We start from the raw sequence: 144,179 nt of genomic DNA, 5'->3' as shown, positions 1-144,179 counted from the left end.
CAAAAGGAGAAATGAGTACATTGTGCTTATGTAGTAGCATCACTTCAGCAGTTTCTTGTCTCTTTCATGTCTCTTGTAAAGATTAACATTAGTTCCAGGTACAATGTAGGCAGTAAATATTACTGTTGCAGTGAAAAAGTCTTTCTGGAGGTGCTGTGTAGGTACTGTAGGTACTTTAGCAAAACATCTCTTAGGTCTCATCTTGAATAAATATGTATTTTTCAGTATAATGTTCCATAAACAAATAATTAAAAAAAATATTTGTAAAACCATTTAAAGTATAATAGTACAATGTATAATTACAAAATGCAAAAGAAGATGAAATTATCTTTTAAATGTCTGGTGACTTTGTAAAAGATCAGAATCTAAAAGGCTGAAATTGGGCACCTATTCTCTATCAAATAACAGGTGACCACTGGGTGTGAAATGTCTGCAGAACATTTCGTTGTGTGATTTACTCCTCCAGTGCATCTCAGTCCAACTCTCTGGTAATCAGCTCCTTCTTATCGTTTTTTTTTCTGTACTGTATTTAATTATTTAGGACAAAGTTAAAGAAGATACTAGGTTCACAAGAATGGGGTGAGTTTAGTGTTCCAAAGAACTTGGTGGGCTGAAATCTGAGAGCTCTCCTAACGCTCCTGTTTATGTCTGAAGGCCTGTTTGTCTGGATCTCCAGGGAAAGAATAGTGGTAGGGAGTGTCTGTTACCTGACACAGGCCTAGAAACCAAGGTCAGCCTTCTGTTCGTTATCTGAGGAGTCCTATTGACACATTTATTGTGGACTTCAACTCTTTGTATTAATTACTCATTCCATTTTGCTCTTAATACAGAAAACTGCATGCTCAGCAATACTGACTTATACAACAATTTGGTTTTAAGAGTTTACTCTATGTGAAAGAATTTAAGAAGGAATAATAATAATTCAGACATATAATACCTCATTTGGCCCCTTTCCTTTCAGTGTATCTGAAATAAATTGTTTTCAGTGCAGGAACAGAGCATAGTTTCCATTTTGGGCAACTAATATCTGTTATGAGTGTGTTGTTGCTATATACAACTTAGCACATCAAGTGTACTGAATAGAATGCACTTCTGTTCCAAGAGGAACAGAAGGACAATTTGTATTGACGCACTACTGCCAACACAAATCTTCCATGTTCTGATGAAGTACACAGATTTCAACCCAAAAGTTTGTCATTTTTAGCATGTTTCACACCTGTCTCCCTTGTCCTCAGAGGGTGTATATGTTAATACAATTATTCACGTGTCCTGGAGCACAGCTCAGTGTAGAACTTCCTCAGTAGCTCAATGACAGAGCACCTTTCCAGTGGTGTTTTGGGGATTTTAGCAGCCTGAGCATGTTTGAACAGAAGCCCCAGGAAGAACATGATCCCTCCTGGGAATGTAGCTGTCTCCGGGGGCAGCCGTGGGCTGTGAGCCGCCTCTGGCCGGGGTGTGACAGTACAAACCAGAAACGTGTCTCCAGTTTATAAGAAACTGCCTTCATAGAGTCTGGTTAATATATCATGAAGCATGAAGTTTAGGATATAGACTGAGTAGTAACAGGGGCATAATGTGAGAGACAAGATTCTAAATATTGATACTGAACAGAAAGAAACCAGATCTAGATAAGTCAGAAAGGAGTTGGTGTATCGATGACTAAATCCAAGATGTGACCTTTGGAATGAGCTGAATCATGGACAAGTTGTTTGAACCCAAAACTGTCCATAAAGGTAAGAAATTCCACTGCCAGATTGCAGTGTTGAAAGTCAATGTGGATATCACATAGAGGTGGCACAATCTGATTAAACAAAAGTGGGTTTTTGTTTGTGCCCATAAATGGTTAAATAAAACAAATCTACTTTTCTCTTGTCTGTAAATAATAATGAAAGTTATATTTTGATTAGTCTCCATAATATGATAAAAATAACGAATGCCTTGTTGTTTAGTGAGCTGAGCCGGTATTAAGACTAGGGCTGATCTGAGTGAGGCCGACTGTTATTGCTTGATTTCATGCAAAGCATGTCTGTCATAATATTTCCAACATGTTACTTACAGGTATTCACAAGAAATATGTAAATTTAAGAAATAGGTTTTGCATTTTTGTTAGTTTTCTGGTGGTTAATTACTGATGATGGCATTCTTGAGAGTTAAATCTGAATGTCTGTATTGTTTTCTTAAAGGTCAGCTAATGCAATATAGAAATAAAACAGTTACTGGGCACAGGATTTTGGCTAGAAAGATTGTATACTTGAAATTATTTTCCATGATTACAGAAAGGGAATGAATTAATGAAGAAAGAAAGAAACATCTAGTGCAGAGAATATCCAGAGAAAAGGAGAACATTTTGATATCTTCATTTTTACAAGTGCAATGAAAGGAAAGCAAAATGTGTAATGTAAATACACGAAGAACAATAATCTTTTTATAACATTTTTTATAGTTAACAAAAGCTATTTTAATTAACCTAATATTTGTTAACACCATAGCTTTCTTAGTCTTGTGTGTCAGAAGTTCCCACCATTTAAGGAAGATGGTCACTACAGGGCAGAGATTATTAATATAAATTTTTTAAGTAAGAGCCTTCAATGCCGTGCAAGCTGCAAAAAGTAACTTTGTGTGTTTAACAGTCCACACTACTTAAAAATCACCAGCTGGCATTGAAAACAAAGCACATTTCATTTTTGTGCAATACATAATTACCTGGAAAGCTACATTCTACCAAACTGACATCACCTTTCCAGTGACAATTACAACTACTGCCAAATTTCAGTGGGTTATGTGAATCTCTATTAAGTGCATTAGAACAGCAGCCTGGTGCCAACAATACAGCAGTTTTCTATCAAAACAAGAGTTGTTCCAGACGCCATTATAATTACGTCTCAAGCAGTAAAGAGTTCTAGCCTTTCACAGAAGGAGATTGGTATTGTCCTGAACTAGAGAGGAAAAAAATAATTGTGCTCCAAACTAATTGCTGTTTCTTTTAAATGCTGCTTGCTCCCACCCCTGAGAGCTGAGTCAGCCTTCAGGTACACTCAGGCAGCTCAGTTCCTAAGATCTTCACAGCACCTTATTCACACTGTTCAAAGTACTGTACATTCTGTACCAGCAAGAGCCTCAAATCCTGCCTCATGCATTTTCCTTCAGTTATTATTGGCTGATTTGACGTCAGTCTCATAGGTAGGCACACGCAAATGAATGTTGTTTCACAACACACCAGTCCCAAGGGGATAAGGACTAGAAGCTGTTCAATATGAAGCCTACAGTACTATTATAAAAATGTTAATATGTATTCCAACCCATGGATATACAGTACTGTATATTGTAACTCTGTGGTTCCCTTAGTGCACTGCCACTATGTATTTCCATACCATTTTGCCCTCCCAAAATTATCATCATCTTACCCTTTGAAGGTGCTTTACCTCACACATATGCAACCCAAAGAAAAGATAAAAGTGCACCTATAGTCAGACTACTTACTCAGCTCTGCCTATGATATCACTTCAGGGCATGACAAAAGGGCTTATAATTTCACTACAGTGTTATATTTTAAAGCCAGCTTCTATATTTATACAAAAACATTTGATTGTCTTTCACGTATATAACAGTGGAAAGCTCTGTCTTCATTTAATTTAAGTGAAGCCTACAAGTCATTTCAAGATGGTAATGACACTAACAAGGACTTTTGCCCCTTTCATACTAGCTCTTAAACTTGGGCTACCAACACAGTGTCAAGCGGGTCAGGCAAGTGGTTTTACTCTAGTCTAAAGAAACAGAGTCAACTCAGTTCCAGTGAAGTCCCCTACATTTTATTTGAATGCCGATTTTGATCTAGCAGATGCATACAAAAATGTAAAATAATAATATAAAATAACAATAATAAAGTAAAAATAAAAAAATAAAAGATTTTTCTGATTTTACTGACAGCTACCATTATACAATCCCAAGAAAAAGTTTATGAACTTCCAATATATGTAATTATGGGAATTACAATGTCTTAACCATGTTGCCCATGTTTAATCAAAACCAATCCTTTCTTAAATAACTAAAATAGTTTATATTAACCAATTCAATATTTTAAAAAAAATATAATGCTGTATAAGGTAGAAGAAAATAATTAAGAATCAGTGTACGTGAAATAATAAGTTTGAGTAGGTAGCATCAGTATGTGGGGCTATATATGGTCCCCTCCAGGGGTAATTAACTAGATTTGAGGAGTTTGGTGCACTTTACCTAGCTGTTTTGTGTTGTTGTTTCAAACACGATCCTACTAAGCGATAGTTGGACTGGTTCTCTGAGCGCTACGCTCTTGGTTACCCTGGCCAGAGACTGGCTGTCACGACCCTCTTCCTACCCATAGAGGGAGCTCCACCTTTCTCTCCTGTTCCTAGCTTCCCTGTGCCTTTTCATGTGCTTCCTGTGCGTCTGGTGATGGTGTGCTATTTATTTCTGGTCTCTCCTGTCTTCCTTGCTTGCCATTGGGATCGAATGTCGTGAGGCTCACCTCACCAGGTCACCCCACATCCGTGGCCTGAGTGCATTGGTCTCTCTCGACTCCACCTGATTCCTCCATTCCTGCCACTTCACATAAGGTCTTCCCATCCTGGCGGTCTCTCCACGGCCCACCCAAGTTACTGCCTCAATGGCGTGCCATAATTATTCTTAATGCCTTAGCACAAATTTTGTGACTCTTTAAGGGGTCGTGTTTGAGGTTGGCACAGAGGAACACTGAGCCCTTCCCAGGTTCAGTGTCCATGCACCAGTTCCTCTCATAGGCTATCTTGTCACTATCACACCCCTGGCCCTTCACTTGCAGACTTTGGGCGTCAGGGTACAGACAGATGTCTTACAGAGTGAACAGAGGTACAGTACATACCTCACAGGTAGTAGCAGTGGGTTATTCCTATCTGACCGGTATTGCATTCCTTACCTTACCGGCAGCCCAACAAGGCAACGACCAAGTCTGCTGCAAAAACTATGGAGCTCTAGTCTTCTCAAGGTAATAAAGACAGAGCCCTGGTCTTCTCTGTGGATCCGACTGCCTTAGCAGTGTCTTTGTTTGGAGCACTTAGTATCATTATGTGTTGTGTTGCCTTATGAGTGCCTTTACTCAGAGCCCTTAGCTCCGTGATATATTAATTTGGAGCATCCACCTCCATGGTGGAGTCACTCAGAGCTCTGCCTTAGCAGCTTCAGGCTCACCTAGTCTTTCTCCAGGCTGCCCCTGACTTCCACTTTGCACCACCATGCTGCATTACAGATGGACATATAACAAAGACCTCAGGGTTCTTGCTCAATGATGTCTCCAATACCATAGCAGACATCCCAAATTTCTTGGCAGCGTACCTCACACATACATGTAACAACAACATGGGAGTCTTGGCTATGTAATGTGTCTATATCTGTGGCAGTCACCCTCCTCTCTTGGCAATGCTGTTACGATCCCTGCCTCCTGGCAACGGAAGAGGCAGAAGAAGGCGTAGCCTTACTTCATCAGTCTACCTTTCAGTTTACTTATTCACCACCACACCCCGTCTCATCCTGTACTTAAACACCTGTCTTTTCCTACCTCCTCACTCAGTATTGGTTTTCCTTTCGAGCTTCCTAGTTGCGCTACTCCTTCTTCTGCTTTGTGTCTTTCTTGGTTTTCGGATTACGGTTTTTCCCCCTTTGACGACGGTTTTTCGGATCACGGCTTGGCTGCGGTACTCACTCCCTGTTTTGGATCTCTGGCTTCCCCTGGACTCTCGGATTGCTCTATCGTCTACGGTTTTGGATCACGGTTTGGCTTTGGTAACTCGTTCCCTGTTTGGATCTCTGGCTTCCCCTGGACTCTCGGCTCGTTTCTTCGACTACTGCTTTCTTTGGATCACGGCTAGGCTTTATCAGCTCCTGCAAGTGGGTTCATTCACTGGATTCGGTTTCTCGTACCGAATCCCTAACAGAATACTGAGCCATTTAACATGGACCCAGCGGAGCAAGAGGAGATTCGCTCGGTTTTGGATCAGCACTGGCAAGCCTTATTCCAGTTACAGGCTTCCGTCCAACAGATTTCCGCGCACCTGTCGGCAATGCCGCCTACCGGCAATCGAGAAAGTAATGCTGGAGCTGCCGCTTCGGCTCCACCCCCGCCAGCTCCTACACCTGCCCCTCGACCTCTTCCACTTACTCCAACTGATAGGTTTGACGGCAACCCTACGAAATGTCAGGGCTTCTTAGCACAGTGTGCGCTGGTTTTCAGGCTCCATCTGGAAACCTTTTTTTCTCCTCAGGACAAGATTGCCTTTGTAGTTTCACTGTTAACTGGCCGTGCTTTAGAATGGGCTACTGCCCTGCTAGATCGTGGGCCCCCCGAAATTCAGGAGTATGATCTCTTTTTAGGAAAATTTAAGGGGGTTTTTCGTCGTCCCTTAGTTGGTCAAGACTCCGCCTTCCGCCTCTCCTCCATCCCCCAGGGCCGCAGGTCTGCACAAGATTATGCCATAGATTTTCGAGTAGCAGCAGCGGAGACTCACTGGGATGATGAGGTCCTTATTTTTCTTTTTCGTCAAGGACTTTGTGAAGAATTAAAGGACCACCTGGTAAATATGCCGCAGTTAGGCAGAACCTTGGAGGAAGTAATTTCCCAGGTGTTGGAATTAGAGCTTAGAATTCGTCAGAGGAGTACAGAAAGATCTCGGACACCAATACTAGAGGCTCCTCGGCCATCACCTACCAGAACTTTAGACTCAGAACAACCTATGGAAATAGCCTGCACCCGGTTAACCCCTGAAGAAAGAGAGAGATGCCAACGAGAGGGTCGCTGCATGTACTGTGGAAAATTAGGACACTTTAAAGCTGACTGCCCTGCTTCATACTCATCCTTGAGGCGCCGCCCACCTTCTCAAGATCCTAAGGTGAGTGAGATAACGCAATCCCCTCAGTTTTCCTCAGGATTTTCTATTCTATCTACACTTTTCTGGGGTAATAAACGGATGCCTCTTCTTGCTTTTATTGACTGAGGGGCGGCGGGAAACTTTATAGATGCCTCCATCGCTCAAACTTGGAACTTACCCTTGACCCTGGTGACTCCACCTCTTCGTGTTCAATCTATTGATGGTTCCCCAGTATCTCCAGGACTTATTAGGTGGCAAACTGAAATAATAAGCTTGCAGATTGGCGCCACCCATGTGGAAGACATCTGGTTTTATCTCCTTGAGACCCCAACACATCCCCTTGTACTAGGCTTTCCTTGGCTATGACAGCATGACCCTAACATTTCATGGTCCCGTAAAGAAATTTTAACTTGGGGACCCCGATGTATTAGGAATTGCTGTCATCTACCCGTAAGAATTGCACTCACGGCGAACACCCCTTCTGGTGTTCTTACCATCAATACCCCTCAATATTCTGATCTACAGGAAGCATTTAATGAGCAGGAGGCCTTGGCCCTCCCACCCCATCGACCATATGATTGTGCCATTGACCTTTTGCCAGGTACTATCCCTCCTAAAGGTCGTATATTTCCGCTCTCCAATTCTGAATCTGAGGCCCTGAAAGTATACATACAAGATTCTTTGAAGGCTGGACTTATACGTCCGTCCACTTCACCTGCATGTGCCAGTTTTTTTTGTGGAAAAGAAGGATGGTGGGCTCCGTCCCTGCATTGATTATCGTGGTCTCAACGAGATCACAATCAAGAACCGGTACCCTTTGCCTCTAATTCCAGCAGCACTTGAGTCTGTGCATGGGGCCAAGATCTTCACCAAACGGGATTTACGAGGGGCCTATAATCTAATCCGTATTCAGGAAGGGGATGAGTGGAAGACTGCATTCATGACTATCCATGGACATTATGAATATTTGGTCATGCCTTTTGGTTAGGTAAATGCCCCAGCAGTGTTTCAGACTTTTATTAATTACATTTTTCGTGATCTGCTACAAAGATTTGTCTTGGTATATTTGGATGACATTCTAATTTTTTCTAATTCCTTCCAGGATCATGTTCTCCATGTCAGAGAAGTACTCTCCCGGCTCATTAGGAATAAACTTTATGTCAAACTGGAGAAGTGCACCTTCCATGCTTCTAAGATTCATTTTTTAGGTTACATCATCTCTCCAGAGGGGGTGGAAATGGATTCGAATAAAGTCTCCGCGATTACTGATTGGCCCACACCCAAGAATCTCAAACACATACAACGATTTCTCTGCTTTACTAACTTCTACAGGAGGTTTATTCAAAACTTCAGCTCGGTGGTGGCTCCAATAACCTCTTTAACTTGAAAAGGACCAAGACAAGGTAAATGGACCCCTCAAGCAGAAGAGGCATTTCAGCGCCTGAAACACCTATTCACAACAGCCCCCATCCTCAAACACCCTGATCCTTCTTTGCCTTTTGTTGTCGAAGTGGACACTTCTGGCCATGGTGTGGGTGCTGTTCTCCCTCAACGTCATGGAGAAAAACAGATTCTTCACCCCTGTGCCTTCTTCTCTAAGAAGTTATCCCCTGCACAGATGAACTATGACGTTGGTAACTGTGAGCTCTTGGCCATTAAGTTGGCATTGGAGGAATGGAGGCACTGGCTAGAGGGTGCTCATCATCCATTTTTGATTTACACTGATCACAAAAACCTGGAGTATTTGCAATCGGCCAAACGTCTTTGTCCTCGCCAGGCCAGATGGTCCCTTTTTTTTACCAGATTTAATTTCCTCATCACCTACATTCCAGGCTCTAAGAACATCAAAGCAGGCGCTCTCTCACGAATCCACGACCCTCCTGAGGCCGAATTGATTCCTGAACCCATCATCCCATCTGGTAAGTTCTGGGCAGCTGTAAGATGGGACATTGAGGTTATAGTTCGACGAGCCTTGGTTGGACAGACGGTACCTCCTCAGTGCCCTCAGGACAAATTATTCGTCTTGAATCCAGTCAGATCTGCAGTTTTACAATGGGGACATGACTCCCGTTTCGCTGGACACCCTGGATTCCAACGTACCTTGGATTTCATCTCCAGAGACTTCTGGTGGCCAACTATGTCCAAAGATGTCAAGGAGTATGTCCAGGCCTGCTCTATCTGTTCTCAAATGAAGTCTTCTCGGATGAGGGCGGCAGGCCTTCTTCAACCCTTACCCATCCCTGACCGTCCTTGGACCTACCTCTCAGTTGATTTTATTACTGACCTTCCACCTAGCCAAGGACACACAACTATCATGGTAGTAGTAGATCGCTTCTCCAAATCTGGCCATTTTATTCCCCTGCCTTCTTTACCTACGGCTCGAGAAGTAGCAGAATTGTTCATACTGCATATTTTCCGTCTGCATGGCATCCCTAAAGATATTGTTTCAGATAGGGGCCCTCAGTTTGTCTCCCGAATTTGGAAGGCCTTCTGTAAGTCGCTGGGCGCTTCAGTTTCGCTTACTTCAGCTTATCACCCTCAGGCCAACGGTCAGACGGAATGCATGAATCAAGAACTGCTGACCTACTTACGGACCTATATCTCCTCTACCCATGATAATTGGGTGTCCTTGCTTCCATGGGCAGAGTATGCACACAATTCGTTGTATACTGCATCTACTGGCATGTCTCCCTTTAAGTGTGCCTTAGGTTATCAGCCTCCTCCTCTCCCAGACTCCCATCCCGACACGGAGGTTCCATCTGTTCAGGACTATATCACAAACCTGCAGACCTTCTGGAGAAAGGCCAAAGCCACCCGTCTTCGCACTGCAGCTCAGCAGAAGAAGGTGACAGATCGGCGCCGTCGAATCCCACCTAGATTTCGACGTGGTCAATTTGTTTGGTTGTCTACCTGCAACCTTCCTCTAAAGCAACCTTCTGGCAAGCTTGCTCCCAGGTACATTGGTCCTTTTCATGTCCTCACCCAGATTACCCCAGTAACTTATCGGCTGGCCTTGCCTCCTACCCTTCGGATCCACCCTACTTTCCATGTTTCCCTCCTTAAGCCCTTTCACAGATCCACCCTGTCTAAACCACAACAAAAACCCCCACCGCCTCGAGTAATTGATGGACTCCCTGCCTACACTGTCAATAAGATCCTGGATTCCCGATGGTCTCATGGATCCCTGCAATATCTAGTTGATTGGGAAGGCTACGGTCCAGAGGAGCATTCGTGGGTTCCGGAGAAGGATATTCTGGATCCCAACCTCATCCGAGACTTCCACCTCAACTTCAAGAGCCGCCCATAGAGGGGGGGGTAATGTTACGATCACTGCCTCCCAGCAACGGAAGAGGCAGAAGAAGGCGAAGCCTTAATTCATCAGTCTACCTATCAGTTTACTTATTCACCACCACACCCCTGTCTCATGCTGTACTTAAACACCTGTCTTTTCCTACCTCCTCGCTCAGTATTGGTTTTCCTTTCGAGCTTCCTAGTTGCGCTACTCCTTCTTCTGTTTTGTGTCTTTCTTGGTTTTCGGATTATGGTTTTTCCCCCTTTGACGACAGTTTTTAGGATCAAGGCTTGGCTGCGGTACTCACTCTCTGTTTTGGATCTCTGGCTTCCCCTGGACTCTCGGATTGCTCTATCGTCTACGGTTTCGGATCATGGTTTGGCTTTGGTAACTCGTTCCCTGTTTGGATCTCTGGCTTCCCCTGGACTCTCGGCTCGTTTCTTTGACTACTGCTTTCTTTGGATCACGGCTAGGCTTTATCAGCTCCTGCAAGTTCATTCACTGGTTTTGGTTTCTCTTACCGAATCCATAACAAATGCACCATATATGCACATTTAACAAAGACAATCATGCTCTGCAACAGCCACAGCAGCTGTCAGCACCTTCTGTGTTCAGCCAGTGCCGCCTTAAACATTTAACAAATATGACTCTGCTCTGCAACAGTCATAACAGCTGACAACATCATCAACACTTGTTTGGCAAGTCTGCCCTTTGATCTTAGCATACAGCAGTTAGTTTCTTTCTTCTGTGCCACCTGGCTGCATTCACCAATGACTTTTGGCGCCCCCACACACCACCAATCTGGAATTTCCTAATAATACAATAACAAACACACTTGGTCTATGTAGCTTGTAACTCTATGGGCTGGCATGCAGCTCAATAGTAGTCTCCCACAGGACCTTTCTCTCATCACACTTACAGAACAGCAAGAACATGCTGGGTTTTTAAACTCCTTATTCCGTCTATTGTGGATTTAACTCTGGTCCCTTGCTGGAAACCGAAGAGTAAGTAGTCGGTTTTGCCTGCTAGCTTCCCTAGTCAAATAACTACACAATCATAGGCCAAAGCCTAGCTGAATAACTGTCTGCTTCAAACACACAATCAGTCTCATAGCACAGTGCTGCAGGAGAGCACTCTCTCTCTGTCCTGCCAGCTCTCCTCTATCTAACTGTTTGGAAGCAGGCAGGTGAATTCTACTTGAAACACTGCTTGTAAGACCACCCACTCCTGTTGCTCGACTGCTGACAGCTGCAGGCCCTTAAAAGTGCAGTCTCCAAACGAGACACTCTGTCACTTGTCATGCCAAAGGTGGTCTTGCAGTAGTATCTAGGTCATCATCTGTTGTTATTTTCTGTAGTACATGAGCAGAATGAATCTGCATCGTATGCTCAGGTACAGTAGAACTTAGGCTTAAGTGGGTGGATATTTGATTTTGTAGAGCCCTACAAAATTGTTGCAACAACAATTGCTGTTGTTGTTGAACTTAAGCTTTCTTTATCTATTCCCACTATGCTTCTTTCACTTGTTTAAAAGAGTATGTTTAGAAGTATTTGTCTCCTGTTGCAGCACAACCATTTTTCTCTGACACTCTGACACAGTAACCATCAACTCCAGTTACCCTATTTTAAATTACAAATTCTTCTGTAATACCCTGTACCACACTTCTACTGGAGTCACACCCACAATGTTACAGATCTACAGCTTAACGCTGCAGAACTCCCGCTCTGGTCTTACACATTTATGTAGTAGGAAATTCAACCCTCTGCAGGTGTTGTTGATTTCAGACACTAGCTGGGGTGATGACTCACCGTTTCCTTCTTTTCTGATTTCCTAATTTGCTTTTTCACAATACAGCTGATGAATCCAATAAATATCAAGGTTTTCTCTCGAAACAGGTAATTGTGGCGTAAAAAATGTGTTGGTCAGTGTATCTGAAAACTGTGCCTATTTAACAATACAGCCCTGGTGGCATCACAATATATATATAGTAGTTTTAAGTGTAGAAATCAAGGGATGTTACGTTAAAATCGTATTATGCACTAGTATGTTACTGTACATCACTTTTAAAAAAAAAGCGCTGCTCTGAAATTAGGCCAGAGAAGAGCAATCGGACACACTCCAGGTCTTCAGGAAATACCCTGCACCAGCAGGTTGAAAAAACTGAGCCTTTTAGTTTTGAACAAAGAAGATTATAGAGGGGCCTGATACAAGTATTAAAATCACCAAAGACATTGAGCAATTCAACACTTGACATATTTAGAATAAACTGTGAAGCACAAACCATAGGACACAAGTAAAAAAACAATGGAAGTGCTTTAAAACTGGAAACAGGTGGCAATTTGTTACCCAAAGTGTTGTGGGTGTACTAAACAACCTACCCATCCATGTTGTTGAAGCTGATACCTTGGTTTCTTTCAACAGTGACTGGAAGACTTTCTTGAATTGGTTAACTATTAACTTAATTCAGCCCCAATAAACAATTGCAGATATGTTTGTGTTATAACCAGAATTCATTCATTAAAATATTTTTCCCCTTGACTCACTCAATTACACAACATTATATGGGAGTAAAAATATTTGTATTATTGTGTATCAAAGTTTTATGAAAGATAAAAAAGGGAAATATCTTGTTTGCTGAAGTATTCAGTTCACCCTCCCGAATTAAAACTTTGTAGAAGCCCACTTGCTTAGTTTGGGAGGACAGCTGGTATAGACAGAGTCTCAGTGTTTCTGTATTCTTTTCATGTCCTCATGATGGACCTGACCTGAATGTGCTCCTGGGAATTTTCATTATCTTTGATATGTTTTAATTAGCCTTCCCCAGATCTATGGTGTCATAAAATTGAGGGTGAATACTTACCCAATCAATTTCAGTGTTTTCTTAAAATGCTACATGCAGAACATTCCAGATCTTTCATTCAATTTTGACATTATAGAAACGTTTGTGTAATCAGTGACATATACTGTATGTATTTCTATTTATTTGCAACAGAAAAACTGTGAAATATCCAAGGAGTTGAATAATTTCCGAAGGCACTGTAACTGTAATTCTTTGTACAGATTTTTAACAACATGTTTTGTTGATAAACTGAATTGAAATACCACACACTAAATACCTGGCATTTTTTATGATTTTTATCAGTTTCATAAAGACCAACACCAATAAATCCATCTGCTTTGTATTTCAGAAGACCCATCAATATAAAACTTAGATTGTTGTGTTTTCATTTATCATCACTATTTCATGAGAGATTTGACTAAAGTTGCATTAGTATTTGTGCAGCAAAGGAACATGTAGAGGATAATTTAATTGTGTTTATGGTATAACAAAAGTTCAGTAGGGACATTCTAAGTTCAATTAGAGTAAGCTGTTAGACTAGTGATCACTCCTGATGTCATTTCCTCACTTAAAACATTATAAATACTATACGTAAACCCCTTCTCTACCTCACGTATTTCTTTCTGCATCCCACCTTCACCCTATTTCTACCTTTGAGGCTACCCCTTGGTCACTCCTTGATCTGCACTGGGGTCTTAGCCTCCTCGTCCTATGGCCGGGGGTTAGCCCTTAGCCAAGCTGGTTAAGCCAAATTGTATTGACTTAAACACTTCCATAATCCTTTCATTAATCTTAGTTCTTGGGTGTTGTTGTTCCTAGTGAATTTTTAAAAAGTACTAAAAAGCCTGCAACTGCAACTTGTGAATTAACCTCTACATGTTCCTCAGCTGTGTATCATGCTCTGAATAGAAGCTTGTGAATAAGTTAAGTAAATAAAAATAACACACAAGCAATTCCAAAATTAAGTTAATGAAAAAATAAAATATACAATTATTTATTGCTGAAAGAAGGAATTTGCTTTGTGGTGTAACATAGTCTTCTTATGCTTTGTGCAAAGTAACATTTTAGGGATGCTTTTGTAACTACACTAAAGATAAACAGGTGTGAGCCTGGTGAGTACCTGGATGGTAGACCTCCTGGGAAAAACTAAGGTTGCCGCTGGAAGAGGTATTAGAGTGGCCAGCAGAGGGCGCTCTCCCTGCAGTCTGTGTGGGTCCTAATGCCCCAGAATAGTGAAGGGGACACTTTACTATAAAAAAAGGCGCCGTCCTTTGGATCAGATGTAAAACCGAGGTTCTAACTCTCTATGTGGTCATTAAAAATCCCAGGGTGTTTCTCAAAAAGAGTGGGGTGTTTCACTGGCATCCTGGCCAAATTTCCTGTTGACCTTTACCAATCATGATCCCCTAATAATCTCCATCTATGAATTGGCTTCATCACTCTGTTCTCCTCCCCACTGTTAGCTGATGTGTGGTGAGCGTACTGGCACACTGTGGGTGCTGTCGCATCATCCAGGTGTGGCTGCATATTGGTGGTATTGGAGGGCAGTCCCCATTATGTGTAAAGCTCTTTGAGTGGAGTGTCCAGAATAGTGCTATATAAGTGTAAGGAATTATTATTAATTATTATTATTTAAATAATTATAAAATATTTAGAAACTTCAGAATTATATTTATTTCAACCCCACACACAAAGTTAATGTTTCAGTCTGTAAGAGATCTGTAAGAGATCTTCATCACATGGCATTGAAATATTTATGAAGCTTTTAGACATGTGTGTTTGTATTTCATCTTTTCCTGCAGGCAAGTTATGTAGCCTTGACTTATTTTAGCTTCTGCTGAGAAAAGACAGGGGACAATGCATCCCTAAAATGTTACTTTGCACAAAACATAAGAAGACTATGTTATACCACAAAGCAAATTCTTTCTTTCAGCAATAAACAAGCCAGCGTGTCTCTTACTCAGTGGTTGCTAGTATATGCTATTGTTTTATGCTTGAGGTTGTTGTTGATGAGCTCGAGAGAAACCCAGTGCTTCAAGAAGGCAAGATGCAGTTATCTCTTTCTGGCAGTTTGGCAGGAGGTCTGTGCTCTGTGCTTCACAGTGAAACGATGCAGCCAAGACTCATGGTAACATGAGAATCCCTCCTGAGGACAAATAAGATCACCATCAATCAGACAGTAGTCACTAACAGCAACAAAGATGTTCCAAAAATAAACCAGGGGAGTCGGGTTTTCTACATACCGTACACTCAGCAGTCTAACAATTTAGCCTTATAGCTGAAAGGGTTTCTCAGTATATACTTTCTTCTAAGCTGAAAAATACAGGTTTCAATTAAAGCAAGATTTAAACAAATGACTTTGCATCTGACAATAACAATGTATTTCATCTGTATTTATACTCGGTAAAATATGATCCCATGGCTAAAAAAAATAGTAATGATTTTACTAATTAAAAAAAAACCTTTCTATTTACAAGCTTTTAATAAAAAACGGAGCAACTGTACAGTATGTTGAACGGTTTCCTTATTTAAGCACATACAGTAGTGCAAACAGCAGAGTCCAGTAAATGGATTCATAACATTACATTCAAGGCACCTTCTGTTAGCATTGGTTAGCATTGCTGCCTTGATGTGTTGGAGCCCTGGGTTCATTTCCTGGGGAGCTCTCTATGTGGTGTTTATATGTTCTCCCCATGTTTGGGTGGGTTTCCTTTGGGTTCTTCCTTTGACAATCCAAAGATGTTCTGGAAGGTTAATTAGCTGCTGGTTCCCCTATGACTCTGTATTGTATAAAGTGGTTAGAAAATGGATGGATGAAATACAGGTTGTGTATAAATAAACATTTATTCAATGCATGTATACGTGCAATAATAGTGAATAAATTGATCTTTTTTATGTATTTTGAATGGCAAATTTCAAGAAAAAATTAAGCTAATTCTGCACCTCAACAAAATCTGTCTAAATATTAAGCACCTCCTATTTACCTGTTTACTTCTTCATGTATACCTTTAACAAGCTTTTACTTATGAATGAATAACAATTTAACATGGGACATGATTCCAACAGATCACATGTAATGGCCTATAACACTTTTTCTAAAGCCTTTTTAGAAAAGCAAATGTCTTTTTATACATTATTGAGTTTTTCAATTTAAGCAGTTATATAGTTATAGTTAGGCTACATAACAGAACCATTGGTAAGTCAGAAGTGGAAAGATGAATTACAGAATTCTTGAGCTTGCAATATGAGTTAATAGACCAATAACAGATATAGCACTACATTTTGTAATTACAGTTTGTACACATGGAACCTTTGAATACAGTTTGTGAAAATATAGGCATGGATGGCTGGCATAGTTTGCAGTCACATCTATCCTAAACTAGATAGCTTCTGTGTGGAAGCTGGCCTTCTCTCTTGCAACAGAAGGGAAAGCCCTGGCAACAAGCTCTCTTTCACCATAGTTTAGGGAAGTTCCTGTATGTTCTCTAGTGAGAATGCGTGGGCTGGGTAAGACTGAACAGCTTGACACATCTTGTCATGCTGGAGGGGTAATTAAATGTTTCCAGGAAAGCACAGTGCAGTAGAACTTCAGGACTAATTGGAGCTGAAAATAGTGAATTTGTCAGTCGAAAAAAAATCTGTATATTTATTATATCCATGCTGTATATCTGCTGAAAACTGGCTTTATGGAATTGTTCACCTGTCCTCTTGTATACTGTATATCATTATCTTTCCATATATGAATTTAAAATGTATCAATAACAATAATGAAAAAAGATTTACATAAGGTAAAGTTGAGATTTCAACTGCTTAATAACAGTCAGTCAGCAAGACTGTATTTCACACACACAGCAAGAGATGAGGAGTGAATCTCAAAGTATTAATCCAATCAAAAGCAAGATATTCAGTACAGAGAAGCCTTTGAAAAAGGGTATAGATGCCGAGGTTTTGATTGTTTATTCACTGAAAGCTGAGAAACAATTTTCAAAGCAAGAAAGGTAGGAAAATTAAATGAATTGGAATAGACCAGTGAAACCATTAAAAGAAATTATGTCAAACATGTGTATGATAAATTACAGAATTCATTGGATGTGAGGTAAATATCTGAGACACAACTCAAACACTCGAAAATGAAAAAATAAAAATACTTTTGTATTATTAATTTTTTTGATCCACACTAATAGTAACTAGTAACTGGCAAATCCAATAACTGGAAATTCGTTTCCAAGCAGAAATGATATAAAGGAAGATAAAGATTGCTCTAATTCAAAATATGACCATTCAGCTTGTTTTCAGCAGAATTTCACATTTTTCACTTAAATAAGTAAAAGTAATAAGAAATATGTAAAATTACTTTTAATGTTCATGTAATATTGTTCGTGGTGTAGGTATTAACTCTTCAAATAAATAAATACAGCTGAGTTTTGCAACTGATCTCTGCACTGCTTTTCAATAGCAGGTAGCCACAGACCTCTTAACCAACTGAAAGCTTGTTTATAAGGTATAACGTCTATGCTAGCTGTTTGGTGTATGGGGTTAGGGCTTTGAACTTTTTAAGGAAAGGTCCTGGATTCAGGTCCTTGCTACAGACATTTTGTACCCTTGAACAAAATACCCTAGTTGCTCCAGTTTATACACATCAATATAAATGACAGATAGCCACATCTTATCACATACTTCAATTTCACATTACAGTACAGCAACTGGTAGAATTTCTGACCTAAATAAGTACAAAATTGTAATATAGTTCGAGTAGGTAGCTGCATCAGCATGCGTAGGCTGCAAAGGAACAAGTAAAGGTTTATTCCATGCTGAAAAGAGAAGAGAGGAAACGTTTCAACTGTGGAGCCTTTTTGGGGTGTCACTCCCGAAGAAGGCTCCACAGCCAAAATGTTTTGTTCCTTTTCTTTCTTTTTTTCCAGCATGGAATAAGCCTTTACTTGTTCCTAAATTTTAGTAAGTCTTTTAGCATTATATAAGATATGTGGGTCAAATTAAGCTTTTTTTAATGAACGTTTTCTGCACGGGCTTTTGAACTCCATTGTGACAGATACAGAAAATAATTTAAAGTAGGAAAAATAATATTACAGCAAAAACAAATTCAAAAAGTTCCCAAACAAGAAGTGAAATTACATCTGCATATCAGTTTTGGGTCTGTATTGGAAAGAGCTTATTTCACTTGTATGTACTGTATGTACATCTGTATGTGTACCACTGTTCTGTTGGCATTTACTTAATAACCACTTCCTTCATCTTGGATCATGTTGTGTTCCTTCTTCCCATTATAAAAAAAACTCATCATGAAGGACAAACATACAAAATTATAATGGTAAAAAAGATGTGCATTTTAATATGAACAGGATTTCTTAAGTGAACAGTAAAATAGCTGTGAAAAAATAGTCCTGCACCATTTATAGAATCCTTGAACTTTGAACATGGAACATAATGTTTGACAGCAGATCATAGGCACAAGAAAATGTGGTCAAACTTTTATTGTGCACAGTCATTCACAAGCCCAGTTGGTTGCCTCCAAATATTGCTTTATTGCTAACATAAGAATGCCACATACATGAGCTGAAACCGTAAAAAGAAAATCAAATTAATATCCTGCAATTAGGAAAGATTCTAAAAACCCAAAAAAGAAAGGCAAGTTTATATATTTATTAATTAGAGCACACAGTTCCTGCAACACAGAAGGAGGAATGGAAAAGGCCCTCAGGGACATTTATGAAGGGGAGGTGAGAGGATTTTAATTAAAAAGTGTTCAAATCAAGTCTTGGACAGCATGTTTAAAGAAAAAAAAACAGACCATTGACTATAAACTAACATTCTTGGCAGTAACAAGGACAGAGAAAATGGGAATCCCTCCTTTAAATTTTGTTCTTGATTAGATTGATTGTTTTCACTACTGAAACTCCTTCACACCATGTGGTGTACTCAAGAACTGGTGACTTTGAGCCTTGAACAGTTTATTTATGCTATTTTCCACTCATAAAACTGACTGAGCTATAATCATACCTTTAGCTGTGGGAATCAGCAGAAACATCTTGAAATCATTTTCACAATTACTTAAAATACTTGGTTAACGTAACAATTTGTGCTGTAAGATGATAGAATGCGAAGTCTATGTTATTAAAAAAGGAAATCCTGTCTTGAAGAAAATGTTTTTAAACTGGGGCTTGGACTACTAATTTAACAAGAATTTCATGATTTTACAAGATGGTGCACAGGGTGCATATTGCCTGTAGTTAAAATGTTAATATGCATTGGAAAATCTAAATTATTAAAATGATCAAACACAGGACAAACACAAATTGGACAGATTGAATTGCCACCATTATCATTAAGTTATTTGCATACTAAATTCTATTCACAGTGCCCTGCAAAAGCATGCACCCTCCTGCAAAGTTCCCACACTTTTTTGCCATCTGCGCACGCAGCCATGACACATTCAAATTAAAATTCATATTTCAGATCTGATTTCTAAAAAAAATATTGAAGTCTCTTAATTGTTTGCATACTGTAAGAATATAAGAAAGGTCTACAGAAGAGAGGGGGCTAAGTTTAGTAGCTAAGTAAATAAAAAATGTTGACCATCCGTCCACAGAATTTGGGCCTCAACTGCCTGGTTTGAGAGCGTGTTCCAGGCACTCACTACTCTTTGAGTAAAGAAGAGTTTCTTATTCTCCGTCCAAAATGATGCCCCCTTAAGTTTCTGATTTTGACCCCGTGTCCATGTTCTACTACTGAATGCTGAACAGTCCTCTAGATAAAACCTATTTACAAATAGATAATTCAAGCCTTTTGCTATGCTTGAATGCTTTGCCAAATCAATTCAGGTGCAAAAGAAGAGTTTTAAGGCCACATCCAAAAATCAGCGTTAAGATATGGATCTAAAGCACAGATAAAAAAAAAGGTTACATATCCCTTTGATTACAATGAGGTCCATCGTTAAGAAGAGGAATTTGCATCATACCACCTAAACACAACTTAGATCAGACTGCCCTACTATACTAACTAGACTAGTAGTAGAAGACTTGTAAGTCATTAGTAACTATGCCAATAGAGACTTTAAAAGATATGTAGTGCTTACTAAGAAGATATAGGTGTATGGGTGAGTTTCAAGAAAGGAGCTTCACTGAAGAAACTCATCTGAAAATATTTTCAGACATGTAACAAATGGATTTATCTGGTGCATATTTCCCAGTCAGAAATATCCCAAAAGTGAATCAAAGTGGTAGCCAATACATGGTTGAAACACTGTTGGCAGCAATTAAATTAGTGAGACAGTTTTCACCTTTTCTTCTTTGCAAATTTGCAGTTCTGTGAAGCTGGTTAGGGATTGTTGCTAGACAACAGTTTTCAAGTATTGGCACTTCATTTTCTATTAGATTCAAGAGAGTACAGCACATTGACTTGGCCACTCAAGGATATAACTGTCTTATTCCTAAGCCACCCCAGTGTAGATCTGGCCTGGTACTTTGTATCACTGTCCTGATAAAAGGTGATTTTTCATCCCAGATTTGGGTCTGATGCAGGATTGTTGAATTTTGCTCTATCTACAGTATTTTAGACTTAAAATCGAAAACCTTCCTGGTCCCTGCAGAAGAGATTTAGCAGAATATTGTAATGTTTTCACCAACAAACTTCGTAGTAGTAGGTGTTGAATGGGTGATGCACTAGGTTAGGATTTTTCCAGACGTAAACACTAAAAAGTAGATCCATTTTTTGACCAAAAATATCTCTTCTGACCACAAAATCGTGTATGCCACCAGTTTTCTTGTACACTGGTTGCTCTGTTTGGAAGGATCTAAAGAGTGTCCAGGTGTTATGGTACACCTTCCCCTTCTTATTAATTGACTTCACTGTATTTAAAGGATATTCAGTGTCATTGAAGTTCTTTCATACCCTTCTCCTAACCTTTGCCTTTGGGACCTTGTAGACAAAGGTGTATGTATTCTCATGAGCATTTTGTCATGACAGCCATCCGGCAGCATCCTTTGGCTAGTGGTTGCCCTGGGAAACGGTTGCATTTTCACAGGGCTCATGGTTTTCCGGGACCTGTTGCTCTGACCAGATCCCCACTGGTGATCTGTCTTCAATAGCAATTATATTATTATTCAATTCCCTTTCTTGTATTTAATGCTGAGGATTCATTTGATCCCAGTTTCTTCCCAATTGCTGCTTCCATTTTTTACACATTTGTCTGCTGAATCAGCCTGCATTTCAAACCTGCAATTCGCCCTGTGCAGCAGTTTCAGCCACTCCGCACTCCAGTTTAGACGCCGGCTCTAGGAACCCTTGAACCAATGTTCCCTTTAATTTTTAATGGGCTGTGTGTGCAAGAATTTCAAGTTGTGCACATTTTTCCTCAGTGACAAAAACTTAGTGCGCACTAAATTGAGTGTATGTGAAATTGTAAACCTGAAATTATTTTTTGTTAACATAGAATAAAGTCATTCTCATAGAAGCATAGAGACCTAAAAGACCAGGACAGTGATTCAACGAGCCCAGTCATAGAGACTGAGTGTCGAGCGAGCATGAGCAGTGAGGTACGAGACTACGAGAGCATAGTTATTGATTATTCCAATTCAATTTCAATTTCAATTTCAATTTATTTTTATATAGCGCCTTTTACAACAAGGTTGCCCAAAGTAGCAAGATTATCCAGTAATAGGCTGGGCAAACGATTTTTAATTTTTTTTAAAAAGAAATAAAAAATGAGATATAATGATGTGTTCCTGCTTAACTTAGACATTGCACGACTTTAAAACCTATAAAAATAGGTTTCGAGAGTTAAAAACCACTTTTTATGCGCGAAAAATGGGTGATTTTTCTTCCTCGTGATCAGCTCAGAATCTTTGTGTACGCTGTAAGGTTTTTACTTCTTAATTAAACGTTTAAAATACACGAATTTCATAAAGACAACACACGTTTCGAAGAGTAAAAATCCCATTCTTTTCTCTTCCTGGTGTGTGAAACTGATCAGCAGGTCTTTTTTTCCCAATCAGAGGCTCTGAAATAGCGTACCGCCCACTGCGCTCCGTCAGAGAGGGGCGCGGCACCGAGAGAGGGAGGAAGTGCGGAGCTCAGCAGTATAGAACGAACGTTCTACTGCCTGGAGCGCTTATGGCAGCGATCGCGTCTGCATTTATAACTTAGTTTTTAAAATTAATCAAGCAATATGAAGCATCTCTTTTTACTTTTAAGTCACTTAATTATCATTAAGCACAGCTTTCTCACCACTTAGACTACTTTTTGATACCATCCTTAGACAAAGCAGAAACTTGTTGTTCTGTCTAATGACATTACAAGTGGAAAGATTACAGAATTTAATCGTCTTTAATTTTGTTACGTTATACATTTTAGAAACGTTTCATCCATACAAACACCACAAAACTATTCTCGATTGTATTTCTGAATGGTATGTTACACTTAGTTCACTGTTTTAATTACACTTAATTAAGAAAGTTAGGTGTTAGCATAAACTATTAGCAATCAATATTAAATTTAGCACTGTAATAAGTTGTTGCACTTTCCCCCGCATCTTGTAAAAATATATTTTCATTGTTCAAATATACATTAAATCTGACTATCATATAATAAGTTAAATACAAAACTAAAGAAGAAATAGGGTTAAATATAATTCAAAATATTTTGCTAACAATGTTAACTGTTTATAAATAATAAATTGTATTAACTAAAGAGTAGGATGGCACAGTTGTTAGTATGCTTTTTGTTTTGTTTCTTTTTCATAAATACAACAGTAGTACCTGATGTCTCAGTGCCTTTCAAAATTAAATTATGCATGCAAACCTGTGAACTAGAAAGATAACTAAGATATCCATCCATGTATAATGGTGGCAAAGTGGTTAGCATTGCTATCTTGGAGCACTGGGGTCCTAGGTTCAATTCCTGCCATCCTGTGTGTGTGGGGTTTGCATGTTCTCTCCATATGTGTGATATGACTCCCTCTCGCACTCCAAAACATACTGGCAAGTTAATTGGTTTATGGGAAAACTGGCCCTGGTGTGTGTGTGTTTGTGTCTGTCTGTCCTGTGATGGACTGGCGCTATGTCCAGGGTGTATTCTGCCTTGTGTCCGTTGCTTACTGGGATAGGCTCCAAATCCTCTGTACTGGATAAAGAGATTAGAAATAGATGGAACTATACACAGTGTTAGAAACCCACTATGAAATGGCAGCATCTCACTGAGAATAAAATATTTTATAGTGCTGGCCTTTCCACCTCTCTTGCACATCAGTATCCATACCTAGTTATTTAAACAAATTGCCTCTAATTATAAACATCTTAATATGCTGGCTCTGTGGATCCCCATCAGCTATGTTTGCCCATTCCTTCAATTCATGTGCATCCAACACACAGTTCAATGCTAGTAACTGCACAAAATCTAAAATACAATCCTCATTTCAGTATCTATGTAAACATACAGTCTGTTAACTTCATCATCTTCATCAAAAGTATGCCTAACCCCATTAGGAAGTGTTCTTGTTATCAGTGTATTCCTTAGCTTTCCCAAAATTATCTTCTTCTTACCAACATCTCTAGTCTTTTATCCTGCAATAACTCAGCCAACACTTAAATCCCCAAAAGCTGCTTGTGTTAATTTCTTTAAATCACAAATATCATGTGTAAATACTGGCCATTTAATACTCTGCATTGTGGGATAATAGTTTATTTTAAAGGGAACTAGAGAAACTAAGAACTAGAGAAATTAAGAAAGGCTTTTTTTCTAGAATTAATAAATGTACATCCCGTTCACTGGGGAAATTAAATCCACACTGAGCAATCTTCAATATGTTCAGAATATGACGGCGAGAATCCTATCAGGGATGCATTACACCTGTTTTCAAGTCCTTGCACTGGTTACCTATCAGGTTTCGAGTCAACTTCAAATTCCTCATCCTCATTCAGTACCTACAGTATATGGCTTATTATCTGTCTACTCCCCCACCTTTGTCCCTCTGGTCTTCTAGCTGTCCTCAAGAACATCTACATTCTGTGGGTGACAGGGTCTTCTCTAGCTGCACCCCAAAGCTCTCAATTGGTATTCCCAGTGATATCAGTCACGTACCCTGAGTGCATTTAAATCTAACCTCAGAACCTTTCTTTTCAGAAGACAGAAGTGTGTCTGTATCTGCTTCATTTTCTAATTTTGGTAGCACCTCTAACTGCTTGTCTTTCTTATATGTATTTACTTTGTAATCTGTGGTCCTTTTATCCGTTTTTACATCTACTGTATTGCTTTGAGATGCCACCTTTAATGGTAATATATAAAATAAAGTTTTTTATTATTGTTATAGGGAAACATGATCAGATTTTCCCTGGTTCAGAAAAAAAGATCTAAAGTATACTAGTTTGTCACTCTTCTCATTCCCTTTGCTAAATGACTTTTCATACTAATCTGATCAATCTAACTGCCAGTTTTCTGTGCTTTCTCTATCCTGCTAGATTTGCAATTATTCTGAAAATTTTCATCTTGAAATAACTCATTTCTAAATACCCTTTTCACTGTTAACATCTTGCAGCAACTCTGTGACAAAATATACACTTAGCTCAACCTGACAGTTCATCCTGCTACCAACATTAAATAAAACAAATCTTAAGATTTCTATATTTATGTCTTTATTTAGTGGTTTCATTAGTGACAAAGGCTAAACTTTCTTGGAAAAATGTCTTTTATGTGTTGCGGAAAAAACTGACTTGCTTTAACAAAATATGTTTACAAGTCCTTTCACCTGGCAGTTTACCTGAATGCCCAACTATCTGAGAAGCCCTCCATGAAACCATAGTTGCTATGAATTCATTTAGGGCTCAGTGACAGAATTGCTGTTTTTTATGCATGCTAATTTCTGATTCCTCACTCTGTTTCATGTTTATAGATAAGACTATTGATCGCGAAGGGAAATTGATGTACATGTTCATGTACATGATGAACATGTTTGCATGTTCTTCTGTAACATACACCTTTTTGTGATTTTTTTGTATATCTAAGCAAGTGTTCCTGCATCCCTCTTCTGCACTATAGGCATGGCTTTTATTCTGTTTGCTCCATTTCTAAAACTTTTTGCTCATGTGCATTTTTGTATTTTTTTACACCTCTAGCACTTTAACGTCCTGAATTTTCATTTGCCTTAATTTGTAGAATGAATTTGAGTTTTAGCCTTAAAAATCTTAAGTTTTCACTATCTTTTGTTTCTTGTCCTACAACTGTTATTATTGATCACCGAATTATTGTACTTGATATGACTTCATTCAGCCTTTCCTGAACGTCTATGACAGGCAGAGAGAGTGCTGTTTCTGGTGCGATCTTTTGCAGCTGACATTTCACTGTTTTAAACGAACAAGAAATTAGATTGCTCATAAATCACTTATTCTATATAAATACAGCGTAATTGCCCTCCGAAAATCCTCTTTTTCTTGTTCGTTTTAGAGACCTTGATCGAAACTGATTTTAGATGTCAGAAAGGATTTATTTTCTCTGTATCTCCTACATTGCTTTGTTGAGATTTTAACTTTATATTTAGGCTCAGATTTCAACTATAAATCGTACACTAATTAATAGCAGTAAATACTGATGTTTTGCTCCCTCTTACCACAAAAATATATATGTTTTGTAGCTGGGATGAACTTTATTTTGTACGCGTAGCTAATGCGATTTGGACACGAAGCGGTTAAAGATGGCGGCAAATCAGGCACCCAGAGAGGGGGGGGGTAGGCGTCTTCTCGCCTCCATAACTAAAATGCCAAATAGGAGTGGCTTAAGCGACATACACAGTCGTGTAACTGACAGTTTGAGGTAGCCTATCGTGTAAATTTCGCTTTGTTGTTGATAGGTTAAGCTTTCGAAACTCTGCCCCAAAGTCATGTGACTGATTTTTCGCCCTGTTTCGTTGGTTAAACGCAATAATCACAAGCACCACCATGGTTACTGGGATGTGTAGTTTTTAATTCCGTTTGAATTATAACTGTACGTACTGTCTTCATATTTGGCCAGGGCTTTAAAGAGAAGGCGCGCCAAAAAATTTCTGTGCCGTCATCTCCGCTTTAAAGGTACCCCCGTGCTGGAAGAATTTGACCTCGGAACGTTTGCCCAGCGTACCAGTAGCAATAATAATGCACACAGCCAAGTTGGGCCTCTCAAAGTCAGTCTCATGGTCAATTTAGCATTTTTCAATTGACGACCGTGTTTGCTTTATTATTATCATATTTGGGGGGAATTAAATTTTTGGTGCGCAGTTCAATTTCCTATCTGCGCTGATTTCTTAACCTGTGTGCACGCGTACGCGCACAGCTTAGAGGGAACATTGCCTGGAACCCTGACCTCTTTACGCTGGCGTCCGGTTCTTTCCGATGCCAGGTGAGCATCTCTCTGTAAGCCTGAGATCCCTGAGGATTCTTTGTCCTCGGGTTCTGATCGGGTTCCTTCCATGCAGCTGTGCTGACCTGGGGCACCAAGGATGGGTTCTTTTTTCACCCATTCCTTGCTGACCTTTCCCCTGGTTGATCCAAAGAGCATCTGGGTTCTTGACTCAGTTAATACCTGTGCACTTCCGTCTGAGTAAGATTCCTGGGAGACCGAGCTGACAGTGTAACAGGAGCCAGTCCTGACTCCCGTGAAAAACATAGTTTAGGACCCTGAGCAGACAGTATAATCTGGAAGTAACTGGAGACGGGCTACAGGGAAAACATGGTGAGTAATGGAAGGGATGGAGAACAGGGGGCGGTGCCGACAGTGATCCAGGTGCATGGGGGGAGCGTAGGCAAACAAGTCCAAATAAGGGAAGTCCAAACAGGAAACTAGGGCACAGTCCAGGATCCAAGTGCTGGGATCAGGGACAGGAACAGGAAAAAGGAAATTAAAAAAAGAGTGCAAGGCCAGGCGCTCCAAGCCCCGGACTCAGCTTGGTCAGGATGCAGATCGGAAGCCAATGCCTTCAAGCCGCAGACATAGGGCTACTTGATGCCAGGTGGGTCCATACTCCAATGCAGAGCCCTGAGCTTCAGATCCATGAGGTTTAAATAATATACACTATGGTGGAACAAGAGAATGAAACTAAAACGCAAAAAGGGTCAGGTCAGAGCGCCCCCTACAGAAGGGATGATGATCGTGACAGACAGTGCATTCCTGGCCTGGTGTCAGAGGAGACCCCTTACTAGGGTGTGCTCCTTGTATCACCGGCTCCTGGGCCCTTCAACCGGATCACCTAGGCGGGGTATCTTGCCCCACTATTCAGTGAGACCCCTTGTCTCAGGGGGGGCTCTTGGAGAATAGCTCAGCAGTGGTCCCTGGTGGCCGTTCCTTTGTTCAGCACTTCAACCTTCAAGCTTGCCTTCAACCTGCACCCCTGGCTACTCCTGATGGCTACCCTTTAAAACCTGTTTGGTTCCCTGTTTTGGGAGGCTCACTATTCAGTTCCTTCCCGTACCCAAGATTCCCTTATTCCAACCAAAGGGCTGTGTTTAGCTGTGTTTATAGACCTGGCACTATGTCAAGTCAACCTTTGTCTCTTTTGGCCAGGGATGCAGTTAGCCAGCTTCTCTTTTCCATTACTGCAGTGGTTCTCAAACTTTTTGGACCAAGTACCACCCCTAATGCAACCAAAGCATCCAAGTACCACCTACAAGTCATCATCTCATAGGAACCCCAGACATTCTCAATGACCAACATGAGCGTGCGTGCACACACACTCACACATACATATAATAAATATTATAATAATAAACTTTATTTGATATAGCGCCTTTAAAGGTGGCTTCTCAAAGTGTTTTACAGAAAAAAAACAGTAACAACAACTAATAAAAAAGCACCATTTCAGTGAGAGGAGTGAGCCTGTTTAGTCGAGCAAAGCGGATGTGAATTAATTTTTCGAGCCTTGATACAATTCACAACAGAGTCTAACAGATTTTAAATCGTCAGGCATTTTCTTGACAGCAAAGGTCTCGTGGTGGATGTTGCAATGCGTCCATTAATTTCTGGAGTAACCTCTCTAATTCGTGCAACTATACCGTTATGTCGGCTTGTCATTGCTCTAGCACCGTCTGTACAAACTCCGACACATTTTATCCAGTCGATGCCATTCTCTTCGATAAATTCATTCAGAAGCTGAAATATGTGCTCTCCTGTAGTTCCTGTTGGTAGCGGTTTACAGAACAGAAAGTCCTCAGGGGACGTACCCTCAAACTCGTTTGTAACGTAAACGAGCAAATTGGCCAAATCGACTACAGACTCATCTAATTGCAGTGAAAAACATCTGCTCATCTTAACGCGATCTATCAGTGTACTTTTGATATAATCCTTTGTTTCAATAATTCTATGAATGACTGTGTCTTTCAGGGGGAGGGGGGCAGCAGGTCGAGCTGTTTAGCAGCTTTTTCTCCACACATAATACGTGTCAGCTCTTTTGCCAACGGTAAATAAGGTTCTTCAAAAATAGTGTGGCTTACCTGCTTTAGCAATCCGCAAGCTTGCATTTTTCTGCGTTTCCATTTTTATTTCCGTATTTATTTTAAGTTTTTATTTCATGCGCATGGGAGTGAAACACAGAGACGCTCTGTGTATTTTTCTCAAATTAACTTTGAACAGTTCTTAAATATTTTCTGTTATCTATCACGCTTTCCTGTGCTCACAAGATTACCAGTGTTCGTAGCATGTATTTCTATGCATTCCTGTGTTTACAACGTTGGCATTGTTCCAAAATCACACACATTCTCCTTCCTCCCTATTTGCTGGAGATACAGTAGCTTTTTTAAATACAATTGGTCACTTGCATCCGTACCACGCATTCCTATAGAGTGGTATAGAATTACAGAGTATCTCTTGTGTCCACTGAAGTATTAGCGCGCACTGTATCGTAGTACGTAGGCTGCGTATTCGACACGGATTAAAATACAAAATATGAAAACCCGTCCAGATTTTTCAGGGCACACGACACAGTCCCAGGGTCATTTGGCGTACCACCTGGCGGCACTCCGCGTACCACTGCTGGTACACGTACCACAGTTTGAGAACCACTGCATTACTGAATCAATTCTGTTTTCACCTCCTTTCCCTTTTTACTCTCCCTCCATCCCAGAGTGCTCATGCCCCAGTTATTGAGATCTCTTCATATGTACCACTCTCCGGTCTCTTGCTCTTGGGTTCTGAAAAATCATCACCCACATGGCTGTATCTGTCAGCATGTTTTTTTCTCATGCACAACACTGTTATGGCAGGTAGACAGAGGCCATTTGAATACTTTTGCAAGGCACATATCAAGGTCTTATAGTTAAAATAACCTTTTTGTGAAAGTTAAGTATTACTGCTCCATACAAAAAAAACTCCTAACAAAACCTTTTAAGCACGTGCTGCAGTATATCTCACATTTACACATCTTGGTGCCTGCTCATTCAATTTCTGTGACGCTCTGCTGCAATTAATCTTTCCAAATGAAAGGCTCACAAATCTGTTCATGGTTTCATACATGTCTACTCAGAACCATGCAACCTACACTTATTGCTTTCAGCTGTTTGGCCTGGAGGAGAATTGCAACCTATTTGTTTTTTCTTCCTTTCCAAATTTTCCATTTCTATCTGATGTAGGGTTACAGGCAGCAGCACCAGAAATGATACAATAAATGCTTTGTCGCAATAACATCTTACTCAGTGTTCTGTAATTATCACTGTGTACTGTATAAAAAAACGTGTACTTAAGAGGCCTTCAATGACTACTACTCTAGTAGGGCTGAGCTGGGCAATGCTAGTATATATGAGAGAGGTGTTACTGTAACTGCACCTCATTAAACAATGGTTTTACATCAACTGGAGATGTATTCAGTACATTAGAAGATAATTAGGCATGTAATAAATTAATATATTTAAACCTGGACTTGTCTTGATAGTCTCACTTAGTAAACATATGAAAACATGCATTGCAAAACTTGATTCTTTCTTCTGAAGTATTCAGCTTCATCAGTCTTTTATAATTTCAATTGGACATTCCTCAATGTGAGTGCTATATGCAGAGGCTTCCCTGGATTGCTGTGAGAATTTTAAACCCCCTGTGTGCAGTCTGGATTGGTAGACTGTATTTTGAACAGATGTGACAGGGTACTTAGGCTAGAACAAAAAAGAAATTGAGGTTTTTCTCCAAAGGGATGCATGTCCAGTGTATTTTCATTTTCAGAAAGCTTTATAAAAAAAGAAAAGAAAATTCCTGTGGTGACATACAAGATTCCAAAAACCAAATATTTGGCGAAACATATTTTATACAGTATGTTATTTGATGAAATATGGAAAGAGCTATATTACAAATTCAGTTCACAAGTGCTCCAGAAAAAACATAAACGTTTGGATTTACATACAAATGAACTTAAAAAATGAAATCTTTCAGATACAACGTATAATAATACGCATTCTGAATTATGCAATTCACTTATATGATGTTCACTCAACAGACATATATATATGTAATGTGAATATTAAACACTGTTGTTATTATTCATCTGAAAATAAAGACTGGCATGTGGAGACCTTTCAGAAACTTTCCATCTTGAAGATGTAGGAACGAGTCAGTGCCCTGCTTATTCTGCAACTGCCAAAGCATTCAGCTAATAAGGCATCATAAAATTTTACAGAAGTCAATGCTAACTAACCTGGGGCTTGAAACTCAGGGTTGACATGGATACGAGACACAACAATGTCCTTACCAAATTTATTAACAATCTTAATTTCTACCAGCTGGTTTGCAAAAAAATATATAAAAAAGCTCATTAATGAGAGAGGTTAGTGTTTATAAAAGAGGAACAGAGCAATTTTTGTTTGCATAAAAATGTTTTGATAACTAAACACAATAATGGAAAAGGAAATTTAGAAGTCAATTCTTTGTTTAAAAAATCTATAAACTTACGGTATATGACAATGTTAATCGTATATCGATATGCAATTTTTCATCTTTTAAATTATTTTCTCTGTTATTTTAACCATACAAAGTTAATACAAATCATGTAAGACAACGCATGTTAAGTAATTTACCTGCACTTAGTTTTTTACTTTTGTGTTGTTTAATCCATTTGTATTTTAACAATAGTGAACTATACTACAGTAAATAGTAATGTATAACTTTTATATTTATCACTAAAATTAAGAAAATCTATTATGATATAATATGATATAATGTATACATCTATAATTCTTTTAAAGGGCACTAAAAATAACATTGGCTCCAACCCTTTAAATCACTTTGATGAACTTTAAAACATATCTATCTATATGGGCCTCGAAAACAGTACCCTCAGTAAACCAGTTTGTAATATTTAAGTAAGTACCACTGGAAAGTCTGTTGGTGGCTTAATCTAGTTTAATGCATTATTCACACCTTTCACATGTTAAGTATGAGATGTGGTAGCCTGTCTAACTCTTGAACTCTCGAGTCTCTCTCCCTGTGGTGGTAGGGTTAAAAGAGCTAATAAATGTTGAATTTTAAAAGGCTCTGTAGGTAGCACATAGAATATGGTGCTTTAGCATGAGGTCATGTTTAAATGCTGCTTTGGGATTTAGACACTTAGTACCCACTTAGTCACAACAGTAGGATACATTTCAGTCCACTTGCTGTAGCCTCTCTGTTTAGCCATGTATGGAAATGTCTGTCACTTTATCCTGTATTGGCATATTCATACCTGTCCTGTATTGTAAGAAAACATCTAGTGTCACCATTGTGCTGGAGAAAAAAACACAAAATATCAATACATTCTGATGAGATCAGTTTTTTTTTCCTAGCAATCTGACAAGGATTTAGAGAAAAGGCTTCATAAAGCCACACTTCAATTTTTCATATCTGGGTGTCAGGCAGTTAATGTGTGGTTTTCTTTAAAGAGAAAATAGCAAGCTTTTTACTTAGGGAATGGAATAGTTGGCATAGACGTTGTATAAACACATTTCTTTCAAATCCGTCTTTGCTGCAGTTGGATAGATTTTCATAGAATCATATTCCAAATATTTAGCTGAAAATATGTGCACTTCTGTTTCAGTTTTCATTTCCTGCCCCACCCTGTACCATGCATTTGCAATATGTCCATGTTCTTGTGTGTGTGTCCAGCTAAACATTTCCTTGTGGCACCGAATTGAAATCAAATTCAGATTTTCTGCAAGAAAATGAATGTTGTCCCACAAAAGGGAAGCAAAAGAAAAGTAATTCTTAACCACAAAAATAGACTCCCAAATTCATTATACATTAAATTCATAAACATAATCATAATGTCTTAATTTAGTGCCTTGAGCAATTAAATTTGAATTCAATAACTACTAATTTCACTTTGAAAATGAAAGAATTGATTAGTTGTTATTGTCTTTAATATTACAAAATGCCTCAAAGATAAACACATACAACAAGAATGACTATTTTTTTACTCTTTCTGAAATTTTTTGGAATCCTCCCAAATATTCTATGAGACATGCCTGGTGACAACATCTCTTTTGAACCTGACCTTTGAGGAAAAAAAACACTATAATTTTCTTTTGCAACAATTTTCAGTTCTCTTGTGAGTCAGCTGACCATATATAAAGACATGACCCTTTCTAATTCTCATAACGTATGTATTAAAGGCCCTGTAGAGAAGACTAAGATTCTTTCTTTTTCACTTGTAGTGATCAGACATACTGTATCAGTATGCAACATGCAATGTAAAAAAATACACATACGTAGATTATATACACTAGATTATATTTCATGTTAGATAATTCCTAGAATCTATCAAAAACCAACAGGATTATTCCATGGGATACTGAGCTCAACACAATGATTTCAACATAAAAGCAACAGCAATTCAACATAAAATGACATTAATATAAGTAAATTACAAAGAAGTTTCCATGGAAAGCTGTGTTTATTGTTTAGAACACTAAATATTGTCAAGATAGTGTTGTTATTTCCTTGGGGATTTTAGTAATTGCAGTAATTTATAATTACAGTGCTGTGACAATAGCATTTACTTACAATTGATGGCTGATTAAAATAAATGAGAAAAACTTTAAGCTTTTCATGATGTTAACATGGGAAGGCATGGCCTTTATACCACACACAGTGAAATCATTTATTGTGGGACCATAACTCAGAATACAGTCCCAAAAGAAAATGTTTCATAACTGCAGTGTTGACATGGACTGTTACAGCCCGCTGACCATATTGATTTTCCCTCCAAAGCTCAGCTCAGATGTGCAGAGAGGGGAACCTCATGGGAGAAGGAGTGGAGTTGATGTTACATTACGTAAAGGCTGCGAGCAATATGATCTGTTTGTAAGCACTCACTAGGGCTAATAATGCCTTAGACAAATTGACTTACTCAGACCTAGAGTAGAATTTGGGGTCATGACCTCACCATAAAGGATTACAAAAGTCATCTGCAGAGAATTGGATGTCACAATCGAAGATATCTGATTCAGATTTTCTAATATTAGAGCTGCGCATAAAGAAAAGTCCATCGTATCGGTTACCCATTTTTAAGAGAAGATTTAGAGTACAAACAGCCTGTAAACGATCCTTTTTTAACAAAAAATCTAATTGGACGAATTTAAATGTGTGAACGTGCAAGGACCTTTGAAATGTTTTTCTTTATTTCACAGTTCTTTTAACTTCTTTTCTCTCATGCTTTATTGTCTCTCACTTGTTGCCTGCTTTATTATAAGGCTCCATGTGATTTTGTAAGGATCTCACTTTACAGATTTTAGTATTCTATGCTAATTATTTGTGTAATAATGGATTGTGAACTTGTTTTTATCATCAACCACAAAGATGTTAAAAAGAATTCTGAATTGTCATCCCTATAAAGGTTTCTATGTAGTTCTTCTGAATGTCCGAAGATTTATGCTTTCAGATGTTTTTCTTATTTGCTTTCATATTTTTTTTCCCTGGAAAAGCAAAATATACCCTTTGCGGGGACAGTTTCTACTGCAAGAGGAACAGGCATCAAAAGGGATAAAAGATTTATGTACTTGTTGGATGTTCTCATGGGCTATGCATTGAAAATCAAGCGAATGAAATGTTTTGTTGTTTGCCCATAGAGATGTTGGCAAAATCAAACTTTATTATTTTTAAATGTCATCTTTAATGTGGGATAGGAAGACAATACTGGGCATGGAAAATTTACCCACAGAGGTTTTATTGACATTTTCAATACTTTCTCTAAATAAGCTTTTACCATATTAGTGTTCTGAGGTCTTGCAGAGTTATTTAAATTGAAAGGGAATAAAGTATCAGCAGACCCGTTCAGTACTGTAGCCCCATAGGAAGAAGAGGGTTTAAGGCTGCTTTCAAAAATGCTCTCTCTTTCATCAGTATGAGTGGTGAAACTCAGCAGGGATTCTATTTGTGGAGAAACACATGGCATCGAAATGTTTTCAACAGCAAATCCAGTTTTTACAAGGAAACCTCTGAAAGACTTCTCTGTGATTTTGCTATATAACACATTACTGTATCACACTTTGCACCAACCACCACTATCCACTCTGTGGTCGAATGAATGTAAGGAAACCTAAACACGGTTCTGGGATGACTTTTGCATTCCAAAATATAGATTGGCCTGGTGCACTTCATTCAGTAAGGCAGCATCATAAAGACTGAACCTTCTATTTTAAACATGGATGGAGAGTTTCCTCTTTTTTCCATATTACCCCCTTATTAACTCTGTTTTGATAGTAAATTATCCAGCTTTCGAAAAACCATTCTCAAAAGCGTGCTGGGCCAGATCCAGAAGTAAAATAAAAAGATACTAAAGTACAAGCATTATCTTATATATTTTGAAGGCATAAATGTGTAACCAGCTATTATGCAGGATATATCTTGACTGGCTGGCGCCACAGTGGGACAGGGTTAACATTGCTGTCTCGCAGAGCTGGGGCCCTGTGTTCAATTCCTGGGGTGCTATCAGTGTAGAGTTTTTATGCTCATCCTGTGTTCATGTTGGTTTCCTCCATGTTCTCTGGTTTTCTCACATAGTCCAAAGACATGCCAGTAGGTTAATTGGCTTCTGGGAAAATTGGCTATGGTGTGAGTGTGCGTGTTTGTGTCTACAGTATGTGTGCTCTGCGATGGATTTGTGAAACAGCACACAGGTAGATTAGTAAACAAGAAAAATATAAAACTGAACAAAATTTGCAATAAAGATGACAAAGTGATGTATACCTTACAAAAAGGGATTTTCACAAATACAACTTCTTTATTTTGTTTACAATTTACTGTTATTTGTAATACAGTATATGAGATTTGTATTTGTAATATTTATAATATTGTATAATATTTTTTTATTTGCTGTTAGTGGGTCATTTCAGTGACTTAGACAGAAACCATTCGTCATGAAAGCAGAAATTATGTCCACGGACTCTCCAACAAAAATAGTGAACTAGTGTGTCAGTGGTTAATTTTGGGATTCAGTGTAAACTGTTTTGACTCTTTGTCGCACTTAGGAATTTTTACTTTTTGCTTGGACTACTGGTTTGAATTCCAGTTTAAGAAAGGAAACAAAAAATAGGAATGTGTAAAATTATATTCCAATTCTCTGGTACACCCACAGCCATATTGGCAAAAAAGCATGTGTAACAAGAAATGGTTTATTTCCATTGTAGCTGAGGATTGCAAGACAAAATGAGTGTAAATTATATTGATGGTGACAAATAATACCACTGTTTGCACCTCGTTTCTGAGTTTCTGAGTTTCTGTGGCATGACTAATTCTTTCAACTAATTCTTTCTCTGCACTTTGCAACAAAAGACAAAGCCAAAGCTACTTTCAATAACTGTCAGTCTATCATGATGTCACAGTGCCATCTTGGGGAAGAAAGAGCCTTAACTGTCCTGTTGCCTGCAAACGCAAAAAGCCTGTAGTTCTATGTTGTGGATAGTTGCCCCAGTGTACTTTAGAACCAGAGAGTGAGAGGCATCTTCACTCTCAATGTCCATTACATCCTGGGGCCTCTTTAAAAACTGATGTATAGTTTGAGCAACAATAATAATTGTTTTGGTAAACCTGACAACAAAAGGTTCACAAAAAGGTTCTTCCTTGACTTCACAGAAACAAATAAGAAAAGACATGAGCAGTGGATTTTAGCTTATTATATTTTAATTCACGATTGCCAGTTGCCTTTCATTCTCATTATCAAACCCTTCAGTTTTGTTATTTTGTTACACAAACCAGCAAACTTCTACAACCCTTAATAAATGTGATAGAAATCCTCTCTTTCATCAACCTGTGATGTCCCACAGTACAAACAGCTGTGGTAAATATTGGATGAAAGGCTGATGCACTATGGACTGATAAACACATGCATCCAATACATTACAAGAGTTTCTGCTGCCTGACAAGCTGAAGAATCCTTGACTGCCATAGACACACCCAACTCCTGTGGTACTGAATGAATTCAGAGATGACAGTTGGGAAATACTGGTCACAAATAGAACATGGCATAGCCTGATATGAGTCTGGTATTTAATTAACTAAAGAGTCCAATGTGCTCTCAAAACGCAACCGCGGAAGACTCCTTGAAATTTCATCCCAAGATTTGACTTACCAATTTTTCACTTTCTCTCTAGTAGCTCAATTTTAAAGGGCCCTGTTCATCTATAAGCAAGCTTCCCTTTCTGTTTTATTATACCATTTTTACTCCTATAAAACTTATTGCTGATGTATTGCTAAAGTACAATTCTCATTAATGTAAAAATGTCCATATGTGTCTCTCTCAGCTGCTACTCTATAAATTTAATTTATACTTTAAATAATGATTACATGGTATTTATATTAAATAATTGTGACACTGTAAAAACAGCTTTCCTGTTGAGCTTAAGCATGTTATCCATTAAATAAATCTATACAAATGTGTCTCTGAACATAAGGCAACAAGATGTCCTATGGTTGAAAACAAGTTACCCAAGCAAGTTTGAGTAGATGTTATAACCTAGTCTGCCATATGGTAGTGTCAAGTACCAGGTTAAAGCTGGCAGCACAAATGTGCTTAGGAACTGAGGTGTGTGTTGTGTTCTAATTCTGAAATTCATCAGCTCAAGGAGTTATATAGATGCCATCTCATGTGATGGAAATAGGTGTGGGTGTGGCACAAAGCCTTTGATGACCAAAAGACATACTTTAAAGAATAAACAGAGACTGGGGTGTTTTTATCCCAAATCTCCCAACTCTCTCTAGAAACCTTTAGGTGAGTTTTGAAAGGGTTATTATGTAGATGTGGTTCGCAGTTCTTGCAAAATGTGAATGTAACATACCACACAAAAATGATCCAGGGTATCCAGTATTCATGTCATGGAAATTCCATTGCGGCCTCCAGCAGAGAGGTTCAAAACAATTCTCTCGGCAGCAAAGGTCCTGGCAATTATGTTTGGAGACCATCAGAATTTGCTTTTTGTCTATTTTCTCTGCTGGGGCAACACTACGAGAATGACTATCACACCCTAGACCAGTTGCGGATTTTTTATTTATATATTGATGTGTTTAATTTTATGCATTTTAAAGTGTCACCTGACGATGAAAAGCTGACTTTCATCTTGCTAATTAGATCATTTCTAAATTTCTCTTCAGTGTAAAGCCTTTCATTTTCAGGATGTGTTCCCCAGCTTTATTTCGCTTCCCATTTGTTTCACATCTGCCGTGCTGAGATGAGCTCTTTTAATCGGTGCATTAAACCCAGCAAGGAGACTTCCCTTTAGCATCTCCAAAGACTGCAGACCTGACAGCTACAGAGAGCTCACTCTCATTATTACCTGATCAAAGAAAGGTTTATAAAAAGACCATTATTGTTCCTCCATTAAAACTATTTTATCCTCCACTGACATTAAGTAGAACAGCATGTATTAATTCATTAAGGGTACCTTAAATTTGGCATGTGTGGCAAACATCAGGCACAATAGACTGGTGGTGCACTAGTCACGCGCATTTTATTTTTTGTTCTGTCTCTTTGTCTTAATCATTTTCATTTTTCATTTGCCATGCCCCAGCTGTTTCATATAAACTCGACTATAATTTTATTATTGCATGGCCTTGTACAGTAATATCTGACAGTAAGAATAAGTAACTGAGAAATGGAATGGTATTTATTTGTGCATCTATTTTTCCCTGCACTGCTCTGTGGTCACAAAATCATAGCATTAATGATGTACAGTAGTCAAGATTCATTCTACAGAAACATAAACCATAAATTAAACTGTAAATGAGCTGAAAATTAAAAAAGAATGGAATTCACATTTACTGTTGCTCTTGTGGTACATTTAAATTTACTTTATTTTGTTTTATAGTGTAACCAGTAATTCATACAATGCAATATTGTGTATTATTTTGCCTAAATTTCTTTTTGTGTCACTGATAGCAGTGCCTGGCTAATTAAAAACTCATAAATGGATGGATGCACAAATGATGTTATCATTTGTTGGGATAATGGATAATATTAAAATATAAAAAGGAAATTCAGTGATCTTTTGCTTGTAAAAACACTAAAAATACTAATTGTCTTCATACAATAAAATTAGGGGACTCAGTATCAACTGTTGAAGGAGGAACAAAAGCACCAATTGATTCTTTTCTTTCATTCATTGCAGACTAATGTTTTCAACATGACGTTTAAAATTTGATTTTGTTTTCAAATACCGGTATGATACAAAAAAGGTTGTAATTGCACCAACTACTGAAAAAGCTAAGAGAATGTAAAGAGCAACTTCTGCATCAGACGATGATACTTCCATCCCCAGGAAATTAATTATTTGTATTGGGGAAGGTCTGGGAGTGTCTGTGGGCTTCATGACAGTGGAAGCTGTGGTAGAACCTGTGTAATAAATACAAAGGTACAATAAATTGCACATGCAATAAAAAGTATTATATCTAAAAATATAAATGCTTCTTTTCAATGGTGTACCTGAGCATTTTCAAAGAGTGTTTATTGACATTTCAAATGTAAAATCTGAAGGTTGAAATACAAAAATATACAGTATGTGAAAGAAGCTAAGTAAACCAGACAACAACTGCCCCACAACCATCACTCCATTTAGCATAAACCTTAATGTGAACATTTCCATTTGTCATTCAGCTTCCAGCACCACTGCTGTCCTAAATGATTCAGACAAACAACACGTGATGCACAATAATTATGAAGTCAGCTGAGCTCAATAGGTGCACATACTTATTTCCTATTCCTTCAAGATGCAGGTACAGTACCTACAGTTACAGAGTTACCGGAAGATGTGAATCACTCTGGCTACTATACACATACATAAGTACGACTGATATTGTAGTACCTATGACAGTTCAGAGCCACTAACTCACTCGCACTGCTTATGGCCAATGCTTTGGAAGAGTTTGTATATACTGTATTTAAACCACACTAAAATATAAACTTAGTAGGTAGAGTAGCTTCAGAGTGACTTAGCTGTTTTGACTTAGGTTAACCTAAAAGAGTGAAATGCCCAATGGAGAGCTCCACAGAGCAGAGAAAATGTGAATAATAAATGAAATATCTTACTTTCTGGTTCTATTTGAAGACAACCATGAGGACCTTGTGTTGGGTCTGGGAATCCGTTGCACCGTATGATTGTGGAATATCGTCTGGAAGATTTCTTGGGAATGCGAGGCAAGCTAGGATCAGACTGGTTAACATAGAATAAACCAAACCTCTCTGCAAAGCCTGTAGCCCACTCCAGATTATCCATTAGTGTCCAGACTGTGTATCCTCGAATATCCACACCATCCAAAATATAAGCTGTGTAAAGAACATGCAATCAGTACAAATGCAAAACTTAAGGAGTTGTTTGAATACTTTACAATTTCCAATATAGTAGATTTAAAAGTTCCAATTACAGGAAGATGCCACATTGAATTTTTTGATTGAACATCACAGTTTAAGACCATTTACTATAGGAAAGCTATCGGGATTAATATCAATTGTTGTTTAAAGAAGGTGGAAATGTGTGCATGTACTGTATGGTGATAGCCAAGATTTGAGAGCAAAGGAAACAGCTGAGATTAGGCATGCTCAAAGATGACTCAGTATCTGTCATGGATGTCATCCCTCCTCTAGAGGGCGCTCCCACCTTTTTTGTATTGTTTTTAGTTTTAGTACTTTCACCTGTGTCTCGTCCCCTTTTTGTTATCTTAGCCCCGTGTCTCCGCAGTTCCGGGCTCAGCATGGAAGACGGACATCTGAAGGTCCCCCTATCACCAGGCTCTAGAGAAGCCTGAGGGCATAGGCCTTATCCCCAGATGTCCTGACCTCTGAGCCCGGGGCTTGGAGCATCTAGTCCCGTCATGTTTTTATCTCCGTGTTCCTGGTCCTAGTTCCCCTTTCCCTGGTTTTAATCGTCTGAGTCTTGGATGGATCTCCCGGCTCTTGGATTACTGTCTGTGCCCTGACTACCACTTTTGGAATTCCCTGGATTTGAGTGCCTGCACTCTTCCCCCCGTGCACCGGATCACCACCGTCACCGCCCCCTGTCTTTCAACCCGACCTAACCCTGCAGTGTCTTCCCCTGATGTCCTTCTCCCGACTCTTCCGGATTATACCGTCACACATAGGGTCTTACCAACACACTTCACAGGAGTCTGACCCAGATCAAGAATCTATATCATGACAAATAATATAATCATCCATGTTGAGATCATAATAATGCTGGATCTTTGGATTAAGATAGGTGGTGAAATAACAACATGTTAGAATTTATCTCAGATATGCTTGGAAGTATGCACTGAAATACCAGTGCTTAAGATCAGCAACAATAAAAGAAATCAAAGTGTCTGCTACTAGAAGTCTTCTGTGAACATACCAATAGTTTTGTGTACCTGTCTGGCTACAGGTAGTGATATTTTACAAATCCATTACTTGAATATAGGCATCACAGCCACCCCTAACAGAACAATTCTTGATTAAATGAAGAATTTAGCAGATGTCTTTAAAGGCTGAGAGTACTCTGAGAAAACCCATGTGAATACAGGGATCAGCCCCAGGAGGTAGGAAAGGATAAAACCCAGGGTCTTGGAACTATGCAATGGTGCAATCTACCAGATGGTGGAAAATCTTCATGCTGCCTTTTGATAGGCTATCTGTTTACCATTTTGCAGTTGTCAATCAAATAATCTAAATTGGCTGAATTGATCTCTCTCATTAGTAATCTTTTATCAACATTTATCAGCAGATGAAAGCCTAGATGTGCCCACAAGGGCTGAGGCAACTCTCTTTTCTGATGCAGACTGTATATCTTCAAAAGAAGAGACCAAATCTTTCTAGTCTAGTTGTGTTCTACTTTTATTTCATTGTTTTTCAGATTAGTGAATCTAGTGGAGAAAGACGTAAACTAAATAGTTATATGTGTAAAAACAATAATGACACATTTCTAGGTGAACTCTTTTTTGATACAATTCTGAAAAAAACTATTTCCACTTTGTAGTTACAGTAAATGGGAAAACAGAAACAGGATAGACTTGTACTTCACCTTTCAGAGCCTGATTGATATAGTTATCATGGTAATGAATTCGGTGGTCATCATTCAGATTAATAGGGCCACGCTCAGAGATACCATTTTCGGTGATATAAATAGGGGGGTTCCCATATTCCTCCTTAATGAAATTTAAGATTCTTCTAAACCCAAATGGTGTGACCTTTAGCCATGCTGACCCAGAGTCCAGCCAGGCACGATCGGCAATTGTTCCTGCCCCCCTAGGGTAAAACAAAGCATTTCTTATTTAACAAAAATTGTGGTTTTGTATACTCGGTTATTCAAGCGTTTACATTAGTCTGTATTTAAATTGCATCTATAGTGGTTTATTTTAAGAGTAATTGAAAGCTCAGTGAAACAATATACTTCCAGACATTTATAACCCCTTCTCAAAGTCCAGAAACAGAATACATTGGTCTGACTGCTGGAACCAATCCCAAACATTTGCTTTTACTACCCATTATTATTTTATATTATTCCACATTAAAAGACATACCTGTCTGCATCATAATGCTGAAGATTCTTATAATCCACATTAAATGTCAGGACTGTAGTATAGTGATTAAATCCAAAGTAATCATGGGTACCTTTAATTCTCCTTATCTCCTCTTCTGTGAACTCTGGAAGGCTAAACAGAAACAAAATCTTCACCTCTTGAGGTTTATGTCACGGATGTCGGAAAGGACGAACCGTGGAATGGCAGGAGAGCATAAAAGACCCTATGCGTAGCGGCAAGACAGGGGTTAGCCCGGGCTCAGCTGTTCAGGAAATGCCGTATAGAAACCTATGCCGTAGCGGACGTGGGGTGACCTGGTGCTAGGCGGGTCTCTGGACATCTGAACGTCAATGCTGAGTCAAGGAAAATGAAAGACCCAGAAATATATAGCCCCAGAGAGAAAGAAACACCGAAAGGACAGCAAAGCACCGGAAACAAGAGACAGGACAGAGAAGGAGCGCCCTCTGGCTGCAGAGGGTGTGACAGCACCCCCCTTATTGGGCCCAGAGAAAAAGAAAAAAGCTGCGGGAAAAACAAAAGACGCCGCTCACAGGGTCGAAAAAGGCTTAGCAATATATAGACCCAGAAATATATAGCCCCAGAGAGAGAGAAACACCGGAAGGACAGCAAAGCACCGGAAACAAGAGACAGGACAGAGAAGGAACACCCTCTGGCTGCAGAGGGCGTGACAGTTTATTTATCAATTTAGAGAAGGTACCCAGATAATTGCGATTCCTGTCACTGTACAAGAGTTTGACATGTTCTGTAGACTTAAAAACAACACTTATTATTAAAGCAATAGCTCTGTTTGGGCTAACTTACTCTTACCTTTGATATATTTTTGTCCTTTTATCACCTCAATTCCCTACTATATTGCTCTGTCAAGCCATTACGCTTATATACCCAGTTTTATTGTACCCCTTTTTCCCTACAGCTTTACAAAATGTAAATGGCAACTTATTGCAACAAATGCACTGTAAAGTGGATTTGACTATAAACCAACAGAAGCCAATTTAACCTTTGTCTTCAATAGCTGGTCCCAAATGAAACAATGGTTATCCAATTAATGAATTTAAACATCTTACCGAGACTTTGAAAGACCAGCAGCCAAGCTCCTTTCTCGAATTCTTGTCTTCATCAATTCATTATAATCTCCTTTAAACACAGGGTGAGCAAACCATCCTATATAAAACTATAGTGAAATAAAACATTACACTTCAGCATCAATAACTGGTGATGAGTAAATAAAATGTTTTTCCTTTAAAACAAATTAAACTGTTTTTGAATACATAACAAGGGCTGCAGAGAATTCTCTACAACGACAATGAAATGTGTTTTTGTTCAGCTGTAATGAATTGCCTTTTGCATGATAATTTCATAGCAATTTATGCTCAGTTATAATTGGTGAAAATAATAGTTTTCAAATTTAAGAGCAACTGTGTCTAACTTCTTTAGTATGTAATAATTAAAAATATTGCAGTCTAATAAAGCTGCATCTGACAAGAACATTTTTATTTATTTCAATAGTACACCAGATGGCAGTATACCATCAGTTTATCCATCCATTTTCTAACCACTATTTCCAGTACAGGGTGGCAGGGGACTCAGAGGCTATCCCAGCCAGCAATGGGTACAAGGCACAATATACCCTGGATGAGACGGAAGTACAACACTCCTCCAAAATAGAATCAAAATAACTTCATTATAGCATTATATAGGTCATTATAGCATCAACACGTGAAAGTATTAACCACAAACTATTTAACATTACAACTGAATATGCTGTCATATTGATCATTTAAGGTTGTTCTATGATTTCAGTCATTAGCAGCAGGAATTTTGTAACAAGCATACCCTAAATACAGTATTTGCTTTTGGAGGGTTCTGATGAAAGTATTACATCGTAAACTGTAAGATGGCATGAAGAACTGTAGTATATTGTGCAGACTAAAAGGTATACCCGAATTTAAAGTTTAGAAATAAACATAAACTAACATCGTATTCATCTATTGTAGCAAGCAGCATTATGATGCTAGTCTTATTATAATGATATCTGATTTGAAAAAAAAAACAACTTAAATAACCCTCATCTAATTGTAGGTGTAGTTGAGAGTTTGCCAAGTGCACTACCTGTAGAACGCGCCTAGCAGCATCAATGTCCTCTTGTTTGTAAGGGTTCCTTGGCTCTGTCCAGTCTGAGTTGATGGTAATGGAGATTAGTCCACCCTGCTTTTGTCTGTATTTGTCATTGTAAAGGTGCCAGGCTTCAGCATGAGCTTTAAGAAGGTTATGGCCAACCACATAAGGTGCTGTGCCTGGCCTAAAGCTGATTCCTTGAAACAGAAAGGTAAAAATCAAGCAATATTTACTGTTACACCAGTTATGAAATTTAAGTCTCATAGGGATATTTGTTGAAGGATGGCTTGGAGAGTTGAAAACACACATACAAATGGTTACGATTTGAGTTTCCACCTGAACAAATGATTAAATTAATGGGATGAGAACACGTCTCTCCACCTTTCTTCAAATTATATTTTGAGCATTCAATTTTCACCATATACTACCAAGAGATTAAAAAAGATTCTTGCTTATAGTATATCAAGCACCAGACTGTTGCCCAGCCAAGGGAGAATCCCATACCTGGTGCAGCTGTTCCATAGCCATGTCCTATGTTTGCCACATTATAGGGCTCATTGATTGTGATCCAGAATTTCACTTTTTCCCCTAGCCTGCTGAAAATGACATCAGCATAACTCTTAAATCTCTGTACAATGGTTTCATTTTCCCAACCCCCCTCATCCTGCAGGGCCTGAGGAAGATCCCAGTGGTACAAGGTCACCTATTCAGACAATAGAGCACAACAAATTCAAGCCATATCAAGTCACTGTTTAATATTCCATCGCAGAAAACAATCAATCCACTATAATGAAGGATAGTGTTTAAGCAGAAAAGGTCAGTTCTTTAATAGTATTTTAATTGTATTATTTCTTTATGTCTTCCCAATAGTTTTAGTAAAGGCTTACCATTAGCACTAAAACAAAATAATATAGTATAGCGTAAAGTATAGTGAAACTTCTGTCACCTAATCAAAACCCACCATCATTTTGTAAAACATACACTGGATGTAACAAGATAACACGAAGGTCAGTTTATCTAAATGCTTATTTTATTTATACAATGTGTTCACAGCTTACCTGTGGTTGTATGTTAGCAGCAAGAAGTGTATCAATAAGACGATGATAATAGTTGAGTCCCTTTTCATTTATGTACCTTGGGGTTCCATCAGGTAGAACCCTTGGCCAGGATATGGAGAAGCGATAGTGAGTCACCCCGAGCTTTTTCAGCATAGCCACATCCTCATCAATTTTGTTGTAGCTGTCACAAGCAATATCTCCATTCTCATCATTACCCACTTTCAATGGAGTGTGTGCAAAGGTGTCCCAGATGCTCACTCCTTTTCCATCGGCCCTCCAGCCTCCTTCAATCTTTAATTATGGAAAAAACGTTTGTGCAATCAACCTTGTTTAACCGTGCCAATGGTTTAATATAATCAAATAATCATTATCCTAAACACTGGAGTGGAGTATTTCATACCTGTTATGTGAATTTATAAGTACATACTTCCCATCAATTAGGTCAATATTAAAACACATTTTTAAGTATTATTTCCTTCTTTTTAGTTGGAAGAAACGGCTTAAAATGAGATAATTTACCTGATAAGATGCTGTTGCAACACTCCAAGCAAAATCCTTTCTAAACTGTGCATGCAAGAGCTTTTCATCATCTGGCATAGGGAATCCATTATTTTTTATGATTTGGAAAAAGTAATGAGCAGAGCGTTTGGGGGTTCGTGGTCGAATCGGGTTCTTGAAGTCCACATGGTGAAGACCAAAGCCAACATTGTAGCCCTCCAGCCATTCAAAAGAGTCCATCAGAGACCAGGCTGTGTATCCTTTTAATCTTACACCATCCAAATTGTAAGCTGTAATATAAACAGCACAAACATTGTATTTGTGTTTTCACATCCATTCTGATATCCAATGAATTAAATCTATATTTAATTTACTACTTGAATTGAAAGCATGCCACTCTATACTCACTCTATTGTTCTGAACACATAATTACATAATTTAAAGTAACTTTTTAACAAGAAATTTACTTTATAATACATGCCAGTTTATTCAATTCATAGAGGCTATATGAATTAATTTGTTTGTACTGTGTAGGATCAAACCAGACCAACGTTCTAACAAACCAAACTACTAATTGTCTAATATTTAATAAATTGTCCAGTTGTCCTAGAACCAAACTAAAGATATCAATAGGTATTCAACTTAATCCTTGAATTAGGAATATTCATTTGGAAGCTTCATATGCACTGCAACTTAAAAATCTTACCTTTCAGTGCTTCATCAATGTAAGTTTTATAAAAGAACATTCTATCTGTGTCATCCACAGTAGATTTTGAATCAGTTGACACCCCATTCTCAGTGATATAGATTTCTGGGTTGCCATATTCGTCCTTTATCCAGTTCAGAAGTCTTCTCAGGCCCCAGGCAACAGCTTTAAACTCATTCATAGCAGTACCAGGCCAGTCATTTTCTACTGCTTCACCAAGATCCCGATCATAATCATAAGAATAGGGCTTTAGCCTGGTGGTTACATGATGCACAATTTTAGTGGTATAAGAATTAATACAGAAGACATCAGCAGTTCCCTGGATATAGTCCTTCTCTTGCTCTGTGAAAGCGGGAAGCCTAGATTCTGGCAGGCCTTGCAACTCACTTTTGTTACCTACCTGCCATTTCAGTGCATCTGGGTAGTCCCCATTTTTAAAAATGGGGTGTGCAAACCAACCAAGCTGGAACTGGAGGTAACGGTCAGCAGCCACTATTTCTCTGGGTACATTTACGTCCTTGGGTTCTACCCAGTCAGCATTAAGGCTTAGGGAGACCAGACCACCTTGGACACTTCTGTATTTCTTGTCATAAGTGTGATAAGCCATAGCATGAGCTTTTAAGAGATTGTGGGCAACTCTATAAGGGGCATCTCCTGGACTCTTCACATTGGGAGGCATCAATCCTTTGGCATAGCCTGCCCATGCAATAGTATGGGGCTGGTTAAAAGTCATCCAGAACTTGACTCTGTCTCCGAAGGTTGCAAAACAGAAGTCAGCAAATTCATTGAATATTTCAATCATCTGCTCATTCTCCCAACCTTTAATATCCTGCAAGGCTTGAGGAAGGTCCCAGTGATAGATGGTTACCATTGGAGTAATATTGTAAGCCAGGAGACCATTGATGAGTCTGTTGTAATACTCCACTCCTTTCTCATTCAGTGATCTGATTCTACCATCAGGAAAAATCCTTGGCCAGGACAAAGAGAATCTATAAGACTTAGCCTTCAAAGCCCTTAACATGTACAGGTCTTCCTCTATTTTATTGTAGCTATCACAGGCCACATCCCCAGTGTCATTGTTCTTGATGCTGTTGGGCTTGTGTGTAAAAGTGTCCCAAACACTTGGTCCCTTCCCATCAGTATTCCATGCACCTTCGATCTGATAGGCTGAGGTTGACACACCCCACTGAAATCCTTCTGAAAAGGTTCCATAGTGGAAAAGCTTCCTCTCGAATTTAGATTGGCGAGAAAACTTCTCCCAGACAATCTTAGCTTTTGAGGGAACATCAGATGGAGGTAGACCAGGCAGCTTGGTAACCTTAGGTTGAGAAATAAGATTTTGGGGCAATATCTTGTCTTTTCTGCTTATAAATCCATTATTTTCAATGATTTGTGAATAGAAATAGGCTGATTTTTTTGGTGTTCTTGGCCTGTTAATGTCTTCAAAGTTTACATAATGCAAACCAAACCTCTGACTATAACCTTCTGGGCCTTCAAAACCATCCATCAGTGACTGCACAGTGAAGCCTCTCACATCCACCCCATCTATCTGTATCGCTGATTAAATAAAATTAAATTAATGTTAGCTTTTCATACATAATGCAGAATAAAGTACATTTTAAATCAGTCAATCAAAATGTTCTGTTCAATACATTTAAATTAATCTGAGAGAATGTGGAAAATATTTTTTAAACCCACCATAAAAGTCAGTCCTAACCTTCGTGAGAAGTCTTTACACAATTATTGAATGTGAGGCACTTTTATTGTACTTTTAAGATTTCCAGACATTTGGCATATACTCTTTAAATCTACAGGGAATTTATGGTGATACGAGCTATAAACAAAGTGATTTGTACATTAAATGCATTTAATAAATACAGTGAATTTAGCTAAACTGCGTAGCCACAGTTATCTACTGTAAATGACGATGGACAACCTGAATTGGAAGGAAGTATTGTGAAATGAACAGAGAAAATATCAAAACTCAGTAAACACTCACCCTTCAAAGCTTCATTAATGTAACTGTTAAGAAAATGAATACGCTGTGTATCATTGAGAACCTCTCCATTGTATTCTGTTGGCATTCCATTTCCTGTTATGTAAATGGGAACTCTAGAGGCAGATGTGTATTCTGCGGCTATAAAATTTAGGAGCCGTCGAATCCCCCATGGGACTGAGAAAATCCAGGGAGAGGCAGTCTTTGGCCAAGAGGGATCAACATCCTCTTTGAAATCCCCCACATTATGTGGTCCTGGGTTGCAGACTTTAGGGCTGGAACTGATCAGCCGAGATGTGTAATGGTTGAGTCCAAAGAAATCAGCTGCTCCTTTAATTTTCAACTTCTCTGCTTCAGTAAAAAGTGGAAGCCTAGCCAGCTCTTTCTTTCTGGGGACATTCCTGTTTTTTCTGCTCAATCTGTTTTTTCAGTATTTCTGGATAATCACCATTGACGAAAAGAGGGTGAGCGAACCAGCCCAGCATGAACTGCAGGTAGCGCTCTGCAGCCTCCACATCCTGAGGGCTGGAAGAATTCTTGGGCTCTGCCCAGTTAGAATTTAAGGCAATGCCCACTTTTCCTCCTTGGAGAGGTCGGTATTTGTTATTATAAACATGCCAGGCCTCAGCGTGGGCTTTGATTATCATGTGAGTTACCTTCATAAAAAAGAAGAATACGGCAATGAACATAAATGCATTAATTATCATATTTACATTTACAAGACGATTTTCAAACACCGTTTCTTCAGTACCAAAGCTTCTCTCAAACAGTTTGAATGTGCTGAAAACACTTACAGATGCATATCTGGAAAGGGCCAAAGTAATCCCTGCTTGTGCTGACTACAATATGTCACACATATTGCAGGTGTGATACTTTGTATCCTTTATTAAGACTGAAATGTCAATGCTCTTTAGTTTTATTGGAATGCTTTTACTTGGTTTCTGTTTCTTATGTTTCAAACAAAAGTGTTGCCGTATGTACCTGGTAGGAAGCAATTATTGGGTCTGAGATTCCAGGAGGGTGTTGTCCAGTACCATATCCTGCATAACTAACAACCCAAGGGCTGCTGAAAGTGTTCCAAACTTTCACACGGTCTCCAAACCTAGAAAAGCAAAAGTCTGCATATTCCTTGAATGCTTGTATGATGGATTCATTCTGCCAGCCACCCTGGTCCTGCAGGACCTGAGGCAGGTCCCAGTGATAGAGAGTCGCTACCAGCTCAATGTTGGACTGCAGAAGACTGTCAATGAGTTTGTCATAATAAAGAGCACCTTTCTCATTTAAGCTGCTATTGTGGCCAGTGGGGAAGATTCTAGCCCAAGAAATGGAGAACTGGTAAGTCTTGCTGAGGAGGCCTCTCAAGAGGTAAACATCATAATCGATTTTATTGTAGCTGTCACAAGCCAGGTCAGCTGTCTGGTTCTGGAAGACATTCCCCTCGTGGGAAAACCGATCCCAGATTGTCTCTCCCTTTCCGTGTTCTGCCCAGCCACCTTCCACCTTGAATGATTCGCTGGACGTGCCCCACTGAAAACCATCTGGAAAGGTACTATTGAGGAAAAGGTCTTTTTCAGACACTGGTTGGTCTGCAAACTTTGCCCAAACAGTCTGATAAGATGAGAACAGCGAATGGTTGTTCACTGTAGTCTTAGAGCTCTCAGCAGCAGCCTTCTCTGAAGCTTTGAGCTCACTCAGTTGACTGGATTAAAGGTAAAAGAAAGAAAAGAAAATATTTGTGAACAGAATCCACTATAAGTATTTTAAGTTCGAAGCATGATTAAAGTTAGGTTAGAAAATGAAAAGTACATTGAAAGTAATGCTCAGATTTATGAACACATTTTTTATATTTTAAGAAAAAAATAGTAGTGTTTTATAGTAGTAACAATATTTTTAGTATTAGTCATGTTAAGTAATAGAGTTTTGGCCATTTTTAATAATTGCAGGGGAAAATTTGGTAAATAAAGTTTCACGAGGCATAATGAGTGTCAAACTGATACTGCCTACATATTTTCAGTTTACAAATTTGAATTTTTACTCAGGAAATATGTCAACTAGGCTAGTATTATATTATTTATGATAATATTGTTTATGTTAGCATTAACATTCTTTAGCATAATCAGTTTTGTTGTTTAAAGTAGCAATACAAAAACTCTTCTATTATTTTTGAGTTTTTCATATAATATGTACTACATAACTGTATTGGAAACTGCAATATGGAGCAAATATTGTAAAAGGGCTTCTCATATTAACGTTGGACTTTCAATATTCCATCCATTCATTTTCTAACTGCATCATCTAATTCAAGAGTGTGAGACTTTCTCGGCAAGCAACATTCAACATTAATTTCTTTTTTTTTTCAGTATTAATATGATTCAAACATCTTGACTACATAATCAAAATAACTGCAAGTTTCTCAAAAACTGTTAAAGAAACAAAAAAATACCCTTGTGAGTTGTTCTCCACAGTCAGTTGGTCAAAGATATAAACGATGTCACATCCCATGATCCTCAGTTCATTCTGTTGCAGGGCTGTGAAATTGTAATATACTGTAAAGTATCATTCTTCAGGGAACAATATCAAGAATATATGTATAGTTTAGATTATTTTAGGAAGAGTGAAAGTGAGGTTTTCTTAAGAAAGGCAAAATATGATTTTGACACTATTGATACTCACTAAAAGGCAAATATTAGATTTTAAAATCTTGTTCACCATTACAGTACAATTTCAAGACTATAAAATGTCTTATAAAGCATTCAGATTTGCAACTTCACAATGCAAGTCAATACCATAAATAAGTCCCATCACTTCAGATACTGTATCCCTTTGACTTGATGTTAGACTTATCTGACAATACGTAAATCTATTTAAACGTAAATTAACTATTTAATTATTGTAATTATAATGATTTAAATGAGCCCCCAAATTCAACTAATACATTTCTAATAAAACTATAGTGAATTGTTTTCAGTTCTAGCACTGTCAGAGCTTTATTTCACATACAAAGAATCATGCATGAAACCAGTAACTTGAAAACTTTGTCCTTTTTGAAGCAGAAAATGATAAAAAATGTATGATTAACTAAATAATTGGTTCAGATAAGGCCCCAACTTTTAAATTAATTGAATTGGAACAGACAATAGATTAATAAGAACCTGTACTCAAAAACAATGGGCTAAAGGTAATATAAAATCATAATTCAGTTTCACAGATTGGAGGTATTTGTCACCTTACCTTTCAGTAAACTGGCTAGGGGCTGGAACTGATGGTCATATGCTGAGCTACAGCCTTCACCATGCAACTCGTAGATCAAAACTGGCACATCATTAAACATGGCTCCCTGAATGATGAATAGCCTCAAATAAAACGATTGCTCGTGGTGGTATATCTTTATTTTCACATATCGCGGTGCATCTGAAGACTGGGTTAGTGGCTTTGAACTCTGTTTCATGACAGTGGTGAATGACTAAAGGAAATCTTAAGTTTTTTTTTACCTGAATTGGTTTTATCATAATTCTAAGTCTATAATTTATTGTACTGTTAAACTTCACAAGGCATAAAGCATTCTTCTTGATTTCAGCCTTGATCCATTTTTCCATTTTCCAACTTCTTCAACTAGTACAAGAAGGCAGAGGATTCGCAACCTACACAAGCAATGGGTGCAATGGGTACACCCTGGACAAGATGCTAGTCCATCACAGGACACACACAGACACACAGACACACACAGACACACACACACTTTTTCCAGAAGCCAATTAACCTACTGTACCAGTATGCTTTTTGGGCTTTGGAAGGAAACTAAAGCACCTGCAGGAAATCCATGCAAACATGGGGAGACCATACAAATTCCACCCAGATACCACCCAAGGCCCCAGTGCTGTAAGACAGCAATGTTAGCCTCTATGCCACCCATTTCAGTCTTCATATGTAGTATTTTTGTCATTCTGTTTACTTTCATTCAGTTTTTGTACTTTATGAAGGTAAATAAGTCATTTGAGACAGTTATCCAGTATTTGTTACCTGTATCTTTAAAAATTCTTCCTGCAAGTTTGTTTCCAATTTACAGTCATAGTTGACGTGCACAGCAAGGAAATCTATAAATCCCTAAATGAAAAAAAGAATATTAATAATATTTCTTTAATACTTTCTGTTACATTCACTTCATGAATGTGTCTGGACATCAGACTTAATACAGATTTTCATGTTTCATGCATTAAATACCTGCTTCATCATTACCTTGTACATGTTGTCAGTTTGATAAAAAATGTTTTTTCTCTTAATGTCACTAGCTTTCATTCCAAGGGAGATCTGTCCACCTGTAAGAAGATTAAAAGAGCATATGTTGTTAGAGAAACATAAAAAAGTATTATCTTAAGAATACTAGGAAATAGGTTAACTGGGTTAAACTCCTAAAATATTATTGTACAATATTATTGTATCTTAGCAAAAATCGATAGTGTTCTGAAAGTATGAATGTACCAGAACACTATCAATTTTTGCAGTAGTAAAAAAATCAGAGATACCTTTTAGCAAGTTGCACTCAAAGCGTATGAATTAATATTTCATGTTATCAACATACTGTTATGCTAATTGAGCATTGTAGAAAAAGGCAAAAACATGAAAATAAAAAATGTAAATGATGTATAAATACTGCAGGACTGATGCCATAATTGACCTTTTAGATTTAGATTTTAGATTGTTATAGTAAATTAACCACTTTATAAGAAGCCTCTTCACAGTTTTATACAATGTATGTCTGAACACTTGTAGTGTACTCAAGCAGGTAAAACATGAAAATGATATGTGCCTCCCCATAACTCCCCTGCTAAACATTATTATACTAGATCCATTATATAATTTCGACCTTTGTAAGCTATGAAATAAAGATAAAAACTGCAGAGTTGCATTTACTCAAAGATAAATAATCTCAGATATGACTTGTAATTGTAGTCCAAAAGGTTTCTCCTAGAACCCTTTGGAGTGACTTGTGACTAAAAAATAATGGTATATTCTGTTTTTCATGTAAAACAAAACATACTGTTAGAACACGAAAATGTGAATCAGTTCATTGGAAAATTAACAATTTAACACAGATACATCATTGTCTTTGCCCTTTTAAGTCAAACTTTTATAGTAGTTATGATTGTTTAAAGACCAATTAAATGGAAATACATTTTTAGTAGTTATTTTTGATTTAAATTAAATTATAGAAAAATGTAGAATACTTAACAGTAAGGAGATCTTTGTTCTACAGACTTTCAGATAAAAACACAACAGGCCTTTATACAATGCTGTCCTTTAAATGGTATTAACTATTTTTGCTTTGACTGTAAGACAAGAGCTTAACTACAGAAAAATACATTCGTTTACACATCTGAAATCATTCGAAAGTAGTCTGATATTTTCTTTTTAGAATTAGAAACATCCTCAATGAGGATATTTCTGATATAATATTCATGTCATTGTATTAACACTAGAGCCAGATGAATTCTTACCTTTAGCAGAAAGTAATTGGTGGTAAAGACTGTACACTTTTTTGTGGGCAAGAAAAGCATTTTCCAATACAGGCATTTTAAGGCTGGAAGAGACCGAATCTTTCTGGTGTCCCTCTTCAATCATCTCATAAAACTTGCTGAATGTTATCCAGGACTCTGCAAGACCTCCCAAACTTGAAAATACAAATTTGGCATATTCTTCAAAAAGACTCACAAATATCTCATTTTCCCAGCCTCCATGCTTTGCCTTCAAGACCTCAGGCACACCTGAATGGTGCAGCACAATGAGAGGCTTGAGAGTGGCTTCTGACAGCTGTGCAAGGAAGTTCCTGTAGCAGGAGAGAGTCTCCAGGTGAGCATTCTTCGGATCACCTTCAGGCAGGAGGCTTGTCCAGGAAAGGATCACTTTAAAATGAGTTATCCCTCTTGAACGAAGGTAATTGAAATAGTCTTGAGCAGAAGGGGGCAGGGGGGATTGACAATTAAAGACGTCTGCCTCACCTTCCCCCTGAATCTTTGAAGCCAATGCTTGAAAATTGAGGGTTCCTCTGTTCAAGGCATTCACAAAGTCTTTAGTTAGGGGACCCCCAAGGAGCATAAATTCTTCTTGGTCTTGGACCCCACTGCCAAAGCAAGTGCATGGTAACAGGAGAAGAAGAAGGATCTGGCCATCTTGCCTCATCTTTGCTGTGTGAAGACACTCTTAGCTATTATTGCCACATAAACTTACGTTTTGTGTGAAACCTTTAAACCATCTCACACTGCAATCTTTTTTTTTTTACAATTGCATTGTCATAGCATTAAAAAAACAACAACTGTGCTATAACTAGTTATCTGTGTTCTATAGCCCTAAAACAGATTACCTAAAAGAGATATGCCACTTTTATCTGCACTTAAAGTATGAGGCATGATCATAAATGTCAATGCTTGATTCACTTTTCTATCATTTCAGATTGAGTGACTTATCTATGCAGAAATCTTTTCACAGTAAACAATTTCTCAAATTGCCTAACCATGAAATATACATTACCACGTGCAAGGGCAAAGGCACGTTAATAAAGAAATATTAGTAATTTAACTATTGTTAAAGAACATTTTAAACAAAGGTGGAGCCAAGTTCCAAAGGAATGGAACAAAGTCAGTTAGTTTGTCTGTACATTTTACAGTTTTATTGTTTCTCACTGATTGGCTCCAAAAATTAACAATTTTTTTGTACTGTATAAACTTGTGATTTCATCTTGTGGAAAAAATAGCTTGTAACAAAATTGTTGGCCAGTGTAGTGCTAATGGTTGCATGATAAAAAGCTCCAATGACATAAATTGGTGCATGTTCAGCATCTGGCTTTTTCTATGAAAACAAAGTAGATGATATGTAGTGATCACTTTGAAAGCAAGAATCCCTGTAGAAGTTCAGTAAACACAAACAGGGTCTAGCACTGTGGATATCAGACTGAATTGTTGTAGTTTCAAATTGAGCGAATATATTTTTGTACTCTTGAGCAAGATAATTCACTAAAAGTGCTCCAGTACATGATTTGTTGTATAGACTAGTCTTCAGGTCAACATTATTATGAATGAGAATGAGAACTTATTGTCTTATAGATTTAGGGATTTTAAGAAATGTTTAATCAATAATGTTTTCCGATCTAAATGATCCAGCTGTCTGCATCCTTCTTAAAAAAAGGAAATTAGATTCTGACCATGACGACTGCATTTGCAGCATTGCATACATCAGAGAATTCTCTTTGTGTTATAGCTGAGGATATTTAAATATTGAGAATATTTATTTATTATTTAAAATGATAAAATCATGCCACAGTTCTCATAATATTAAATAGGTCACAGAGGAAAAGTAAATTTGGCTTCCAAAAATTCTAATCATCAAATGACTTATTCAGATTTTCATCACAGAGTGTACTTGACCCTTCGTGCTGTCTAATTTCTAATGCTTTGAAATTGGCCCCCTAGTCCCTCATGTGGATTTTGATTTGGGGCACTATAGACACCTCACTATAGAGTGATACAGAGTTGTATCTAAATATGGTTAAGCTTTGGCTTCTTAGAGATCGCTTTATCTGCCAAATACAAAGTCTTGTATTAAGAATTTGTCTTTTTCATGTAACCCAATTTGCTCTCCATGATACACACAGACAGGGAGGGAGAGAAGCTTGGGGTCAGCTATTTATATGGGCCCCCTGGAGCAGCTGGAGTTAAGGGCCTTGCTTAGGGGCCCAGCAGAGAGGTATTCCTCTGCTGGCCGCTGGAAATGAACCAGCAACCTTGTCAATACATTCACCACACACCAGCTATCAGTGGGGAGAAGAACAGAGTGTCACGTAGCGTTTTTTTCAGGACCCTATGCAGACAGCACAATCCAGAGAGGGGTGAGAAAACACGGGGAAAAGACTAGGTTAGGGGCTGAAAGAAGAACAGGGGGCATCTCCAAGGTACGCTGGTGTTTGGGGGGGGTCCAGGGCAAACAAGTCCAAGGGAGTCCATAAAAATATCCTGGGAAAGAAAATGTCCAAAGCCGGGTGATCCATCCTGACACAGACAAACAGAGTTAAAAGACGGAGCGGGATCCGGTGAAGGGTTGGGGGAATAAAAGGGGGGTAACGGAACAAGACACTCCCAGTCCCGGACCTAGATGGTCAGGACGCCGTTGTGGAGCCTGTGCTGTCGAGTCGCTCCTGGACTTGCGGGTAGGTGGGCTTCCGGGCGTCCATCTTCCAAAGCTGAGCCCAGAATGGCAGGAACATTTGGCTTTTATAGCACTGGTGCAAGAAGGCAGGTGCAGGAGATCAGGAATAAAACAAGAAAGGGCTGGAGCGTCCTTAAGAGGAGGGGTTTACGATCGTGACACGGAGTGATGAAGCCAATTCATAGATGGGGATTATGAGGAGGCCATGATTCATAAAGGCCAATGGGAAATTTGGTGAGGATGCCAGGGTAACATCCCTATTCTTTTTGGAAAACGCCCTGGGATTTGTAATGATGACAGAGAGTCAGGACCTCAGTTTTACGTCTCATCCGAAGGACGACATTTTTTTACAGTATAGTGTCCCCGTCACTATACTGGGGCATTAGGACCCACACAGATCGCAGGTTGCGTGGCCCCTCTAATACCTCTTCCAGCAGCAACCTCAGCTTTTCCCAGGAGGTCTCCCATCCGGGTACGGGCCCTGACCTGCTTAGCTTTAGTGGGTTGTCTGTTGTGAGTTGCAAAATTTGCAAGAGTGGTACTCTTAAGAGAGGTGGTAACCCCAGTAACCCCTTTTGGATACAAAATGCAACAGAAGTGTAGTTAAATATTAATTATTCTTTTCAAAGACATCACATGATGATCAAAATGAATGTTGTATGTGTGAATGAAAAAGCAAAAGAAATAAAATGCAGGCCTAAATAATATCTTAGAATAATATTTGGACAGTATTGCATTTTTATACCCCACAAGGGGAATTGAAATCATTTCTACAACTCCCATAATTTACCAATAATATACTGTATGTAGCTTTATAATACCTTTACTTTTTAATAAATATAGTAGACTCTTAATTTGTGTATTTAAAATAGCATACGCTATTCAAATGAAAAAATGTAGAAATTAACATATAATGAATAATCAAATAATTAATGAATTATTCAATAATTTAAACACTAAAAATAGACCAAGTAACTAGATATTTCAACAATTCTTAATTTCGGAGGAGAAACATTCAGCTTGTTCACCATATAGCTACTTAGAATACACTTCATTTCCCATAAAGCTCTCACTTCCGGTTATTCACCTCAACCAAACCCGTTAGCTGCATCTACAGGAAGCCCCGCCTATTCCGGAATACTATTGACATTTACTTTTTTTCACTGCAATGTGATTGGATCAGAAACTTATCAATCAGATTTCCACGCTAAAGTTTCAATAGTAGGTGTAACACGTGAGGATAGAGATACTGGAGTGTGAATTTAGTTATTAGTGTTTTTAGATTGTTATGGATTTTTATTTTGGAAACAGACTTTTACTATTTCTAATATAACGAAGTGCTATATCAGCCTTTAATGTTGTTATGAGTGATTTCCGGTAATATTCGTCGTGTTATAGTCCATATCTTTAGCTAGTTGTAATTTAACTTTTTGTTTTCATAAAATAGAGCTCTCTTAACAGGCAGTTATTTTTTATTCCGAAAAATGGATAATGCCGAAGAAGGAGCTGTAGATTTACACGGGGACGAAGAAATCATTGAAGTGATTGACCTTAATGAATCGGAACAGACGGCAGGTAATGTTACTGAATACTACTCAGTGTGCCATGTTGAAATGACTGCATTATGTCAGTGATTTTCAAATTGTTTCTTAATTTCAGTAGATGAATATATACATTGTCAGTTTTCCTTTTACGCTTCTTTGGTTTTAACGTAGTTCATATGTATTTATTTTATTTTTCATGAGCGTATTGTATGTGCACAATTACATATACCTGATCTGGAGCATGCATAATGCAAAGATGCCCATGTTTTCTCAAATGCTTTGCGTCATAGTTTAAACTAATAGATTCATATGTGTATGCTGGGAAGGGTTATGAGGTACCCAACGGGCTTCATTTTGTATTTTGCCCAGATGACTTGGCTAACGAGATTGAAGATGTCGATTTCGGTGAGGAAGGAGGAGATTTCGCAGATGATGAGGGCTGGCAAACTGAAGAAGAGGACATGGAAGCTCGACAGGATGACAGTGAACTCACCTTCTCCATGCACACAGGTAGGAACGATATATATGTGAGGAAACAGTCGATAGTTTTACGACGTACTGTGGTGTTCCTGTGCTATTCGTAGTAGATATGAGGAAATGTAGGTAAACGACTGTTGACACCTAGTAGTATATAGAAACATTGTTGAACTGACATTTATAAAAGCAAAGTGGAGCCTTACACGACTTACTCACTATTTTATGGCTTTATGACCTCCTGCTTTTCACTTTATAAGTCCAGGTAAACTATGAATAAATAGAAGTCTTATTGTTACTGTAATTGTTATGCGTTGCTAATACTGATGTTAATATTCGTTTCCAGGATCTGTGTTCTGTGTGAGTTTAGACCCAGCCACTAACAGCTTGGCAGTCACTGGTGGAGAAGATGACAAAGCCTTTGTTTGGAGGCTGAATGATGGAGAAGTTGTCTTTGAGTGTGCAGGTGATTTTCCATATACTTATTTGTATAAATTTATTGTATTTATTAATAGACTACATTTATTATCAATCAGATTGATAATTAGAACTTAACTGGCTTAAAGTGGGGCATCCGGCATTGCCTTATACGGATACTGATTGCATTTCTTAAATGTTAGATGCCATTATTATGAATTTGAATTATTTTTGCGGTCACACTCAGAATTTATATGAGGACTATATAACAAAAAATCATTTAAGGAACCCATTAATAGTTCAGTGTACAACGACAGTTATTAACACCAAACTACATTTTCTGACAGGCCACAAGGACTCTGTAACCTGTGCTTCCTTCAGTCATGATTCCAAGCTCGTGGCTAGTGGAGACATGAGTGGCCTCATCAAGGTCTGGAAGGTGGAAACTAAGGAAGAGGTCTGGTCTTTTGAGGTGGGAGATCTGGAGGTGAGTACTTTAGCTCACTTAAACGACTCCTGGCTGTCCAAATGCCCCGGAATGTCATTTATAAAGGCCTTCATTAACCACTTCTGGTATTAATATACCATTAAACCTCTAAATAAAGACTCCTTGTTCAGCTGCAGTTTTGCATGGAAAGTCCTGGTAATAGTGTGAATCTGCTTATACAGAAAAACTAAAATATGCTTTCAAATATTTCCTCCAAAATATTTTGTGAGGATAAAAAAATACTTCTTTTTAGTGTGGAGGTGTAAAACTTTAATATTGCCTGATTTTTTGTTTTCCCTGACAAACCCTAGTTTTCAATAATTTGGCTAAGTGTAGTCACATTGCCGCTATGAGAACTCCCTCTTGTTCGAGTGGCTGATTTGGCAGTGTGGTTGTTTGTCTCTTCAGTGGCTAGAATGGCATCCTTGTGCCCCTGTTTTGCTGGCTGGCACAGCAGACGGTAACGTGTGGATGTGGAAGATCCCAGGCGGGGAGTGTAAGACTTTCCAAGGGCCAGGCTGCCAGGCCACAAGTGGAAAATTCCTGCCCGATGGTAAGATATTCAGGGCAAAAGTCTCGCTATTAGTCTCAAGTGGGCCAAGTGTCGAACTGCACATCTTTATGTCTTTGTACCCTGAGGAAAAAGCCGTTTTAAAACAGGAAAGGAAGACAGTGGTGACGTTTTGTATCTTAAAGGGGGTTTACTATCCTTCAATGCAAAGGAAAACATATATTGGTTTTTGTTTTATTCAGAAATAACCAATAATAATATGTAATACACCTAAAATATTTAAAAACAGTTATGTTCTTATTTTTGAATTCTGAGTAGTTTCAGCATCACTGACACTGAGGTATTACAGAGACTTGGATGATTAAAAACTGCTAAACTACACTGGGATTAACTGGGATATTTACGCACTAGGTTAAACACAAGGTTTTAGACCAAACACACATTAGACCAAAAACAAACACAAAGTTTGTTTTTGGTCTAATGTGATCAAATATATGCATGGAATTAAAAATAGAACATTTATGGTAACAGTATGTTTTATTTATATTAATGTTACAAATACAAACTATAAAACAAACATAATAGTTTCCACGATTCCAATTTGTTTTTATATTTTCCCAATTGTTTTTTATGGACATGAGGGCAGTTACTATAGATCTTAAGGATTTTATGTTAAGGATGGGAGCTGTAACTACTGATTAGAGAATTGCAAATCTCACTCCAATTAATAAAATCTGTGAAAATACTTAATGAGGAAACCAAATAAATTTCTGTTATTGGCAATGCTTTGTGAACGATGGAGGTAGACTAGAATAATATTTACCAAATACAGCTATCCAATGCCAACAACGGGGGTTCTGTTCATGAAAACCTCTGTGGTAGGAAAAGCTGTGGTTTGTAAATATAAGGCCTGAGGAAAGAGTTCTCCTGCTACATCACTGCTGTAAATGCATAGTTGTATATGTACCCTACATTTAACAAATGTACTTTATACAGCAGTGGTTCTCAACTGGGTCACAACTGTGGCTAAAAGCAAGTCTCACGGGCCATATATATTAATCACTACTAGGCCTACCTTATCTGCATGCATAAAAACTACTGTATTAACCATGTGTATGTATATATAGAAAGAGGTTGGAAACATTATGGTGTAGTACACAAGGTTTCTTGAGAAACAGGAGGTTTCGGATGGAAGTCCTTCATCAGCTATGCAACTTCAGAAGCACTTTGCTTGCACAGCTGATGAAGGACTTCTGTCCAAAACCTCCTGTTTCTCAAGAAATCATGTGTACTACACCATAGCTTTTCCAACCTCTACGTTTACTACTGAAGTACACTCGCAGTTACTTTCAGTTTCAGGTGGCTCAAGACTGCATAGCTGCATGCTCTGTCCTCAGATTAGCAGAGTGATTTTTGATCTCTGAAAATGCTCTTCACATTTATTCACAAGTATCTATGGATACATCTATGTGTTCAGTTTCTTTTCTGGAGAATATTTGCTTAATCATATATTTCATTAATAATCATTATATTGTAAGTCAAAAGTGTTAGTGATGATTTCTTCTGTAACAACATAATGCATAATGCTAATGATTGATTTTTCTTTATTCTTATTTTCAATTTTATTTTTTTAAGTGCTAATATATTGCCATTTTCTTTCAACTTCATATTGACCAAAGGTGTTCAAGGGCAAGAGACTTTTAAAATTAAATAAACAAAAAATGTACATACCCTTGCATGTTTTGGGTAGACTGTTTAAAAGGAATGGAAGATTGTCACTACTGCTGGATGTGATTATCAAAAACCTGTTCATCTGTTGAAGATACTAGTTCAATAAAAGTCAAATGTGCAATGATACATTTGACTTGCAGATTTTATAGTGAACAGCCTTTGTGTGTGGTAGGTTCAAAGCTGATTGACCATGTCCATACTTGGCAGGTAAAAGGGCTGTAGTTGGCTACGAAGATGGAGTAGTGAGACTTTGGGACCTCAAACAGGGAAATTCCATTCATGTTATCAAAGGTGAGTCATTGTACCATTGCAGGCAAGTTTTAATTAAATGCAAATTATTTTAGAGCTGTTTCGAAACAATGATGGCTGATTAAGAGCAGGGAGATACAAGTGGCACTGTGAGGTTATAAAGTATACTGGTTGCTACTTCTGCACAACCTATAAACAAGTTCTTTCACATTTTAGGACAGGATGGACACCAGGGCCCACTAACCTGTATGGCCTGCAGTAAAGATGGAACCCTTGTGCTGACAGGCTCTGTGGATTGCCAGGCCAAACTTATTAATACTGCTACAGGCAAGGTAAGCTCTGGCATTTACAATGAAGTCAGAAATAAGAGGATGAAGTTATGAGATCAAAGAATAATAAATAATAATAAAAGAACCTTTAGATGGCCAGCAATAAATTACTTTCATTGTTGAATACCCCGCTTCGCTCTGAAGAATACATACACAAATCACAATTACCAAAAGCAACTTATTTTGATTCGCTTTAAACTGTTACCACAGGGTGGCAGTATGTAATAGGTTAGGGCATTGCTTGGGCTAAGTTCTTCACTATTAATGTCTGAACCAGTAATTATTTGCATGATAGGACAAGGAAGGGCGAAGTGTTTTGCACATATGAAAATAAGATGCCCTGCAGCAGCACACAAACTGTTTTACTCTACAAAGAGTTCAATCTGATGTGAAGTGAACATTTTAGATTATTGTATTTTAGCTGGATGGTTTCTACTTCGGAATAAGCTTTGTGGTTTTGAGCTTCTGAAAATGTGAAATTTCTCAATTTCTTATATTGGCTATCACATGTGATTGTGTCTGCATTTGATTATACATATCTATATTTAGCCTGCTCAGTCTGTTGTGAAGCTTAGATAAAACGTATGTATATACTAAAGTGTAGATTATTCTCACTTCCTTTATAAAATCCAGCACTGTGTATTCTTTGCCATGGCCACATTAAATACTTATTTTCCTCTTAGAGAAATGTGTTATAACTGAATTGTTCAGCTGTACTAATTCTTAGGAAAAGGTAATCTAGTTTTACAACTGTAGCACTATTTTGCAGGTAGTGGGTGTGTTTTCAATAGATGAAAAAAAACCCAAAAGCTCAATGGATGGGGAGGTTGAATCTAACTCAGTGGAGTCTGTAGGATTCTGTAATGTGTAAGTATAAAACATCTTCTAAATTTGCCGTATGTTGTCTTGTACTTGTTGTTCTTTGCATAAAAACAAAACTTGTTGTTCTTTGGTTTTATGCACTACAAAACAGTTGTTTTGTTTTTCATTCTCATTGTTCTTTTGTTTTCTTGTAACTTGTTTCACAACCAGTTTTGATGTAAAGTTTACTTAAGGGAGTGTATTGCACGTTTTTGTTTATACTTTGCTCGTAGGAGTTACAGGACATTAAAATTGCTTGCATAAGTGAATCCTCAATAAACAGGTTACATTTTCAGAATTTACAGAAAGCAAGCTGATCTACACTGGAGACTTAACTCAGCATGTTGAGTCTCAGAATCAAAGGAAAGGAGGGCATGAGAGAGGAAGGCTGCATTGGGCAGACAACCTTTTTACTAGACTCCAGTGCTATCTTGCATGGGTTTGGTCACCATTAAAAGTTGATTTTAGATTTACAAGTGTAGTTATGGGTTCAGTTCCTGGAGTGCTATCTGTGTGGTGGTGCCTGTGGATTTCTTTCGGGAGCTCCGATTTCCTCCCACACTCGCTTCTGTAAAAACTGGACCTGGTGTGTGTGTGTGCGTGCGCGCGTGCGTGCCCTACAATGGTGTATGGACTGTCAGGGTGTATCCTGCCTTGTACCCAGTGTTTCCTGGGAAAGGCCCCTGGCTACCGAGATCCTGAATTGAATAAGAATAAGGTTATTGAAAGTGATGTGATGTGAATGTTTTAAGGGGGCTCCACGGTGAAAGATGCTGACACCAGCTTTTCAGAGGTAAATGTGGTAGTAGCACTGTAATCATACAGGAAGTCAGATGGAGCAGATTTTTGTAAAGAGCACAGAAGTTTCTGCTTCATGATGACATACATCAGAGAGTGACCCGTCATGCTTCCAAGTATTTCAATTCAATTTCAAGTGTCAGCCACGGTCCAGCCCCTAGATCTCTTATTTGTTGGGCATCTTCTTTCTAGAGAGAAATATTAGATAATATAAAAAAAAAAACATCTTTTGAAATTTCTTAATAGTGCCTGAAACTCCATAAATTAAGAAAAAAGGTTTTTAAAAATTGTGAGATTCTCCCACAAATTCCTAAATATCTCGGTATCTTGGTGTAGAAAATGCAAAACAATTATTAAAGCCAAAGGCTGTCTCTATCTGATGAAAGCAATGCTTCACTGCTAGTCTGGAAAAGTTTTAATGTTTTGTTAGTCATGTGTACTAATTGTTGAACCAATAAATTCCTTGTACTGGTCCAGAAAGTAAATATTTCCACTTTATTTCATGGTTTGCGTCTCATGTTTTTAAACTCTTGGTCTGCTTTCAGACTTCGGGCCTTTACTATTTGTTTTAAGAAACCAGATGCTATCTGTTGCAGGTTTGGTCATTTAAGTCCCCAAACACCGTTGAGACAAACCTGTGAAAATTTTTCTTACATGTTAGCATTTTTCGTTAAAGAAAGCTAAATTCAAAATGAATAAAAAATTAAGGTGAAGCAGAAACTAAATAATAGGCAAGTGAAACTGAAATGAAATAAGATTAAAAAGCCAATGATCTCTTATTTTTATTATTCCTTTATGGAAATGTATACAAAGTAACAGAACTTGGCTTGATTTCCAGAATGCTTACTATTGTAATCAGTTTTTTGCACATCCTACTTCTGCATTCCATCCCTTTAGAGGTGTTGGCTGCTGAAAAGTCGTGGTCTCATGACTGTTTTTCTCGGTACATTTTACTTTTCTTTTCAAACATTTTTGAGAAACTTTGTGGGCCGCTCTGAAACACAGGTTGAAAGTCTTGTGGAATTCTCTTCCATTCCTCTTGTAGAGCCTGGACAAGCATGTTTTTGTCCAAGCAATATGCCAATCTGTACTGTGTTTTGAGCTGTCACAAATGAGTTAAAACATTCTTTGTAATAGGCTAACTTTGTTACAGGTTCCCTTTGGTTGCAGTTGCTTACCTGGATGGGACTTTGGCCATCTATGATCTTCCCACTCAAAGTCTGAGGCACAGATGTCAACATGAGGTAACAAGCACTGGAAAATTTAAAGAAAAGAGCTGTATGTCTCATAAACCTGGATGCCTGCAGGTTTTGAAATTTTGTAAAATTTTATATTATTGGTCTTTGAGATGCAGTAAGCTGAACCAAATGAATGCTCATTTGTTTCATTTTGAATTGTTTTTCTTTGATACTGTGTTAAAGGGTATTTTGTTCAGTGGCTGTAAAGCTTTACCTGTAGTGCTATTTTCAGTCATAATGGAGCTGTCCTCTCCTGTATCAATAGGCTGGTATTGTCCATCTGCATTGGGAGGAGAGCTCTTCCTTAGTGTCTACCTGCAGTTTGGATGGAGCAGTGAGAATCTGGGATGCTCGATCAGGGAACATGGTCTCTGAGTACCATGGGCACACAGCTGAAATTCTTGATTTCACACTCAGCAGGTGAGTTTTTCTCCCACTCCCTAAAGATGCATTTTTTCAAAGGAACCAATTTTGTTGGTAGTTTGTTTACACATTTTTTTTTAGGTCTTTTCATTTTCAAATAGAATTATGTGTATTTTGCTGGACAGTTACAAAGGTGTTAGATCTACTGAAATCACCTCAACAGAGTCCTGTTTTGTGGTTTATTTTGGATTAATGTACACTGTTGTTGTTCTTTGTAGAGATGCCTCTTTGGCTGTGACTGCCTCAGGAGATCACAAAGCCAAAGTCTTCTGTCTTCAGAGACCAGACCGGTAAAAACGCAAGGCTGTCCAGATACTGAGGTCCAGCTATTCATACTGCCATACTGACAGCTTAACTATACAACTTTCTTGAGGAGAAGCATCAAGCTACAAAAGAAAATAAAAAAATATGAAATTGTGCTGAAGCAAGCCACTAGTATCTGAAGTCTTTATTTTCTTGATGACAGTAGAAAAGGTTGTTTTATTTATTCTCTGCTGATATTTGATTAAAACCATCAATGAGTACACATAAACGTTTGAACTCTACTGTGTGTGTAAATTAGGATTTGCCCTTGTATATTGATTTGTTTTTTTTGGGCATAACATTTTCAAGATGGAAGTGGGCTAAAAAGAACAGACTCATAACTTGATGATTTTTAGTTGATACTCCTAGTAGATTTCAGGTTGGGAAGAAGGTCCTTTTTGACATTAAAACTTCTGATGACATTTATTACTGTTTTTGTTTTCATCTGTTGTATTTCTTCCACTAGCCTCTCTGTATGTTCAGCGGCTACTTTATATTATTTAAATCAGTATGTCTTGTGCATTGAAATATTAACTTATGCAATTCATCTAGTGAAAATGTTGAAATTTCTAATATAAGGAAAATTAAGGTTGATTAAAAATCATTGGAAGAGTGATGTTTACTTTCACATTTCCAGTCCTGCATGACATATGTACAACCATTTTTTGTTATGTATCACATAAAGATGTGATTTACAACTTAATATAGTCCTTATCTAGATGGCCAGATTTTATTAAAATGTTATTTTTAAAAGAACAGGTCTGAGCTGATTTAATTTATCTATCCTTTATTGTGGATTTCAAGCTTACATGAGGGCACTTAATGTACTGAAACAGCCACACTTAAGTGTTTTTGCCAAATAGTTTTATTTTCAAATTAGGAGAGTTAAAAGCTTTGAAGAAAAGTGGCAAACTGCATTTAAAAAAAATATTTTAATTTTAGGCCTGGCTATATTCGATTCTTTGTGCAATTCAACAGAATTTATGTTGTGTCATTATAAATAGACAATCACTGTCAGAGAAACTAAGTGATGTATGATTTATTTCTTAGAACATATATCAAACAACATTTTATTTGCTCTAAACAGTGTATTTCTGTTTAGCATACAATTACAATTAGTGGCTACCAAATTAGAAATGTGTAGTTAATCCCTATTTTGTATGTGTTTTTATTTGAGTGCTAAAATTATGTTAATGTTAATTAATGTTTGCCTCTGTATGAAACTCTGAGAGTTAAGTTAAAGTGAGTTCAAATGAAGTAATTGGTGTCTTTAAAGACATGCATAGGGTTTGAAAAAGACAAGCTAATTCTGTCAGCAGCAGATACACGGCTTATAAACAAAACAGTAGAAGCTACTGTAGCAAACACAAGTAATGTGTTAACTACAAATAGTACAGGAACAAGTAAAGGCTGAAAAAAAAAAGACAACATTTCGGCTGTGGAGCCTTCTTCAGGTGTGAGAAAGAGAGGGGAAATCAGTAGGTAAAAAAACATGGGAGAACAAAAGACAGGAGTGGAGAGCAGGCAGGAACATGAGAGACGCAGACACAGGAGAGGTGGATTCACGGGGTGAGTCGAAAGTTGAGAGAGAGGTGAAGAGAGTAAAACATCAGTGTTTTAAAATAAAAGGTAATGAAAAAGATAGCATGTGAGAATGGCTACAGCAGGTGTGATTGGGAATTCAAACAAAATGTTAAAATTAATCTCTGCTAGTTTCTTTGCAGCCTACAAATTGCTGTATATTGTCCCACTTGAAAAGAAACGTTGCTAATGTTAGTTTATCTCCTCCACCAAATATGAAAGCATTTGGAAAAGTGCTATTAAATCTTGTGAAGATTTTTTTATTTATTTTATGGTCGTTGTCTTCTGTAACCAGGAAATAAGCCACAGCTAACTGGAAGCATGGGCAGTCAGTGATTTCTTTTCTACTGGTTGTCATAGCTGCATATGTGAAGAGGTCACTCTTTTTACTATTTCCTGTGCTTAGTGCTGCTCTAAGGAGTTGACTGTTTATAAACCTTGACTAGCAAACATGTGTTGTTACAGTTTGTAGTCCCCTTGGTGTTTTGCAGTACAGGAGTCACACAGGACTAATATGCTAGGCAAAATTTGATTTAAAAAAATAATAATGTTGGAGGATTTGAGATAACCAAATTAAAATATGGTACAGTATATATCTTCTGTTTATTTCAGATCAACAAGAAACCAATGTAGACCACATCAAACCATCAAACCAACTTTGTTTGCCACATAGGCTTGTCATGAATCACTAGAAAGTCTTTTAAGGAGACCATTTATGATTTCATCCCAGAGGAAGTGGATATATGCCCAGTAAAAATATGAATGTAACTGCTGTACTGTTTTGGAGGAAGATTTGTGCCCAAATATATTGGTAGCTAACAGCATACTTTGCTGTTACTAAGTTGTAAGCATAACTCTTAAGTTGGAGCCAGTGAGTATATAATAGTATATAATGTGTAGTTTTCCCCAGAATAACTTTTTTTCAAAATATATAGAAAATATATATCTCTCAAGCCTGTGGGTAGCTAGGAAGTCATTGCTTTACCGAAGGAGAGCACTGGCCAACTCACCCCAAACCTATTCCCAGCAGCATACTGCCAACTTAGACACCAGTGACTAGCGACACGATCCAAGTTCAAGCATCAGACATCTGGTCAACCTGGGTGTGCTTTTACTGGTTGAAACATTCAGAATTCACAAGCGCCTTATATACAATACATTGTAAATACAATAAAAAGTCTTAGACCAGGGCTGTGAACAGATGTCTCTTTTCTGTTGTTTTACTCATCAATGCTTTTTGTTGATTTCTATGTCAAAGATAACCCCACATCTCTCCGTATCAGTGAGACCAAGGGCATGCTTGTGTTTCTAGAGAACAGAAAATTGGGAGTTTAGGCTGGTCTGTCTCTTCTACCAAGAGACATGCATGTCTTCCTATCTTATTATGATACTGAACATATTTTAGTATAAATGTTGTGTCTTTGTGGTGTGCTAATGTTCTAGCTCAGCTAGACTGCAGATAAACTTTACATTTAGACATACTTGCAAATGATGCATTAATCTGAGCTTCTGGATGGTTTCATGATCTTTGTTAGTCTCATCTTTTAGACCACCAGGCATAACTAGAAAACCAGAGAAAAACGTAATTCACTTATGTCTGCAAATATTATTCTGCACAGAACAGATATACAGTATGTCCTCCACCTGGTGAGTATAGGGTGTTTGCTTATCATTATGAAACAGTGTTTTGTGGTTTTAACTTTTCCACAGCTACCAATTAATCAAGTTAATCATGCCATTTACCTTATTTACGTTTATATCCTATTGTATTTATTAAACAAGATAAATGTAATGTAGATACAAAATACTTTCTAAACAGCAAAAGTTTCAGTATAGATAACGGATATCAGGTCCAGTAACTGGTACTTTTCAAAGTGCTTTATATGCATTGCTTACAAAACAATCTTTGGGCAGTATTTTTTCATGTTTTTGAACAGAATTAAATGATGTATTAATTTTGATCTATAGACGTTACAGTGAGTTCTGAAAGTGTACATATTTATTTTTCCAGACAAGTTTTTGAGTAACAAAAAAACAATAGGAATGCAATTCACCGGATACCTCCTGCTAAACAATAAGATATTACTTCCATCTGTTTTCCTTTCTCCCTGAGGAAATGACAAGCAACTATGCACTTTGTAAGTGTTACCTTCCTGAAGACCCTTCAAATCCTCCACTGCAAAACTAGAAGAAAGAAAACGTAGTGGACAAATCGATTCTTCTTTAATGCCTACAGTATATTTTATATGAACAACAAACCACCACACAGAAGGATGTGTTTGCCTGAATTAATAACACACATTACTCACATTTTTAGTGTAAAATGGTTGGGTTTAGTAGGCACAGTATGTGTACAAATAGATTAGACTGCAGTACATCTGTCTCCTGGTGTCAAATTAAAAAATCATCTGAAACTGAAATTATTTGTTTGTGACGGCAGCTATTGAATAAGAGCATAATCACTCAAGATAATTGTGTTTGTTCTCTTTCTTTGGAGACTTCTGAGCCTGTACTGTGAATGATTATGAAACTTCTGTCATTGGTGAAGATGTTTTATACATTTATCATTTTAACCTGGGGTAGACATTTAGGACACGTTAATGTTAAAAGGATAAAGGAAAGAGGCTTACTGAGACTTAATAGAAAATTAGAAGAATTAAATTCAATGCTCATTAAAAATGTTTATTGCTCATACTCCTCTGAATGTGTATGAAAAGCACAATATTATTTGCTTAAATATTTGTTATACATAGTGATGGAAAAAAGAAACGCAACATCTCCCTGACAGGTCGCCTTGCTCTAAGGCCAGCAGCCTGAAGCCTCTCTGTCCTGTCACTAATGTGGGCATTGTGTCTGCCGGCAGTTTCAGCAGCAGTACGGGTGGCAGATCTGAAACAATCTCTCAGATGGACCAGTCTGATGTGTCGGTCCTGCTCTGGTGTGGTCAGTCGAAGGCGGAAGGATCTTGGATGGTCATCTGTCCTGGTGGTCTGCTGAAACCTTCTCTGCGGTCATTATGGCTTACTCCAAAACGTCTGGCAATGCTGGAACATGACGTGCACCAAAAATTGACTAAGTGGCCTTTTTCTTGCAGTGACCTAAGCTTTGAATTAAGGCTTTTTTAAAGGTGACCTGATCAGGCATTGTTCCATCTGGACCTTGTTGGGTAAAAGTGCACCTAACGAGCTTTCATGTGATTGCCAGGTTGCAATGCCTCACTGCACAAGCTGTATTGCTGGTCAGAGGGCTTAAAACAAATTGACAACTTTTTGTCAAAAGTACATAAGCAATAACTATAGCATTCTCATTCCAGAAAATGCTGTGTTTCTTTTTTTCCATCAGTATATATGTATATGTGTGTGTGACTACATTATTTAACTGTTTAGTTTTAATTTCAATTTTTTTTTAATTTAGTCCAGTTTAAATCCTGACTTTTGGATAAACTGATATTGAACCTACTGGAGTAATAGCAGAGGAGAAAATCAAATTGATGGAGCTGGTTTATTTTGCTCTCAAAAATGAGAAGTCTGTCAATGACATAGAAATTAGGGTGCTTTGATTTATACATTTGTTATAAATAACTTCTTGGACCAGAACCTTTTTTTTTTTGTATCTACTACAAGCATCTGAATATTGGAACAAGTCTATATGCTTATGAAAAGCAAAAGCGGCTGGCTGTTAGACATTTACTGTAGATGTAAATATTACTTGAGATAAAGTAATTTATCTAAAGTAAAAGTAATAAGACTGCTAAACAGCCAACCTGCAGCTCCTTTAGCAAATCACCTGTAATAGCTACATGGATACACAGTTTTCACTGTATTCAGCATAACTGCACTACTTGTATATATTGCATACACCATGGACACATAGCAGCTCTATTCATATCGGTTTTATTCAATTTCTATTACATTATTATCTATTATTATGTAACCTTATTTTCGTAACCTTAATTTTGTGATTTTTGTGAGCTCGCAGAAAAGACATTTCATTGCAGGCAACTACTGCTGCACGCTGTATTGTTGTGCATTTGATAAATAAACTTTGATTTGATTTGATTTGATTTGATCTGTGCACAACTGTCATTGATAGTGCAAATCTTACATAAATATCCCTGGTTTGAAAATCTCTTTTGGGTTGTCTGTAGACAGTATTATTCAGAATTACACAGTATTAGACAGTATTATTATTAAAGTAATAGTAGTATGAGAATAAGTACAGTCCTATATCATTCTGAGCAGATGCTTTCTAAAGCTTTGGTTATATAGCTTCATTTTTAAGAGAATGGATTTATAGGAATGGCATACTGAGTAGTCCTATATCATGTGCTATATTCAGGTAATACAAATTTACCATGGAACAATTCCTCAGGCTACATTCACTACAATTACCTCATAGTGTCTGTGTTGTAAAAGCAAGACAAATGATGAAAGCCTTTGTTCTGTACTAAAATGAATGATGACCAGAGACATATAAAGGCCAATCTTAAAATGCATCAAAGAAGAATGAACATTAAAACACAAAGGCCGCACATGCAAAGAGGCCATTAAGCCCATCAACATCATCTGGTTCATTTTCTCAAAAATCCTATTGCCAGTCCTGATTAAACTGGGTACCCCTCCCCAATTATTAAAGAACCTCACTCCAAAAAGAGACAATTTAGATTAATCATTCACAGCCACTGAAACTGTGAGGTAGTAGTACTAACCACTTTGCCACTGTGCCATCTTATATAAATTAAATGGAAAACACAGCATTTTTTACAGCAACTGCAATCCGCCAAAAAGAAACTTAATGGCACAGTAAGTTAAGCATGGAGAATGTTACAGTAGGTAGTTGATTTTTTTTTCTGTAGTGAACCTGTGCATTGGAGAGCGATTTTAATGCTGATATTTTTCAATGCCTTTTAAGGAAACCAGTTTAATATAACTGGCTGGAACCTTTCTTATCATATTATGCTTATAATATTATACTTATAATGGTTGTGTAGCAGTTCTTTGTTGAAGTTACAGCAGCACCTATGTTCCATCTATTTTCTAACTGGTTAATTCAATTCAGGTTTGCAGTGGAGCCAGAGCCTAATCCAGCAAGGTGGGGTACATCCTGGACAGACACTAATCTAATGGCACACACAGCCACAGACATGCACAAACTTTTCTTAGAAGCCAATTCACCCACTGGTATATCTTTGAATTGGGGAAGAAAATCCCTGCAAGCACTGATCAAATATGAAAACTCCACACAGACAGCACCCCAGGTCCAGAACTGAACTTAGGTCCCCTGTGCTGCAAGGCAGAATTGTTAACCACTCCACCACTGTGCTGCTCAGTACCTATGTTCTTTCTTTTTAATGAGATACCTTTTAGTATTCACAGGACGTTATTCCTTTTTCAGATGTCAATCTGTTACTGAAGCAGAATATTTAACTTGCATTTGCAATCAAATCTTCAAAATACCAGGTTAAAGGCAGCAATAAGCTCATACTTTTGTTTTTTTTATTTAATTATTTTTAACTGGATTAATTTTACTTTTTTCTTTGAAGTTTAATATGCCACAGACAAATCTCACAATTTCTGATGGTCAGGGTGGAAACAAATGTGTCTAAGTATATATGGATTTTAAAATTCAGTGTGAAACTAACCCTTAAAATACTTAAGAGTTCAAAAATAAAACATCATGCTTGTGAATTTTTGTCATGTCTGATTGGTCATACACCAATCTTTCTCATGGATCACACTTATGGCTAATCTATTGTATGCATCTGTTTCATACTTGGTTAAGGAAGGAAAGACTGTCTCTTTAAAATTTACGAGCATCACTGCCTTGTTGAAACCCATGGTATCTGACTCCTCTCCGCTTTGCACACAATCTCACGCTCTGAGGGGAGAGGAGCACAGACTTCCTCAGTGTCATTGACAGGCCAAGTTCTTCAATCTTCTTTCTCTTTCTATGACGAGAAACCAGAAACAGAGTGGCTATTCTGAGACGTACATGGAGGACATAAATCAGCAAACACAATTTTGCAACTGTTTGGATGTGGTCAAATAACAGAAAATTCTAAAATCTTTACCACTTTGGGAGAAAGGTAGGTACTGTAGTTAAAAAGAGCTTGCAAATATGGAGACTGAACCATTAACGTAGACATTTTTAGAATAATAATGAAATCAACTGAAAAAATATCTTTGTAAACTGTGTGATAAAAGAGTTGAGACCCTTTACCGAAATTAGTACTATGAGCATCACTTCAATTATATCTGTTCATTATAATGTTTTTTGGACAAACTTAAACTTTAAGACTGAAAATGAACATCATTTGTAAAGGGAAGTAGTGGTATCTAAAAAGTGAATTTGAAACTATGATATATGTCTAATGAATGTGGAGTAATGAATGTGGAGAAATGTGTGGTCATTGTAAGGATAGAAAATAAGTAAATATAACACCAAGGGCCTTGTTTCAATATGTACTAATCAGATACTTTTCTGAATACATGAAGAAAGGTTTAAACAGGTTTTAAACAGCAACTTCAGTTTGCTTTGAAAGCATATAACCTGTTGATTTGGCAGCTTTTCATTTTTCAGAACAAAGTTTTAAATATGTTTTTTTAAGTAACATACAGGCTTTCATTTGAAGTATTTTTCTGAATGCGTAGTGTACACAAAAAATGTTTAGATGTTTGTTTTTAAAAAAGATTCTGTCGTAAACTGTTGTAATGTGCAGTTTATGTTTTTGGAGTCTAAAACCCTGTTGGTTAACATACATACAGACTTTACCTTGTAATCTGCTATTCTTCTAATCAAAATAAGACATCTTTAATTTAATGGAAAATGTGATTACGTGGGTGGCACAGTGGTTAGCATTGCTTCCTTGCAGCGCTGGTGCCCTGTGTTCAGTTCCTGGGGTGTGATCTGCATGGAATGTGCACAATATGTTCTCCCTGGGTTCACATGGGTTTCCTCCAGGTGCTCCAGTTTCCAGGCCAAAGGCATACTGGTACCTTAATTAACTTCTGTAAGAATTTGCCCTGCTTGTATTTGCATGTGCCCTGTGGTGGACTGTTGTCCGATCCAGGATCTGTCCTGCCTTGTGTCCCATGCTGCCAGCTGAGGGTGTGGCTGACTCGTGACCCTTATTAGATAAAGTGATTAGAAAAAAGGTGATGAAGATGTACTATTACTACATGTACTACCAAAAACGTATCCATTGATAGTTGATGTCATTCTCATCATAACTTGAGAATATATTTAGTGTATTTATATGTAATTTATAGTTACAGCATTTTCCAAAATATTTGATGAGATTTTGCACCTTGTTTACACTCTGTACTGATTTCAGGGAAGTTGCATAGAGAGAATTTTTTAGGGGCACTTTTCCAATGCATTCTGCCAGTCCTGTGCTGTCACATAACAAGCAGACCATTTCTTCGATTTCATTGTCAGTATGTCACTTTACTGACAAGCTTGTAAGCCATGAATTCACAGTTGTTACCTGATTTGATACAGGCTCATCACTCAGTAATTTCACAGACCACCAGCTGCACGCCTTTATCATGTGCCTGTCGCATAATATAAACAGAGCAGACCTGACATTCGACAGCACGGTAAAGAAGCTACAATTTCAATCAATTCAGTATGATATCATACTCTTGAAGTAGATATGATGAGATCTGGAGAAACAGTAAAATGAAATGGTTCTTTTAATGTGAAACCATCGGATGTAAATATTTATAAATAAGATGAAAGCTAAAGTAAAGCACTGGAAAGGCACTGTCTCATACAGAATCAGAAATGAGACTATATAAGGATCTGGATGATTATTACTATTGTGTTGATTAAATGTAGTCACTTATTTCAAAATAAAAATTAATAAAAAGCCTCCTAGTGACAATGGTATGTGTCAAATCTGGAACTACAGTTGGAGGAGATCTACATTACCCATTGGTTAATATACTGGCCCCACATTTCAGGTTCACATGTTTACTGTGGGTGGATTCTTATATACATCTGTAGTGACTAGCATTAGCCTACTCATTCTGAATCAAGTCTGCAGCAGTAAATTGAACAGCAGAATTAATGTAACCCACTCTGGGAAAACAATTCCATTATCTCTAGAAATCCTTGGAGAAGGAAGATTAGAGACACCCTCTTTCTGCTGGATTAGGTCCAGCCACTTCCAAGGAAGTACTGATCATTCCTGGAAACTGCAGGATAATCCAGGAGATTTGGTAATCCCATCAATACAGGTCTCATTCACCTCTGTAATTTTCTGTCATTAATCAGAAATACGGAGAGTGAAATATTTGATCTGTGTAGCACTTTACAGCTTTTACATGCATTCATAACGCATCCCTGCCTTACATTACCGAACACCATCATACTTCTTTTCATGAAATAGCTAGTGATATTCTTGTAATACTCAAATAATTCTCATATCATTCTATTCACTGTAAATATAGCTTCTGTTCAATGTAGCTATGCAGCGTAATCTGAATATTTCTTACTACATTTCCTACATTTCCTAACATAATTGATGCTCTGGACTGCTAGGCATCCACATTAAATGCCCCAGGGCCAAACGAACAGAAACAGAAAAAAATGATGAAATATTCATTCAAATGAAAATCAAATTACATCATCAATGTACAGTAAAAAATAAATTTCGAGCCTAGAAATCATCAATGATTACACAAAACACGTTTTTTCACAATGGGGGGGGGTTACAAAATAGTTAGAAAAAGAAGATATCCTTAATAAAATAATGCATTCTGTATCGCGTTGATGATGATTCCTCCTCCCATTATGATCCAACTACTGTAAATGCATAAATTACATAAAAAACATTAAAAAATGACTCAATAGTTTAAAGGGGAGCTCCACTTCACCCAAATTTAAATTAAGTAATGTCAACACATACGTAGGTTGCACAATTTTTATAGTGTTTTATCTTGAGATATTTCATAATTAGCTTCCACATTCAATTTATCAGCGATTCTTTGCCATACCGTGTCTCTGACCTTTGCAGCAGCTACAGTATAGCTTCTCATTACTACAACCCATTTTATCCTCACAGTTTTCCTTAAAGAGTCATAATTCATGATCACTGGATTTAGACGCACATTTTTTTGCTGAGGTTTTGCTGGCGCAGATGAAAGATTCACTGCTTGACCCTCCATGTGTACTGAAATGCTATGTGAATGCACAGAGTGTCAGATTGTTCATATCTGAATTGCTTTAACCAGATGACCTAAACCTGAGTTTGCTTTCGTGAAACAGAATTAACCTCAACTCACCTATTTGGTTAATTCTATCCGGATAACTTGAGATAATCCTGAATTACTTAAAACCTGCTTTATAAAACAGCCCCCTGGCCTCATTTTGTGTTAGTTTCATGGAGTTTTAAAAGAGCCTTAGCAGTCTGACATGGATTGTTGTGTGAGATTGAACCGTCAGCCTGAGGAATATGTTAAGTTCACAGTAAATTGCAAATTCAAGTGCAGCGTAGTTATTACTAGGAAGAAACCTTTTTTTTTCCAAAACTATTTTTGGAAATACACTCTGCACACTGTTTATTCATCCAAATCCTTATGAAATCCGAAACTAAACTGAACCAACTAAACATTGCTTTGTAACAATATTTTACAGAAAAACTTAAAACACACCCCTTCTGGGTATAAGGAAACATTGCAAAATGTTTGCCCTTTAGATCATGGGTCTTGTCAGTTTGCAAAATTGCTGTTTCTGCTTTAGATAGATCATTTTCAGTTCTACAGCAGACCCTCCCACTACCTCTTGACTGCAAAGGAAGGTAGTACAGAGTTCAGTGCACAAGCCTTCTCAACTGGCAACATTGAGAATAAAAGCTGACTCACTTACTACACCTACTGTAGAACATAAATTAGTTATATATGTAAGAAAGTTCTGTAGCTTTAATTTAAGTTAGATTTAGAAGGATGTAGTGTCTAAAGTGCACTTGTAAATATTTTGGGTATGCAATTAAATCAACATAATTGGAGGGAAAAAACTGTCCATTTTGTATACATGTAATTAACCAAATACTGAATTTAATAGAAAAATTCTGGTACTTTCAATACACCACTGGAGGAAAAACACTATTGAGTTACATGTAAGACAGTTTATGACTGGTATTTAATTTGTAATTCAGCTCTGAAACTACAATTGGTGATATAGATAACTAGATACCAGAAATGTCAGTGGTGACAATGTTCTAAATTTGTAACTGCAGTGGGGACAAAAAAAATAAAACAGCACCAATGATGTAAAAACTGATGCTTCTGCTATTACAAAATGGAACTCAGTCATAAGGGAAAGATGATATGTACAGTAATTACAGTAAGTATAACAGTAAGTGTAATTGGTTCATGTTATTTTTTTAAATCCCTTTTATTTCAATGTTAATGAACATTTTGATGTGCACTTTTTATCTTTATTTAAGAAACAATTAACTTTTTAAATATGTTTTCCAGGGATGTCTTTTCTTAAGAATGGTATTGAATATTTTCAATACTGATATTTGTTCTGAGTCCAACTACTAAAAATTACACTTTTACAGAGTAAATAAATCTTATTCTATTGTAAACTACCTTTGAACTAGAGAACTACAAGTCATTCTGAAAGCTTCCATTGAAAATGAGCAAACCTTGAGTCAACTAAGAGGAAACCATAGACACCAGACCTGTGTCAAATGTGTATCGAAGGTATTTTCAAACACTTTCTTAAATATTTTTTATAAATATATTTGAAAGACACTTCTGGTATTTTCAGATACAGAGTAGTACTAAAAGGTTGTTTGAAGTTTTTGATTCCATAAAGTATATGTATCTTGAAACTATCGTATTTTTTCTCCATGGGGATTAAAAACCAACACAACTTATTTTTGTATTTATTTTATCTTTATGAACGCATGTGATTCATCTGAAGACTATTTTTGCATGTGCAATTTTAAACATTAGGGTTTAACAGAGACAGTCAGAGAGAGAGCAGCAATAGGGCCTAATCAGTGGCAGGGGATACAGGCATGTGGAGATACTCAGCTTCTAGTCTGCTCAGTGTTGCATTGAAGTGGTAGCTCTGGCTATTTTTTCAGTATTTCTATGGACAGCATTCCTTTCTGAGAGCTTTGAAGAACTTGAGGGATCCTTTAAAGGAGATAACATGCCTAATGGTTCTAAGCTGGAGGTTATGTGGGTGATACTTTCTATGTTTTCTTGGTGAACGTTGAGGCCAACTCTTTAAGCTCAGCTGCAGCACTGATCTTCTCAATGTTGTTATACTGAGCTCTGCCAATCTGAAGTTTGGATCCGAGTCCGAGGCCATTTTATACAGTTATCTTCCCTCATAGACGGAGAGACACTTCTTGATCATCGCCTTCAAGCTGATGATGATCTTGTCATTGTGTTAGTTACTACAAGTAAGATGGTTGCAAATTTTGTAATGCATGGGATGAAGTGGCTGTCTGTAATAATACAGGTGTTGTGGATGGATAGCTAGTGGCCGACATCTTGTTTAGCTTTGTGTCATCAGCCCGGAGAACTTACTGAATCATTTTCTGCTGGAAGTTCCGCATTGAGACAGTAGTACAATGCAACTGACCCCATCCAAGATACACTGTGCAAAAGAGAACCTGCACAGTGGCAGTGAGAGAAAGTGCCAGAAGATTTCAATACAGGCCTATTGAGGTAGCTAACATATTTAAGGCCATCTTTGCTGCTCAGCTGCAATGTAATCATACCTACCTGTCTGAAAACAGATTTGCTGTTTTAGAATTTACACATACTGTAGTCTTGATATAAAGGCACAGAATACTCTATATTTATGGCAAGAATTTTTAGTATCCATTTAGGTACATCAGCACACTCTGTTTATTCACCTAAATTAAAATTAATATTTAATTTATGGTGGTACCTTGAAATCATTTTCATTTTCCATTGTGGCTTGGAAGTGCATTATAATAAATCTGAATATATTTTCACAAAGCGAGTAGTAAAACAATGTCCTCTTACTACAGTTCTACTGCAGGTCCTCAGTCCCTATTGTTGTTATTGCAGCCGTCATGTTTGTGTTGTGTGAGATGCTTTCATGATGATTTCATGATGATTAACCATTTTCAAATTAAACAAGAATCTAAGTACAAGGTTCATTATTTCCTTTCATTCTTGTCTTTCATACCATTCTTCTTCAGACAAAGATTTATAAGCAATATAGATAAAGATGTTAGAAATTCATATTGCTGACTTTTCAGAATCCTAAACTAGCACTTTTCTGGAATACTTAGAACTGTCAACTATGGAGGTTTGTTTGCAAAACGATATTTTGACAACGTGATTTATGTAAATCTTTTTTTCTTTTCCACAGCAATGCTTCCTTTCAACCTTGGGTTGTTGAAGATTCATGAGCCTAGAAGAGAGACAGAGAAGAGTGTCTGGCTTTCAGATTGAAGATGCTGAGCTGAAAGGCCAAACATGGGACACAATGATACAACTAGCTGGGAACTTTCTCTTATCCTCAGCATCACCAACCCTCTCTCCACAGTCATCATCCTAGCCAATCTCCTCATCATCATTGGTATCATCTGTAACAGAAAACTGCATAACACTCCCAATTATTTTTTTCTAAGCTTACTGGTCGCTGATGTGTGCACTGGCATCGCTTTGCCATTCATCCCCAGCATGAGCCTGGAGAGGCAAATGGATTTCCACACCTGTCTTCTGCTACATACCTTCCCCAACTTTCTATTTTTGTCTTTTCTCTTCAACCTGGTGATGGTGCATTATGAACGTTACCTCTGCATAGTCAACCCACTGCAATACGGCAGCTTCTGGGCCCACCGTTTCTTTCTCTTGGCTCTGCTGGCTGTCTGGGTTCCACCGTTGCTGTATGCCTCCTTGCCTGCTTTTGGGTGGAACAACAGGGCTGCCTTAAACAGCAGCCAGGAGATAGATGATTGCTCCTACAGAAATATTTTTCCTCATGAATTCATCTACCTGGAAGTGTATGGACTCTTGATCCCTGCAATATTCTCAATTATCTTCATGACTGTGAGAGTACTGTGGATTGCCAGGGAGAAAATGAGAGACATCTGCAAGCTGCACAGAGCTGTTGATCGTGACAAGGCTTCAGATAAAGAACACAGGATGAATGTGCGCTATGCTAAGTGTGTAGCAGCTGTGTCTCTGACATTTCTGATCTGCTGGGTTCCCTACATCATTTATGTGCATGTTTCTCTTTTTTCCCTTTCACAAGGCCAAGTTAAGGTTGCAGACTCCACGACGCACATTATTCTGTCATGCACTGGCATAGGGAGCACAGCTATCATACCTGTCATTCTGGGACTGGGAAATCGGCAGTATACTGAGCCAATCAGAAAAGTCTTTGAAAGGCTTAGGGACAGATGGCAAAAGAGATAAGTCAGTAAGGATTCTTCCCTTTAGCCCTGAGTTTACCACATCTCCTACATGTGTACAACACTACATTTCAAATATCTGGAGTAATTGGAGTCATGGCAAATGCAGAAATTTCATTCATTTATAGCCTGTATCTACAACCTGAGCAAATCTTTTATAATGCAGAACCCCAATGACTTGTACAAGTGAATAGTATGATGGTACTGTATGGCATCAATTTGTACAGGAAACACCCTCCTTCTATTCATTCTGTACATTTATCAAACATATGAAAGGACAAACATATCAGAATTGTTAGTTTACTTTCTAGCAACACAAACTAATTCTTCCATTGTCCTTTCAATATGAATTTACACAATTTACACAACTACTGTATGATGACAGGTTAATATAAAACCGTCATGACTTCGAGGCGACCGTAACCTTTGCTACAAAGAATGGAATGAAAATGGAGTGGTTGTGTTCAGAACCAAATTGCACTTAACACCTCTCCAGAAGTGTTTGTCTTTGAAAATCTTGTGTCACTAGCTTGTCGTTCTCCCAAGGGAAAAACAGAAATGACAGTGTGATTGAGGAGTTTTGATATGTTAATTAACAAAATACCTGTGTTTGGTTTGATATAATTGATATATTTTAAAAATATTATTTGTATTTGTAAATGAGGTATTATATTTAAAGCATGTCACAGAGATTGAAATGCTGAATATTGTGAGACTGAAGTGAAATAATGGTAATGGAGTTTTTGTTAGAAGTATTTATAAGGACAATTTTAATACAGAAGAGAATGTATTGTTTTAAAGGGTTATGTGAGTCTTGAACAAGCTGTCTAAACATGTTGTCAAAGCTTATACCCTGGCTTCTATCACAAAACTGGATGAGATCCTTGGTTCACTCATCTATTTGCCAGGAAGTGAGCTAGGAGGGCTAAATGATGTGCTCTTCTTTATAATCTCAAGCAAATCAAGTTCAATGTTTAAGGAACAATAAAAGAAATTTGAAGGACCTATGTTAGAGTGTAATAAAAAAAACCTAACAGAATTGGTGTCTATAAATATATAGTATTGTATAGTATAGTATTTCTAGGATTGGTGTTTATAATTGCATCCTCAAAGGTTATAAGAAGGTTGACCTGCTTTTTGATGATGTTTCATTTATTCAATAATATATGCTTAGACAATTGGTTATTGAATGTGTACAAGTTACTATAATGTATTATGCATGCCTGTGATTTTAAATTAATGGAGTGTATGACAACTGAGCCAAAAAAATATGAAGAAAAAGAATTTAATTTAATAAGTTAATGAAAGATCTGTAGGCTTCCTTTTATGATAAAAATCAATTTGGTGTTTATTTATCAGGTGTCATTAAAGTGTATGTTGGCAGCTCCTGAGACATACAATTTTCAGATAGTTACTATAAATTATTGAGTTTCTTATAATGATGTCATATTTTATGATCTTTATTAAACTTCAGTCCTTAATAAAGTCATTTTGAAAGCGTATTATCAATTCACCTTTAAGTAGAAGTATTATTTTTCACGATTTCACACAAACAACTTGACACAATTAATGAATATAAGTATTTTGTATCCCCAGGACTATTAAAGACAACTTTTCCATCCTAAAGGAAGATCCCTCCATTGGGGCCCGCTTTTCTGACCACCCCATCATCTCATATCGCCGACCACCTAATCTGCGTAACCTTCTTGTTCACAACTCCCTTGACCGCCCTTCACCTATCCTGACTTCACACTTCCTGATTGGCCACTCTGTCTGTCCCGTTCCTGCCTCTCGCTCCTCCTCTCTCCCAGCTTTTGTTCTCCTATGCTACATTACCTTTGCTTCCTGCCTTGTCTTTCTCACACCTGAAGAAGGCCAAAATCTTGTTTTCTTTCTTCTCTTTTCAGCATGGAATTAACCTATTACTTGTTCCTTTGCAGCCTACGCATGCTGACGTAGCTACCCACCTGATCTAGGTATTTTGTGTAATTATGTGTAGCATAAACTAATGCTCTCTCATTACTCATGATAACTCTCATTACATCATTTAACTAAAAGTATACATCCATTTGAAACTCTGGTGCTACTCATGAAGATTATTTTATAACGTAATTTTAAATGTTAAGACATTGGATAGTTTTATGCTTGGCCTAGCCAAGGTGTTTGACAACATAACTGTAAAACCCAACATAAAAAATGAAGCAATCACAAAATCTTTCATGTTTAATGCTCCAAAGCATAGTCACTATATTTATCAATGCTTATATCAGAATGTCTGTCTCTATTATATCCTATATAAGTAACTTTTTCAAGATTTTGGAATATTTGAACTCTCTAAAAGTGTAATTTAGTTTAGACTTTTGTTCTGAGAGTATATTTTAGGAGTCAGACCAATGGAAAATTCATTGACACCATTTAAAGGCTGACCTTTAAAAGGCAGGTCAAGACAGGAAGGAAGATATACTGTATGAGTGGAAACATGAAGACCCCTGCACAATATCAAGACAGAAGACATATTACAGAAAAAAAACTAGATTAATATCAACGCAACATTAAAGCTATTTAATTTTTATATTACTTGGGGAAACAACAGGCATCAATATCCAACCTTACACCTAAGTGTAGAAGCACCATAAATCCACAATTGATTATACTGGCATCTTCTTAATACTTACTACTATCTCCTATTCCTTTCATTTATTTTTTATCTTAATTTGTAGTACCCTTTCAAGCCATATCAGCCATGAGTCAAACAATACTCATTGGTAATGTTGTGAGAAGATATTAGATGCAATTATAAATACTAAAAAATAAAAATTTGCTTTTCGCTCAGCATTCAAATAGATGAGTGAACCAAGCAGAAATAGCTTTTTTTAAATCAATGTATCAGATAAAAATAGCTTTGTGTTAGCTGCCAGTATATATTGGCAATATGTGCATTTAGGAAGATAGCTCAGAGTTTAAAAACTTTGTTAAGACAATCCAGAATACTTATCCATTTAGAAACTGTGGGAAGATAACTACATGACAAAATCCAGATGGAATCAGGAATAAACTTCCTCAGAGTCTTCAAAACATCTTATCTCCTCTACAGTTCTTGAAAGATTAATGAGCAATATCTATACTCCTATTGTTAGCTATACACATCAGATTTTGGCACTTGTTTAGGTTAAAGGTAGTAGGAGGAGATACGTTATATGTTGCATACATGAATCTCACTAAACACCCCAGTCACTTTATTCAGATAAGTATCCCAAGCGGCTCAAGGCCATCTGGGCATTATGGCCTGGGCGTCATCGGTTTGAGTCTACGCTATGTTCTAGCTGACTGTGCCAGGGAATCGCAAGAAGTGCAAAGCTGTGAGCATGCTGCTGGGAGTCCAACGAACAAAACAATGAACAAACCTCAGCCCCCCGACGCTGGGGACTCAAACCCGGGCCTCCGGTGTCACTCAACAGGGACCCAGCCAATTGAGCCAAAGGGAAATCTCCCATCAGCCTGACGGCTGCGGTCCTTGCTATTCACAGGGAAGGGCGGTGACGTCACTGCGCTGGTAAGCCGGCTCGAACAACCTGCAATGGTGGCCGTATGCTTTACAGTCTCCCCCGCTTAATTCGCCGTCCTCGGCGAAGGGCTATCCCATCCCACTCTAACACCAATGTAGCGCTCTCTGGTTCACGTGGGTATGTGCCCTCGCCGTTGCCGCCTCGGGTCAGCCCCCCCACCAGCGTCACTTAACACAGACTCAGCCAATTGAGCTAAAAGGAAATCGACCACAGCCCGACGGCTGCGGTCCCTGCTATTCACAGCGAAGGGCAGTAACGTTACTGTGCTGATAAGCCGGCTTGAACAACCTGCAATGGTGGCCGTATAAGTTACAATATGAAGGGTTCTGACTGGTAGGTTACAGAGGAGAGATCCTGCTGGACTTCATTCTTTCAAATCATGTGAGCACAGAAATAATAAAAAACACAGAAATCAATTTCAAATAATTATATAATAAAGTATGCAAAAGTATACAAAAAGGACTTTCTATTAATTTCTTTGACATTCAAAACATTCTTACCTAACACCCAGTCATTTGCCATATAATAAGAATTTATGACTGCTCCCTCAACCCATAAACAAGGAAATATGATTTAATATTATTTATCTTACTTTCATATCTGTTATTTAGATTCTACATCAACTATTCTTTTTTTCACATCCTAGATCTTCCAATTTAAAATGATTAATAAATTCTCAATCGGCATTAACTTGTTATAATGTACAAGTCACTTTCACAGTAAATATTGTAAATGCACAAATTTAATCATTTATTCATTTTTTTTACAATAACAATGTTTTACTCATAATGTTAAGCATTCTCCTGAAATTATTGTTACTGTAATGTGATTCAATAGTCGAGTATTTCATTTGATTTAAAAACTACCACCAGGTGAAAAAAATCTCCAACTTAATAGACTTGAAACAGCTCCCGAGAAAAAAACCCAAAAATAACCATAACATAAAAACAACAAGAAAGTACCATTCTAGTAGAAAAGGTATCAACTATAAGCCAGAATGTTATATGTAGAATATCACAGTAGATGCCTTCATTCTAGTAGAAATATGACTGGTACTGTATATCTATTATAATTTCACTAGTTCAGTTAAATTATAATTAATGAGACAAGACAGAGAATAGAAACTTTTTTTTTAGCATTTGGCATTAACACTAAGGTCAAGGTTGACAAAATCTTCCACACCTGCAAGGAATGAGCCAGGGAGGCTGCTACAATGGAGTATTTATACATAAGAAAGTTAAATGCAAGATTGAAATTTGACATTCAATGTCAAACATTGACATGTTTAACAACATTAGGCAGCTCTTAGATTAATTTCTAAGTGTTTTAGGAACTGTATAGTGTAGTCCTTGGAATCTTACCATTAAGATTGAACACCACTTGGAAAATTTGGATAATGGGCGATCTATGCCCATGTCTATGATTGACAGAGAAAAAGAAATGAAATTAAGGGAGAAAGTGTGCATATAAATCCCAGAAATGAGAAAATGAGTCAGACTTCATCCTCACAGTGATTAACTGAGAACCGGAGACAGTCACTTTGGGAATGGCTAGTATTGTGGCTTCTCAGAGGTCATCCAGTCATCCTTGGTCTCAGTCATTTTGATGAGAACAGGTTTCCTGGGAAAGCTGTGAGAGAGGGGAGGAGGGGCAGGCTGGGGGGGGTCCACAGGTCTCTGTTGCTGCAGACCGTCTGCATAAGCAAGGCAGGGTATTTAGAAATCTAAGCAAAAGATTAAACATTATTTTAGCATGGTTACTTTACTACAATACTACATTACTGTGCCCAGCATTTTAAATCCTCTGTTCCACAAGGGTGAGCAGCAGCTTTTGTTATTCAGTTACTTTCAGCAGATTCCTTTGTGCTTAACATACTATTGCAGTCTAGAAATGGAAAAATCTTTTAACAATTATATTTTACTGTCCAGTTTTGGTGCACTAAAACACATACAAACATACAAATGGCAGGTATACTGCATTTTACAGTTAAATCCAGCAAACTTTATATACTGTACATACAAAATGTGTTTTCGATGTATATGACACAAGATGTATTATAACACGCCAAGGAAAAGAATGTTTTCTTCCTGCACTACTAATTCAGTATCTAATAATAGGTGATACTTTGTTAAGCAAAGTTTAGCATTTGTATAGTGATCCTAATTACAAAAATTTGCATTTCCCATCTGTAGCATACTCTTGCCACATGCAAGGTGCATTATGTAAAAATGTCTGCCTTTACCCATTAATATTCACAAATTGCAGAGAAGATAAAAACTATAATCAGTATTGTTTTTAATTCTGTGAATTTTATTTTTATAAGGAAAAAAATCCATGACTTTGTCAAATAGCCTATACATCACTGTCTTTGTATTGTCTGACTAGACCAACAGGACAGAAATGAATTCACTGGTGAGGCTATATTCCTTAACCATAAAGGTAAAAGTGTTGCATTATGCCCAAGCAGTTCGATATCACCTGTTTGTTGCTCAGCTACTGGCCAGAGGACCTTATATTTTGCTGCTTATGGACAGTGGATATTGCTAGACAAGAATAAAATGGTGTGTATAGCAACAGCACTGGAGAGTATAACAGTGGCCACATATTAGTTCTCTGATAGTTGTAGTGTTTGCCACTGTTCACCCAGGAACCATTTCATATGCTTCAGCTAAGTATGCGGCAGTCACACAATCTAGGAAGGAGTCACCATGACCAACACGACAGGCTTTCACATCTGTCACAGCACTGTCAACCATGTGAAACAATCTTAGTTTCCAAGATGGCCCTACTAGGGCTCACTGTGCCCATATCATGGTGGAGCACCTTCAGAGACAGAGGAGTCCAAGCTCCAAGATCTCCCTCACTGAGCCCGTGTACTGTGTCCCTTAGCACATTGTTCATTAGAAGGATGAGATATGTCTCAGACATGCCTGACTGCTAAAAGGTAACCAGCTTCACTGAAACAAAATTAAGTCGAAGTCTAACTTGACTGAATTTCCTTAAACCAGTACAAAAAGACCAGCAGGTCATATGACCTTCACTTCAACATTGTGCAATAAAATAATTAATGGTTAACGTGCTTATCTGAAAAGAAATATGGCATTTGAGTTCAATCAGCTACATTGTATTTGAGGTTATGTTCCTATATGTCCTAATTATTGTGTGATCTATACTTGAAAACGAAAGCTAAAAATAGAAAAAATGTAACCTTGTCACTTTGGTCTGGCTCATGTTTATCTTGATTCTAGGTTCGCGTTTCTAAGGTGTTTTCAGACTGTATTTGAATACATACATATTCATAGAGCATAATTACTTGAATCTTTTTCAAGTAATAATAGCATTTATTATTTCCTTAAGCACATTTTTAGAAAACACCATCATCCCACTGATTTGTTTACATTAAATGCTTCTGGTCCGTAGTTCCTGTATGCTAATACTCCTTTAACATAGGATTTTGTCCTTCACAGACACAAACACACACATCAGGGCTAATTATTCTCAAAAGCCAATGAACATACTCATACTGTATGTCTCTGGACTGTGGGAGAAAATCAGTGGGCCCGGAAGAAACCCACATTAACATGAGGAGAACGTACAAACTTCACACTGGTCGCACCTCAGAAGTTGAACCCAGGGCCACAGCACATTGAGGCAGCAATGCTAACCACTGAACCACGATGCTGTCTGTTCCTCCTTATTTGTTCTTAATGTATTAAACTATTGTATTTAAACTACAGGTATGCCCATCCTTTTCCTGCTAAATCCATGTCCATCTTGCCCTAAGGTCTGTTTCATTCTGTGACACTTGGTTCCTTAGTTTTCAATCCGTCAGAGGTTTGTTTCGATCTTGGGTGCTTATAGTCAGCTAGTAGAGCTTGTTTCAGTTTAACATTGTAGGACAGATGGACCATGAATGCCCTAATGTGTCTGCCTTTAAAACTGAACGTGTACTCCTTGTCTTTCAACTGTACCAACTGGTCACAACTAATCACAATTCAACGGCAGCCATGTCGAGTTAATTGTGACAGGGTCTTAGAATATCATAGTAATGCAATATTTCAACTGCACATTTAGATAACATTTAAAAAATCCTGTGTTGCGGATGTGTTTCTATATATGTATACACATTTTAATTGACTTGTGTACCATGAATGTATTATTTATTTGATGAGTATATTTTGTCATATTGTTAATTTAATTAATTAATTGTTAATTTGAACATTATACATCTGCATCAGCACTGTAGCTGCAATTGTAATAGTTCTCGCAAAGAGACGATGCTGGTTTCATTACTACAACATCCCTTGAAAATAACTGTTATAAAAGAGATGTTCTTACCCAACTGATTAATACTATTTTGCTGAGGATCACCTTTCATTCTATAGAGAGAAGACAACAAATAATTAAGACAAACCTATAACAATCAATATATCTATAGTGGTTCCTATAGAAAAGTCTTTTCAATTGTCTTTTAAACTGTTAATTTCTATAATATACGATAGCTTCAATTTTAAATGACTTATTCTGCTTAACTATTTTAGGTAGTTCTGCATCTCTTTTTATTTCCACAGTTTGGCTAATTTTGTAGCATTTAAAAAATATGACACTCATGGGATTACTTAAATATTTTGCTAATTAAACATATTTCAGGTGACTCACATTCACAGTTCCTCTATTACAGCAATAATTCAATAACATTGTGGCTTACTGACATTATTATTATAGGGAAGTGATGATTCCCAAACCATCTAAAAAAAAAAGCATAGGTCTTTATTTATGAGAAACTGACCAAGTAGTAGCCCTTTCAAAAGACTTTAGTACTATATTTCTGGACATATTGCAAAATTTAGTGTGGAATAAGAGTTATCAGTGTATAAATGTTTAATAAATTTCAGGCTTCTTCCATAGTAAATTGAAGCAAAACAAATGCCAATAAAAAAACAGTCTTGGTTGGCTGCATATAAAATAATTATATTGTGCGAGAAACAGTGCATAATTCATTTAAATTACACAAGCAGACAATCTACTGTGGGAGCTTTTTTAAATAAATAACTTAATGTTACTCCATAGTTGTAAGACAAGATATTTTTCTAATCTTATGCAGTATCTTTAGCAAATCTGGTACTTTTGTGTGTCATGTAACCTTTTTGAATTATCATTTTGTCCTTTCATTTGTCCTTGCTATAAAATCACATTAATTTTAGTTATAACCATGGCTGCTTGACTAAAGCATGGCATCTGCATGGAAGTTTGATAATTTCGGTCTTTTAAACACTTTTGTGAGTTAATGGAAACTTTTCCCATTGTAGTTAGGTGTTCTCAATTAAATTCTTTAGTGATACTTACTGTAGCAAGTGTCGTGATGATGGAGTCCAATACTCAAAACTATATTCCAATTTCCAATCTCCTAGAACTTAAACTAATTGCTGACTACCATCAAATGAACAGAATAGTAAATTTCAAACAAAACTGTATTTGCAAGCTCTTCTCCACATTAAGGGCTCTGTGAGAAAGCAGTTAATCTTACTTCACCTTCCAAGCTCTCTGTAACATACTTAGAAAAACCCCGGTGCTTTCAAGATGTGTTCTTCCATTACCTCATCTCCTCGCCTTCAAGGAGCTTCTTGTAGGTGGCGATCTCAATGTCCATGGCCAGCTTAAGGTTCATCAGATCCTGGTATTCCCGAATCTGTCGGGCCATGTCCTGCTTGGCTTTGTTCAGAGCTTCCTCCAGCTCACGAATATGCTCTTTGGCATCAGCAATGGCCCCCTGCCCTTGCTCTTCTGCTTCGGCAATGGCATTCTCCAAACTGGCTCGCTGGCAGGGAGCAGGCAGGCAAAAAAAGTGAAGTACTAGATACTGCATATCAAACTATTTTTCATAGCTCCTGCAGTTATTGGTATCACCATGTATTCTATTGGTCATCCTGTATTACTACAACTGCAACGCCTATAGAAAGTCTACATACCCTTTCCAAAGGGTGTTTCCTTCCCTTACAATTTCATTGTGCTTGAACAGTTCTGTGAGAAGGAATGGACATAACATTGGACATAACATCCAGGTGGATGCTGCACATTGGTGGTGGTGGAGGGGAGTCCCCATTACCTGTAAAGCGCTTTGAGTGGAGTGTCCAGAAAAAGCGCTATATACGTGTAAGCAATTATTATTATTATTATTATTATTATTATTATTATTGCCAAATCTAGGAGCGCTACATTGGTACAGACCTATCCAAACAGAATACTGGCTGTAATTCAAGCAAGAGATGCTTCCACTAAATACTAACTCTGGGATGTGTATACTTATCCAAACCATTTTTTATAGGTTTTCATTTTGCATTTACTTTTCAGAATGTCTGAGCATTTGTTTTTCACTTTGAGGTTATGTGTTACAATGTGTGAATAAAGGTAAAATGAATTCTATTTTAATGCATCTTCATTTGAGACTGTTAGGCCACAAAAAGTGTTATTTGGGAAAGGATGAGAAGTCTTTTTACAGGCACTGTATTATTATTATTGTTTGTAAGGATGTTAAATCATGAGTACATTATGTTTTGTGGCTTTTTGTATGCTAATGTAGAAAGCTTCATTACTTTTGAACCTCAGTAATATAAGATATTGGAATAGTTCAAGTGCATAGGCTGCAAAGGAAGAAGTAAAGGTTTATTCCATGCTGAAAAGAGAAGAAAAAAAACATGTTTCACCCAAAGTGACACCTGAAACCAAACGTTGTGTTTCTTTTTTCTTCTCTTTTTAGCACAAGATATTGGAAGTTGCTGAACTAAGGTGCACAGATGAAATATCTCCCATTTTTGTCATACACACATCTGTCAGTTTGCTAGTTTGCATATAACAAACAATCACAACACTAGCAAGTTGGCTCACAATGCAAAAATGTGGATTTAAGAAGCCTTAAAATCATAGCACGTGGTTTGAGTTCCGTGCTATTTAGACATGAACTTCTTTGACTAAATAGCTCAATGGTGGGGACTCACCTGTCTCTTCATGGCATCAGCTTCATAGTTCAGTCTCTGAATGAGTCGGATTAAATCGGCAATATCTTTTTTCAAATCTCGCAATTCCTTTTCATATTTCCCAGCCTCAGATGTCATATCATTAAACTGAGGGTGGAAAAGGTGGACATTTTTAGGAGAATGAAATGATAATTTTGCCACTATGGCTCATTTCAACAGCATGGGTTATATTAACTTCTATTATTCCAAAACCAATAATCAAGAAATAGAACTGTACTGTAATTCAACGGTATGTCCTTGTACTGCAAGCTGTTTACAGGAACATAATTATTTATGAAACATGGGAAAATCTGAAGAAACTTATCCTATCCCTTGTCCAGCACTTAATAAGAAGTTACATTGTTTGTAATGCACAAGTATGATTTACTATACTATTATGAATGAGTTTAATAATAAAACTATAATTAAGGTTTTTTCTAGTGCGAGTAAGCGATCCAAAAAATGTCTTCCTAAAATCAAATTACTAGCGTCTTTGCAAAATGAATAAACAAAAGATGCAAGTTTGTCATATGAAGTTGATACAGTACATAAGAAGAGAAATGCTTACAGACCTTTTTCTTGTTCCACTGCTCAGCCTCCTCCCTGCTACGGGCAGCGATTTCTTCATACTGGGCCCTAACCTCCTGCACTATATGGTTCATGTCCAGACCCCGGTTATTGTCCATCTCCAGCACAACTGATGTGTTGTTAATCTGAGAACGAAGCTCCCGTATGTCCTGAACAAGAACAAAGACAAATCAGATAAGAGATCTTGAAGCAGCAAAACGATGAGAATACTGTCAAAAATGTCCTATAGAGAAGGTAAATGTAATTTAATCATTTTTTAACTTAAATTAAAGGCTGTTAAGATTCAGTTTTAAGTTTCAGTGCATGTCTTCCATTAGGAATTTGCATGCTGCTTTTTCTCTGGCTGTAGCCACACCTCATCATGCATCTTCTTCATGTAGTCCAATTCATCCGTCAGGCTTTCTAGATTTAACTCCAGTTCCACTTTCTGGAGGTAAGCATCATCTACATCCTGAAAGACATGAGGTGCACAGTTTTCCAGTGCGTTAAACACAGTCATCCATTAGAAAAAAAAAGGTAGAAATGAGAAAAAGTTCATGCAGCTAATATTGAAGACTCTAAGATAAGCAGTATCATTTTAACCTATCCATCATCCTAAAACTATAGTAAGTCTTTTACAAGAGGGGGTCCCAGTGTTAGGAAATGCAGGATATCTACAAGATGTTATTACAATAATAACTATAATAATATGGCAGCTTTTGGTACAGTATGTTCACACAATACTGACTCTTTAAAGTTTTACCTTACCGTGTCAGTATTGTCACACTGTACATATTACAAAATAACGTCACACTGAGCGTGATTGAACCTTAAACATCATTCGATTTCTAAGTTTATGTGATATAAAATAAAACATGTTGGTATGAACAAAACTGAAGATAGTATGTTGTCATACATTTTTTAAGTAAAGGTTAATTCCACTTTGAAAGTGTCAAAACCAGAAGGCGGCTCAACAGCTAAAACATGGTTCTTCTTTTTACTTTTCAGTGTGGAATCGACCTATCAGATATCTTCTCACCTTCTTGGTGATGACAAAATCATTTTCTAATTCTGTTCTCCTGTTGATTTCATCTTCATACCTGTCAAGTTAAGAGTTCAGAAGGCTGAGAGAGCAAGCTGACATTCAGAATGTTTTCATTTCACACTGGTTCTTGCTTTTTTGTATCCTAAAAGAGGATGAGAAATTCTAGACTATTCAGAATTGCTGTATTACTACAAAAACATATTATAGGCCTTAAATCCTTAATTTCCTAAACATTACTTTCTTCCTGTATATGGATCGTTCTGGCAGCAGTTAGTAATGGATGGCTAATTAAATTTACCCATAAAGAATCGTAGGACAGTGACAATATTTCAGCTCCAAGTTATGTTGTATTATGTTGTAAGTTATGTTGAAAGCAAAGGTACACTCCCATAAGGGAAAGTTGTTCCTTAAAGTATCACAGTAGGGATGTCATCTTATACTGCTTCTTCATGAAACCCTGGCTTTTACAGAGGGCCAGCATCAGGATCCTCTTTTTGATTGTTTTTTTTTAAATGAAAGTGTACATTTATCACCTCATGTTGTTAAGTAATGCTTCATAATGTCCTTCAAAACTAATAACTAATGACAGCTTTTGTAACATTATTCTTTGCTGTCCTATTTTCCTTCATGCAGTTACTGAACGACCCTGTATATTCTTTTTTTATTGAATAATGTATAGATACCATTAAGCAGCAGGCCATTTGCCAGGAGCTTCAATAAATCCTTCACTGTTTGCAGTCAAACTGGTTCTACATCTGAGCTCATTTGACAATCAGGTATTCAATTTAAAATGCCACATAATTACAAATAATCTGTAATTGAATTCTAAGAATCCAACAATGGGGTTAGTAGAGATTAAATTAAAAAAAACTATTCCTGTAATGCCGTCACTGCTAAATTTAGCATGTTATACAGATTCACTGTACTATACTTGACACTGTATTATACGTGAAAACTCACTTGTTCTTGTGGTCCTCCACTTGTCCTTGAATGCGTACTAACTCCCTCTCCAGTTTCTTCCTATCCTGGGCCAGTCCATTTATTTGGTTTCTCAGGTTGTTTCTATATTCAGTCGCAATCTGATCTGCATTAGACTTGTAGTTGTCCTTCTCTTGCAGAATATGAAGGCGAGTTTCCAAGATTTTGTTCTGTTTCTCCAAATCACGCACCTGAAAGAAGCAATCAGCTATGACTCACTTTATATGATTTAGAGACAGTGACGAATATTTGCTTGGTATTCAAATAACTTCTGCAATTCCATAGAACTTTGAATAAGGTACATAAAGGTATTCTGTATACATTTCATTGTTTGTCCCAAAACCTTACTCTTCTGTTAGCAGAATTAAATATACAACTTTGCAAACTCGAGAGTTATAAATATTGAATAGAGTTTCAAATGAATTAGCATCTCTTATTTGTTTTATGTCTTCCAAGGTTCTTTCAGCAGAATTTTAGTTTACAGAGTCATCAGTTGCGATCATTTACCTGTGCCTGTGAACATCTGTGAATCATTGTAATGAGTCTTGCATTACCTGATAATTAAACACATTTATAACAACTCTACTAATACATTAATTATACTTTGAAAGCTAGAAATACCAGCTGTATATTTTACAGCATGGAAAGATATTCAGACAATTTTCCTGTAGCGTTATTATAGTCTCTCTTTCTCCTTTTGCTTTTTACAAGTAAACCACTTAAGGTGATTTCTTCAAACCATATGCTACATTTTGCATTTCTAAATAGCTCAAGTAACGCAGACATTGTGTGCATTTCCTTGTTACTGTAATTGTAAAAAATTCTATACCAACCAATTTCTTCTAGGAAAAAAAATTAAACATGAATAAAGCCTTGAGATCCCACATCAGTGTTTTGCATCTAAATAACATCTTTCCTACAACATACTCATCCAGTCTTTGACATCAATGTCCAAGGCACTTTCACAACTGAGAAACATAATTCTGAATCAACTGATCTACAAAGCATGTTAGTTTAAAGTGATTTTACAACCATTTTGAAAAAACGTGCTTTCTTGTAAGATATCCAGTAAGACAAATGAACAGGTATGGGGCTTTGACCTGAGTAGGCAGACCTTTAATTCATTTCTCCTTCACTACACTGTTACCCTTTGTAGCAGTTGGAAAAAGTAGTGTCCCAGTAAGCGTGAAACACAAATAGTAACAGTACCCCGGGAACATAACTATTTATTGCAAATTATTTACAGAATTATTTAGATTGTACTGCCATGAGCATACTGAGCAGCTCTCTGACCCTGGACAGTGCACAGACAGGAAAACAAATTCGCTGAGCCAAAAGATCAGTCATGTGACCCAGAAGGTTTACACCAGTTTACTGTAACAGTCTTACATTGAATGAGCCGTGTTGTATATTCACGTTCCCTGCTACAAGTTTAGTTCTTGTTTTAGCTCTAAGCATAGAAGACTCAAAATACTGTGCAGAAATAGTGAGTGACAAATGTTTGAGATTGTGTTGATTATCTTTTGACTTCAAAGACCTATTTGTTTTTAACTTAGCTGTATTCCTCTTTATTTCTGTCTCACACAAGTAACCCGATTTTTTCTGGTGTCATTTTTTTGGTGTAGTTCCACCAATAATGATGCAAAACACAGTCCAAATTCCACAAATTGCTAATACTTGGTCTTGGAGTTTTTACTTTTTCCAACAGAAATGAGAAAAACAGAAAAATTCAGAGGTGGCACTGTAGTTTTAGTGGCTAATTACAATTTTGCACTGACACATGACACATTTCACACAATGTCACCTACACTGACATTGCTGTGGTCTCTGAACTGATTAAAAGTAGGAGTGGTGGTGGTGGTGGTTGAGTTGGTATCGACTCATGGCAACCCTATGGACAGTTCCACGGTCACTATCCATAGAGTATTCATGGCAAGATACGGAAGTAGACTGCCAGCCCTTTCTTCCTCACATACTGCCAACACCGCCCCCCCATACTGCTGCTGCCCAGTATGGGTTATTAGAGAACATTGTGCCTGACGTGGGGCATGAACTACCCTGAGATTATGAGTCTCATGTTCTACCAATAGAGCTAGTAGGGGCTTACAAAAGTAGAAGTGCAGTGTCCAAAAGGTTGTTCAAACTGCAACAGGTTGTTCTTTTAGCAATTTAAGCAAACCTTTGTGGCGGCAAACTCACAGTCTGATGCCAAAGGTCTTTCTGCCAAAAAAATGGAAACCAAGCACCTATTTTGAAAAAAAAAACATATATTTGCATAGACAATAGAATTGGTTTTGAATAGAAAAAACCTTTGTGTCAGTGATTTGACTATACATTTGGCTCTGTCATTATTTTGCAGAAGAACCAAAAGAAGCATGGGTCTTTAATTTTCAGCCAGCAGAAGGGATCATATCTTTAAAAATTGCCCTTGTGCAAATGTTCCAGTATCCCAGAGACAGATATCCTCAACACTTTACTGCTATCATGCAGGGTATTCAAATGGGGCCTCTTTTGCATAGTGAGGGAGAATATGTGGACTCCTTTATTGTGAATTATTCTTTTGTGATCTCATATAACATAACCCTACTAACAAAAATGATAAAACTTCATTGTAAAACTAAATGAGTTAAAACAAATATAGTAGAAGCCTATGCTTAACAAGTGAAGATGTCTCACTCCTTTAGGGTGATTTCCAACAGTATTTACATGGTAGAATGTAATCATTCTAAAAAAGAGAAATGCATGAATCATATGGTGCTTTATAGCTAGCTCAAAAGACAAAGAACAATCATGACACAGCTCAATGACAATTATCTGATATGTGATATAATACTGAGGCACGGTGCTTTATGGGCAATATCAGTGATTCTCAGCCCTGGTCTTTGGGTTTTACAGTAGTTCTATCTGTTGTTTTAACAGCTGGGCTCTGAATCACCAGTGGTAATTTGTGCTTTAATTAATTTGATTGGCTTTTAATATTGTTGATTTAATTGTTTCTGCATCGAGTCCTGAGTTTTGAAAATACTCACTTCTGGTTTATTTTTTACAGCTGTTTCAGCATACAGAACTTAATGCAACTGCTCATCAACTTGCTAAACCAATAGTTTTGACTAAACTGCTCCTGAAACATGATTAATTTATAATACACTTCCCTAAGGCAGGTGGAAAAGACACTGTATCAAACCCCTGAAGAAGGCTCCACAGCTGAAATGCTACATGTTTCCTGTATCAAACACACCTATTATGAGCTTTTTGTCCTTCTGCAAGGCATAGGGTTGTAATATATTTTAAAATTTAATTTGACCCTTTAAGATCAGAAAGCTAATTTGAATGTTATCCCAAAAGAGAAAACCCTGATCAATTTAATGGTGATTAATAACTTACCTGGAGCAAAGACCAAAAGACAAACTGGTCCCTCAGCACCAGAGCTAGGAACCTATGGGCTTTTAAAACCTTCTGAACATATAGTTAAAACATTGATTCAAGCTCTTTTTAAATGGGAAAGGTGAATTGTTTTATATGAAACTTAATACTTAATGCAATTAAGCAGTGAGTGAAAATATTTAGTGGCAGCAATATGAGGAAGAAAATAAACATATACAGTACATATTACCAAGAAAACAATCTGGTGGGAGGAGCAGCAGCCAAATGCACCAATGTTCCCTCTCAACCAAAAACCAATAAATTAACATTTGATTAAATTTAGTTTCTTGAAAAAGGATCATAAATAGAATTACACTATTAGTATATTTGTTGCGAGGGGTGTAAAAAGTATGTTACTTGATTAACAGTCCAAAAATAAACAAACGTATCTTCTTGTATTGGTACTCGAGTATTAGAAAGTAAAAAGTAGCCGTCCTTTCTGTTTGTTACTGTGACTATTATTATTCACAATTATTTTTTTTAAAAGGGTCTCACTGCATTTGTCACATCTTAGGTTTGTGTCTATGGATCCAGTCCCAAATAGTTGTTGACAATTTCTACAGTCTGACCATTAATTACAGGTTAGGTTGGAGGGGTGTTGCATTTTTCCAGAAATGTTCCTTTCTTTTCATTTCACTTCAAAGAACGCTCATTACACCATTTGTTAAAATCATTTAGAATGGGTGTGAAGTGATGAAGTAGAACTACAGTACTTGGCTACAGTACTTAAGTACATTTTTTTTAGATTGGACTTAAGTATTTTATTTTTGGGACGTAAAGTATACATAAAAAGCCATTATGTAGATTTGAAAAAGTTGACTAGTGAGAACTGAGAAGTGTAGAATTTGTATTTGGAGACCAGGAATGTGTATTTGTGTAATGGGATTTGTAAGAGCAAATGTAAATACACCAGTCATTGGGAGATGATGAAATGTTTCATCAAATACAAATATGCTTAAGAGGTGTATCTGCAAACACACAACCAAATTATTTTTATTTCATCCTGTCCTTCAGGTTTATACAAATGTGTATAATGCCCCCCCATAAGGATATGAGCAGCCAAGCCTGTACAGACTGAAGGTTACATCATCGTTAGGTTTATATTTCCTCAAAGGTATTTTGTGACGAACTGGAGCAAAAGTTTTTTTTTCCTTATTTAATTTGGATAGCATTATTTAGTTTTTACTTTGGATATGAAGAAAAAAAAGAGATGCAAAACAAAGAAAATAACACCAAGATATTAAATCCAAACAATGGTGTACAGTAGTGTATTTGGAAGCACAGTACAGCTAAGTAACCACACCACAGATCAGTTTACCATCTTTTTTGTTGCTTTTAAGGAAAAAAATCATTTTGTATTTTGTGTCACATGATGCATTTTGTTCTGCATGATGTGTTTGCACAAATGATTAATGAATTAAAACAAATAATCTGTTTTGTAAACAGACTACCTTTGGGAGTATATATACCATCAGATTACAACAGACTCCTGAGTATGAAAATGTGCGCTATGAAACAAATTAGCACTCGACAGTAGTGCCAAAAACGTTAATAAAAATATATATTACAAAATATATTACACTTCATCATGAACTAATACTGCACTCAGTATTACTCTTTTAGAAGCATTTTTACAAAGAGTTGCGGGGATCTGCATCAAACTACACAGTCTTATTGTTGAAGTCGATACCCTGACATCTGTCTTAAAATGGCTGAATGAGATCCTTGGATTGATTAGATTCTAATAACCTAAATGAGCTCTAAATGAGCTAGATGGGCCAAATGGGTTCCTTTTATTTGTAAACTTTCTTCTATTCATTGCAAAATAAATAAAATAGGAAAGTGGATCAAAAGCCGTATGATCATCAATCAATTAGATACACAGAATCATGTTGTGAAACAGAGAACATGAAAATGAAAGGGCAGGCATTAAATATTCTGGCACTCCATATTCATGGGAGAAGAGATCAGGGCACATTCCACAGAAAAAAAATGAAAACCTCTACAAAGCAAAAAGCTGTCATGATTGTGTGGACAGTTTAACTTGCTCAGCCTCACAAAGTGGAAATACAACTTAATACCTTACACGTATGTCCACATAATTTACAGGTTACAATACCTAAAGCAAGAGGATACACGTCCTTTGCAAGGATATTTGACTCATTGTTTTTGCAGCCTAGCATGTCATTGGACTCTATTAAGACCATCAGGTGAATTGTGAATTGATTTTTTGTCTTTTACAAATTTGAAGTTGTTGTTAAGAGAGAGATAGGTATGCTATTCAGTTAAGTGATGTGTATTTGTAATTGCGCTACAACTGCAAACATAAAAACACAGTCCACAATTATTGATATAAGATTATGTGTTAAAATTAAATGGAAATGCACATAATTAATAATGAGAGAGGTGCGTTTATGACTCATGTGGATATTTAAAGACACCCATTTGGGCTTTCTCCTTGCATTATAAAGACGCAAGAAAACAGATTGTTTTTAACTTCTCCAGAAGATGGCGCTGTAAATCTCATAGTTGCAGAAAGATTGCAAGGCGTGGCTTGCGGCGGGCAGGTGTAATATTCTATCACATACTTTACTCACTTACAGGCTACTTATTGACCCAGACAACGACTTGTTTTGCTATTAATTAAAATAAAACTGTAAGTGATTAAATGGTTAAAGTAAAGTCACATTCAATTTAATTAATATCATATACAGTTATTACAGAAGTAGGCCTAAGTGGTAGTTTCTAGTATCTCCTTTACCAGAAAATGAAATCCAGTCTCTCCCCCAACCTGTATATAATAATAATTAATGGTGGGTATGTAGTACAATTAACTGAGAAATAAAACTTATAGATGCAGAAAGAACATACAATATTTTAATTAAAATAAGAAAATAGTCATATTCTGTTAAATTTGATAGAATTGTTACAATAGGTATATAATAAATATATAGTAAATTAAGGTATTATTAATACACATTCAAATACCACAGTTTCAGTTTTTATGATAATGTTCCATTAATTATATTATAAACTTTGAATAAAGATTGTCTGATAGTCAAATTAATTCAACATCTGTACTGAGTGCATACTGACCTTCTCGATGAAACCGGCGAATTTGTCGTTTAACCCTTTGATATCATCCTTTTCCTTGTTTTTAATCTGATGGACCTGTGGGTCTATCTCAGAGCTGGGGGAATTCAACAGATGAGCTGAAGGCGATCGATTAATCGCAGGATATCCACCTCGGAGTGAGAACTGCGAATTCGCCCGGGGCGCGTTTGCTCTACTTGTAGGGGTGTAAGACTGGCTACTGAATGACCTCGCACTGTAGGGTCTACTGCTGTAAGCCATCTCGTGTTACTCTTTCTGCTCGGCTTATACTTAAAGGCTGAGGGATAGAGCAGCAATAATTTCACAGAAACGGCAACCCACCTACTTAAGAAAGGTAATGAGGAACCTCCTCTCATGAATTATTTACTTTATGAAGTTCCGCCCTTCAGGTGGCAGTCGCATTAGCCCGCACCCGTCCCTTCTCTTGTGCTATTGACCAGTTCTACAGAATGTACTGTACCACCCCTTAAGAGCAATTGGTTACTGAAGTGCTCCAACGGATCAGATGTGCTAGATCTTTGCGTTTCCTCTTAGATATAAATTATTGTTATCGATATCAATTATTTCCACTGTTAACATTTACGTTTTAAACCAAACAGAATAATATCAAACAACAAGAAACGACTATTTTGCTTACGGTATATTGCAGTTATACCTAATTCGCAGTTTAACAAATTTTCTAAAATCTGATCTTGAAAGGCAATGTTACAAACGAACGATACTGGGACTCTTATATTCGTTGTACTCTTGTAGTCGTTGCAAAAAAAAATCTAGGGGAATTAAAATGCAAAAATATAAACTTGAAACTTTTTATACGACTACTAACATGTTTATAATTCCAAATGTAAATGCGAGCTGCTGTAATATACAGTGCCTTGCAAAAGTATTCGGCCCCCTTGAACTTTTCAACCTTTTGCCACATTTCAGGCTTCAAACATAAAGATATAAATTTTTTATTTTATGTGAAGAATCACCAACAAGTGGGACACAATTGTGAAGTGGAACGAAATCTATTGGATTTTTGAAACTTTTTTAACTAATAAAAAAATGAAAAGTGGGGCGTGCAAAATTATTCGGCCCCCTTGCGTTAATACTTTGTAGAGCCACCTTTTGCTGCGATTACAGCTGCAAGTCGCTTGGGGTATGTCTCTATCAGTTTTGCACATCGAGAGACTGAAATTCTTGCCCATTCTTCCTTGCAAAACAGCTCGAGCTCAGTGAGGTTGGATGGAGAGCGTTTGTGAACAGCAGTTTTCAGCTCTTTCCACAGATTCTCGATTGGATTCAGGTCTGGACTTTGACTTGGCCATTCAAACACCTGGATACGTTTATTTGTGAACCATTCCTTTGTAGATTTTGCTGTATGTTTGGGATCATTGTCTTGTTGGAAGATAAATCTCCGTCCCAGTTTCAGGTCTTTTGCAGACTCCAACAGGTTTTCATCCAGAATGGTCCTGTATTTGGCTGCATCCATCTTCCCCTCAATTTTAACCATCTTCCCTGTCCCTGCTGAAGAAAAGCAGGCCCAAACCATGATGCTGCCACCACCATGTTTGACAGTGGGGATGGTGTGTTGAGGGTGATGAGCTGTGTTGCTTTTACGCCAAACATATCGTTTTGCATTGTGGCCAAAAAGTTCGATTTTGGTTTCATCTGACCAGAGCACCTTCTTCCACATGTTTGGGGTGTCTCCCAGGTGGCTTGTGGCAAACTTTAGACGAGACTTTTTATGGATATCTTTGAGAAATGGCTTTCTTCTTGCCACTCTTCCATAAAGGCCAGATTTGTGCAGTGTAAGACTGATTGTTGTCCTATGGACAGACTCTCCCACCTCAGCTGTAGTTCTCTGCAGTTCATCCAGAGTGATCATGGTCCTCTTGGCTGCATCTCTGATCAGTCTTCTCCTTGTCTGAGCTGAAAGTTTAGAGGGACGGCCAGGTCTTGGTAGATTTGCAGTGGTCTGATACTCCTTCCATTTCAAGATGATCGCTTGCACAGTGCTCCTTGGGATGTTTGAAGCTTGGGAAATCTTTTTGTATCCAAATCCGGCTTTAAACTTCTCCACAACAGTATTACGGACCTGCCTGGTGTGTTCCTTGGTCTTCATGATGCTCTCTGCGCTTTCAACAGAACCTTGAGACTATCACAGAGCAGGTGCATTTATACAGAGACTTGATTACACACAGGTGGATTCTATTTATCACCATCAGTCATTTAGGACAACATTGGATCATTCAGAGATCCTCGCTGAACTTCTGGAGTGAGTTTGCTGCACTGAAAGTAAAGGGGCCGAATAATTTTGCACGCCCCACTTTTCATTTTTTTATTAGTTAAAAAAGTTTCAAAAATCCAATAGATTTCGTTCCACTTCACAATTGTGTCCCACTTGTTGGTGATTCTTCACATAAAATAAAAAATGTATATCTTTATGTTTGAAGCCTGAAATGTGGCAAAAGGTTGAAAAGTTCAAGGGGGCCGAATACTTTCGCAAGGCACTGTAAAAATGCATTTTCTTTTCTTAACCAAAGCCACAATTTCGTTGGATTAGCTTTCTGAATTTACCAATTTGGTTTAGGCAGAGTTTCTTAATGGTTACCTAAAACTGACCGGGCACAACCTTTAGGGGCGTCGACTTGCCTCTTCCTTTTGTTGTCCGACGAGATACGCATCATGATGAGGTAAAGAACGGTATAAATGCAATGCCTCTGCACCTTTACTTCTCCATACCTGTGCAGGTGACAGAGTGGGAGCGACAGAGGTACCTTCGCATCAGCAGACGTTTTACCTTAACTTCTTTCACTTTAATTTAGCATTCAGTATGTCTTTTGTCATGAAGTCCGCAGTCAGCCCCCGGAGTTTTTCCAGTTTAAGCGGCTCTGAGGCGGCAGTACAAAGAGGCCTTCGCTCCAGCGCCGGCAGCATGTTCGGGGGAGCTGGAGGACTGGGTTCTCAAATCTCGGTGTCCAGCATTAAGGGGCTTTCCAATAACTTGCGCTCCCATTTTGATATCAACGCCGGGGCTGCCGCTCTTGGCCTCAATAATGAAAAGGAAACCATGCAAGGTCTAAACGACCGTTTGGCTGGGTACTTGGGCAGGGTGCGAAAACTAGAAGAAGCCAACCAAAAGCTGGAAGATCAAATCAAAGACGTGATGTTGAAGAGGGGGAACACCCAAAAAGACTGGAGTGCCTATGAGAAACCGCTGGCCGATCTCAAGAAACAGGTAGTTACACATAGCTTCGATTCTTCTTTGATCAGAACATTTTCAAAGTCAGTATTGATTCAGTAATTAACGTGATTACAAAGAAAACAAACTTAGAAATTTCTTTTTTTAAGGAAGTTGGGTTTAACCACACCCAGATAAAATGCTAACTTCTGTATAGAAGAGGAATTAACTGTCTTTTCAAAAGGAACTGTTTCTTGAAATACTACATCATCCATAATGGATTGTGCATGTGCATTTTGAACCTGGGGCTATTGTTTTAACCTTCAAAGAACATAGTCAGACAATAACTATAAAAATAAATTTGAGTTTCAGCGTTAGCAAAATATTAGGTTTATAATAAGGTCACTATTGTAGTATGGCAGTAGATGAATAGGAATAAAAAACGCTGGAAGGTGATAACGTATTGATAACGTCCGCTCTGAAATTAACTGTAATATTGTTAATCAAATTGATGTATGGGAAAAGAAAGTTGTTAACATCACTACCTCTCTACATTTGTAAATTAAATACTCATTGACTTCTTTATTGCAGATCAGCGATATGACTTTGGAGAATGCCAGACTCATACTGCAAATTGACAACGCCAGGCTGGCTGCTGACGACTTTAAAGTCAAGTGGGTCATAGGTTATTAAATAATTACTTTAAAATGTATATAATACATACATATATTTGTTAAGGCAAACTGATGCATTAAGGATCTGAGTTCTGTGAATGTTAATTTACAAACATAAATGTTTAAAAGATGTACTGAATTTTTTTTTCTGTAAATGTGCCATATAAACCAAGCGGTATTTGCTTGATTTAGTGAAGGTGTCCCGGACTTAAAATATTGCAGTAATCCCATTCACCAGGATATAACTGGATAGGAACACTTTTCCTCTCTTTTAATTCATGCCTGAAAAAAATAAAATCAATAAACTAAAAATAGAAATAAAACCAGTAAGCTCAAACTGTAATTACGAAATAATTAACCTAATCAAAATTCCTAATACCTAATAAAAAGACCTAATAGGTCTCAGGATCTTATTGAAAATCTGTTTTGTGCCCACAAGAGGGCAGTATGTCTGTTCAGGCCAGCGTGTCTATATGAGTATATATATGAGTAACCCATGCAGTTAAAAGCATAAAGTTTATGCAGGGCTACATATCAGGAATTGGTTAAAACGTAAGAAAATACAAACTGAAAAAAAGTTCCAAATACTCCTTTAAATAACACAATTTTATATGCTCACATAAGCCTGTGGTGTAAGGTTTCCTTAACTTTATAGGAAGGAAAGCCAATCATACATAGGGACAATTTGGAGGCCACGGTAAAGGCTGAGGCGGGTGGGGGTAATTTGGACCGGACACTGGGATAACTCCCTACTCTTATTGAGAAATGCCCAGAGATCTTTAATGACCATCGAGAGTCAGGACCTCGGTTTAACATCTTATCCGAAAGACGGTGCCCACTACAGTATGCCACTATACCGGGGCATTAGGACCCACACAGACTGCAGGGTGGGAACCCCGCACTGGTCCCACTAACACCACTTCCAGCAGCAACCATAGCTTCCCAGGAGGACTCCCATCCAGGTACTGACCAGGATCAACCCTGCTTAGCCTCAGTGGGTAGCCAGTTGAGAGCTGCAGGGTGATATGGGTGCTGGCTCCTCCCATTATACACAGACATTTTCTTTTAACCCAATCCAGTGTTCCCACGAACCTAAGGAATTTGAGATATACACTGTGTTTATGACTGTATCATTATATTCAGACCACTGTTTAATGCAGCCCTTCCACTGGTGCTACATTTACTAAATGCTCCCTCTGCAGGTGGGAAGCAGAGCTGGCCATGCGCCAGGGTGTGGAGCAAGACATCAGTGGCCTTCGTAAGATCATTGATGACACCAACATGGGACGCATGCAGTTGGAGAGTCAGATCGAATCCCTGAAGGAGGAGCTGGCTTTCCTTAAAAAGAACCACGAGGAGGTAACATCAGTCTGAAACGATTCAGAAAAATATAAAATTGAGAATTCTTTCTGTTACCTTTACTCAACGTGTTAAAGAACTCCAACTGGCTTGTACTCTGTTATGTTGCCAGATTACATCTGATTTTTTATTTTGCCTGAAGATACGTTCTTAATTTTAAAATCCAAAAACAGAGATATTTAAATCACTAGGGTCAGGTAACATGCACAGCTGAAGATTTTACTATCCGAATCTAAATTCAAGTCCTCATTCTTTTGTCGTGAATTTATCACTGTTACAATACACCTTCTTTCAGCCCCATTAATAAACTGTTTTATTCTGTGGGATTTAATTGTTTCAGGGTAAAAGGTTAGAAGTAGTAGTTATTCATTCTTAAAGGTGGGACTTCAGGATTCTAATGCTGTTTAATTTTGCATTGCAGAAAATAAAATCCAACGCATATAATAAAACGTTTTCCTTTAATAAACAGTTATTCTTGCTGAGGAAGTAATACCCTCGAGTGCTTGCCAATTCTCACTTGTTGTTATGCGCTTCTCTCAGGAAGTGGCTGCCATTCAAGCCCAAATTAATGACTCCAGTGTCTCAGTGGAGATGGACACTCCCAAAGGACCAGACCTCAATGAAACCATTAACCAGATTCGCAAAGAGTATGAGAAAGCTGTTCAGAAGAACCAGGGGGACACTGAAGCCTGGTATCAGAGCAAGGTACAGACTCTGTGCCTGTGAGCTTTCTTGGGCTTTAGACAATAATATTTCTGTTCACCTTTCTTTCATTGACTTTATAGCAGTTGCTGATCCACCGACTGAGTTGCAAATCTGAAATAGAATTGTAATTCTACAGACTTTTCATTTTCAGAATTTAAGGCTAGTGTTCTTTCAGATTTAATCTTTCATATATGCTTTAATTAAAATTACACTTTTCTGTCTAAAGTGTTCAAGCCAGATAGCTGGTTCAGTAGTTTTTGAAATAGTAAACCAATTTATAACCATAGTATAAGTAAATATTTAACATGTACCATAAACATTTCACTTTTAAATAATTCAGAGTTAATAGTATGTCAGAGTACACTTAGAAGAGCAGATATTAAAAAAGATGAAAGCTTCAAGCTTACTCACTTAGCTGATCTGTGAAGACATGTTTACAGTGCTAATTAGATAATGCGAGGTCACAGAACGAAGTTAGAGAATCTTATCTCGAGGAAAAGATACTTTGGAAACTAGAAGGATTGAGAAGGACTGCAAATGTAATTGTTTGGTGAAACTGTTTTAATAGTTTGATGGCCTGTCAGCTGAAGTAAACCAGAACACAGAGGCTCTGCAGGCTGGGAAGTCTGAATTAAATGACCTCCGTCGGCAGAGACAAACCTTGGAGATTGATCTTCAGGGTCTCCACAACATGGTAAGCACCTTAGTGTTTTACATAGTTCTTCAGACAAGAATGCTGTTGCATCCAACCCAGTGACTTTCTTGCCAGCTGATTTTTTTTTGTCAGTCTTTCAGGAATTGCTGCTGCATTACTTATGAGTGAAGACCAATGCAGAAACATACTTCTTTTTGCAAAACATTTTTCAGGATCCCCTTCAGTTTATTGTGGATAATGATCTGTCCCTCATCCTGCAGAATCGCTCCCTGGAAGACACCCTACGGGACACGGAGAATAGCTATGCCAATGACATGAACCGACTGAACCAGATCATCTTGCAACTAGAGGCAGAGCTGGGGCAGGTGAGGGCTGACATGGAGCGTCAGGCCAATGAGTACACTGTGCTGCTCAACATGAAGATGCAGCTGGAGGCTGAGATTGACACTTACCACCGCCTCCTGGAGGGGGAAGATGGCAGGTGAGACATGTTCTATTTTTTACCTTTGGTGTTCATTTACATGAAGCACAGTCTCTTTCAGGTTTATAGGCATTTGTGACTGCAGAATTGCCACCCTGTAGCGTTTTTGGAGCCCAGGCAAGACGGAACGTGATCAGTACAGAGATTGAAGACCACTTTGGACAACCTGGTTTTTGTTATGAGTGGTGTTGGTAGAAATGTTCTGTCCAAACCAATGCTGCACTACGGTAACATAACACTGTGACTAAAGGAGGTACCATTCTTCAGATATGATGTTAAACCAAGGTCCTGACTACTTGGTCATTGCAGACTAAGCACTGATCAAGCACAGTATAGCTCTTTTCATCCCAAAGGATCCCAAAGTTCTTTGCACATAGGAGGGGAAGCACATTATCCATTACTGGTCTGCATCAGTCACTATGCCCAGCATACCCACTACACAGTGGAGAAGTGAGAATTTATTGGTGCATGTTGATATGCATAACTGCACTGACCTAGAAAGCCAAGAACATGTTTTTCCTCATGGGAACAATATAATTGTCAGGGGCTGTTTCAACTCTAATCTGTTTTTCATATCTTTTTTTCTTATAATTGTCATTCTTACTGCCTGTTTAGGAATACAGCCAACAAGGAACCCATCTTAAATCTATTTTCTTGAATTCCTTACATTCTGTTCTACTTAACTTAATGTTGGTTTAGCAACATACCACTTACTGGTAGAGCACATATATACAGTATTACCATGTTATGTTTTATGTATATCTTCTCATTTAATAAGATCATATTATTAATGCACCAGTTCTCTCTTCCATATCATATTATTCCCTTTGGACACTTGGACACACAATGTTAAATTCTATCGAGGCTACAGGAATGCTGAATTTGGGCTTCAAGAAGAGTTCTATCATTACGGCAGTAATAATGTTTCATGGTGCCCTATTTGTTTTCCTGACTTGCTTTCTCTCAAATGATCTTATCCACCATTCCTCTGTCCTCTGTCCAGACTCCATATTTTCGGAAGGTAGTGGGTTGAAATACCTGGTATGATACTCTTGTTTTACTCTAGTACTTCTTTCAGATTGCTTCAGTTAAATACCCTGCAGTTTAAGTGGGTAACTTTCCAGGTCACCATTGTAAATGAGAATTTGTTTCCAATTAACTTAGCAGGTTAAATAAATGCATATTTAAAACTATACTTAAATATTGAAGGACACTTGGAAGACTTGGTTTTAGTAACCCAGAATTCATTCCAATCTCAACACTTTTGTGAGTCAGTTTGTAAAAATACTATTAATACAACCATAGTGCAAAAACATTATCGGATGGCAAACTAGCAGAGGTTTTAAAACAGGAAGTTATTTTTCTGTAACAAATGTTTGGAAATCTGATAAATCTATGACATAAATATGTATCCAAACATTACTGTGACTTTTCTTATTTGCATCCAGTTTTCAAGAACAGTGAGATTGTCTAAGAGATAATCCTTCCACTGAAGTGTTTTGAATTCAGCTTCATGTTTAACCAACTATAAAGAGCACGCTCTGTATTCCTAATATGGAAATTAAGAGAAAATATTAAAAAGATTTGACTCTGCTTAGAATATTTCATAAATGTTGCATCTGGAAAAATACAAAGCGTTCTATGATTCGCAAATCCACAAAATGTCTTCTTGTATTTTCCTTTATCTTTTTTTTTATTCTGCAGAGTTGATTTAGAGCAACCAGTGAATGAAGGTGAGTTATGCACAAAGGCTAATTCACAGGAAACGGTGAATCCCAGATGCTGGGGTTGGCACCACAATTTAACCAAGCTTCCAGTGTCTCTGCACATTAATGCTGCTTTTCATATGGAAATAACCTTCTTCTGCTCCTGAATTCCAGTCGTGTGCCTCACTGCTCCCCTCCTCATATTATCTGCCTGAAGCCGACTGTTAAATTCTTTTCAAAGATGCCAATACAGAGTTGAAAAGCATACCTCAAAAGACATTAATAAACATGAATATTGAGTAAATCAATTATTTATACCTGAAAAATAATAAAATATTCTATAAATTAATTTGATACACTGACTTTTTAAAGTGAAGATTAAACATCCTCACCAACTATACAAATGAACTCCTTTGCAAAGCTGTTTCACAGTCACCTTCAAGGCTCTGAATTGTTATGCCTGGAAAAGGCATGTGAAGTGTACTAAAATTGTACAAATACCAAACTCTCCTCATTTATACAATAGCATTGTAGAATGTGAGCATTATTACCTGACCATTGGCTTTTAAAGGTTTTAAAATGTTTGGGAACCAATATTCTCGGTCTTAGTGTACATTCTCCCACTTCCTGCCTATCTGAAGTGTCATCCAAAGAAAAGTGCACAGCTTGCTAAAAAAAAAAATCATTCTACTACCTACAACCTGTCCCAATGTATTGTACACTAAACAAGATTTTTCAGTTGAAATTTTGTTTCTATTTCAGAACCGAAAAAGGAAAGTGTTAAGAAGGTGGTGGTGATCAACCAGGAGCTAGTGGATGGCATGGTGGTGTCGCAGAATGAGATGCAATTAGAGCTTTAACTGGCCAGAGCTGCAGATGATACCAAGCACGTGTCTTGCTAATACTTCTATTTGAATCATAGCTTCTTCTGTAATTTGAACAGTCTTTCCCTATCTTCACTGAGGATGGCTAAAAAATATGATTTGCCTTTGTATACCAGTTCATAAAGTCTCAAGATTTTTCTTTCTCTTCAATAAAAAAATGGGACCCAAACCAGCTGCCATTATTTCTTTCTCTAATTAATTGTCTTTACATACAGTTATGCAAATATGATTTTCTTCAGACAGATGTATTTGTTTTAGCCTTCATTGCAATATTCTTGTCTATCTCTCTTGGCCTTTCTAATGCATATCCCTTTACCAGTGCTTCCAAGTCATTGTACTTCTTGTTTTCTTTACCTGGATCCTGCTGTTTTCCCATCAATCCAAACAAGCTTTCCAATCCTGATTAAATGCATCTTCATTTTGCCCATAGGGTGTTGTCCTGTGCCTTTGCTGCAATTTGTGGCTTGACACACATTTGCAATATATCACATGAAATGTTAGTCATTTTTCAATAAATGCTTCCGTCTTGCCACTCACCCATACAGGTTAGTGTGGTGTAAGGACCAGTTTATAACACCCATCTCAAGCATAGAACCTTGTAAATAAGTCAGTGGCATCCCTAATCAGTCTAATATAAGTAACTTTCTCCTTAGCTGTGTCTCTCCACCACTTCATCCATAGTTTGAAAACATCTTGATCTTTATGTTCGGTTTGTCACATTGCTACATTCGTCATTCCTTGAAATTCAATCTGATTTTGAGAAACAGATGAATTTACTCTTAAATCAAACCAGATTTGACTGCCACAGTAAAGGGGTTGAAAATGTATGCAATTTAAAAGCTTCATTTTTTCTTTTATCAGTATATTTTAGCATCCGCAGCTTGGAGGAGACTGTGCAAATCTAAATATGAAGTCCTACTTTCAAGTGTTAAGGGCCGAGACAGCAACAAAATGTGGAAACTTTGCAGGGGAATGAATACATTTGGATGGCACAAGAAAATAAAAACTTGATAAGATGAGAATAATAATGAGTTCAAAAGAACTAAAAGTCCTCTCTCTAAATGTAAAATTATATTTCATAACTATGTCAATGTTATAACTTGAGTATTTCAGACTAAAACCATAATTGAATTAATAAAAGAAAGCCATGATATGCTAGGCATACCAAAACAAATGCATTGGTAACCAGAAGAGCAAATTATGTTATGAACCCAAAGAGAGAGAAAGAGATTTAGGAAGTGTTCTCTGGAAAACAGCTTTAATTCAAGCAAACCCTATAGGGACCTCAAAAAAACAAAATAGTACCATAATTCACCTAAAATTTATCTAAAATGACGCAGATTGTTACAGTTTAAAATTACAAGCTGGAACATTGTTACATTTCTGTATCACACTGCAGACAATTACATTAAAAAACAGTACTGATAATTTCATTCTCAAGATTTGCAAATTGAACGATTAATCTCCCAAGAACAATATACTGTACCACAATCTCCTATGGATAGGAATAATTTCAGAAAAACATATCTCAGAAGCAAATACATAATGTAAAACAATTAAATTAAAAGTCAGTTCTTTTTACCAACTCAAATATATGAAATATCGCACTCTTCAATTTAATGGTGTACACCAGACAAAGATTTTTTTTTTTAATACGAGTTTATTCTTTACCATGATTGCAAACCCCATGGGTACAGGCAATTCTTCCAGGCAGAGATATGAAAAGAAAAAGAAGGGGATACTGCACTTTGTAGCGAACACTGTTAGTTCTCAGCAGATGTAGGCTGCAAGGCAAAATACCAAATGTCCAATGAAATAAAAGATAGTTTTTATTCTTTATAATTATGCAAAGCAAGGTATGCATTTACCCTCTTTTTTTGTTTGCAAATTTCCAGCTTCTACAAAATGGAATGTGCTGGCCAAAAAGAAGGCTTTTTATCCAGATAAGGAAGTATAGTACTGATGCTGAAGACACAACAGGCCGAGGTGGTTGTGTTCTCTTCTTAACGAGCAGCAAAAGTCTTGCCCCTGGAAACACAAAGCCACAGTTAAACTATTCGAAATACGCTTACAATAAATGTAGGTAGAGCATATACTGTGTGACTTCTTTGTTTCAAATGGAAGCAAAAACATATGCAACATTATGGTGTTTGACAGTCTTAAAGTGTGTGAAGGGCAGAGACATACTTTAATTGAGTAGAAGGCATGTTCCAGCTCCAAATAGGAGCAACAGAAAGTTTATTGATGCTACTTTAGTAGTTGTTCTTGTCCAACAACTTGCATTTCTAGTTGTTGTAAAACTAAGTCTTTAGACTTAAGATTTCAGATTAAACCACAATAATAGACAGAATCTGTACTCTTTTAAGAAACAATATGAAATCCTAATGAGTTAAAAATGAAATGTCTCACAAAACTGAAAAAAAATACAACCAATCCATCCTTCCCAGAAAAAAAAAATGATGTCGTTTGCAACAGTGCCAACAGGACTACAGAATGTTAGATCGGTTAAAACAGGATGTGAAACAGGTTATCTTCAGGTATTAACAAGGATCTGGATATGCTAACAGTGTCAATCCAGCAGTTCTCTTTGCAATGTCTTAATAATGACTAATGCAGAACTTCCTTTTGTAAATATTAACAGAGAAGGACAAGACTGAATACATTTTCAAAACAGCGGAGTTCTTTGATCTTCCAGAAACATAAGAACCCATTTTGAACTACAGAAAACAAAATAAAATGAATGAGTACTATACTAATACTACTTGAAACAAAACTGTAAAAGCCAGACTGGTGAAGTACAATTTGTTAATTGGTCAAGTGCTGAGAAGTAAAAAGGCAAAATAACACTATGGTTTCTTTGTGTGCAAAGTTCTATTTGAAGAAACTACACAGTTCAAACACTTTTTTCTGCTTTTCACTTTTCCATATGGAATTAACCATATTTTGCTCCTTTACAGCCCACATGCTAAAGCCACTCCCAATTCTAATATCGATAAAAAAGTACACTGTTAATCATGTGAAAAAACGTTTACTTGCATTGCAAATGATATAGTGAAAATTAAGCTGCATTTTACTACAATAAAGTATCCAGTCAATTGTGGGTTTCCAATAGATTTCAATGTACTAAAATTCAATGATCGTACTGGTGTATCTTTCTTCCCTAATTCAGGACTTTTGTAAAAGCTTGAAATGCACTATTTGTTTGGAATTTTCCTAAAAGCATTTGGATTACAGGGTGATACTGTAGAAAGACAACAGACAGAGCAGTTGATTAGACAGACGGTGAAATCTTAACTGGCTAATTCTTTTAAATATTACTGCACAAATGTACCACATATGTTGGGTGGTACATTTGTTAAAAAATGTAATGGTTAAAAATGGCTAAAAAACCAATACTTCCTTTGTATTTTATGTCATTATTGTTCTGAACTTAGTCCTTAATCAAAATACTTATTCACAGTACTGAGCATAGAACATAGTTATCTTTTATTTGTTCTTTAAAGCCACTTATTTGCATGGTAAGGTTGGAAAATGGAACTCAGGGGAGTTACTTTCTAAAGAACTTTCACAGATGTAAATCGTGACAGGTGTGCCACTGCAGGGACACCCAAGAAAGGCACCATTCTGCACTGCTCTATGCAGTTAACATCACCTTTTCATAAAAAGCAAATATTTAGTTAGTATAACACTAGAGTTGGAATTGGCACTTTGCAAAGCGGTTTCTACTAAAAGAACAGACCAGTGTAGTATAAAAATTCAGCTTGCTATACACTGATGCCTGTCTTCCTGCATATCCCACAAAGTTTTCCAGACAAAAATTACTTCCTTGTTCAACTCATTTCTACTCTTACAACACTTACGAAATGGTTTTCATCTCCTTCTTTTCTGCATCAGGTCGAGCCCTGTTGAGCACTTTGAGGAAGTCTGAAGTCTTGGCCCTCATGCGTGTGTGAATGTAGGCCTGCAACAATGAAGCAATGTTTTAATAAAGGAAAGGGAAGAGACCTTTCCTAATGGAAAAGCAGACACTATTTGCAAAAAAATCAAAATTTCGGTATAAATGTCATTCATATCATTCGGTTTTAAAAACAAATTAAACCTCTTTGTAATTACAGGTATTTTAAGGTTTCATGAATGGATCCTCCAAAAGAGAAAAAGAAGTTTACTAAAACTCTTTCTGGATGTGCAGTAGAGCACACATACGCATAAAAAAACATGCACGACAGTTCTGTTAAGGTTATTTGTACTGTTTAGTCTTCTAGTGCTAAATATTATAGTTTTATCACAACTGATCCATAGGCAGTACAGTAATCAGTATTCTGTACTTTTAAAGAAATATGTATAGGTATATTGGGCTTGCAGTTTTATATATAACTATACAGTATATTAAAAATAACTTATATTGAGAGCTTTTAGCATGCCAAGATGAATATCACTTTGAAACAAGCCTTGTTTTACAAAATTGAGGCTCTAAGAGACAGAATTAGCAATAAATTACTCCTCTTATAACTCTTTAAAGAAATTCATAAAGTACTTTTGATACCAATGCCGGGTAGCACAAGCGATCACAAGAGATTGACTCGGCACCTTTTCTGAAAAAGGGCTAATTCTGAAACCCCAGGATCAGGAAACTAGACAGTTAAAAATGAGCAAACGTTTATTCATGATGACAAAGTATTTTCAAATACTTCTTAAAGGGATTAGGGGATTTTTTTTTACCTTGGAGCACTTTATGTGGTAGTGCAGGTAGTCCCTAAAGGTGTGAATGAGGTTGATGGTGTTGTCTCTTGCATTTGCATTGGTGTGCCGAGGGAAGAGGACTGAAAGGTGAAAGGTTTACAAATTAATTGCCAAGCAAAACTTAAAAGTTTAAAATATAATATTACCAAAGAAAACAGCTTTTCCAACCATTTGTGTGTTGGAGGCAACAACAAAAGAAGCAATATGTGCTCACACCTGAAGAAGGCTCCACAGCCGAAACGTTGTTTTCTCTTTCTTCTTTTTTTCAGCATGGAATAAACCTATTACTTGTTCCTTTGCAGCCTACACATGCTGATGCAGCTACCCACCTGAACTAATATGTGCTGTATACATGCAGGGATAACATAAATCCAAAGGATGAAAATTTGGGCTAGACTATAACAATCACCATAGCAGGTGGCCTAAAGAGTTTCCACATTGAATCTTTCTGTTAGTCTTTTAGCATACTGATTCAGATTTGACTGTGTTCTGTGCAAAATTTTAAATACAGTACAAAGATCAGTGTAACAGCTGTTTCTACTCCCAGCTACACATCTGGGAGTGGCAATATTTTGTCTTGTAGCAGTGCAAACATTTCAAAATGAAGAGAAAGCTTTTTGTATTGTCAACACAAACAATTCTGTTCCATAGCGAAGCTGAACAGCAGGGAGATTAAACAGTGGCATGAATGCTAAGGAACAGCTGGGTATAATGTTACATGTTCCCTCTGAAATATTTTTCAGAGTACAGGGAGGATAAGATAACCTGAAAGGAACAGAGCACAGCTCCATTCATAATTCAGAACACTATTCACAATGGAAGGTGTCAGCATGCATGTACATTAGAAATATCACACCATCCAGCTAGACAAATAAATTGATGATGACAAGAAAAATCTTTACAATGAACACTCCCAGTCCACCCCATTACATACAAACAGAATATAACCTCTGCAGCACAATTGAATAAGGCATTTTTTTATGTTTGCTCTTTATTAATTTCTTAATTATTTTACATAAAAAGTAGTCATATGCTTTATTAGTTCAAGTAGGTAGTTGCGTGATCGTGCATAGACTGCAAAGGAACAAGTAAACGTTTATTCCATGTTGAAAAGAGAAGAAAAAACATAACACTGTGTTTCCTTTCTTCTCTTTTCAACATGGAATAATCCTTTACTTATTCCTTATGCATTATTATGATTTAATTCTACATATACGCTTCTACGGAGCAGTGGCTCTGTGGCTAAGGATCTGCGCCTGTGGCCGGAAGGTTGCTGGTTCAAATCCCACGGCCGGCAGAGCCTGGGGTTAAGGGTTCCTGAGCAAGGCCCTTAACCCCAACTGGTCCAGGGGCGCTGTACAACGGCTGACCCTGCACTCTGACCCCAAGCTTCTCTTCCTGTCCGTGTGTCTCATGGAGAGCAAGCTGGGGTATGGGGGAAAGACGAACTCCTAATGCAAAAAAATGTATATGGCTAATAAAGTGATCTTATATTAGCCACGCACTGTGATTAAAGGTAAAATAGACTGAAAAACACTAAGTGACCAGGACTTCAATTAACTGTTGCATTTCTGCATTCTTTAGGATTTATAAATGTTTTGCTATGAGTTAGCTACACCTTAAAAAAAGCTTTAAACTGAAAATGAAAGAGGAATTTCAAATACCTTCTGTTTCTTTTTAATTTTAGTATTCTGCTTCTCCATTACACTCAACTAATCTGTTATACATGCTAGATTCATTGTTAATTTACGCTTACGCATTGTCTTAAGAAATACAGAGTATGCACAGCAAAGGTGTAATTATATGCACATACCGATCCAGCTTTTAAAATCACAACAGAATTACAGATCATTAAAAAATGGAAATATGACAGTTTTAAAAGTTGCAAACAACTTCTGTGCATCTGGAAATTTCATTTATTCACCATTTGGAAACATACTTGGCAAAAACATTATTTAAAGAGTTAAAGCAGAGGTTCTTACATAGTATTCGGTAACCTGCAACATGGCAGACCTATTACATCTTAAGCACTAACATAAAGATGTGCAAACTCCTTACCAAAGGTAATGTACCCAATGTTATCTCCGACAGCGGCATCAGTGTCCTTCAGCTCAAGAGGAGGTTCTCTGTGACTAAACAGGACTTGAGGAGCTGTGTGACTGGCACGCCTTCCTTCCTTAAACTCCTATTCCCATATGAAGAAATTAAAGTGGAAAGTATTCAGCAACATAAAACTTCCAAAATGGACAGAAATAGCCCAGAAATCAAAAGACATGGGCATTGGAGTCTTTCCTGAATATGGTTGAAATTTCTGGCACTTTTAAGCTACTGATTCTTGGCCAGTCTGCTTGAGATTTGTTCTCATATACAAATCTGTGAGTTTCCATAAAGGCTTTTAAAGGGATCTGTACAGAAGTACGCATATCAATTTCACTAGCCAAAAATATCTTTGAGATTTTGTAGAAACTGTCCCAAAGCAGGAGTCATTTTTTGGCATATATTAAAAAGCCTGAAGTTTCAGGAATACAACAATGACATGCATACATTAAAAAGGCACATGCTTTGAACTTTAAATTTAAAATATGGTTCTGGTTCATTTTTATCCATGGAGTATGTCTGACTCTTGAAAATTAATTAAGACAAGATGCATTATAATATGATGACCATTTAAAAAAAGAAACTGAAGGTAACACAAGGAACTTTAACTGTATGGTGAAAATCAAGTGCAAAAGGTACATTCCTAGTTAAATGAAACATTAGGTTACCTGCATGAACACCTTGCCAATCACAACATCATCATCATCCTTGAAAACTGTGCTGAAAACCACTGTCACCCTGTCCTTCTTTGCTTCAAGATACCTGGTGAGATGTATAGAAAGAAAGGTTCAATTATGATTCAAGAGAAATCAGACAAGTTATTTAATCTGGCACGTTTGCAGCATGAAGCCACTCAATCAAAACTGCTCCCTCAAAATACAATTTCTGCATGAAGAAATACAATTATTTTTCCCAATGAAGACCATCTACTTATTTTTTGCTTACAACTTCACTCAAGACTGTCCTGAACTAAATACATCTTGCCACAAACAGGATGTTTCAGATCTTTCACCTACATGGTTTCATCATCTCTGTAGTGGATAACAGCCCTCTTCTCTCCCTCCCGGCCCTCCTCCTGGAACTTGAAGTACTTCTCAAAGACTGAAGCAAAGCAGTTCCGCTTCAGCATGCCAGCCTGGTGGATCACCTCGTCTTTACTGGCCGGGACATTGTCCAGGTCAAACAGGAGAGAGACATTATAGCCTGCAGAACAGAAGACGGAAAACCGCTGGTTTGCACTGATCCAAATTAATAAAAATTAAAATGCCGATTTAAAATTGTTAAAACCGCTAATGCAAAATTTTAGAGTCGCTAGGACCTACCAGCTTCTGGCGACACCAGAAAATTTCCGTAAACCCTGTTCAGCAGCTGGAGGAGAAAAAGAAAATTCAGTTTGTTCCACAAGAGAGATAAGAGAGATTAGCAATCCCAAGGTTTTCTTAGTTTTAACTCTGTTTTGACTCAAAGCTTTAACTCTGTACTCTTCCAAGTATCCATTGAAAACAGAGTTCCTTTCATCCTGTCCAGGAACTGCAATTAAATGGCCATTAAATGCATGGTAGTCCACAGTAGTTTAGAACACTCAGGTTTTAAAATTTTAGCAACAAACAAAAAAAATCATAATCCAATTAACAACTCAAAAAGCAAAAGGAAAGTTTTATTTTGCACTTTCTTCCTTGAGGATCTTATGGGAAGAAAGTGTATACAATTCCTGATGCAATGAATTGCTTAGCATTTAAAAACAAATCTTATGAATGCTTACTGAGTTTTCTAATAAAATATATATAGCCAAAACATATTATCTTTATGACAGATCATAAAGGCAGAAGACTGGAATTACTATATGGTCTGGATTAAGGTCAAGAACTGTATTTTGTCAAATCAGTATAGAGTGATCCAAGGGGCCAGTTGGTATATTAGACAAAGGCAGAAACTTTGCTGATTCAGAGAGAACACCACTGAAATAATCATCTTAATAAAATAATATATTGATCTCCAGAACAAAGAAAATGAATCAGAAACAAAAGTAAGAACAGGGATATGGTTAATTTACAACATATGCACACTGAGATGTTGTAAGCAGCTCTTTAACAAGCTCTAATAGCTTCATAGAACTATTCTAAAACAAAAATGTAAAATATTCCTACACAGTCATTGAAGCTGAATAATTCACATGGGTTTAAATGAACAGGAAACAAGCTATATTCTGAAAAAACCCAGCACACACACGAATTAGTCATTTGCATAGAATTTCCATGCAATTTACTTACAGAATCAATTATGTAACTGAGGTGACATGCAGCAAAGAGTAAGGTGATGTGAATATTTAGTTTGTGAATTCAACATAAAATAATCTGATGTCTAAGGCAGTTCACTGTGGTCCCACAACAATACTTCTAAGCACTTCCTCTTGGCAAGCACATGTCAAAAATAACATGTTAAAATAACAGTAGTGAAAAAATACCACATTTACATCACTTCAATGAAATGGCTCAGCTATGGACAAAAACATACCCTAAACCTTCAGTGAAGAAAACTTAAATCAATGCAAAGTTTAATTTTTAGGTTGCTTGAGATATTGAAGGTTTAAGACTACTTTCAGAGCACTACAGAACACTGCAATCTTGAATAGGTAGATCTATTTTTAGCTCTTTAAACCAGACTAGTGCTTTCCAAGACCTCAATAGTAGAAGATAACACCACCTTAAAATCTTTTTCAGACATTAATGCATTGCTAGCAACTATGACTGAGGCCCTGGACTTCCTCTGTCAGAAATGACTCAGTCTGAACTTCCTGTTTTAGAGAGAAACCACAGAAGCTGCTTTCTTCCATACATGGTGACTCTGACACTGCAGCAGTCTCTCCCCCTAATGAGCAGTATTAGAAACAGTCTTTGTCCTCCCTTATTCTTGTACTGATGACCTCTATATAAAGATTGTTTTTTTTTAATTAGTGTGGTTCAGACCAAGGCTCTTTTGCTAAAACAAGTAGAAAAAAATGAAACATATACTGTAGCACGAGGCCTCGAATTGAATGTAACCAACAATTTGTAATTCTGGATATGAATCACAAAAAAGTGCTGCCATTGAACACTGTTATTTACAAATATTAAATTAAGTGAGAAATCAATTACCAATTTCCCTACAAAGTAATGGATGTCAGCAAATTCTTTATATTGAGATAATGCTAAGCAAGTTATGTATAGTAACTTTATAAAATGAAACTATGATCCGTTTCCTACCAAACTGAGCAGTGTATGTTTGCTTATAAAGCAAATACAGAATGAACTTGTACTTCCCAGTACAAATAGGCAGTAGACAACTCATATATTTAATTAAATCTGATGTAAAAAATTGACAATAAAACAGGTGGCTTTTCTGAGAAAATTTTTATGGAATAAGATAAAACAATAAACAGTACTAAGAGCTGTGATAAATTCTTTTTTGACAAATTATTCAATCAGTAATCTGCCTGAAATGCAAAGGTAAAAAGAAGATGCTCATAGTGAAACAAAAACAAATGGACAGATCTGTTAATTTCTGTTGTTATTTTAAATTTGGAATTGCCAGCTATATATTTTTATTTTATACCCATCAAGCTACCCCCATTCAGCTAGGAAAATAACACCATACCTACCACCCAATCCACTTGCCATTTGATATGCTACAAGCTCCACAGTGCCCAACAGGAGAGTCAGTGTCAAGAGAAAGGACCGTTGATGCATATCTATAGCACCGGGGCAAGTCTGTTTTACAAAGAAAACCAAGCCTTCTTTGGAGATCTAATACCACCCTGGTGGCACTCTGCCACATGGGAAACACCACTTGGGGAATATCAGTCGCAGTCGGCTAGTGACATAACCCAAGCTCAGACCAGGCTCAGACTGAAACTAGGTCATAGAACTCATTAACTGCCTGCACTGTTTTGGACGTGTTGCCCTCAGTGGCTTGTCCAATCAGATATAAGAGCTTAACCTGCCGATGTCAGAAATGCATACTGTACCTCATCTGTGCCATGCTCCTGCAGTTCCTTGTAGAACTTCAGGGAAATGCTGACCATCACCTTTGTTTTATCACCTCCGGGGTTGGAAATGTGATAGAGAACACCATCAAAATCTAGAGAAAGAAAAATGGACACATCTCATTAAAAAGTGGAACAACTGCTCTCATCTACTGCTTTTAAAGATACAGAAAAGTGATTGCATACTTTTCTGGAGTTTTAAAATGCACACTATAGGAGGCTTATATCTTCAAAGTATTTTACCACATATAAGAGCATTAAAAAGGGCTACAAATCTTTATCAGAAATCCTGGATGACCAGTGTGTCTGTAGCTTTTCATTCCAATTCAGCTCTTACTGAGCTTGTTACTGGCATTACTGGGTCAATGAGCTTCTCCCAGCTCTTCTGGGAGCTGGACACCTCTGCTATATACCAATCACTCTTATTTGTGTCACTGGAAAAGTTATGGAAATACTGGAATGAAGAATATTTACCAAATAAATGCATTTTAAGAGGTATGCAGAAAAAACAGAAGGTATGTAAGTTAGAAAAGGGGCTTTGAAAAAGCACAGTTAATAACTCTAAAAATGTCATATTTACATATTTTGATTTCCTATTTTGAGCAAAGGAACCCTTTACTAAGCCTTCGCAGAAATGGCTACCTTTGAAAAACAAAGGGATTTCAGGTAATATATGCACATAGACTGAAACTGAGTTATCTAAAAAGGAAAGCATACATATTACAGAAAACAGTAATCTGAAGGGGCATAACATCTAAATGGGCCAATTTATACTAGCTGTGTCCCAAAGGGATCCACTTCAGGTCCATTAATCTTTCTCAGCTATATGATAGATTCTGGTATGGTTACCAAACTATCTAAACTTTCAGATGATTAAAAAAGGGAGAGTAGCTAAAACAAAAGCAGTGACGACAAGGGCCTTAGAAAGAGACATAAATCATGTCTCTTTAAGACACCAATTTCTTTTAACTGCCACAGCTTACAAAAGTGGGTCTGCCGCTATTCCAAAATTGCCTTAGTATATATATTTCCATTTATTGACTAGTTCATACAGTGGTTCCTAATACATTTATTAAACAGTACCCCCTTTTAATTTAACTAGTTCAGGCAGCTGTTCCCTTTAAACATTACTAGGGAGCAAGAATATATTAACATATATGAATAATGAAGGTTATATTTGTATCAAATATTTTCTTCAATGTATGTCACTGTTTAATTATAAGCTAAGCCCCTAAAGAGGTTAAGGTGTTTATCACCTTAAAATACCAGTTAAAGCCCTGATTTATAGATGATAAAAAACATGTCTGTTGCAGACTGGAGATGGATAAAAAACAGCACACAGACCTCAGGGAGGAGAAATTCTGTTCCAAAGGCTAACAGGTCATAGGAACTAAATATCCTTAGTCAAGAGTCTTGTTTTTTTAAAGAGTATTTCTAAACTTGATAAAATCCTTACACAGCATGTCTTTTGGGTTAAAACACTGAAGGTTAGAAACTCTTTCTTAACGCACTTCAATCTCTTACCTTTCGAAAGTTCAAGATATTGCTGTTGCCCAATCTTGCAAAACATGTACATGCATTCAGAATTAAACTCCACGTCTTTCTAAAACTAATGTAAACGGGACTAACCCTTTCTTTCAGTTCCAAAGTTCATGCTCATTCAGGTATGCATGTATGAGCACTGCAACAGCAGCTTCCTTCCATACATGATGACCGACACTGCAGTAGTCTCTCCACAAATGAACAATATATAATTCAATACATTTTGAATAAAAGGATCTTCATGCAGAAATGACCTAAGTCCATACATTTCTGAGGATATCCTTCTTTTTAGATCATAAAAGAAGAAGTACACAAAATATGCACACAAAGCCTCCTTTTTTAACAAAAAACCATGTAGGACATCAAATAAGATTATGCAGTCTACTATTTATGAAATGTGTAATAAATATATAGAGAGCAATTCTGTGTATGCCTCCATACTCAGGTTTGACTCAAGCCTCAGCAGACAAATAGAACACGTGTGTACTAAGATACAATTCAACCACTGGTTTATAAACCAGATGTAGCAGTCAAATAACTTTCCACTTCTTACCAGACCTCTCTAGCAAAGCACAAAAAACTACTTGCAGTTCAATCTAACTGCAGTAGAGTAGAGAGTAGAGCAATTCTTAGTTGTGCTTATCTCTCAGAACAGACACAGTGTAGACAGTACATTACTAACATAAGACATAATATCAGAACAATAAATATGAAGTACTGAAAAAACATGGCAGACCATGCATAAAAGGGATAGTGCTGACATGCACTGAGTCTGAGGCACTGCAGTTAGCTGTTGAGGATGTGTACTGCAGTAGAAGCTGTTCTTAAGCCTAGTGGTCTGTGCTTTAATAGTGAAGTACTGCTTGCCAGAGTGCTGGGGGAAGGACAGTTTGTGGCCAGGATGGTTGGGATCCAGTATGATGGACTGGGCTTTATTGCAACCGCGGATGGTGTGAATCTCAGTCTAGAATCTAAACAAGGAGTTTCTAAAAGGTTCTGAACTATTTAAAAAAAAATGAAAGACTGAAAAATCATAAGTTTAATGGGAGCTGGACATAATTGTTCTAAAAAATTACAGGTTACGACACTACCTTCTTATCAAGTGGTTTGCTTAACATGTTGCTCATTTGAGACCAAAAATTACTCTGAAAATGTGTTAAAACATACAGTACCTGTGAGAATATTTATATATATATAATCTTACAATGAGATAATGATTTTAAGAATTCTTCAGACTTGGAACTCTCGTGTTACACTGCACACCACCAAAATCTATGATTCATACATTTAACTATAGGTGCAGTCAAGTAATGTAATGTTTTTTAAATTCAACAAATTAATGTAGGAGGGATGACTGACCAGCAGTTGGTCTTAGTCTTGGAATCCCTGCATCTCAATTCTGTTTTTTCTGACCAGGTAGTTGGCATGTGAGATAAAAAATAATTTCTGTACTGCTGATTTCAGCTTGCAAAGCACTTTTTATAACCTTTTAAACTTTTTGTAGTTAAATGCTTTTAATATCGTCTATTTAAATGTTTATTTCAAAGACTCAATGTAGGCGAAATCAAAAAGAACAGAATGTTTATTCTACTAAAATGGCTCCATTTTCCAATGCTGCATGAGGCTTGAGAGGTTATAGCTGATATAAACCAAAAGAGGTATAGATAAGCTCAACCCAGAGGGACTACTACAAACTCAACTGCAAACAAAAAGGGGGGGACATAACTGGGAACTAAAAAAATTGTTTAGAAAGGAGAAGAGGAAACACTTCTTTACACAAAGAGTTGCTGGTGTCTCGAAGATACTTTCCAGTCAAGTGGCCGAGCCTCAAAAAGTCTCCTTCAAAAAGCAGCTGGAGAAAATGTTAGAATTTACTTCTCTTCTAAACTATTGAACTGGCGAGATAGGCTACAGGGCTTCTGCTTGTGTCCAACCTTTCTTATATTCTTATATGTGAACAAATAACATCGTATTCCAGACATAGAACCACATTAAATAAGGGATCATTTTCTAATGGACAACATGCACCATTTATAAGAGTTTATAAATAATGTGTCTCGGTGTCACTGGACAAATGAGAAATGGGGATGTTTTTTTTTTTGTTAGAGGGAAAATAAAATACAAAGAGTACTTTACGTTTAAAAAGTTTCACTACATAAGGCAAAGGTTATATATGTTGAACCAAACTGCACTTACCCGCAAATGTTACTTCTACTGCCTCAGGTTTGTTCCTGAAAAAAAAAAACAGAAGTATAATATCAGTTACGTTAACAATAGAGACTCTGTGCTAATGTGTGTGAGGGAAACGTATAGACTGCAAACTCAAAAGCTCGTATCAAGGGTGAGTCATTTTAAAAAATGTGGTGGAAGTATTAACTATCCTTTTAAGTATCACGATAATTGCAGTACACTCACTTTTAAAAATGTTTTTCTGGCCCCTAGCATATATTTTGGCATGTTTCTTTAGAATGGAGACTGTTCTCCTGGGATGCTCCCAGGTCATCATCTGTAAATGTTTTTAAGTTGTTTTATTAAACAATAATGCTTTAGCTACCTCTTACCATAAAAAAATCAGAAAGTAGAATTATTTAGCTTCTTAGATTGAGTTGGTTCAATTTGTTCTAAACTGGATTTCTCAGTCTACCATAGTGCAAGGAAGGTTACAAAAAAAGCAGGAAACTCAATTTTTAAAAATATTTCTAAACAAATGTTAAAAACTACATCTAGTTAAATTACAACTAAAGCACTAACCATTTATTTCTTTGAAACAGATTTATTGTATTTTTCATTTCACATGCATTATTTCCACATGCAGTTTATTTTTTGTAATTACACTTGCTGCAACAGAATTTCACCTGAACAGCATCATTACAGAAGATATGTAGACTTCCTCTCCATCCCCACAAGAGTGAACCAGTGACTGCCAAGGAACACATTACCTTGTGTTCTAAACAGCATTCCCAGTGAAAAAAAAGCAACTAAGTCTCTGCAAGATAATCAAAAGGTTTCCAGGAACACACCATTCATAAGATTTCCAACTAAATAAAACTCAGCGATACCAGAAATACAAAATATCCGCAACACACTTCACACACTATACCGTTACAAAAGACTTCGGTATTTTGAGCAACGATAAGGTTTTTGCTGTGCACCGTGCACTAACAAAAAATCAAACCAGATAACGCATAAAATATATGACTTTATCGCCTGCATTGTTTTTCTACGGTGATCTTTATTTTTTTATACCACGAACACTTAATTTTCAAGCCAAAGTCTCAGTATGGCAGCAGATAATCACTATCCCCTCTACATTTCCCCGTGCCTTCAGCGGGGGATGAAGGCGGATTAGAGGTGCTCTCCTCTAGGTGAAGCACTTTGGTATTCGCTACTGAACGTGCTGCTCGCCGGCATGACTACCCCTGCCTGGACTTGAAAGGGGACTCCGGAATGCGGAAGTGCATAGGCAAAGAAGGGGGCTTCCACCAAGCAAGTGGCAAATTTGACGATAATTTATGAAAGAAATTACAAAAATAAAATAAAAAAGAATTCCAAGCTCGAAAAAAGCTCGACCCAAGTGACCACAAATATGTAAAACTGCGCCTGTTGCCAATTCATTAAATGCGGAAGTCATACGTTAAAAGCGATCATGAGAATAAGTGTACGAATTCCGACGATAAAAAAAACAATGAGTGACAATGATAATTATGAGATGTAAAGTAATATGTAGACAGGTGTTGTGTTGTTAGGTGGTGTTAGACCCGTCTCGTCTTAATGAGGTGTCAGTTTTGCTGTCACTGCAGCTTTACCTCTGTAATGAGGTGTCACTGTTGCGATTCAAAGCTCTCCTAATCTACAAATCCTGAAGAATACAACAATACGTCTTTGTATTTATATACAGAAGAGGGTAAAATGCTCTCATTACTTATGGTCATCAGTTAGAGCAACAGTAGGCTTAAACTTTATTTTCCGCTTTCTAACTTAGGCCGGATGTTGAAGTACTTATTGCATCTCGACTATTACTACTACAGCAACCAGCGACAGTTAATGTCATTAAGTAAACTGCAGGAGTGTGAACTCTCATTATTTCTTGACATTAGACCACTTTTAAATAGATTATATCTTAAACGATAGTCTTCACTCCTGTCCTGTAACAAAGATAAAAAAGACACACCCCAGTTATCACTTACGAACACTCCCAGCAAGGCCGCTGCGTTTAACCTAGTATTTTAAGATTCATTTAAGAAACACGGCACGATCAGACTGTATATCTTTTATAGACAACGCATTTTATTATTAATTTTTAATTTACATTTTCTTACCCATTGGACGCACTCTCGAATTTCAGACTCAACGTCTCCTCTATAATACGGTTGTTGATTTCCAGAAGAATCATGGCGATTGAAAATGAATTCCCAAATCGTAATATAAGACGTGCCTTTAAAAAAAATGCTTTTAATTAAATTGCAATATTTTCTTTCTCTTCTCCGCAATCTTTCTTATTCTCTCTGTCCCTGCAAGGCGGTTCCGCCCAGGCACTTCCGCTTGTCTTCCAAGGACCTCCAGTGAGGTTGTCCGGAACTATGCCTGTAGTAAAACAATTTGCAGCAGGATGACTGAATGTGTTTTTATCCCCGAATTAACATAATTTAAATTAAAGTGTATGTGCAATAAAAATATTCTGTTGTATAACTCCAGTTATCTATTCGTACTTATTGTACTGTGTATGAATACCTGTAAAAGGTTGAGATAAAACAAAACCGAAAAAGCTTAAAATATCACATACTGTACCGAGGGCCCATACAAAGAAGCCTTTGAGTTACTGGAGACGTTGAATGTGTAATAGAAGGATTCTGCTCATTTGCTTCAACCAGTGGACACATATGTGCTTTTTGCACAGGCTTTTATAAACAAGTATTTCTCTTCCATAACATATATGACTCTTCTACAGCATATATAGCTTTTTACTGTCTGTGCGTTACCTGGCTAGTACTGAGCTGACTTTACTGAGAACTGTAATTTTAAACTGAATATTTGGTTATCACAAGATGGGAGGATTTCTATTCATATGCCTTAAGAATCTATGAAACAACTGCTTATTCTGTGCTCCAATGAATCACTTGAGTCAAGCAGACACCAAAATAGAGACTGGTTTTGTTCACAATAACTGATTTAATGCCCTTGAGACCTAATGCTCAACTAAAGCCTTAAAAAACAGAAAAAGAGATACCAACTCATAATTTGAATAGTAAATTGTCGCTCATTCCCCAAAACATGTTTAGTATTTGCAAGACAAAAAACACATAATGCAAACAATATTCAGCAAAAAGGAAGCTTTAAAGTCTGCCATAATCCCATTTTTAAAATGAAATTTCAATTTTGTATGAAATATTTTTACTGTAATACATACTATTAGTACATTTTGGCATGGTCTGTGTATGGACAACATGGTGGCACAGTGGTTAGCACTGCTGCCTTGCAGTGCTATGGCCCCGGGGTCAATTCAGGGCCAAGGTGCTATCTGTGTGGAGTTTGAACGTTCTCCTACTATTTGTGTGGCTGGTTTCATTCCATAGTTTAAAAATATACTAGTAGATTAATTGGCTTCTGGGGAAAAAACAGCTCTTGGTGTAAGTGTGAATGTGTTTGTATGTCTGTTCTGTGATGGACTGGTCTCCTGTCCAGAGTGCCCTGACTTGTGTGCATTGTTTTCCAAGATAGGTTCCAGCTTTCCCTCAACCCTGAACTGGAAGAAGCAGTTAGAAAATAAATAGATGGTTTATCTGTGCAGGGAACACAAATAGGAGATCTCATCAAAATATTTGTCATTTTTCAGAAGGTAGTGCCTTCGTCCATCAATGATCAGAAAGCCAATTATTACTAACGTAACTCAAAGGCGGACAATCTAAGGCACCCCATCACAGGGTACACACACACATACGCATGAGGACCATTTAGTGACAACAAATGAGTTAGCCATAATGTCTTTAGAATGTGGGACAGCATGCGAACTCTACATAGAAAGCACTCCCATAATCAAACTTAGGATCTAAGTTTTTAAGAGGCAGAAGCAAATAACTAAAATATAAATTATTGTATAATATCATTTAATTTATTATCATAATATAAATTAAATATAAAGAAAGGCTCAAAATAATACATTTAATTTTAATTTAATATTAAATTGATTTTATAATTTACATAATGTATATTTCCAAATTAACTATTTTTAAATATTTTCACACTACCTGCATTGTTTGTCCTTCTTAAAGTTCCTTACCATTCATTAACTGCTGATTAAACACAGGAGTTTCCCTGGAAAGGCTTTCATAATGAGTTCTCAAGCTCTGAATGTAAGATTTGAAACTTGATATTGGGACATTGTTTTCTACTTTCTCGTTTAACAATTCCTGCACTCCCCCTTTCTGTTTTATGCCTCTCTCTCTATATCTTCAGTATTCTGTTTAGAAATTCCTGCTTGTAAAAGCTATAAAAGCTTTTAACAGAGACAATACATGGCATTCTCAATAATTTGTATTTCCTTAAATCTCTTCCAGGGAAGTGGGAGTGCAGTGGTGTCCTGAGTAATAAGTCCCATATATAAACAAGACATAAGATTTTTTTTTTAATCAGTTTGTATACCTGTATATAACTTAGTTCTTGCTTACAGTATATGTCATTAATAAAAATCCTAATCAATCAGCTATTTACTACCACTCAGCTTAGCTTATAGACACACCATCTGAACCATAATATAAAAGCATATTTATTCACATCTGAAGAAGGCTCAATGGCCTAAACGTTGTGTTTTCTTTCTTCTTTTTTTCAGCATGGAATAAACCTATTACTTGTTCCTTATAATAGATACTGTAAAAGCAGGTTAGTGAGGTGAGGTACCTTAGAAGGGACAATTTAGAGTAGCTAAATATACCATTAAGAATTAGGCAGAGAGTGGATAACCCAGACATACAGTACAGTAACCCATCCAATCGTTGTAAGAGCATATGGACTCCATATGCTGGGGCACCCTGGGCCAGAGGTGTCATAATGCATTTCATTATAACAAAAACATATTTTTAAATTCCTGGTTTTCTTTATGGGTAATATTGTTTTCAGAAAACTGCCCTGGCTCGGAAATAAGGAATTGTTGGTGTTGTAGTCCTCTCATGTTGTACCACTAGAATCAACTTGCAGCACACCCTGGTGGTGATAGTTGCAGAAAAATAAGATGTACAATCATTGTGGTTATACCCTATTTAATTTTACATTTCTGTTAAAGGCAATGTAGAACAGTAAATGCACTTATTACTATTCATTCTTGTAAGAAAATCATTGTTAAGAATTGCATTTATTTTTTGTTATGGAGTTGTGTTGTATATATTGCTAAGAATATAATGTTTTTGTACTGTATTGTGTAGGTAAATTGCTGAGTCTAGAAATATTGCACCTTTAATAGCAATGTGTAACTGAAATTCATTGTATGAATTTCCCTATTTGTCACATATTGTAAATGGACAACTTAAGAGTCTTTTGCATGTTGGGTTTACCTATTCAAATGATATCATTAACACATTTTAACAATGGCAGTTTCAGAATTCTTTCAGAATATATGGTGCACTTTGCTAGAGCAAGTTTTTTTCTTGCAGGTCTGCCTTAATAACACTTGTCTTTAAAAGGTTTTACAATGCATGGTATTAGTAGAGGTTTCTTCACTTGCACAAATAGCTAGGTAATTAGAAATTAAAGCTAGTACTTGTTTAGTTTTAATTATGTGTTCTCATAAATGCTAATTTTAGGTATATAATTTAATTATCTCCTTCGAGGAGCAGTGACAGTTCTATTTATAAAACAAATCAATTGGAGAAAATGCCCCATTGCAAAATATTATGACATGAATGATACATTAATAAGGAGCGTTAGTGTGATGCATTAATTAATTCCTATTGGTGACCTTTTTCTTCTAATGCTGTTGCACTGTATAATTGCCAAATGCAGAACTGTTCTAAGAAACTGGATGGAAAAGCCATCAGATGAAAATTGAAGAAGTTCTGATTTATATTTCTCCTTAACATTAAATTACAGAGTAGATTATGTTTTTAATTAATGTAGATTTGTTTTGCTACCATTTCTCTTGCTACAATAAACATGTTTCATGTCTCCCACTCTACTAAATTCATCCTCTCCCCAGCTCATAACCCATTTTCTGTTCCTTTTTCTGTTTTTATGGAATTTCAGGACAGGCAGGAACAAGTTTAGCTGTAGTAATCAAGGCACATGGAACATACCTGTCTGAATTCCTTAAAGGTACAGAGTGATCTGAAATTGCAAGACTGAAGCCAAGAGTTCTTCTGACGATTTATTTTAAATCATGATATATCAGTGCATGTCACATTGCTGTATAATATGATCCATCATAAAAAAAACAAATTTCTAGATGTGAAAAACACAATGGAGACTAATATTTAACACTGGTAAATCAAGACAGCATCCATACAAATAAGTCTTCTACAGATTTGTAATTTATCTTTTACAGCATTGATTACTGCGATGCCCTTTTTGCTGGGGTAAATAAAACCACTATCTAATCAGTATGTCCAGAATTTGGGCAACCGGGATCCTGACCAGGTGTTGTGCAAGTAATCACATTACTCCTGTCCTATTCCTTGCACTGGCTTCCTATCAATAATAATAATAATAATAATAATAATAATAATAATAATAATAATAATAATAAACTTTATTTTATATAGCACCTTTAAAGGTGGCTTCTTAAAGCGCTTTACAGAATGACAACAACAATAAATTAAAAGAATACACAAGATAAAACATAATTACAATGCACAGAGGAGACCGTGGATGGTGGTACTAAGTATAGTAGGAGCAGAGGGGTAAAGAATGGAAGTTAAGTAAAGGCTCTTCTAAAGAAGAAGGTTTTGAGTTTGGATTTGAAGGAGTTTAGAGAAGGTGACTCTCTGATATCCTTGGGGAGAGAGTTCCAGAGCTTGGGGGCAAACAGGAGAAGACCCTGTCACCCATAGAATGTAGGTGGGCTTGGGGGACAGTAACGAGGCTTGTGTTGACTATCAAGTCTTGTGTTGACTTCAAAGTCCTCATGCTTACCTTTAAGGCTCCACATGGCTTGGCACCTCAGTAGCTTTCTGACTTATTATCTTCCTACTCTCCACCTTACCATCTTCGTACAGTATGTCTTATTCTGGTCTGATGTTCATCCTCCCAGGCTCAATAACACTCTGTGGGTAACAGGGCCTTCTCTAGTTATACTCCATAGCTCTGGCATTCTATCGTCAAGGATTTCAGAGAGTCACCCAAGCGTATTCAAGTCTTCTTCTTCAGAAACGCTTTTATGTACAGTAATTGCTGTCTCTGTCTGCTCCTTGCATCTCATAGATTTCCAATCCTTTGCATTTCCTTGTGCCATTTTTGTTATCTCCTATCTATGTCACTTTTTTCATTTGATTTAACTGTATTTTTCCTCTAATGTTCTGTATGTCGTTTTAAAGGTGCTATGTAAATAAAGTTTATTATTATTATAATTATTACTACAAATGGAAAGGCACAGCTTACAGCTGTCATCTAAGACGTCATTTTTTAAATGTTTCCTGAATCTGTTGTGAGTGTGTCAAAAAAGGTTTAAATGCTTTTGCTCATGTTAATGGAAGACCTGTTTCAGCTTTGTTTGTGCATGTGAAACTGAGCCAGCAGGAATATGGGTTTATTTGCAGGGTGGTACAATAAATAAAGATAAACGCATCATAAAATCAGCATAGTTTTCCTTCATTTCCATTAGGTTTTACAGGCAGTTTAATTCTTTATCATGCGAATATGGACTGCAAGTCAAAAATCACAACATAATTCATACTGGGAATCCAATTTTCTCTCAGGGTTGATTGCACTTTTATTATTTTGACATAAAGGGGCCAATCTGTCCATAGCAAAGCAAGCTTATAATAAGCTTAATGAGGTTTAAATACACCATTGGTGTATCTTTTTCTTAAATACATTGTGAATAGCATAGTAGTCAATGTTGCTGCCTTATACGTGTTGTATTTTGGTTCGACTGGAATGCCTTCTGAGTGGAGTTTTTATGTTCTCCCCTGCTCACAATGGGTTTTGTTGGGTGCTTGAGTTTCTTCCCACCTCACAAAGACATACTTGTTTTTGTGTCTTGAAATCCCGTGATGGACCAATGTCCTGCTCAATTTTGATGTCAAGCTTTATGTTACTGTAGTTATACTGCAGGAGTAAGCAGCTTATCGTTAATGGATGCATGGAAGTTAATAGATGCATGTTAATAGAAGCATTTATCTTTTTCTTTTCATATTACACTGTCAACGTATTTTTTAATTTGTTTTCAGGGTAACATATCAGATTTATCTGTGTTTTACCAGTCTGCTACTGTGCTACTTTTTACTGTGGCCAGATTGCCCATATGATTTAAAGCTTACAACTCCACAACAGATCTATTACCAAGAAATATAATGTATTGCTCAAGAACCTGAAAGGTGTTATAAAACACAGGATACCATAACAGAAGGTGGAGTATAATAATGGAAAATGTATTTCCCAACAGTGCCTTAACATAAATACTTCTTCACATATTATTGTGTGATTCATTGTTATGTTACTTTGGAAAGGTAGTTCAAAATAATTACTGGTTTTGGCTCCATCACAGCATGCTTGTCAAAGTAGAAAACAAGCCATCTGATGTTGTAGAGATCTGAATTTCAGCTGTTGGATCACTTTACATTTAATTAGGCACAGGTCACATAATGCATTGGAATTATTGTTCACTTGATCCACATTTTTCTGCTTCCACTAAATCCAAAACTGCATTTACTCAGAGCTAGTAAATTGATTAAACAGAAATTTGTCTTACTTTCAAAGTTCTGTATGAGCTAAAGCCAATCTAGAATCTGTGGATTTAAGAGTTAGGTTTCGAAATCCCTCACTGTTGCAAAATCAGAATTTTCAACTGTTATGTAGGCAATACAAGAAAACCAGAAGGTCCTCAAGTTTGGATATAGTTAGCACACAATCTCAGTTGTTTAGAGGAAAATATAGTAAAGCCAGCAATTTTAAATCTTTTTAAATTTTTAGCTAACAGTCAATAGTGTTTCCTTAACATATATACTTCATTTTTCTCAGCTCTACATCTTACAATTATTCAGTTTCTATTTAAATGCAAAATATTGTCTGTGTTTTCTATTTGAATTTCTGGTATTGTTTCTGCTATGTGGTTGTTATTTGCTAGATTTAATGTAAAAATGTCATTAAAATGTTTTTGAAAGTTGAATTATTGTAACGTGACCAAGAACTAGACTCGTCTTCCGACACAAGTGCATGCAACAGCTAATAAATGGAATCATAAAAACTCTTTTTTGAGTAAATAATTATATTGGAAGGATTAGAAATTTGTACATACACAGTACTGCAATGTTTAACATACAACTTAGTCATTGTGTGTATGCTATGCACACAAGATGATCTTTCCTTTATTTCCTTTTCTTTATATCAATTCGCATCTCCTGGCACCATGTAAAAAATATAAATTATTTTATTGAGTATATTGAGTATTATTATTTTAAATATTGTATTTCATAGACCATTAAAGAGTGTCTTTAACTGACAAAGATCTGGAATTCTTCCAGTGCATTATCATATATTTTTTAACTAGTCACTTTTCTGTGAATTGTGCAACTCTGGTTGAGCGGGTAATGGAATGGTAATGTAAACTGGAATGTCAAAGAGACTTTTTAAAAGAATATGGTGGTTTTGTTTAAACTAACAAGATGAAAGCAGAGCCATAAATGGAAAATGAAAGGATACAACAGCTACTACCATAAAGTCAATAATTGTTAAGTTATTGTTAGTTTTTCTGTACTGAAACAATTTTAACATTTTATTTGGAACGAAAGGAAGGAACAGCAGAGTAAAGGCTAGTTGTTTTTTTTCTCCGTGTCCATCCAGCTCTTTTGTATGTCTTTTTTTATCTTACAGTGTGCAAGTACTGTATGTTGTTTGATGGATGAACAAATTTGAAACATTTATAAAACTATGATCCAAACAGGCAAAAGTAAGTGAAAAATGTTGATACTAGTATTTTTTGCCAAATTTACTCTTTCAAATAAAGATTAAATACTGTATGAGAACTTGTTTGACCTGTGAACGCATCTGTTCAAAATTGTGATTAAAGTGGGGTTTTTTTGTGATGATCCAGTGTTTTCCAATAAGAAGGAAAACTTATCAACGACTTGTTCAATCAACAAGGAAATCAGTCAACAACTTGGTGTTGTTGACTTACTAGCAAACAGCTGCTCTAGTGTTCAACCCTTTCTTTAGCTCCAATCCTCTTTTGCCACCTAACACTCTCTTTACTTACCTTGTTTCACTCACAGTGGCTCTTGGTTCCTTCTCCAAATGCAAAGAAAAAACCCACAGGCATTCACAAGATATTTGCCTAAAGCCTCAGTACTCCATTCCTCTAATCACTTTTCATTTCTCTTTTATGAAGCTTTGCCCCGAGATATTTTCATTTCAAATTGTGTAAGAGGAAAGAAAATGTTTTGAACACCAGCAACAGCCAGTTTGGTCAAACGGATGAGATGGGAGACAAAGAACTTCTCTGGAAACTGAAAGGGTTGACAAACATGACATATAAAAATAATAATGTTGTGGGAGCAAAATTAATAGTGAAACAAAGTTGGGGTAATTTGGAATAATTACTGCTGATTTTCTCTAACCATACTTTGAGAAATATTTTACAATCAAATTGCAGCTGTTTCCAAGCTGCCCGATGAGAAATATCCCACTAATATAAGATAAAATAACTTTATTAGCCATATACAATTTCTTGCATTAGGATTTTATCTTTTTGCATACCCCAGCTTGCTCTCTATGAGACACACAGACAAGGAGAGAAGCTTGGGGTCAGAGCACAGGGTCAGCCATTGTACAGTGCCCCCGGAGCAGTTGGGGTTAAGGGCCTTGCTCAGAGGCCCAACGAAGAAGGATTCCTCTGCCAGCCACAGGATTTGAACCAGCAACCTTCCAGCCACAGTACTGAAAACAGACCATATAAGATCAGATCAAGACAGTAAAGAAAGAAGAGAAAAGGTTGAGACCACAAGAGTGAGATGAGACAGAAACAGACATAATTTAAAGCTTGTGCAAGGTGAGAGTCCCTATCGAATGATCATCCAAAAAACCTGATGGAGCTATTGTAAGTATTTGTATGTTGCTAAGAGAGCATGTTATTCTGAAGCTTTTAGGGATCCAGGAGTTCCTGAGCGAAGAATGCCTTGGTTTAAAATGGCCTCTTCTTCTTAGTGGGTGGATCTCATCTATTTTGTGGCATCTGGGTTAGAGAGACAGACAAAATGATGGACTTTTTCTGCCTACCTCCCTCTCCAACAGGACCCTACCACTGACTACCAAAAGGAAGTGGCATCCAACTTTTCTCTTCTTATCAGCAGTAATGAGCTCCCCCAGGAGGCGAACCGGCTCATCATGGAACATCCGCAGGTATCTCAATTTTACCTTCTCCCCAAAATCCACAAACCGGACACCCCTGGACGCCCATCGTATCAGCATGTAACTGTCCAACTACTTACATCTCAGCCTTTCTCGACAGCCTCATGAGATCGCTGGTTGAAGATCTTTCCTCATACATCAAAGACACCAACCACGCGCTCCAACTTTTTAATGATTTCCAATTTCAGGGTACCGAATGCTACATTTTTACCATGGACATTACATCTCTGTACACCGTCATTCCCCATAATGACGGCCTTACAGCCCTCAAGCACACACTGGACAAATGCACAGTAGTTGATCCACCCACCTACACCCTGGTACGCCTTGCAGAATTGGTCCTCACACTGAACGCATTCTCTTTCAATAATCTTTTTTACCAAAAGGTCAGTGGAGTTGTCATGGGCACCAGAATGGGACCCAGCTATGCCAATATTTTTGTCGGCTGGGTAGAAGAACGCTTCTTCGCTTCCTACACTGGCTATGTCCCTGACCTCTACAAACGATATATTGATGACTGCGTCGGTGCCGCCACATGCTCCAACTATCAGCTTATCTTATCAGCTTATCACCATATATTCCACTACTCTTCTGTTTCTAGACATCAACTTCTCTATCAACTACCCCCGACTGTCCACTTCAGTTTATTACAAACCCACAGATTCACACAGCTACCTCCTGTACAGCTCATTTCACCCCAACCAGACTTAAAACTCTCTTCCTTTTTCACAGTTCCTTAGGCTACGACGATTATGCAGCGACGACATCGACTTCGAGAACCAAGCCCTCGAAATGTACTCCTTTTTCATCAACAGAGGATACCGCAGCAGTGTGATTGACAGGGCCCTTGCCCGAGCCAAAAACACCCCTCGGACCATCAACCCGATCAGGAACTCCCGCCGTAAAAAACGCATTCCTTTGGTGCTTCCTTACCACCCTAACACACTTCCTATCCTCAGGACCATTAACCACAACTTTTCCATCCTACAGGATGATCCCTCCATTGGGGCCCTCTTTTCTGATCGCCCTATCATCTCATATCGCCACGACCACTCTAATCTCTCCATCTGTGTTCTCAAAGATGGTTTTCCGAACTCATACATCAAAAAGACCACCGAAACTAAAATTATTCTGCAGCTAGGATCACACATACTCCCTTCTCTTAAAGACAGACTACTGTTCTTTTACATTTTCTCCATTCATTGGAAGTTTCATTTCACACCTCTCTGCACCCATTCTGACTTCACACCTCTTGATTGGCCTCACTTTCTGTCCCCTGCTCCCACCTCTCACTCCTCCTCCCTCCCAACCTTTGTTCTCCCACTACTTTACCTTTGCCTACTGCCCTGTCTCTCTCACACCTGAAGAAGGCTCCATGGCCGAAACGTTGTGTTCTCTTTCTTCTTTTTTTCAGCATGGAATAAACCTATTACTTGTTCCAAAATGATGGACTGCTGTTTAAACAACTAGTCCCTCCTGGTTATGGTTTGTTTGACCTTCCAAGTCTCTCAGGCAGAGGCGGGGGCACCATTGTTATTTACAACCTTTTTTACAATTTAACTCCTATTATTGTACCTCCTCCCTCTTCTTTTGAGTGCCTTGTTTTAAATGTCTCTATCCCCCAATCTACTATCATTGCCACAGTTTATAGACTACCTAAACCCAGAAAAGCCTTTTTAGGTGAGTTTGCTGATTTACTCTAAATTTTATGCCTTTAGTTTAAAAGGATCCTTATTCTTGGGGACTTTAATATACACATTGACTCAAGGTCTTCCAGTCTGGCTAAAGACTTCCTTTCTCTATCGGGATGCTTTGATTTCACTCAGTTTGTTTGTAGCCCTACACAACAAAGGACACACCCTAGATTTAATCACTGCAAATGACTCTTTTGTCTCCCACTGCTCTTCTCTTGAACTAGGCCTCTCTGACCACTTACAGTGGGCATTCTCTTCAATCTGGAATTACCTGTTTCTAACACTTCCCCCTCATGCTCTGTAAATTTCCACAACAGGCGATCAATTGATCAGCCAAGGTTTGCAAATTGTGTAAGAGGAAAGAAAATGTTTTGAACACTTGCAACTGCCAGTTTGGTCAAACGGATGAGATGGGAGACAAAGAACTTCTCTGGAAACTGAAAGGGTTGACAAACATGACACATGAAAATAAAAATATTGTGGGAGGAAAATAGTGATTCAAAGTTTGGGTAATTTCCGCAACTGGCGATCAATTGATCAGCCAGGGTTTGCAAATTCTGTTCTATCCCCCTTATCTTGTATCTCTTCCTCTGACCCTCTAGAGCAGGGGTGGGCAAACTTATTTTGGCCAAGGGCCACATAAAATTTTGAAACTGTATAGTGGGCCACTTCAGGCTGCTGTTACAGATAACCTATGACCTATATAAGTTTAAATTCCAACAAAGGCTTATTAGTTCAAGGTTAACGATAACCTGAGAGAAAAAAATAAATATTTTAAATCTAAAAAAATAAACATTGACATTAAACTCACAAGCACTCTTCACCGATTACCTCGACCTGACGGGTAACTGTTCTGCGGTTTCTATCATACACTCCTTCAAAACCTCCCCTTCAGAGAGTGGCTTGCTTTGTTTAGCAATTTTATATGCAGGCAGGTAGCTTGCCTTTGTGCTGGCCTCTTGGATGGTAGAAGGACAGAGAAACACATGTTGCAGAGCCTGTAAACTAGCGGCTAGTTTGGAAGCTCTTTTAGCCCACTCCTCGAATGACAGATTGCTAGCATAGTTAGCATGTTTGGTAGAAAATTGCCAACTGAGATTGTATTCTTTGAACACTGCCACATTTTCCTTACAAATTAAACATATAGTTCAGGTGGGTAGCTGCGTCAGCATGTGTAGGCTGCAAAGGAACAAGTAATAGGTTTATTCCATGCTGAAAAGAGAAGAAAGAAAACACAATGTTTCAGCCATGGAGCCTTCTTCAGGTGTGAGAAAGACAGGGCAGTAAGCAAAGGTAATTTAGTGGGAGAACAAAAGCTGGGAGAGGTGAGGAGCGAGGGGCTGGAGTAGGGGACAGAAAGAGAGGCCAATCAGGAGTTGTGAAGTCAGGATAGGTGAAGAGAGCTGTGATATGAAACCTACAATGAATAGAGAGAATTTAGAAGAAAAGTATTCTGTAGTTAAGAGAAGGGGGAAGGTGTGATCCTAGCTGCAGGATAATTTTAGTTTCTGTGGTCTTTCTGATGTACAGTATGAGTTCGGAAACCGTCTTTGAGAACACAGTTGGAGAGATTAGCGTGGTCATGGCCGTCAGAGGTGAAATGAGAAACAATGGGCTTGGAGAGATCTTTAATTTTCACAGCCCTAACATGTTCTCTGAAGCGGTCTCTGAGTCTCATTCCTGTTTCTGGGCATTTACTGGTCAGCAATATGAGATGATGGGGCTGTCAGAAAAGAGGGCCCCAATGGAGGGATCATCCTGTAGGATGGAAAAGTTGTCATTAAAAATCCTGGGGATAGGAAATGTGTTAGGGTGGTAGGGAAGCACCAAAGGAATGCGGTTGTTACGGCGGGAGTTCCAATTGACTTCATGGTCCGAGGGGTGTTTTTGGCTTGGGCAAAGGCCCTGTAGACCGAAGTAGAGAGTCGGGGTTAGTTAATGGAGAAGTTGATGTCTAGAAACGGAAGAGTAGTGGAAGATATGTTAACTGTATATTTGAGGGACGGGTAGAAGTTGGTGAAATGATGCAGAAAGTGCTCAAGCTGGTCGTTAGAGCATGTGGCGGCACCGACGCAGTCATCAATGTATTGCTTTTAGAGGTCAGGGACATAGCCAGTGTAGGAAGAGAAGAAGAGTTCTTCTACCCAGCCGACAAAAATATTGGCATAGCTGGGTCCCATTCTGGTGCCCATGGCGACTCCACTAACCTGTTGGTAAAAAAGGTTATTGAATGAAAATGCATTCAGTGTGAGAACCAATTCTGCAAGGCGTAAAGAGATGTGATATCCTTGGTAAAAATGTAGTATTCGGGGCCCTGAAATTGGAAATCATTAAGAAGTTGGAGGGCGTGGTTGGTGTCCTTGATGTATGAGGGAAGACCTTCAACCAGAGGTCTCATGAGGCTGTCGAGAAAGGCCGAGATGTAAGTAGTCGGACAGTTGTATGCTGATATGATGGGATGTCCAGGGGTGTCCGGTTTGTGGATTTTGGGGAGGAGGTAAAACTGAGATACCTGAGGATTTTCAACGATGAGCCGGTCACCTCCTGGGGGAGCTCCTTACTGCTGATAAGAAGGGAGATGGTGGATACCACTTCCTTTTGGTAGTCAGTGGTAGGGTCCTGTTGGAGAGGGAGGTAGGCAGAAGTGTCGGTTGGTTTTCTAGAGGCTTCAAAGATATATAGGTTGTAATGCCACACCACAACAGCACCTCCTTTGTCCGCTGGTTTGATGACGATATCATCTCTGTTGTGGAGAGACTGCAGTGCCTGAATTTCTCCTTGGGTGAGGTTGGACCTGTGTTTGCTGGGTATAGAGAGTGTCTTGGGAGCTTGATTGGTGCATTGGTTAATGAAATAATCGACTGGTGGAAAACGGCCAGAGGGGGGAGTCCAACAGCTCAGTTTAGGCTTAATATTGTTTATGACATCAATAACCGGATTGTTGTCAGCTGCCTGTGAAGAGGAATCGTCAGCAAAGTGTGCTCTGACACGGATCCTGCGGTAAAAGCGGTTCAGGTTGACATTGGTCTAGGTGATGTCCAGCTTCTTGGGAACTGGTTCAAAACCGAGGCCTTTGCTGAGGAGGGATCGCTCATCCTGTGAAAGGGAAAGGTCAGCAGGTATAGTGACAACAAGGTTAGGATTGGTGAAGGTGTTAGGGTAATTAATGGTTTTCTTCTGTAGAAGATGACTGAGTGTTTTATCCTTCTCTGTGGTCAGAAACTGGTAGAGTTTGGAGTTGAGAGATCTAATGAGGTTAGTTACAGTATAAATGGAAGATGATGTGCAGCTGTCAGTTGTTGTTGAAAAGGATAATCTGTTTTTTGAGAAAATTGTAGAAAGCATTAGTTTCCTAGAAACTGTTTTCCTAGAAACCTAGAAACTTCCTTGAAACCTAGAAACCTTTGCTTACTGCCCTGTCTATCTCACACCTGAAGAAGGCTTCAAATTAAACATATAGCCTTTGTTCCAACCTCTGTGAAAAAGTATATTGCAGTCCATCCTTTGTTGAACACTCTGCATTTACTGTCAACTTTCTGCTTCTTCAATCCACTCATTTTGGCACAGGTTCGTTCCCTCACAGTACGATGGACCCACTCCAACTGCTGAATCAAATTGGTAAAGCAGGGGTTCCCAAATTGTTTGGGTCCGTGCCTCCCTTGACCTGTCAAATTTTCACATGTCTTCCATGTCTCAAAAATAAGTTCTATGGCAGTGTGATATTTTACAAAAAAATATATAAATCTGAAAAGGAAATGATGGGTCAAAATAAAAACAAAGTTGATCAAGTTTTATTATTTTAAATCATTTTCAAAACAAAAAACTCAAATCAAAATCAAAACAGTAAACATTTTTGATAACACATTTTATTGAAATTATTTATATATTTATATACATATATCTTTGTAAAATGCAAATAAAATGACTTAGAAAAAGCAAAAATTCAACATCAATGTTTTTTAAAAAAGGGGGAGAAATGCAATGTCTTTTTGTTTGTGACTCTTAATGGGTAGGTGGGCTTGTTTACTAAATTATGTTAACATAATTCACCAAAAATACTTGGTAGTATTTTTGAAATGGCAACATGCATCTCCTTCTCAACATTGACTCTTAATCTTAAGTCTTGCCTATTGTCATGTGACACAATCTAGCTAGGTAGCACGTGACTCATACATTCTGTGTGCACGAACAGTGGGTTTTGCTCATAATAAAATGTTTCTTTGACTGGCGATACCATTCCCACCACTAAATTTCAGTCCTGTTTCTCTTCTCTCTGTCCCATTGTGGCCAACAGGCATATCACCTTGCAACTCACAACTGGTAACCCACTGAAGCTAAGCAGGCGTGAGCCTGGTCAGTACCTGGATAGGAGACCTCCTGGGAAAAACTGAGGTTGCTGCTGGAAGAGGTGTTAGTGGGGCCAGTAGGGGGTGCTCACCTTGCGGTCTATGTTGGTCCTAATGCCACAGTATAGTGATGGGGACACTATACTGTAAAAAGGTGCCATCCATCAGATGAGATGTAAAACCGAGGTCCTGACTCTCAGTGGTCATTAAAAATCCCAGGGCGTTGCTCGAAAAGAGTAGGGGTGTAACCCCGGTGTCCTGGCCAAATTTCCCATTTGCCCTTACTCTGTTCTCCTCCCCACTAATAGCTCATGTGTGGTGAGCGTTCTGGCACACTATGGCTGCTGACACATCATCCAGGTTAATGCTGCACATTGGTGGTGGTGGAAGGGAGTCCCTGTTACCTGTAAAGCGCTTTGAGAGGAGTGTCCAGAAAAGTATTATATAAGTGTAAGCAATTATAATTATTATTATTGTCCTCAATATTATAAATGAATCCTTGAGCACTGGCTGTTGTACCAAATGATCCTCAAAACTGCTGCCATTACCCCCATGCCAAGAAAGCCTAACAATCTGGACAATCTAAACAATTTTTGCCCCAACTCCAATTTACCCTTTCTTGCAAAAATTCTAGAACATGTTGTCACATTTCAATTACATAACATGGCAAATAACCTTTTCAAACCCCTCCAATCTGGCTTCACAGCACAGAAACTGCCCTGGTCAAAGCCACTAACGATCTTCTAATAGCTTCTGATTCTGGTTCTCTTTCTATACTTATCCTTCTCGATCTCAGTGCTATGTTTGGAGTTTCTGATTCTGGTTCTGTTTCTATACTCATCCTTCTTGATCTCAGTGCTGTGTTTGGAGTTTCTGACACTGCTCTCAAATTGTTCAAGTCTTACCTCACTGATCACTGTCACTTTTTCTCTCTTAATGGGTATAGATCTGAAATAGGTCTTGTTAAGTCTGGTGTTCCTCAGGGCTCAATTCTGGGCCCCTTGCTTTTCAGCATTTACATGTTTCCACTTGGTCAGCTTTAAAGATCACATGGCCTCAGCTATCATTTCTATGCTTATGATACCCAAATATACATCCATACCAAATCTGACACTGATGTAGCTGTTTCTATTCTATCTAAAAGCATCTCTGACATAAAAACTTAAATTTCCTTCATCATAACTGTGACAAAACTGAAGTCATGCTTATTGGCACCCCCCATCAACTTCGTGAAGCCAATCCTGTAACCCTATCTGTAGATGGTTCTGTACTTGAGCTTCAATCTTATTGAAAAACCTTGGGGTGATATTCGATTCTGGCTTAACATTCGACCCACATGTGCAGCGTATTGTCAAAACATCTTTTTTCACCTCAGAAATATCCCTAAACTTTGCCCTATGTTATCACTTTCTGTGGCTGAAAAGCTGATTGTCATTTGTGCTCTCCTGAATTGACTACTGTAATGCTCTACTCGCTGGGGTATCTAAATCCACCTTGAACAAACTGCAGTATGTTCACAATTCGGCAGTTAGAATCCTGACCAGGTCTAGTGCAAGTGATCACCTTATTCCTATCCTGGAATCCTTGCACTGGCTTCCTGTCAAATTCTGTGTGGACTTTAAAATCCTCATGTTCACCATAAGGCTCAGTATGGCTTGGCACCTCAGTACCTGTCTGAAGTATTATCGCCCTACTCCCCACCTCACAACCTTCACACTTCTAATTCTGGTCTCCTAATTGTCCCCCAAGCTCATCTACATTGTATGGGTGACAGGGCCTTCTCCTGTTATGCCCCCAGGCTCTGGAACTCTCTCCCCAAGGATATCAGAGAGTCAACTTCTCTAAACTCCTTCAAATCCAAACTAAAAACCTTCTTCTTTAGAAGAGCCTTTACTTAACATTCTTTACCCCTCTGCTCCTACTAAACT

General features: G+C 37.5%; 6 protein-coding genes, 1 long non-coding RNA gene and 2 pseudogenes across 11 annotated transcripts; 4 read left to right on the top strand and 5 right to left on the bottom strand.

Moving 5' to 3' along the window:
• Positions 1 to 38,257: 38,257 nt before the first annotated feature.
• Positions 38,258 to 54,590, bottom strand: LOC148648967 (lactase/phlorizin hydrolase-like). 3 transcript variants are annotated; one of them, XM_088604969.1, is made up of 17 exons: positions 53,864 to 54,588; positions 52,605 to 52,684; positions 52,389 to 52,472; positions 51,600 to 51,705; positions 50,812 to 50,896; positions 49,350 to 50,067; positions 48,372 to 49,024; positions 46,373 to 47,929; positions 45,688 to 45,956; positions 45,169 to 45,459; positions 44,615 to 44,813; positions 44,105 to 44,307; positions 43,060 to 43,166; positions 41,975 to 42,106; positions 41,476 to 41,699; positions 39,513 to 39,749; positions 38,258 to 38,819 (listed from the first exon to the last, which is right to left on the bottom strand). In XM_088604969.1, the coding sequence occupies exons 7-17, from the start codon at positions 48,454 to 48,456 to the stop codon at positions 38,587 to 38,589; spliced, it is 3,537 nt and encodes a 1,178-aa protein (XP_088461095.1). In that variant the 5' UTR covers positions 48,457 to 49,024; positions 49,350 to 50,067; positions 50,812 to 50,896; positions 51,600 to 51,705; positions 52,389 to 52,472; positions 52,605 to 52,684; positions 53,864 to 54,588; the 3' UTR covers positions 38,258 to 38,586. The 3 variants fall into 3 exon arrangements, with proteins under 3 accessions (XP_088461095.1, XP_088461097.1, XP_088461096.1); XM_088604970.1 differs by lacking the exon at positions 38,258 to 38,819 and having other exon boundaries at positions 39,707 to 40,606; positions 53,864 to 54,590; XM_088604971.1 differs by lacking the exons at positions 48,372 to 49,024; positions 49,350 to 50,067; positions 50,812 to 50,896; ... (2 more) ...; positions 52,605 to 52,684; positions 53,864 to 54,588 and having other exon boundaries at positions 46,373 to 46,626; positions 46,773 to 46,893.
• Positions 48,740 to 51,699, bottom strand: LOC148648968 (lactase/phlorizin hydrolase pseudogene; annotated as a pseudogene).
• Positions 54,591 to 57,756: 3,166 nt separating the features above from the next.
• aamp (angio associated migratory cell protein) lies at positions 57,757 to 66,685 on the top strand. The gene is made up of 11 exons (XM_088604965.1): positions 57,757 to 58,139; positions 58,478 to 58,618; positions 58,929 to 59,048; positions 59,347 to 59,486; positions 59,895 to 60,039; positions 61,936 to 62,019; positions 62,194 to 62,309; positions 63,076 to 63,173; positions 65,119 to 65,209; positions 65,469 to 65,623; positions 65,845 to 66,685. The coding sequence occupies exons 1-11, from the start codon at positions 58,049 to 58,051 to the stop codon at positions 65,918 to 65,920; spliced, it is 1,257 nt and encodes a 418-aa protein (XP_088461091.1). The 5' UTR covers positions 57,757 to 58,048; the 3' UTR covers positions 65,921 to 66,685.
• A 6,660-nt stretch (positions 66,686 to 73,345) lies between these two features.
• gpbar1 (G protein-coupled bile acid receptor 1) lies at positions 73,346 to 81,196 on the top strand. The gene is made up of 2 exons (XM_088604966.1): positions 73,346 to 73,595; positions 79,880 to 81,196. Exon 2 carries the CDS (start codon positions 79,987 to 79,989, stop codon positions 80,929 to 80,931), a length of 945 nt encoding a protein of 314 aa, XP_088461092.1. The 5' UTR covers positions 73,346 to 73,595; positions 79,880 to 79,986; the 3' UTR covers positions 80,932 to 81,196.
• Positions 81,197 to 84,905: 3,709 nt separating this feature from the next.
• Positions 84,906 to 100,980, bottom strand: LOC148648964 (keratin, type II cytoskeletal 8-like). Of its 2 annotated transcripts, none has more exons than XM_088604960.1 (9): positions 100,616 to 100,980; positions 94,079 to 94,287; positions 93,113 to 93,173; positions 92,450 to 92,545; positions 92,079 to 92,243; positions 91,489 to 91,614; positions 90,091 to 90,311; positions 88,832 to 88,872; positions 84,906 to 86,186 (listed from the first exon to the last, which is right to left on the bottom strand). In XM_088604960.1, exons 1-9 carry the CDS (start codon positions 100,871 to 100,873, stop codon positions 86,044 to 86,046), a joined length of 1,320 nt encoding a protein of 439 aa, XP_088461086.1. In that variant the 5' UTR covers positions 100,874 to 100,980; the 3' UTR covers positions 84,906 to 86,043. The 2 variants fall into 2 exon arrangements, with proteins under 2 accessions (XP_088461086.1, XP_088461088.1); XM_088604962.1 differs by having other exon boundaries at positions 86,044 to 86,216; positions 100,616 to 100,970.
• Positions 100,981 to 103,297: 2,317 nt separating this feature from the next.
• LOC148648963 (keratin, type I cytoskeletal 18) lies at positions 103,298 to 110,432 on the top strand. 2 transcript variants are annotated; one of them, XM_088604963.1, is made up of 8 exons: positions 103,298 to 103,856; positions 104,391 to 104,473; positions 105,676 to 105,832; positions 106,373 to 106,537; positions 107,106 to 107,231; positions 107,453 to 107,673; positions 109,378 to 109,406; positions 110,142 to 110,432. In XM_088604963.1, exons 1-8 carry the CDS (start codon positions 103,452 to 103,454, stop codon positions 110,237 to 110,239), a joined length of 1,284 nt encoding a protein of 427 aa, XP_088461089.1. In that variant the 5' UTR covers positions 103,298 to 103,451; the 3' UTR covers positions 110,240 to 110,432. The 2 variants fall into 2 exon arrangements, with proteins under 2 accessions (XP_088461089.1, XP_088461090.1); XM_088604964.1 differs by lacking the exon at positions 109,378 to 109,406 and having other exon boundaries at positions 103,301 to 103,856.
• Positions 110,433 to 111,502: 1,070 nt separating this feature from the next.
• Positions 111,503 to 127,227, bottom strand: arpc2 (actin related protein 2/3 complex, subunit 2). The gene is made up of 10 exons (XM_088604967.1): positions 126,983 to 127,227; positions 124,860 to 124,894; positions 121,104 to 121,216; positions 118,423 to 118,468; positions 118,117 to 118,303; positions 117,769 to 117,862; positions 117,062 to 117,188; positions 114,983 to 115,083; positions 114,124 to 114,224; positions 111,503 to 112,291 (listed from the first exon to the last, which is right to left on the bottom strand). The coding sequence occupies exons 1-10, from the start codon at positions 127,054 to 127,056 to the stop codon at positions 112,267 to 112,269; spliced, it is 903 nt and encodes a 300-aa protein (XP_088461093.1). The 5' UTR covers positions 127,057 to 127,227; the 3' UTR covers positions 111,503 to 112,266.
• On the top strand, positions 112,223 to 112,692 carry LOC148648962 (uncharacterized). The gene is made up of 2 exons (XR_015926265.1): positions 112,223 to 112,342; positions 112,438 to 112,692. It is a non-coding gene; the product is annotated as an uncharacterized LOC148648962 (long non-coding RNA).
• A 12,545-nt stretch (positions 127,228 to 139,772) lies between the features above and the next one.
• Positions 139,773 to 141,250, bottom strand: LOC148648960 (uncharacterized; annotated as a pseudogene).
• Positions 141,251 to 144,179: the final 2,929 nt, after the last annotated feature.

Source organism: Lepisosteus platostomus, chromosome 14, assembly GCF_059453375.1.
Source record: "Lepisosteus platostomus isolate fLepPlt1 chromosome 14, fLepPlt1.hap1, whole genome shotgun sequence".
In the NCBI taxonomy this organism is placed as follows: domain Eukaryota; kingdom Metazoa; phylum Chordata; class Actinopteri; order Semionotiformes; family Lepisosteidae; genus Lepisosteus; species Lepisosteus platostomus.
Note: the sequence above shows the minus strand (reverse complement) of the source record. Positions and strands in the feature narration are given on the sequence as shown.

Bases quoted from the DNA above. Each gene is read 5' to 3' on its own strand.
- aamp (XM_088604965.1), top strand. From the start codon at position 58,049: ATGGATAATGCCGAAGAAGGAGCTGTAGATTTACACGGGGACGAAGAA. The intron at 58,619-58,928 runs GTAGGAACGATA...ATTCGTTTCCAG, and splicing joins CACCTTCTCCATGCACACAG to GATCTGTGTTCTGTGTGAGT. The intron at 59,487-59,894 runs GTGAGTACTTTA...TTGTCTCTTCAG, and splicing joins TTGAGGTGGGAGATCTGGAG to TGGCTAGAATGGCATCCTTG.
- gpbar1 (XM_088604966.1), top strand. From the start codon at position 79,987: ATGGGACACAATGATACAACTAGCTGGGAACTTTCTCTTATCCTCAGC.
- LOC148648964 (XM_088604960.1), bottom strand. From the start codon at position 100,873: ATGGCTTACAGCAGTAGACCCTACAGTGCGAGGTCATTCAGTAGCCAG. The intron at 91,615-92,078 runs GTCTGTAAGCAT...TTCCACCCTCAG, and splicing joins AGCAGTGGAACAAGAAAAAG to TTTAATGATATGACATCTGA. The intron at 86,187-88,831 runs GTAAGAACATCT...TTGCTTATGCAG, and splicing joins AAATAGTATTAATCAGTTGG to ACGGTCTGCAGCAACAGAGA.
- LOC148648963 (XM_088604963.1), top strand. From the start codon at position 103,452: ATGTCTTTTGTCATGAAGTCCGCAGTCAGCCCCCGGAGTTTTTCCAGT. The intron at 105,833-106,372 runs GTAACATCAGTC...CGCTTCTCTCAG, and splicing joins TTAAAAAGAACCACGAGGAG to GAAGTGGCTGCCATTCAAGC. The intron at 107,232-107,452 runs GTAAGCACCTTA...CTCATCCTGCAG, and splicing joins TTCAGGGTCTCCACAACATG to AATCGCTCCCTGGAAGACAC.
- LOC148648967 (XM_088604969.1), bottom strand. From the start codon at position 48,456: ATGCCAACAGAATACAATGGAGAGGTTCTCAATGATACACAGCGTATT. The intron at 44,814-45,168 runs GTAAGCTGTGAA...TTGTCTGAATAG, and splicing joins CTGCTAACATACAACCACAG to GTGACCTTGTACCACTGGGA. The intron at 43,167-44,104 runs GTAGTGCACTTG...ATTTCACTATAG, and splicing joins CTGCTAGGCGCGTTCTACAG to TTTTATATAGGATGGTTTGC.
- arpc2 (XM_088604967.1), bottom strand. From the start codon at position 127,056: ATGATTCTTCTGGAAATCAACAACCGTATTATAGAGGAGACGTTGAGT. The intron at 121,217-124,859 runs GTAAGTGCAGTT...TTCTTTCTCTAG, and splicing joins AGTAGAAGTAACATTTGCGG to ATTTTGATGGTGTTCTCTAT. The intron at 112,292-114,123 runs GTAAGTGTTGTA...TTGTGTTTCCAG, and splicing joins AAGGAGATGAAAACCATTTC to GGGCAAGACTTTTGCTGCTC.